At 36.2% G+C, this 144,179-nt stretch overlaps 7 protein-coding genes, 1 long non-coding RNA gene and 1 other non-coding gene across 10 annotated transcripts; 3 read left to right on the top strand and 6 right to left on the bottom strand.

Annotated features, from left to right (window-relative positions):
• Positions 1-51,190: 51,190 nt before the first annotated feature.
• On the bottom strand, positions 51,191-61,794 carry LOC113310601 (lysosomal Pro-X carboxypeptidase-like; the record flags this gene model as incomplete). The annotated part of the gene is made up of 10 exons (XM_026559350.1): positions 51,191-51,382; positions 59,478-59,527; positions 59,641-59,720; positions 59,904-60,059; positions 60,179-60,328; positions 60,568-60,691; positions 60,801-60,913; positions 61,009-61,142; positions 61,272-61,458; positions 61,579-61,794. Coding segments are annotated over 10 exons (1,350 nt in total), but the record flags the coding sequence as incomplete, so codon positions are not given.
• A 970-nt stretch (positions 61,795-62,764) lies between these two features.
• On the bottom strand, positions 62,765-68,250 carry LOC113286833 (homeotic protein knotted-1-like). Its single transcript, XM_026535462.1, has 5 exons — positions 67,292-68,250; positions 66,996-67,136; positions 66,732-66,867; positions 63,389-63,645; positions 62,765-63,201 (listed from the first exon to the last, which is right to left on the bottom strand). Exons 1-5 carry the CDS (start codon positions 67,847-67,849, stop codon positions 62,995-62,997), a joined length of 1,299 nt encoding a protein of 432 aa, XP_026391247.1. The 5' UTR covers positions 67,850-68,250; the 3' UTR covers positions 62,765-62,994.
• An 8,718-nt stretch (positions 68,251-76,968) lies between these two features.
• LOC113286826 lies at positions 76,969-78,330 on the top strand. The gene is made up of 2 exons (XR_003329531.1): positions 76,969-77,634; positions 77,951-78,330. It is a non-coding gene; the product is annotated as an uncharacterized LOC113286826 (long non-coding RNA).
• Positions 78,331-100,496: 22,166 nt separating this feature from the next.
• Positions 100,497-101,129, bottom strand: LOC113310532. The gene has a single exon (XM_026559266.1). The coding sequence runs from the start codon at positions 101,127-101,129 to the stop codon at positions 100,497-100,499; it is 633 nt and encodes a 210-aa protein (XP_026415051.1).
• A 9,721-nt stretch (positions 101,130-110,850) lies between these two features.
• Positions 110,851-118,036, top strand: LOC113286812 (E3 ubiquitin-protein ligase FANCL-like). Of its 2 annotated transcripts, none has more exons than XM_026535446.1 (12): positions 110,851-111,167; positions 111,260-111,316; positions 112,033-112,103; positions 112,218-112,296; positions 112,608-112,682; positions 112,819-112,933; positions 113,027-113,084; positions 113,175-113,246; positions 113,588-113,718; positions 113,829-113,952; positions 114,553-114,661; positions 117,596-118,036. In XM_026535446.1, exons 1-11 carry the CDS (start codon positions 111,153-111,155, stop codon positions 114,626-114,628), a joined length of 873 nt encoding a protein of 290 aa, XP_026391231.1. In that variant the 5' UTR covers positions 110,851-111,152; the 3' UTR covers positions 114,629-114,661; positions 117,596-118,036. The 2 variants fall into 2 exon arrangements, with proteins under 2 accessions (XP_026391231.1, XP_026391225.1); XM_026535440.1 differs by having other exon boundaries at positions 110,852-111,167; positions 117,586-118,036.
• LOC113286806 (probable xyloglucan endotransglucosylase/hydrolase protein 6) lies at positions 115,517-117,297 on the bottom strand. Its single transcript, XM_026535427.1, has 4 exons — positions 116,875-117,297; positions 116,662-116,762; positions 116,382-116,578; positions 115,517-116,186 (listed from the first exon to the last, which is right to left on the bottom strand). The coding sequence occupies exons 1-4, from the start codon at positions 117,086-117,088 to the stop codon at positions 115,796-115,798; spliced, it is 903 nt and encodes a 300-aa protein (XP_026391212.1). The 5' UTR covers positions 117,089-117,297; the 3' UTR covers positions 115,517-115,795.
• Positions 118,037-118,969: 933 nt separating the features above from the next.
• TRNAP-AGG lies at positions 118,970-119,041 on the top strand. The gene has a single exon. It is a non-coding gene; the product is annotated as a tRNA-Pro (tRNA).
• A 2,749-nt stretch (positions 119,042-121,790) lies between these two features.
• Positions 121,791-123,929, bottom strand: LOC113286797 (probable xyloglucan endotransglucosylase/hydrolase protein 10). Its single transcript, XM_026535415.1, has 4 exons — positions 123,727-123,929; positions 123,523-123,623; positions 123,218-123,411; positions 121,791-122,405 (listed from the first exon to the last, which is right to left on the bottom strand). The coding sequence occupies exons 1-4, from the start codon at positions 123,899-123,901 to the stop codon at positions 122,003-122,005; spliced, it is 873 nt and encodes a 290-aa protein (XP_026391200.1). The 5' UTR covers positions 123,902-123,929; the 3' UTR covers positions 121,791-122,002.
• Positions 123,930-124,888: 959 nt separating this feature from the next.
• On the bottom strand, positions 124,889-127,560 carry LOC113286787 (ubiquitin-conjugating enzyme E2 1-like). Its single transcript, XM_026535405.1, has 6 exons — positions 127,316-127,560; positions 127,131-127,215; positions 126,936-127,028; positions 125,491-125,579; positions 125,305-125,390; positions 124,889-125,220 (listed from the first exon to the last, which is right to left on the bottom strand). The coding sequence occupies exons 1-6, from the start codon at positions 127,382-127,384 to the stop codon at positions 125,181-125,183; spliced, it is 462 nt and encodes a 153-aa protein (XP_026391190.1). The 5' UTR covers positions 127,385-127,560; the 3' UTR covers positions 124,889-125,180.
• Positions 127,561-144,179: the final 16,619 nt, after the last annotated feature.

Below are 144,179 nucleotides of genomic sequence, written 5' to 3'. Positions count from 1 at the left end.
TCATGCAATGGTATAGGTTGGGATTCCATCTACAAGAAATGTAACAACATCAATGCAATCGCAAATAAGTTCGGTTACATAATAATTTTATCGGGAAAACCGAACTCCTGTTCGGTTGGTTAAGCAAGTTTCCAAGCAACCGAAAAAATAAAAGGAAAAGAGTTTGGTAACATGTAAATTTTATCGCAACAACCGAACTCAGTGTTCGGTTACTCTGTATTTTATGTAGATAACCGTACTAGACACTGGAACTTCTGAATATCTTTTGTTTGTTAAGTTCGGTTGGTTACTCTGTTAGGTTCAAGTTTGCGAAACAACCGAACTTGTTAAAGTTCGGTTAAATATTTGGTACATGCAGTTTGCGAACCAACCGAACTTGATAAGTAGTTAAACTTTATTTGTACGTAAAGTTCGGTTAGTTGCGAACCAACCGAACATAACGCTGCAAGTCAGAACTTCTATTAATATGGAGTTCGGTAACCTGCGTGTTTGGATCAAGCAACCGAACTATATCTTCAAATGAGTTCGGTTACTTGTTCATATCACATGGCAACCGAACTACATCTTCAGAACAGTTCGGTTACATGTTCTTCATATGATGTAACCGAACTGTTCAAAATCCAGTTCAAAAATTTTCATTTTTTGGGAAGTTTTTACCAATTCAACATACATTATCTAAGTTTGGAGCATACCTGGACACCTAAATACTCTTCCTCCGGTTGTGGTTGATAAAATCCATCATTTTCATCTTGAGTTTGATTTTGGGGAAGAATACAATCACCATCTAAGAAATAACTCAAATCCGGATCATTTTGAAGATTAACAAATATTTTTGGAGAGGATGGAGATGAAGAATCAGATGAGTTTTCATCACTTGAATACTCAAACTTAGTGAATTGGAAAAAAAAATTATTTTCCATGTTTTTCTCCTTCATCTTCTATAACTTTACTCTCTCAATAATTCTACTCATCTAATAAAAAACCTATCTTTTAATTTAATCTCACTAATTATTTTTAACAAAAATCATTTTACTAATCATAACCTAAAATTAAATATTGGGGGTAGTTTAGGCATTAAATAAATATCTAGATATGGGGTGACCTAGGTTTACTTCTAATGTTTTTACCTAAAATAAAACCAAGGTCCCCAAAGAAACAATGGTCCCCAAAAAATCGTTCAAAATAAAATCATTGAGAGCTTTCATATTCTTATGTAGTGTTGCGTTGTTCTTGGATTCGTAAACAGATGACAGTCTATTGCCACCTTACTTAATTCTCTAGAATCTTGTTTGTACTGGTATATGGGCTCAAGTGCCTCAGCCCAATAATTCTACCTAACATAAGCATTGGGTTCTTGGGCCAAAAAAATATCGAAGGATAATTGTAGCCCTGTCAGCATTTATCCTTTTACACCAGAATACCAGGTTTAACCTGGAAGTTACAGATCCTCATAAAAAAGAGGATTCGGTTACTGAACAATGCTATCCCGCACGATTTTTCGGGAGAGCTTGATAAAGAGTCAGTTCTCACTCGTTGGATCATTTTGCTAACCATTAGGATTGATTTTACTTTACCTTTTGCTGGCTGAATTAGCAAATTAGAGTTAGGTCCTCTAATTTTTTTTCACTTCCTATCATGTCTTGTTTCTTTTATCTTTTTGAGTTCAGAGCACAAATAAATCATTATTGATATCATTGTTGATCAGTCGTGCGTGTATATGTGTTTATATTTAACTACATTACTGATATCAACTACCTTTAAATGAGCTCATGAGAATTCTCGATAAACAAAAGGAAGCCAAACTTTGAAATTTTGCCAATGAAAAGAACCCGTTGATCGTAGGTACTGGCACCGATGCTCTTGTGAAGATGACTACTCAAACTAAGTAGGAATTTGTTGATTAGTTAGAAGTATTGGTAAGTCAGGGGGAAACAGGCACTTTGGGAACAAACGCCAATTAGTAACAAAAACTAAAATTTACTGCATAAGATTCATAGTTTTACTAATGTAGAAGTTTTGGATTGACATTTTTAAGTAGAGACACTGAACAAGGACCCTTAGACGAAAACCCTTGGTACGAAAAGCCACCATAACTTCCTACTAATACCACCAGCAAAGCCACAATCCACCAACATCATTGACAACCAGAGTTAGCACCAACTGCAGCTTACCTGATCACGAAGCAGCAACACCATCACCACTAAAAATTATCTAATACAAGAAATGCATAATATTTATGCTTACAAAATCTAAAGAAAACTCCTACAACACCAAAATCTAAAGAGAACTCCTAATTCATAATTCATACTACCTCCGTCTCTAAAAAATAGATAGTTTTGTTTACACACAAAACTGTCTATTTTTTAGAGACGGAGGTAGTATATATTAATGTATAAAGATAACTAGGGTTTTGGTTCATTAAAAAGACTGTAATTAAGGATTACTTACCTACAATTCTTTCTATTAAGAGCATAATAATCAAATTACTAGTTTGATTAAAAAGAAAATCAAAATCAACCAGAGAAAACCACACAAAGTAAGAAGTTTCTTTGAACAATACTTTTCTTTGTACATGATTCTGCTAAATTATAATGAGCGTTCGATACACTAAAATCAGAATCATTTAATAAACTAAGATCAAACTCGTTTGTCAAACTTCGTCGAGGACTCATCCTCATAAAACCATAAACATATGAGATCAGAGAAACATGGGTTTTCAATCTAAAAAGAAGGTGAGTTTTTTTTCTTAAGAGACGTATGCTCTTCTCAATAATTATGAGAAAGTATTGTATAGAGAGGATGGTTTCTTTTTAGCTTATAAGATAAGGGACCAAACTCTAATATGTTAATTTCGACAACTGTATATAAGCGCAAAAGTAAAAGTAAAATGAATCCAACATTTTACGAGAAAATCCAACGAGTGATAAGTTGATACCTTATTAAGCTCTCCCACAGAGTCGTGGGGGATATCATTGCTTTGTACCATATAGTTTGGTATATGGTCCTAAGAGCATCCACAATGGACGATCAAACCTATATATTTGGTCAAGAAATGAGACACAGCGGGACAGACTATCGACTAAAAGCTGGACCAAAACCAAATCCCAGACTATATTTGGTCTGGGACCAAGACCAAACCCAAATATAGTTGAGCGAACGTATAAAGTGATCCTGTGATGGGGTGAACGTATAAAGTGATCCTGTGATGGGGCGAACGTATAAAGTGATCCTTGTGATGGGGCGGACATTATATGTGATCCTTGTGATGGGGCGGACATTATATGTGATCCTGACCAAATGGGACGGACATTATATGTGATCCTTGTGATGGGGCGAACATTATATGTGATCCTGACCAAATTTACTCTTCCATCCTAGTGCAACACCACGGATTAAACTCAAATTTGGTTGTTTTTTTGGTCTTTAGTCTTTGGTTCTGATCGCACCACTGCAGTTGCTCTAAGTGCCTCAGCCCAATAATTCTACCCAAGATAAGCATTGAGCTCTTGGGTAAAAATATGGAAGGATAATTATAACCCTGTCAGCAATTATCCTTTTACACCAGTATACCAGGTTTAACCTGGAAGTTACAGATCCTCAGAAAAAAGAGGAATCAGTTACTGATAAGACCAGGTATAAACTGGAAGTTACAGATCATCAGAAAAAGGAGGACTCAGTTACTGAACCTGGAAAGCACTTGGTCTAGATACATAGTCAAAATTTATCTAGATGTAAACTGGACTGGATACAATTCCTCCATAACCTATAAATAGAGGTGGAATTCCAACTGGAAAGGTACACATTTTTAATCCTTCTCTCCCCATAAAAACCTGCTCAGAGCTCTTACTCATTGAGTCATCTGAGTGTCTTTGCAGGTTCCCCCATCTTTTTTTCACTCATCAACAATTCTAAAAGATCCAAAGTCATTGGAGAGTTGAGGTAAAATCTCTTCATCATCAAGAACACATCTCGAAGAATATCGTGAATCACCGGGAGGTCTATAATTCATTCATCAGGTATAAATCTTAATTCCCCTAATGATTAAGATTATATTTTTCAATACAAATCTCGAGGAGTGTTGTGGGAACATATTTGTTACAACAATTTTTTTTTTTTTTTTGTAATCTGGAGGATTGTTGTGGTCAATGCAGAATTATCTAGAGAACAAATTGATGGCATACCTATAGTGTCTATGAAGGGATGTGAAACTTCGGGTCATGCTTACTTTAAAAGTTTGTTAACAATGAAGTCATCAGATTGATAATGTTATTCTTACTATTGGTGCAGGGGACTGAAGCCATTAGCGTACAAGGAAGTTAGTTGTTTTATTTTCTTGTAAAGCATTCAAAGTCCAAGAGTTAAAAGAAAGATACTTTTTCGAGTGTAATTGCATCATTTTCCCCTTCTATACCGAGATTTTTATATTGCATTTGCCCATCGTGGCTCAAATTGAGTCAACCATATTAACCAGAGACGAGTGGTGCTAAATAGAGATGATACCCTATTATACTCACATGCTCAATTCCTTATACTCTCGATTTTCGCTTTATCAGCTTTTCAGATCAAATTTTACTGCACTGGATGGATCCCAAAGGTATTCATTTCTTCAATATGGAAAGTAAATGTCTCAAAGTGGTTCAGAAACTTGCTTCAGGCATCTGGAGAACAGATTACCCCAACTTACTAAAGATTAAGACTATTGGCTGAATCGTGAGGTCCAAGACATCTCTTTTCTGAGAACCTTGATGCCGGAACGAGCTCAAAATCTGATTTCGAATCTGTGCGTTCGATGATGATGAAATGCGTTGAGGATGTGTTTCTTGTGCAAGAATCAAAAACACTTGGATTGTTGGCGTCATTTTACCCAGCAAAAATCAACCAACAGTACTTATTTAATGATAATTAGTGTTTTCGTTTAGTGCTTTGTGTTATTTAATTTTGATTATCAATGACAAAGCTTTGTTTTATGACTACTGGACGTATTCTGTTTTTGTAGTTAGAAAATTAAACTGGTGGTCGGAAAATGTTAATCACAAAAGGCGTGTTTAAGTGATCCACCATATATTTAGGCACCACACTTCTTTGGTTTGAGGCTATATTGGTGTAGGTGCGAAATATCGCCTTGTCATGTTTTAGAAAGTAGCGAACACGAAAAATAGAAAGTTTTCCGATAACAAGGCAGCGACAAACCTCAACGATAAGAGACGCACGAGAAAGAAGGGATCCGATAAAAGCACCAGATATCATAGCGATAATTTATCATATTGAATGAGAGCGATAAAGACAGCACGCGAAGACCGTTGACCAAGACCGATACGATAAAGAGACATTGAAGAGAAGATTTAGCGGAGTTTGTAGGAGAAGAACTCACTTTATTAGCTGTTATCCACTATGTAAAAGGCCTATATAAGGAGAAAGAAGGCATTGTAGAGGATAATGAGGTTTTCTCTAGTCTATGTAATATCCAGAGAGAATAGAGAGAGAGAGAAAAATAGGGTTTGTATACTTTGAGTGATACTATCTCTATGGATGAACCTTCAAGAGAAATAATATGGCTTGATTCCGATCTTCTTTATTTGTTTTAGTAAGTTTGTGTGTTAATCTTATCAGGGGTGTAGTTGTGGGATTTCCTGCAGCTACATTTTGGCGCCAGGCAAAGGGACTTAGTCTGTGAGTTTTATTTGCAATCATAGTTTGAGTCTTGTGTTTTTTCAAGTTTCTTTACTGCCATCATCATAGATCTTGTTTTTTCAGTCTTTCTGGTTTTTTTCTTTCTTCTTTACACAAGTTTGTCTTTTTAGTATAAGAACTTAGATCCGTGAGTTGTGCTTCAAACCCTATCAGACTTGGAAAGCTTACTACTAAAATAAACTCTGTCATTGTATTGTATATGAAAGGATGTGAAACTTCGGGCCATGCTTTCTTTAAAAGTTTGTTAATAATGAAGTCACCAGATTGATAATGTTATTCTTATTATTTCTTGTGAGGAGAATAAAGTGATGGGATTTTGTACAGTGGTAAGAAACTGGTTCGTTCAAGATTTATAGAGATTTTGATTTTTAGACTTAATTTTAAAGCAAAGAAAATAAAGAAAATTAAATTTGATGTAATGGTTATATTAGAGAGACCGGGGGTCAGGATTTCACCATTCACCAATATTCATGTGATTTAATGTTAATTTTTATCATGCAATTCTAGAAAATATAGCTCCAATCAAAAGAAATTGTGATTCTAGTCATTGCCTGTACTAGATTTTCAAAACATCAATTGTTAATCGCAAGACTGAAGTATCAAAAGCCCTAAACTAAGCATACTTCATCAAGAGAAAACACAACTAATTAATAGAAATCATTTACTCAATTTTCATTCGGTGCAAATAATCATAAAAGAATTTCATAAATAAATTTAAATAAATTTTACCACATAGCTATTGAAAAATGGCTTCCTCTATCTCCCCGGAGATTGGGTTTAGCTCTTGATCATGGAAACACGCTCAAAATATGATTTCATTGCTCAAAAGATGTTCACATATAATGAGAAGAGATAAAATATGATTAAAACCGGGTTTGTAACACTTATATTTGTTACAAACCCAACTGTTACGGAGAACGATAAAAGGAAACTGTCGCTGACACCGTAGCTAAATGACTGTCCTTGGCAGCACTTTGTTCTTCGTGTTGTTCACAGCAGCAGCAGAAAGGTATTCTATGCAACTTGATCAATCACCTATATTCTTGCTCTAAACTCTCCCAAACTGTCTGTAACCATTGTCTGACCCCCAAGCACTTCGTTTATACTCAACAGGCGCAAGAAATCTCGACAATCAATTCAAAAATCCTCCAACAATCAATTCAAAAATCCTCCATTAATGACTTTTATCTCCACAGGAATAATTTTCTATTTTTTATCTCTTTCACGCATCTACAACTGTTGAAAATATTCCTTATTTAACTCCCACACGCTTCTGCAGAGACCAATATCTGTCCAAACACGAGCAGCACACGTCTAAACTCACTGTAATCCCGTGATTATGTCCTCCGGTCACATACTCGGATGTTCTCTTCCCAATGATTATACAACTCAACTGAACTCATATGAACACCCATACTAGCATTGCTTTGGCATATCTCGTTCATCTCAATCGAAACCAGTAGTTGAGTCTCATTGAAACTCCTCCAAAAATCCAACAGAAAATTACGCTGCGAACTACAATATTTTCCCGCCATTTTCATAGTTTAAACGATGAAGAAGGGTTGCCCCTTATCCAATGATGGGGCGCGATTAGCAGTAAGTTGTAAATAGTAAAGAATGTGCCCCTTATCAACTGGGTACCCCTTATCAACTGGGTACCCCTTATCAATTAGGTGCCTCTTATCCAAACTGAGAGTCCGTTTAGCAGCTGTCCTCTGGGGGGTGCCCCGAGTAATTTTTCAAGCCGAATTTCCCAAAAATGTTTGTCCCAAAAATACCTACAAACACATAAAACATCATAATAAGTACAAAATTGAGTACCAACAATACAAAAATTGAGGACAACTTAGACACAAAAATGTGTCTATCATAAAGCCATTAGCGTACAAGGAAGTTAGTTGTTTTATATTTCATGCTGAAACTCCACCAACATCGATTTTCTTGTAAAACATTGAAAGTCGAAGAGTTGAAGAAAGATCCTTTTCAAGTGTAATTGTAGTCGTTTTACCCTTTTATACGGAGATTTCTAGATTGCATTTGGGTGGTAATCTAATATATGGCAAAGAGAGGAAAGCATTGCAGAGATTGTTGTAGATACGAAGAGAGTGAAAGAGATACGAATAGACGATATAAAAGAGAGAATTAAGATAGATGATAATCATGATAAAAATCGTAGTTGTTCTCTAAACATAAAGATTAAGCCTTATAAAGGCTTACATGACCTGACTAGGTAAGAAAAAGGAAAACTACCTAAACTAGGAAAGCAAATACTTGAAAGGCAAGTAATAATCAAACAAGAGTTTGATAAACAAAGTAATAGGAAAGATGTACTACATCAGTTCCCCTTCTTGAAACAAACTCTCCCTCGAGTTTATCATTAAAAAGAACTTCATTGTCTCCATGAAATGTGAAAACTTTTTGCACATTTAAAGATATTAGAAATGCTCCAATTTGATGGAAGATCAATGACATAAGTATTGTCACTGATTTTCTTAAGTGCCTTGAATGATCCATACTTTTTCATCTTTTTCTTGTTGTAAGTTCCAGCAGGAAAGAGCTATTTTCTTAGATGAATCAAAATTAATTCTCCTACTTTGAAGGTTTTTATTATTTTATGTTTATTTGCAACTTCTTTGTACTTGTTGTTGGAATCTTCAAGTTTTGTTTTTACTTCTTGATGAATCTGAGAAGTTTTCTCAAGCATATTATCTGCTTTTACATTTGACTGTCGCAGCTTTGGAAAAACTTCCTAATCCAAAATGTGATTAGGAACTTTAGGATATACTATCTCAAAAGGTGTCTTATCTGTAGATCTGTTGAATGCAGTGTTAAAGGCAAACTCCATGTGTGGAAGGAGAGTATCCCATTGTTTATCCTTGCCTCCAATAACCTTGGCTCGAATTAAATTTCCTAGAAAATGATTGACAACTTCAGTTTGGCCGATAGTTTGAGGATGAGCAGTTGTATTTTACTGCAACTTAGTTCCTAAAAGCAACCACAAAGACTCTCAAAAATAGCTCAGGAATTTAGTGTCTCGATCAGAAGTGATTGTCTTAGGAATTCGATGTAAACGGACCACTTTCTTGAAAACAAGAAAATCAACATTTGAAGCATCTGTGGTCTTCTTGCAAGCTATGAAGTGAGTAATTTTTGAATAACGACTACTACAACCATAATAGAGTCATTATCTTTTGAAGTACGTGGTAAACCAAGTACAAAATCCATGATAATATCAACCCAAGGAGCATCTGGAACTGGAAGAAGAGTGTACATCCATGTGCTTTGTATAATTCTTTTGGATTGCTGACAAACCATACACTTTTGCACATATTTTTGAATATCTCGCTTTAGGGAAAGCCAAAAATAACGTTCTTCATATAAAGCTATGGTTTTATCACGGCCAAAATGTCTACCAAGTCCACTATCATGTAATTCTTGAATCAAGTGAACTCGTAAAGAACACTGTGGTACGTAATCTATTTCTTTTGAAAAGAAAAAACATCCTGAATGAGGTAATCATCTACATTGCCTGTATAAGAACTGCACACTTACCCCAAAGTGACTGAAAATCTTTATCTTTACTATATATATCCTTCAAGAAATCAAAATCTAAACTCTCATGTATGATAGTAACAAGATGATGAGCTCGTCTACTCAAAGCATCAACAACTTGTGTAATGACCCGTCCCTCCACCGATACTGTCCCCACTTAACCATTGCGGTCATCCGACAGTGGGGTTTTCTACGGGCATCGCTGCGGTAATCCAACAACAACTTCCAGGATGGTCACCCATCCCTGGATTGCTCACGCCCGAGCACGCTTAACTGTAGAGTTTTCTACCAACTCTGGAGCCAGTTGTGCTGAACAGGCCTCGGTATTAGGAAAGGACAAACCATTACTGTTTGTACCCAGAAATATTTCCAGGCACAGAACACGAATGATTTATTGATGATGATGAAAGTTAGGGTTAATAACACTAAATAAACAAGAACGACAGAGACACGAATTTAACGTGGTTCGGAAAGTGTTGCCTACATCCACGGCTGCATCCCCATAAGGGGGGGGGGATATGTTATTGATATTTTGATTATAATGATTTATGATCCCTTTAAAGGTTTTTTGGTGTATTTTTCTCTATCAGGGCATATATCATTAGGGTTGAGTTTCCCCTCTATTTATGCACTTGAATATATGGGTTAAACCTTAATTTCGAGATAAGCTTCCTCTGCAAGTAACTTGGCCAACAATCAATCCAGAAACTTCTAAAACCTTCCTGGAGGATTCTAGCACTCGATCAGTGGATACGGTCAAAACTGACATGGGCTAGTGGATCTGACCAATGATCTTGACTTTGACTAGCGTAGTTGACTTTCTGCTGTTGACTGCGACTGTCGAGCTTTGAATGACATGACTTGCTGGAAGACTGGCTTGATCAGATGACATGCATAACGGGCTAGCTGTCTGGATGGAAACTAGCTGGAAAGTGAATTGTAGATTGGATGGCAGTATGGCTGGCAATCTGGATGGAGGACTCCGCTATGGACAAGGCTGGGTAACATGGTCGGCGGACTTGGACGGGAGACATGGCCGGGGAGCATGGACGGCGATCTGAGTCCTAACCGCTTGATGTTGGTTTCGACCGTTGATCGATAGTTGACTTTTATTGTTGACCAGTCATTGACTTTGACTATTAACCGAAGGTTGACTTCACGGAACACTGGTCCGGCTGGTGAGCTGAGTCATTTTTCCGGATGGCAGGCTTGGATGACAGTTAAATGGTGGCCCAAACAATATACTGTCCCTATATGTGGCAATTTTATCATGGTACAAACAATTACCTATATTTCATCGGCGAACCACTGCCGAAATCGGGGTATTACAATACCACCACCTTAAATTGGAGTCGTCCTCGACTCCATAATATATTCAATCCCAGAACCTCGACGTTCCCTTCCATGAGAGAAGCATCTGGACTAACCCCGTCCAGTGTACCTTCCCACCCTCAGCAGGTCACCCGTCGTCGGCTATAATACCATTTGTAATGACCCGTCCCTCCACCTATACTGTCTCCACATAGCCACTGTGGCCATCCGACAGTCTTGGGTTTTCTACGGCTGCGGTAATCCATCAACAACTTCCAGGATTGTCACCCATGCCTGGATTGCTCCCTCCCAAGCATGCTTAACTGCAGTGTTTTCTACCAACTCTGGAGCCACTTGTGCTTAAAAGGCCTTGGTGTTAGGAAATGACAAACCATTACTTATATTCCATTGGTGAAAAACTGCCGAAATCGGGGTATTACAACTTGATTGAGTTTACCACTCTTATGTCGAATAGAGAATGTATAATGATTTATAGTAGATAACCATCTTTCATGCATTCTGTTAACTTTAGCTGAAGTTTTCAAAAACTTAAGAGCTTGATTATCAATATTTACTATGAAATCACTGTGAATAAGATAAGGATGCCATTGTTTCAGTGCTTCAACAAGTGTTATCAACTCTAATTCATATGTGGACCACTTCTTTCTAGTATCTGATTCTTCTCACTATAATAGGTAACTGGATGATCTTCTTGAGACAACACGGCTTGTATGCCAACAATGGAAGCATCAAAATGAATTTTAAATGGTTTTTTGACATAGAAAGAACAGGTGCATTACACAACTTTTCTTTGAGATGATTAAAGATCTTATCTGCTTCTTCTGTCCATTCGAAACTGTCACGTTTCAAACAATCTGTAAGGCCAGCAACAATGGTACTGAAATTCTTCACAAATATTCTATAAAAAGAAGCCCAATCCATGAAAACTGCGTACTTCACGAATAAAAATATGAGTAGGCCAATCAACAATTGCCTTAATCTTGGAATCATCCACAGAAATACCAGTACTTGAAACTACTTAACCTAGGAATATAAATTTGGTGGTAAGGAATGTGTACTTCTTTAAATCACACATAGAACATTCTCTTGTAATTCTTTAAACACTTGATATAAATGTTCAAGATGTTCTTCTATATTGAGGCTATAGATTAAGATATCATAAAAGTATACGATGACAAATTTTCCTAGAAAAGGTTGCAAAACTTGGTTCATGGGACGCATAAATGTGCTAGCATCATTAGATAAACCAAACGGCATTACAAGCCACTCATATAAACTTTCACAAGTTTTAAATGCATTCTTTCATTCATTTCATATACAGATGCGTATTTGATTATACCCACTTCGTAGATCAAGTTTTTTAAACACCCTAGCACTAGAAAGCATATCTATCATGTCATCTAGTCTCGGTATAAGAAATTTGTATGGTAGTGTAATTATATTCAATTCTCTACAATCTATAGACATTCGATGTCCACCATAATTCTTGTTTACTAAAAGGCTGGGCTAGCACAAAAACTTCTGCTTAATCTAATCAATCCTTTTTCTAAAAGGTCATCAACTTGTCCTTGTATCATCTCATGCTCTTTTGGATTTAATCTATAGTGAGCTTGATTAGGAAGGAAAGTGCTTGGTATAAAATCTATTTGATCGTTGTAAATTCCTTGATGGTGGTAATGTATTAGGTAATTCAGCAGGGAATAACTCACTAGAAGAAGATAATAAGTGTTGTACCTTGTTAGAAATATCCACCATAGGTTTAGTAACTTCATGAGAACTCAGATAATGAGTTTTTTTTAACACCGAGAAATGGTAGCAACTAAGGCACTTGTTTTCTGATCCGAATGCTCTCTGGCCGAAGTAGAAGTCCGAATAAGACATAACACATTTGTGAACCCATCATGAACAAAAGTGTATGTATTTTAAGTGCATATGTGAACAACACAAATGTCATACTGACGTGGTCTTCCCAAAAGTAAATTTGCAGCATTCATGTTAATCACGTCACAAAGAGTATAATCTTCATATCCAGGGAAAGAAAATTTCACTAAGAACTAATGTATAGTCTTTTGAGTAGACGAGCTATTTATCCATCCCAGTGAACTAGGATTTGGATGAAGTGTAACTGGTAAACTCAGTTTCTTAACAATGTTGGCAGAAACATAATTCTCTGTACTTCCACTGTCAATGATCATGCTACAATCTTCTCCTTCAATCACAATGAGATCTGAAAATGCTATGTCTTTGTGAAATACATGGTTCAGTAATCAACATCAGACGTACTAGCTAAGAAAACTAGCATCATAAGACTCATGCATATGTTTGTAATTCTGATCATCATTCTCCAACACCTCTTTTTCTTGTGTGTCTTCTTGAGTTTCATTAATATATGCATGGAATTTACGACAATCACTAGAGGTATACCCAGTTTGGTTGCACTTATTGCACTTTCTCCTCTGAACTTGGAAAAGGGATTTGGAAGTTCGGATAAAGAAAGAAACTGTTGTTGATACTTGTCACTGCAAATGTTTGGAGTGACATCCCGACAGTTAGCAGCTTTATTTGGTTTTGCAGGTATGTTAATCAGTGGTGCACGTTTTTTTCCTGGAAGTGGTGTTTGATTGTAAGAAAAGTTGGTTGTTGGATGTTGTTGGATTGGTAGATTGTAACTTCCCTCTTGATATATTAGTGCACCATAAGAACCATGTTGGCTACCAGAGTAAGAGTAGTACGGTTTTGCAGCTCTATAATTGCTTTGATAACGAGTTTGTCATGGTTGTATAGGGTTATGAACATGAATTACACGTGTCTCAATTTTTATGGCTTGTTGAATAGCTTCAACCATCGTATATAGGGATTGAGTCATTCCTTGTTGGATAAGACGATACAATCGTCCTATGAAACGTGAAACTAATTTCTCTTCTGACTCATTAAGTTGATTACGTGCAATAAGACTGTGGATTTTATGCAACATATTATACAACCAATCTATCTCTTTGTCAACAATTATGAAGTTTGATAAACAATAGTTGTCTAAAATCTATTGGTATAAACTTATCTCTAATTAAATTTCTCATTCTTTCCCAAGTACGTATAGGTGGCTTACCATATTTGATACAATCTTCACATAGTTTCTCCCACCAAGCTGATCCTCCCCCTTTGAGTTTGTATGAAGCAAGATTCACCTTAGAATGGTCAGGAACCTCCATGAATTTGAAAAAATCCTCTATTTCATATAACCAATATCCATCAGTTCCTACATCTATATACCACCATGGAAGTTAGGAATGTCAGCTTTTAACTTGTACTCCGTTAGAGTTCAATACGGATTCTGACCATATCTCAACCTTCTGTCTTCAGTCCATCTTTTCTCCTGTTCTTTTTATAACTCATCATCTTCATCACTGTCGATATTCAAAACTATAAGTTTTTTATTTGGATTATCTAAAAAACTTTCAAACTGCATTTTTTGTTTAAGCTCACGTAAAACTTTGTCAGGAATATCAGTCTTCTGAAAGAAAGAATTCTTTTTAACGTTCTTTATTTCATCTTCCTTCTTTTGTTCTTTATCGTCTTCCAATCCCGACATTCTTTCATCTCCATACCTACGAATTTTGGTATCTTGAGTGTATGTAGTCTTCATGTATTCCAAGTTTTTTTCTGAGAAAATATCAGTAAGGGAATCAGTAATGGATTTTGTTAAACTGGTTTCAAGTTTTGTTGTGAGGTTAATTCTAAATTCAATAAGATCTGCTTTAGTAATTAGTTTATCTCTCATTGAATTTTTTGAAAGAGAAAACTAAAGATAGTTGAGAAAAGAATTTAGGTATGAGTTGCGGAAGTGGTTTAAGGATTGTATTTTAGATAGGAATTTGAATTTGTTGGCTGAGTTACCAATTAGTGTATGACAAAGAGAGGAAAGCAATGCAGAGATTGTTGCAGATACGAAGAGAGTGAAAGAGATACAAATAGACGATATAAATGAGAGAATTAAGATAGATGATAATCAAGATAATAATTGTAACTGAATAATAATCGTAGTTGTTCTCTAAACAAGAAGACTAAGCCTTATATAGGCTTACATGACCTAACTAGGTAAGAAAAAGGAAAACTACCAAAACTAGGAAAGAAAATACTTGAAAGGCAAGTAATACTCAAACAAGAGTTTGACAAGCAGAGTAATAGGAATGATGTACTACATCATGATCGGTGCGAGAATGGGGATGGCAAACCAATCAATTTGCCCATTATACACCTATAATGAGATGAACAAACAACTAAAATGGATGGATAAAGCCTCAAAAAATATCGTTTGGTCCCTTTTTAGGTGGGCCCATGTCTGTTTAGCCCTTTGGTCAAACGCATTTACTGTTTGGTCCATAATTATTTAAAAATATTTAAATGGACAAAAATACCCTTCCGTGTTTTTTTTTTTTGTAGAAGTTCATTCTTCAAAATGAACTCATGTTAGTTTCTACTTATTTTTTCAGAAATCACCTAAAAAAAACAGAGTTCATTCCAGAAATGAATTCCATATAAAAACCTAAAAAAAAGAGTTCATTCCAGTAATGAACTCCATATAAAAACCTAAAAAAACAGAATTCATTCCAGAAATGAACTCCATATAAAAACCTAAAAACAAAGAGTTCATTCCAGAAATGAAATCCATATAAAACCTGGAAAAAAAAGAGTTCATTCCAGAAATGAACTCCATATAAAAACCTGGAAAAAAAAGAGTTCATTCCAGAAATGAACTCCATATAAAAACCTGAAAAAACAGAGTTCATTCTGGAAATGAACTCCATATAAAAACCTGAAAAACAGAGTTCATTCCAGAAATGAACTCCATATAAAAACCTCAAAAAATAGAGTTCATTCCAGAAATGAACTCCATATAAAAACCTAAAAAAACAGAGTTCATTCCTAGAAATGAACTCCATATAAAAACCAAAAAAAACAAAAACCTAAAAAAACAGAGTTCATTCCAGAAATGAACTCCATATAAAAACCTAAAAAAAACATAGTTCATTTATGGAATGAACTGCATCATCATCATCTTCGTCGTCTTCAACAATAAAGCACGAGTTCATCTTCATCACAAATCTTCGTCGTCTTCATCGTCTCCACCATCTTCAACAACACTAGTAGCAAGAAAATCAAAAAAAAACTCGTTTTCATCGTCGTCTTTATCAAATAGATGCAACAGCAGATTAAAATCAAGAAAAAAACTCGTTTTCACCATCGTCGTCTTCATCAACTCGTGTTGTTTTTTTATCAAACAGATCTGTTTCATCGTCGTCTTCATTAACTCGTGTTGTTTCTTTATCAAACAGATCTATTTCATCGTCGTCTTTATCAAAACGGATGCAGCAGCAGATTAAAATCAACAAAAAACTAGTTTACATCTTCAGCAGAAGCAGCGACGAAGATGAACTTCAACAGTAGCAGCATCACAAACCAGAGTTCATTCCTGAAAATGAACTCCGTCGTCATCTTCATCTTCTTCATCAACAGCAACAACTCATCTTCATCATCTTCATCCTCTCCATCATCATCAGCAACAACAGACGAAAAAACATCAAAATCTTCATCAGAAACCAGAGTTCATTCCAGAAATGAACTCCGTCATATTCATCTTCTTTTATAGATCCGAAACTTACCCAAGCATGTGAAGATGATAAAGTTTCATCATCATCATAAATAGCAGCAGAATCTTCAACCTCACCGTCTTCATCATCAAAACAAAGCAAAACAACAAAAAGAAAAAAGAAAAAAACGCAAAACCTTCATCGTATTCATCATCATCATCATCATCATCATCATCATATTCATCACTAGCAGAGAAAAAAATAGAGAGAATAGAGAATCGTTCATCATCATCTTCATAGTAGGAAGAAAATACAAAAAAGAGAGAGAAATTCTAGATCTGAAAATATAGGAGAGAGAAAGTAAATCTGAGAATGATTTTTTCTCTCTTACTTTTTGACTATATATACGGTCCTTATCCAAAAGGGTATTTCTGCCACTACAAGATGACATTTACATCATCCATGACATCACCCTAGGACCAAATTATAATTTATATTACCAAATAGGACCAAACAGACAATTGACTAGGTCCATTGGACTACACTCTCTCTAATATATTATTTGTAGGACCAATTGGTATTTCATTGTAAAAAGTTTTGTCCATCGCTACTCAAATTGAGTCGACCATATTAAACAGAGCGAACGGGGCGGGCCCACTAGGGACTACAGATTCTGAAAATATGTGAGCAGGCGGTTTTTGTCCTTTTTTTCGGCGGTTCGTCTAGAATTGTTGTTTATCAGACCATCTGGTATAGCGAACGAAAGAAATTGTTATTGTACGCATAGGAACCCTGAGTTGCAAATTTACAACGACTCTTTTTACGGGGTAAGGGTATAATTGGATAATAACTTTTCTAATGTAAAAACTAATTTGAAAAACCATATGCGGGATTAAGTCCCGGCAGTTTATAAAAACAAGATTGCTCATTTAGCCTTCCTCGTCTTCGTCTTTTGGCTTCAGTTCTAATTCTTCTTTCCTTTCTCTAAGTTTGTCCAGGAATTAGGGCTTCTTTTTGGGTTTTGATCACTGAGGGTTTTTGTTTTGATTTCACATTTACTGAAGATCTTGACAGGAGTTTACGTCTAAAAAGGTATGATTTCTTTAAATTTTTGAATTAGGACACTGTAACTTGGTTTCTTTTTCAGAATTTTCAGAAATTAGGGCACTTTAACTTGGTTTGTTTTTCAATATTCGATTGGTTTTTTTTTTTTGGTTCGATGATTTTAAATTTCAGAAATTAGGACTTTTGTTTCCTGAAATTAGGTATTTTTGGTATTCAATATTAATTAGGGTTTGATTAATATTCTAACTAGGGTTCTTTTTGTTTTTTTGAACATATGGAGCAGTTAAATCAAGTTAGGGTTATAATAGATCAAGTCTTGGTGTTACCTCCTTCAGATCTTATTGGAAGAATCAGGAATCTTTCTAGGTATTATAGTATTGATGATCTGTCTGGGGGGACTATGTTACTGCGCCAATTAGAGGATCAAATTGCATGAGACCTTGTAGGCTTAAATGGCTTGTTAGACCAATATTACAGAATTTTTATTGGGATTCCTCTGCAAATCAATGTCCTCCCATTACCCATCATCCGGGTCAGATTTAATGGACTTGAGAGATCTCGAATATTAAAAGCTATGATTAGTGTTATCCAAAACTCTAAATTTCTTTTAAGGACAACCATAAATGTAGATGCAGGTTATGATGGAGTTCATCTTCTGAACTCCATTGCTAACTTGGTTGTTTTGATAAATAATGATCTAGAAATATCTCATGGAGCTAATGGGTAAGGAGGCACTTAATCATAATGTGGAGGAGGAGAACAATGATTTGGTGAACAACGACGCAGATAACAATGTAGGGGATGAGAATATCAATAATAATGTGAATAATGAGTCAATGGTTTAAGAGAATAACGAGCCAGATTTGGAGCATGATATGAATGGGTTGGTGGACTATCTAGAAGAGGAAGTCTCAGGTATGGATCTCTTTGCTTTTAATGATCTGAGTAGATGGACAAGAGATCAGGGAAATGATGGGTATGAACTATTAAGTATAGTAAGAGATGGACCTGGATCAACTAATGATCCCGATCCTGATATTTGGCAAGTGTTAAGTGAAAATGCGTGGGTCTAACAACCACACCCAACAATTCGTTTGGCAATATGAGAGGACTTACTCCAATATACATTCTAGAGAATTAACTAGACAGCCAGACTCAATCTAGAGAAAAGGATATCAAAGAGTTTAATATCTCTAACTCTTGATTCAATCTACAATCAGCAAATAGAAATCTGCTTGCCTGATTGAATATAAGAGGAGTAACTTGAACGGTACCAAAGACCAATGTTCAAGTATCAATCAACTTAAATCAACAACCAAATGTTGGATATTCTAATTGATTGATATTAATGCACAACCTGTGATATTTCCATTATATAACAAAATATAATGCGGAAAAGAAATAACACAGACACCAGAAGTTTTGTTAACGAGGAAACCGCAAATGCGGAAAAACCCCGGGACCTAGTCCATATTGAACACCACACTTATTAATCCTCTACAGACTCTAGCCTACTACCAATTAACTTCGTAGTACCTAATCAATCTTACATTGATTCAAGGTACAGTTGTGTTCCTCACGTCTTTGATCCCATCAGGATACTATGCACTTGATTACCTTAGCTGATCTCACCCACAACCAAGAGTTGCTACGACCCAAAGTCGAAGACTTGATAAACAAACTTGTCTCACACGGAAAAGTTTATAGATTGAATAAATATGTCTCCCACATAAATACCCAAGAGATTTTGTTCTGTCTTTTGATAAATAAAGGTGAACAAGAACCAAATGATAAACCAGACTTATATTCCCGAAGAACAGCCTAGTATTATCAGTCACCTCACAATAATCTTAATCGACTAGCGAAACAAGATATTGTGTAATCACAAACGATGAGACGAAGATGTTTGTGATTACTTTAATCTTGCATATCGGATAAATTAATCTCGAGTCAATTATTTCAATTGTACTCAATACGATAGGATCGGGCAAGATCAGAACATGCTACTACAAAGAGAACAGTTGGGTCTGGCTTCACAATCCCAATGAATTCTTTGAAGTCATTAACTTACAGGGTCTCGAAGAAACCTAAGGTTAAAGGAGAATCGACTCTAGTTTATGCAACTAGTAACATATAGGAGGTGTGGGGATTAGGTTTCCCAGTTGCTAGAGTTCTCCTTTATATAGTTTTCAAATCAGGATTTGCAATCCAAGTTACCTTGGTAACAAAGCATTCAATATTCACCGTTAGATGAAAAACTTGATTCAACCAAGCTAATATCTTTCAACCATTAGATCGAACTTAGATTGTTACACACAAATGAAATGTACCCTCATTTAGGTTTATATAACCATACCCAAACGTGTACACCATGTTGACTCACAAATAGTTAACCGAGGTTAGCCATATGATTACTCTCATATCAAACTTATTCATCTGAACCATAACTAGTTCAAATGACTCAAATGAAACTAGTTAAAGAGTTGTTCAATTGTTATATTCTCATAGAATTATACAAGAACACAATTGAAGCAAAATCTGTTTGATTCACCCGAATTAATTCATGAATATTATAGCCACGATTTGTAAAGATTGCATTCCTTATTATAAAAATGTTTAAGTTCATGAACATAACCGATTTTAGAACTTTAACCTTCAAGTATGCAAACGGGTACGCATACTTGAAATACCCGGACCAAGATTGGGTTTCGCCAGTATGCAAACGGGTACGCGAACTTTCAATCCCAGCAGAAATTCTCGGGCATGAACCTGTACTCCAGTACGCAAACGGGTACGCATACTTAGGTTCCCGGATTTCTGAAACCAACAGGTACGCAAACGGGTGCGCATACTATGGTTCCCGGACATGGATTACATATGTGCAAGAGTGCACAACATGACATATCCAATAATGGTTTAGTATTGTAAACTCTTATTTCAATCACTGAAACTTTCTTAGAGGATGACAATAGCCGTTTTCACACACTATTAGCATCAAAGCAATTTTCAAGATATTGAAATAATCATAACGAAACATTCCAAGACTACACCAAATGACTGTATCGCACAAACCATGTAAGATGTTACTCGGCAATTTTTACATGATATAAGATGAACTTGGTCGAAGCGAAAGTTTGCCAACACATATTTCGAGAAATATGTAAGCGAGATAAACTCAGATCGAAATCTCAAATGTTTATATAGAAAACTATATCGTAATACGACTTATGACTCAATATAGGAGATAAAGTAGAAATAGACTTTCCAAGTGATAGAAGAGTTTCAGTCTCACATACCTTTTGTCGGTGAAGTTCCACAATCTCCCCTTAGTAGTTTTTCGTCTTCAAATGATGAACGCAGTGAATTTTAAGCTCAACTACACAATCTATGTCCTAGTCCGAGACATTTATAAATAGGCTAGAAATCAAGACTTATACTTTTGATCACTAACATTGACAAACATGCTTGAGATAGCAACCATGCGAGTTCGACCGAGAAATGCTCTAACATTAAGTGATGCTGAGCTTGTTGATACTCAGCAGCCTAATAATGCTCATCTTGAAAATAATCAAATAAAATATGGTGTTGCCTTGAAAACCTCCCTCTTTACAGTGCTAGCTGAGATTCAAGCGATTATCAAGCAAGGAAGTTTGCAACATGATGCTGTTATAAAAGATTTGGAACATAGTACATATGTTGCTGCTCCAGAAGCCTTGAAACTTTATAGAGGAAGTTGGGATTCAACTGATGAGTTTTTGAGATATCTCTTTGTTGTTAATGATGTTTCTATTAAAGCTTCGGAACATAGTACATATGATGCTGCTCTAGAAGCCTTGAAACTTTTTAGAAGAAGTTGGGATGTAGCGGATGAGCGTCTGAGAGATCTATTTTTTGTTAATGATATGAGTAGATGTACCTCAAGAGATCAGGGAAATGATGGGTATGAACTATTAGGAGGAGGAAGAAATGGACATGGATCAACTAATGATCTTGATGTTTAGGAAGTGTTGAATTTTGTGGTACGTGGTAACCCGACACAACACCCTAAATCACTTAAATTATCTTGTTCCTAACTTAATTTGTCATATATTTCTGAAACTAAACTTAGTTTTTCAAAAATGGAACATTATAAAACAAAGTCAATATCATGATTGGATCATCATTCCCTTTGTAGGAAGGTCAAAAGGGTTCGCAAAACATTGAATAATTATAAAATGAATCTTTTGTTTGATCATCACATTATTAATAAAAATTAATGTGTTTATATCTCTAAAAACAATGAAGATATTATTTACTAAAAGGTAATAAATACGGAGAATTTATAATCAAATATGTTTATTCTTTACTATCTAGTAATGATAGTAGCCATGAAACAAGTTTCTGGAAAAAAAATAATTGGCATCTCAAGCTTATCCTTGAAATAAATCTGTTTGTTTAAAAGTTATTTTCAAATATTCTTCCAATTCATAAAAAGTTATCTGAATTTTCTAAAACATCTATCAGTTATTGTGTTTTGTGTAGCTCTGCAGTGATTATTTATTGATTGAATATTTTGAAAACCAAACAACATTTCACCTTTACTATCTATGAATATTTATCCACATCTAATGAAAAACAATTTACTTTAAAAAGTCAGTTGGTTCTTTTTATTACAGTATATTGTATTAACACAAGAAACATATTTTCCTAGATAAGTTAATATTAATACAAAAAGTAAATACATTAAGATATTATGAATGCATATCAGATTACGTCATGGATAATTTTAGTTTTTTTTATAATATTTAAATAATAAAGCATACTATTGTCATATAATCATCGACGAGAAACAACATACTTCATATCATTAAAAAACCTTATATTCAAAGAGATATTCATTTGTAAATAGTTATATGCAAAAAAAAATCACATCATAAAGTTCGTATAAATAAACTAAAATCTAAAGTAGCATGATTTTAGATTTTCTGTGTGGTTATAGTAATGAGGTTCAAACTCTCGGACTTGTGAAGGATAATTTTTTTAGAAAATAAAAATATATAAAAAAATTTTGTCACTGGATCAAGAGACACTAGGACTCAGGATTCCACCATTAATCATTCACACAATTCATATATTTATTCGAAACAATTATAGCTCAAATCATAAGGACTATCATTCTTGCCAAGGTAGATTTTTAGAATATTTATTGTATATCACTAGCATGACGCATCAAAAGCACTACGACCAAGCATACATCATCATACGATATCACAACCAATTAAGAAAAATCATAAATCAATCAATAAAAAGTGCAAGTAGTCAAAAAAGAATTAATATAATTATCATATGCGTAAAGAACGGCTTCCTCCATCATCCCAATGTTGGGGTTTAGCTACTCATATTAATCATGTTCTCAAAATATATTTTTATAGCTCAAAAAGTTGATTAAAAGATAAAGAAGAACTAAAACAGTGAATCTGCGACCAACAGAAGGCGTCCAGAAAACAACGATACTTTACCGCTGCTGTAACAGAAACAACGATACTTAGCTTCCACTGTCGCTGTCGCTGCTGTTTTAAGACTGCTGGAAAACGACGGTTCTGGTAAGTGTGTTCTTCGTGTTCTTCAGGCGTGTTAATGGCAGCAGCAGGTAACTTCTCTGCAACTCCTCCTGCGCCTCTCTGCTCGCCTCCAAACCTCCCCAAACTCTCGACAGCCTCTTCCCAATGACCGATACTTGTATTTATAGTGTTTTGGAGCAAGAAATCCGACCATTGATTGCGTATATTTTCTATTTAATTCGATTATTCTTTGCTGCCCATATTTAACAATAATTTCCATTTTTGGCTTCTACACACGTTAGATTTGATCCTGCACGCTCTAGTTAGCCTTCTCCACGTCTCAGCACTCTTTCAACGCTAGTAGAATTCCTCCATGCACACAAGAACTTCAATTTTGCTCTTGTTACAGTACACGTGCTCTGTTTTGGGTGTGTGAATCATCACGCATTTTCCAGCCAATTCCGATCGAATTCGATGCCCAAAATGTGTTCCCTATGTCATATCACATTTTTATGCCAATTTTCAGCGATTGAATCGCATTACAACTTCTTCATTTTCTCGATCAAACATCATGCAGAACTGTTCTTCGTTTCCCGCCAATTTTCAGTTTCAAACGAAGAAGAAAGGGTGTGCCCCTATCCTGTCTTGGTGTCCCCTTAGTAATTTGGGCTGAAATAGTAATTCTTGGGTTGAAATAGTAATTTTTCTGGTTTCCTCCGGGACATTTCTGGGACGTTTCCGGGACATTTCTGGGGTGCCTTTAGTACTTTTCTCCGGGGTGTAAATCATCACTTTTTGAGCAACTCTTTCCATACAAGGGTATTTTCTCCAAAAACACCTAAACAAACATAAAAACACCATAATGAGAACAAATGGGTACTAATAAAATACATAAAAGAGATCAAAATAGACACATAAATGCGTCTATCAAATACCCCCAAACTTATTATTTGCTAGTCCTCGAGCAAATTTTATTCTTGAAAAGAGATCGAGTTAATCTCGGGTGGGTTTATCAGAGGTGTACCCACAAAAACCAATACTCCAGACCCTACCTATCTACGAAAAATCTTGGAAAGCACTAAAGAACCTCCTTGGATGGCATACTTATTAATCACAGGAGGAAGTACCCTGACGCGAAATTCCAATTGCTGTATACGAGTTTGCACTCAAGCATACTAAAATTCATATAAGTGACAGAGCTCTACTAAGATAGTTTCACGATGGACATCATACTCGGAGTCAGACTAATCACATGAAAAGATTAAGAAGATGGAAAAAGAAAAATGTAGATGGTAGAAAAGCGAACGGTGTTTCCCATATCTGTCTGAAGGCCTCTGCCAAGATGAACCTAACCTAAATGACTGAGATACCGGTCTGACTAATATTAACACACTGGCATATACAAGGGAACCAGTGGTCAATAACTTAAATCTAGATCAACAAACTGGCAAATACAAGGGAACCAGCAGTTGACTACACATAACAATAACCATTTTTTTTTAACTTAACGGCATGAATAGATATTTTGGATCCAAGCGCATGCTTATTGTCAGCAGATTACACGATAGTCCCACGGGTCCTGCATTCCACGCTTACTTAGGCGACGGAAACAGGGAGAACACACGCATATTGCTATCCAAGTGTTAATACTTATTCCGATTGGTCTAACTGGTCCGGTCTATTTATTTTTTTTTTGAAAAGGTAACTCAGTCACTCTATTTCACCCTAGCAAAGGTAACAACTTGAATCGTGTGCCCCACCAAATCACTTGAAATAAAAGAAAACTAAAAATAGAAAGTGAAAAGGACTCGACGAGATATGGCGAAACTATCATGTTAATTCTAACACCTGAGCTCTGTGCTTTTATGAATAGACTCTATAGATGTTTCCATCTAGTCATATTGGTTCCTCAGCTCCTAAAACAAAAATGTTTCCATCCACTTATATTGGTTAGTGCTATCCTTAATAGGCGTAAATTTCTAGGCTCTGGAGTTTATTTATTGCAACTAAAAAGTTTCTCCCATACCCCCAAACTTAAATCTAACATTGTCCTCAATGTTCTAAAGATGAAACTAAAAGCATGAACAAGGAGAAACTATTACCACTTGAAGCAAAAGAGATAAGGAAGGATATTACCGTGTCGCAAGAATATTGGGTTGCCTCCCAAGAAGTGCTAAGTTTAAAGTCTTCAGCCAGACGTAGGAAAGGTTTAGTCAACTCGAACCATATAACAGTAGCCGGAATAACTGTGGGTCTTTAAAACCAAAAAGAGCTGACAAAAGGAAACTGCATTGAACCAACGAAATGAACAAGACTAGCATGCCCTTACTTAGTTTCCTGATTAAGATATTTATATCTAATTGTGGTTCAGGTTCAGGTTCTATGAAAGGGTCTAAATAAAATATTTTTCTTGGATGCATTTCCTCATAGATTGGATCTAAATTACTAGGTCCTAGAGTCTGGAAAAACTCAAATACGAACTTAGAATCACGAAGTAATAACCTAAATAATTGCGGATCCTCTAAGTCAATCAGATATGACTTACATAATTGACCACAATGAGAGTAGTGGTCATCCTTAAGCAAATGTGTCGATTCTAAATTCCTAAAGCATTTAGGTCTAGTATCACAACTTAATATTCGACACATTTGGAATATAAACGTTCCCACAGTTGGAAGAAAACTATTTGGTGGGAAAACAAAGTCAATCTGGGGATCATAGCCTGGGCAAACCACATCATTAGGCTCGGGAAAACGAGTATGAAGGTAATCTTTTAAGATGGTTGAGGCATTGATGTCAAGTCCCAAGTGAGGGACCTTACTAAGAGTTAAAGCACATGGAGGATGATGCTCACCCCCAAACTTAGATTTTTCAGTGTCTCTAGATAGACTAGTCACAACTTCCCTAATTTGTAGGTCATCAGATTCTTGAAAATGGGAAATTGATTCTTCTAAGTTGCAATCTTGCGGTGCATCCTCACTCATCTCTACGAGTTCATCTAAGACTATAGTTTCTAAATCGTATGACTCAAAAACAGTATTCTCAGGATAAACCGGTTCCTCTAAACCTTTCTTGGTTTCGTAAACAGGACATACTACATCGTCTGAAACGGGGGTATCTCTAGTCAAATCCTCTTCCTTTTGAATAGGTGAATAATTTTTAAAATTATTAGGATCTGAACCAGAAATAATATAATCATTATAAGGCTGAACTGGGGTAACAAATTTCTGATCACTATTCCCACACATTTCCGATTCTTCATCAGCACTATCTTCATCATCATAATATAATTTTTGACATCTAATAATTCTCAATCTTTGTTCCAAACTAAGCGATCTATTTTTATAATACTTCTCATAGATCGTTAGAGGTGATTCCTCAATAAAAGTTGGAGTATCCATATATCGCTGCCCACGCATATGTTCACCAAGAGTCATTTCCGAAGACGTCTCTTGATAACGAGAATTTCTAGACATATATTCTCGCAACGTCATCTCAGGTGGCGTCTCCTCAAAAGGATTCATCACCGAAGAACTATAAACTACAGAGGGATTCTATACAATCACAAACAAGGATGACTCGACTCCACCAAAACAAACCTAAAGATTTCTAGCAAACAAAAAGCATGATGGCTCCACTTAGATTGTTTCTAGACCAGCTTCTATCTTTCGAAAGGCAATTCGTTGCAATTTGAGCAAACCCCTCTGGAATCAATCCGAGTCAAAGTAAGTTGAATTGAGACGAGGGAAGCTCAGTGGAGCTTTGATACCCAAGGCCTCACCGCTATCACAAGGCGGCGCAGTCACGCATTCAACTCACAGAAACCATCATGAAATTTGGAGTGTGCTTAAAGAGCAACCAATATTTTTCGAACGAGTTTCCTATTAAGCTCGTTACCCTATCAGTCTCGTTCTATTCCAAATTTTAAGCTTGGGTTCGCGTTAGGTTTCGTTTTCCTAAGGCGGGCAAGAAGGGAACGGTGATGAAATCCGAACCCTTATCTTGTTTAGGCCAGGCCTTGCCCTTTACGAGGAAAATAAAGACAGTCCGGTTCGTCCTCAAACAATTATCACCTTAAGGCAGACAGTAACCCGCTTGCAGGAGATTCGCGGGTGTTTCGATTGGACTTACCTCCCGTACCAGACGAGCGATGAACCGTTGTCGTCGACTCGGGCCACGACTCCTATGCCGTGTGCGAACCCGAGGGGCCGAGACGATATAGTAATCGTCGTCCTTCCCTGCACACAATTTATATAATTTTTTTTTTTAATAATAATACCCTTCCGTAGGGTTAAAAAAATAAAGTCCAATTGTTTAAAGTCCAAAGTCCAAAATAAATAAAAAAAAAAAATTACAGTTTTCCTCACACACTCTAAAAAAAATTAAAAATTAAAAATTAAAAATTAAATCCTAAAATTGTCCTTTTTTCTTCTCTTTTCGCTTTTCGCTTTAAGCTTTTTCCTCTCCAAGTCCTTAGTGCTCCACTTCGAACCTGTAAATCAAAGACAAAAAGGCAAAGTAAAAAGGAACAAATAATAAAAAAAAACAAACCTAAAAATTCTACCTAAGCACAAATCCGCGTCGGCGGCGCCAAATTGATTTTAGATTTTCTGTGTGGTTATAGTAATGAGGTTCAAACTCTCGGACTTGTAAAGTATAATTTTTTTAGAAAATAAAAATATATAAAAAAATTTTGTCATAGGATCAAGAGACACTAGGACTCAGGATTCCACCATTAATCATTCACACAATTCATATATTTATTCGAAACAATTATAGCTCAAATCATAAGGACTCTCATTCTTGCCAAGGTAGATTTTTAGAATATTTATTGTATATCACTAGCATGACGCATCAAAAGCACTACGACCAAGCATACATCATCATACGATATCACAACCAATTAAGAAAAATCATAAATCGATCAATAAAAAGTGCAAGTAGTCAAAAAAGAATTAATATAATTATCATATGCGTAAAGAACGGCTTCCTCCATCATCCCAATGTTGGGGTTTAGCTACTCATATTAATCATGTTCTCAAAATACATTTTTATAGCTCAAAAAGTTGATTAAAAGATACAGAAGAACTAAAACAGTGAATCTGCGACGAACAGAAGGCGTCCAGAAAACAACGATACTTTACCACTGCTGTAACAGAAACACAATACTTAGCTTCCACTGTCGTTGTCGCTGCTGTTTTAAGACTGCTGAAAAACGACGGTTCTGGTAAGTGTGTTCTTCGTGTTCTTCAGGCGTGTTAATGACAGCAGCAGCAGCAGGTAACTTCTCTGCAACTCCTCCTGCGCCTCTCTGCTCGCCTCCAAACCTCCCCAAACTCTCGACAGCCTCTTCCCAATGACCGATATTTGTATTTATAGTGTTTTGGAGCAAGAAATCCGACCATTGATTGCGTATATTTTCTATTTAATTCGATTATTCTTTGCTGCCCATATTTAACAATAATTTCCATTTTTGGCTTCTACACACGTTAGATTTGATCCTGCACGCTCTAGTTAGCCTTCTCCACGTCTCAGCACTCTTTCAACGCTAGTAGAACTCCTTCATGCACACAAGAACTTCAATTTTGCTCGTGTTACAGTACACGTGCTCTGTTTTGGGTGTGTGAATCATCACGCATTTTCCAGCCAATTCCGATCGAATTCGATGCCCAAAATGTGTTCCCTATGTCATATCACATCTTTATGCCAATTTTCAGCGATTGAATCGAATTCCAACTTCTTCATTTTCTCGATCAAACATCATGCAGATTTGTTCTTCGTTTCCCGCCAATTTTCAGTTTTCAAACGAAGAAGAAAGGGTGTCCCCCTATCCTGTCTTGGTGTCCCCTTAGTAATTTGGGCTGAAATAGTAATTCTTGGGTTGAAATAGTAATTTTTCTGGTTTCCTCCGGGACATTTCTGGGGTGCCTTTAGTACTTTTCTCCGGGGTGTAAATCATCACTTTTTGAGCAACTCTTTCCATACAAGGGTATTTTCTCCAAAAACACCTAAACAAACATAAAAACACCATAATGAGAACAAATGGGTACTAATAAAATACATAAAAGAGATCAAAATAGACACATAAATGCGTAATACTTGCTCAGTTGCACGACAGATTATCAAAAATCATTAATTTGTTGAAATGATCAATACTTGCTCAGTCTTTCATCAAATTCTCAATATTCATTAATCCGTCAAATTGAGCAATCACTCAATTGTTCGAATACTACCCAACTAATCAATATTCAGTAACCCGTTGAGCAGTTACTCAATTATTCGAATATTGATCCACAACCATCAACACCCAGTAACTCGTCGAGCAATACTTGCTCAGTTACTCGAATGTTCCACTGAGAAATTTGTATGCTCAATTCAACAAAACCTAGACTCATTGTCTAAATCAGTCAACGTGACTAATTAAATGCACGCCTGTCATGAAGACTCCACGATTCGTGAAACATCAATCACGTCAAAATGGCGGATATCACTTAGGGTTTTGGTTTGGCGGCCTACAGCACGTGGATTCATCCACAACGAGAAATGTGAGTAAGTCGTGTCAACGGTTGGAGGAGTTAACAAAGTAGTGGGTGAGTGATCAACCAAGTCTCCCGACGACCTGGAACTGGTTTCACCACGATCTCCCACTTCCCCACTCTTTCACTCAAGAAACCGTCACACTTACAGGGATCAGGGCATTCATCATTCCTGCAATATAAATAAGCCTCTGGGTACACAATTGAAACGAGAACAATTTTTCGAGCAATCACTCTCAGAAATTACATCAATCGCCCAGAACTTATTCACATAACTCAACTTCAGCAGTTCACCATCAATGCAGAAACCTTCAACACACCCACAATCTTCGATCATCACTGATCCCACGCAATTCTCAGCTTCCCTCCTACAGATCAACCCATCTCCCTCTTTACGACCTAATTGACTCTGGAACAGACATTGTCTTGGTTTAGGACGGAGTCATATAGATTGATTTCCAGAATCTAAGCACCCCCTTTGCAGCGGTGCATCTGTGTGAAGTTAGGCAGTTCTCTCGGTTCGAGGAATCTCCATCGCACGGTGATTCCCTCATTTCCAACAAAACCAGCAAACCGATTTCCCCCATCCACACCCTTGGCCCCGCCATGCCAAGCAAAACACACCTAGCCATGCTAGACGCACCATGTGCCAAACGGCATGCCAAACCCTTGGCCCCGCCAGGCCAAACACACCTTTCCAATGGAGCGCCAACCCAGTCGCACCACCATGCTAGCCTTCCCTATGCGGCTACTAAAATGAAGGCGTGTGACAATCAACGGTCGCCCTTCAATCCCATGAGCAAATCCTAGCCATCCGAGGTTACCAGACAACGCATGGTAACCTTTGGCCCGAAATCCTAGTTTGGCCACGCCAAACCGCGCCAATAGAATGCCAACCTAGACGCGCCACCATGCTGGCCTTCCTTATGCGTCTACTAAAACGAAGGCGTGCGACAATCAACGGTCACCCTTCAATCCCAGGAGCAAATCCTAGCCATCCAAGGTTACCAGACAACGCATGGTAACCTTTGGCCCGAAACCCTAGTTTGGCCATGCCAAACCGCGCCAAGGCATGACATGCCAACCCAGCCGCGCCACCATGCTGGCATTCCCTATGCGGCTACTAAAACGAAGGCGTGCGATAATCAATGGTCGCCCTTCATTCCTAGGAGAAAATCCTAGCCATCCAAGGTTACCAGACAACACATGGTAACCTTTGTCCCGAAACCATAGTTTGGCCACGCCAAACCCCGCCAAGCCATGCCATGCAAATGGCATGCCAACCTTGTCGCGCCACCATGTTGGCCTTCCCTATACGGCCACCAAAAACGAAAGCGTGTGATGATCAACGACTACCTTTCCTCTTAAGATGCAAAATCTCGACCGTTGAAGGTCACCAATCCAGCAAGTATCCCAAGCTCGACTTACCAGGAAACGACAATATGCTACATATTTTCCACGAAAACATTCGAGACATCAACACATATCACAAACTGGGGGATCCTCTTTGGGTATTAGTTTGGTGGTGTACATCGTGCGGCGTACACTACACCCGTAATAAGGAAGTGTCATAAGGATGAGGTGGTTATTAAATACAGGGAGTAATGGTGAAACGCTTTTTTTACGGAACATCAATTCCATGTGTTAACGGTTACCACCTCCTCCCATTTACTCACCCATTTTTCCATTCCTTAATGAGACCAGAGTACGTTACACCTCGACTTGTATAAATAGGTCTTACCTATTTCCACCGAACAACAAGTTCAGTCAGGAGCATAGAACACTCAGAAAACATTTGCTAGCTTTCCATCTGTTAGCTTCCCACTTTATGATAAAAGTCGTAAAAAACAACTACTCTTCCAGAATCAACTACTCTGGTCTCAACACTTTCCTTGCTTCCCTCCCCAAAACCAACCCATTCTCCTTCACTTTGTGACCGAAGCAAGTCTGGAACGAACATTTCTTGGTTTAGGCCGTACTTATACAGATTGATCTCTCGAATCTAAAGTACTCCATTGTAGTACATTGTTTAGGGTTTAAATTCGTTTCTCACCCACACACCCGAAATTACCGAAATCAGCAGAAACCATTTTCACCCACAAACAATTGGCGACCACAGTGGAAGATTGATCTTTCGGTTACAATTTCAATTTTCGACCATCGATTTCATGCTTCGACCCATACATCAAGACGGTAGAAGCAGGCGATCCGCTCAGGGATCAACGACTCAGTTACCAGACGACCCGATTATCAGTCTTGACACGACAAGGGACGACTGGGGACTTCCCAGAGGTTAAAAGCAAACTATCCACTCAGGGATCGACGACTCGATCATTAAGTGACTCAGGGACGACCGGGGACTTTCCACAATCGCGGTGTTTCCCACGAAAATCAGACTTGCACCTGACTCGTTTCCATTAGCATATCCAAAAAACCGAGTAAGTCTTACCTAGAAAAAATACATGGTTTACTATTTCAAGTTTTCACGGGAATGATAAAACCGATAGCCATGTTATGTTTCATCCCATGTCATCTACCGACAAGCAACGTTCATGTTTACATATCTTCCCTGGGATGTTTGTTACTTACAATCATAATCAAAAACGACATCATACTAAAACAGTTCATCCAGAATAATAATCCGAAACCCTCATAGGTAACACTTGTCTATCAACCCAAAAATCCAGAAAATCAAAACCATAAGCCAGGTGTTTCATTTGCCTTTCCAAAACAAAACAGAAGAATTTCAAAAGAAAGAAGTGCATTCAAAGGAAGCCATTCAACGGTGTTTTTCTCTTCTCGAAGAATGCGTCCTTCGTCATTTGGAGGACCGCCTGTTTCGGCTCCAATTTTTCAGACAACCTTTCGACTTCCGCTTTTTGTTGTTAGACCACGTACGCAGAAGGAACTTCGGTCACCTTGGCCTGCAACTTTTGGATCTCAGAGAAACCCTAACGCCCAGTTCTTCGTGGAATCAGTCACCTACCCGTACGTACCTACTTTGCATAATAACGGTTACCAGTCAATATTCATGAGGTAGCCGACGCTACTACGGTGAAATAAGAGAAGAACAATATTTCTACAGATTTATGGAAGGCATACCTATGGCTAGGGTTTGCACCAACACAAGAAAAAACAAGAAAACAAATTGAAAGAGAAACGTTGGAGTACACACCTGGAATATGCTTGCTCACCTTATTGCTACCGCGCCATGCCAAGCCGACGCCGTGCCAAGCCAGCGCCCACGCCAAACTAGCGGCGTGCCAAGCCGGCGTCCACGCCAGTCTAGCGCCCATTCTGAGCCAATGCAGTGCTAACAACTTGCATCTTTCCAACGCCAGCAGCTTGCATTCCTTCTGGCGCTAACAGCTTGCATCTTCCCAGCACCAGCAGCTTGCATCCTTCCAGCGTTGCTCTTGAACGCTCAGTGAAAGGGAACCGGAAATCAAATTTCATCACACGTAGAGATCAAGAACGACTTATTAAAAATCGAGGCGTAACGTCAAGACATATTTGCATCCCTCAACCGCGCTGCGTCAGAAAAGCAGCTATTTCCATCCAGGAAGTTGTTCCCAAACCCCTACCTCTCTTGGAAAGCACAATAGATGGATCTGGGGACTCCTAGCCACTGTTCGCTTGAAGGATATCCAGTTTGACGACGCACTAATTGACGCATCCTCTCCGCTTCAACGTCCTCCAACAGCGACTCCGCTTCAATGTTCACTCCGACAGCCGGTCCGCTTCTACGCTCGCTCCAGCAGCCGCTCCATTTCAACGTTCTCTCCGTAAGCTTCTCTAGGATTCGAAGACGAGGCTTCAGCGTTCGGATTCTTAAGTTTCAACATCTTCTCCAAGAGCCGAAGCTGCTTCAATGCCGCTTCTTCCTGCAAAGTGTCGTACCACCACGCTCCCCATGTCAAGGATCATGATCACAACTAACCAATCTTCGTAGTCATGGCCGTCTTTTGATCCATCTCGCCAAAACTCGTGATCATGGACAGTCTGCTCTCTTATGCATCCAGCTAATCCTTTTACTTCCACGGACGCCCATACAATTCCAGTCAACCTACTTTGTTACCACGACAATGTAGTCTCTTCTGATTACATCTGCTACCAAGAACTGTTGCCGCTCATCTGTTGATACCAGCCAGAGATTCACCACAGCAGCAATCACTACAAAAATGGAAACATGAAAACCATACTTGAGGACTGATGATATACACGGAATACCTTCACTGTCAAAGCTCAGAAGACACAGTCAACCAAAAAGCCATAGCCACAACAAGGTCATCTACTCTACAAGGGTACAACGTAAGAATATCGTCACCTCTCTGTCTAGAAGACGCTTTCAACATTTTACGAGGCCGCGGAGGATCCCAAGCCTTCTCAGAGGAAAACAACTTCATAAAATGAAGAAAGAATACGACTGGGGACTTCTCATCACAGTCATCCCGACGACCATCAAAGACTCATGAGATAACTCCAGAGATGCGGCTGAAACATTTTCTTGAAGAAACAGAGGGATCCATGATAAACAACATAACTCTCTCATTCCTACCACTTCACTATCCAGAATATTTCATCATGTAATTACTGAGCATCCCAGCATCGCATCCATAAGAGTACGACAATCTTGTATCAAATCCCGTGGACGTGGATTCAAAGTGATGCAATGAAAATAGGCTACACATGGGGACTACCAGTACGGGGAGCTTTCACCCCCCTCTACCAGGTTATTTCTGATTTCAACATCATCACTGTCAAAGTTTTACGAGCCGCATGAATTTCTCAACGCGAAGCCATACATGTGCATCGAAGACTCCAAAAGCACGCCACAGAGATACATTCACATGTTCGGCCGTGCCATCGGATCTAACAGAAATATAGCCGGGGACTGCTCACCGCATCCCATTCCATACGATAGTCCAAGATTCATAAGATGGTTCGAAGGATTTATTTTGGAACAAAGTTCTTCAAGACTTGATAGCAGCACGTCGGTAAAGAAACGTCTCCCAACTCATCTATTTCATCCAGTGGCTCCGGAAGATTTCGACCATACAAGCATCCACATCATACTGTCATAGCGATCAGAAGGTCCAGGCACTGAACAACCTAAAATCAAGGATGGACCGACAATGCAACCACATCCATCCGTCCCAAGAATGCAACGGAGTTTGGTAAATTTTTGAATCCACTAGAGAGATACTGCAGACAAAAGCACGGATCCGGACAAGCAACAGAAAACAGAAGAAGGTCAATACCCCTTTTCATACGGACGTAGTTTCTAGAGTTTGCACAGAATAAAGTTTCCTTCTTGTTCTATGAACTGGAATAGAGGACTCGGCGCGACTATGCTACCCTGAGCCCGCAACATCCCTCTTGAATTCTTCCTTAGTTTCACTGTCGGGTCGTTTTTCACCTCCTAAACGAGCTCAAAACCTAAATATTCACTCGTACGGAGATAGGAAATTCTTTTCCGGTCAGATGGAGGGGCAGACCGTCAAAATCATAGTTTGTACGAGAATTCTACAACGATTCTACTAAGGAGTGCTAATTAGGGTTTCAGCATCCCAAACCCCGATTTCGACAAAGTTGCCAGGCGTCATCACCACTGTTTGGTAGCCTAAGTTCCAAAACCAGTTCCCATCCTTCCACGGAACTGAAGCCATTCGTCATCCTTCCACGGAACTGAAGCCAGTCGACAGCATTCCACGGGCCCGCAACATCCCTCCTGAATTCTTCCTGAGTTTCACTGTAGGACCATTTTCACCTCCTAAACGAGCTCAAAACCTAAAAAATTTCGCGTACGGTGATATGAAATTATTTTCCGGTCAGATAGAGGGGCGGCGGACCGTCAAAATCCGAATTCGTACGAGAATTTTACAACGATACTGAGGAGCGCTAATTAGGCTTTCGGCATGCAAACCCTAACTTAGACAAAGTTGTCAGGCGCCATCACCACATTTGATAGCCGAAGTTCCAGCGTCATCACCATTTCCACTATTCCAAGACGACCGATGCTAACGGTTCCTTTCCAAGCCGAACGATGCTAACGGCTCTATTCCAAGCCGAACGATGTTGACGGCTCCATTCCAAGCCGACCGATGCTAAAGGCTCCTTTCCAATCCGAACGATACTGACGGCTCCATTCCAAGCCGATCGATGCTGACGGCTCTTTTCCAAGCCGAACGATGCTGACGGCTCCATTCCAAGCCGAACGATGCTGACGGTTCCATTCCAAGCCAAACGATGCCGACGGCTCCATTCCAAGCCGACCAATGATGAAGGCTCCATTCTAAGCCTACCAACGCTGACGACTCCATTCCAAGCCAATACAACGCATGCTTTGCCTCACCAAACCGCTTCATGCCTTGCATCACCGTCCGTGCATGCTTGCCTCGCCAAACCGCGTCATTCCTTGCACCATCATGCCGCACCATGACTTGCCGCACCAATACCAACAACTCGCCAAGATAGCATCATGATGTTCCCAAACCCATCCAAGGTGATGCATAGCCAGACTAAGACGAAGATATTCATCTCACCAATTCACGGTCTAAACCACGAATAGAATCTACACAAGGCCGCAAAACAAGATGATCATGGACTCTCCTTACCTATCGAGAAAGACTAAGACGATGATCTTCATCTCACCACATCACGTTCTACGTCACTAGCACAATTTATGCAAGGAAGGAAACACGAGAAACACAAACTCTATTTACCTCTCGAAAAAGGTTAGTCGTACTTTCCTGACCATCTTATCACGACTTGCTGTTTAGATTTATTGTCCTAGCCTATCACCATCTTATGCTTACCTCGCAACGATGCTCCCGTTCCGAGCTAAGCATGGGACTTAATGTTGATGGTGGTTTTTAGCCTAGGGTTAAAATCGTAAAACCGCACATCTGACATGATGTCATTATGACCATTAACGCCATTCATCATGCTTACGTAAGAATTACCAGGGTACCTTTTTTATTTCTATGCGTCCTGTTCCACGGCAGAACCCTTAACATCGGTTGACATCACCTGTGCAAAACCCTAAATTCTCATGTTACTGTGCGAATGGCAAACCATGCCAGCCGAATCTCTGCGCCAAGGCATGCCAACCATGCCAGCCGCACCACTGTGCCACTGGCAAACCATGCCAACCACATCTCCGCGCCAAGGCATGCCAACCATGCTAGCCGCACCACTGTGCCAATAGCAAACCATGCCAGCCATATCTCTGCGCCAAGGCATGCCAACCTTGCCAGCTACACCACTGTACCAATGGCAAAATGTGCCAGCCACATCTCCGCGCCAAGGCATGCCAAGCATGCAAGCCGCACCACTGTGCCAATGGAAAACCGTGCAAGCCGCATCTCCGCGCCAAGGCATGCCAACCAAGCCAGCCGCACCACTGTGCCAATGGAGAACCATGCCAGCCACATCTCCGCGCTAAGGCATGCCAACCATGCTAGCCGCACCACTATTCTAATGGAAAACCGTGCCATCCACATCTCCACGCCAAGGCATGCCAACCATGCCAGCCGCACCATGTTCCAAACGGCATGCCAATCCCTTGGCCCCTCCATGCCAAGCCAAACGCACCTATCCATGCTAGCCGCACCATGTGCCAAACGGCATGCCAAGCCCTTGGCCCCGCCATGCCAAGCCAAACGCACCTAGTCGTGCTAGCCACACCATGTGCCAAACGGCATGCCCAGCCCTTGGCCCCGCCATGCCAAGCCAAACGCAACTAGCCATGCTAGCCGTACCATGTGCCAAACGACATGCCAAGCCCTTGGCCCCACCATGCCAAACGCGCCTTGCCAATGGCATGCCAACCTAGCCGCGCCACCATGCTGGCCTTCCCTATGCGACTACTAAAACGAAGGCCTGCGACAATTAACGGTCTCCCTTCAATCCCAGGAGGAAATCCTAGCCATCCAAGGTTACCAGACAACGCATGGTAACCTTTGGCCCGAAACCCTAGTTTGGCCACGCCAAGGCATGCCATGCCAATGGCATGCCAACCTAGTCGCGCCACCATGATGGCCTTCCCTATGCGTCTACTAAAACGAAGGCGTGCGACAATCAACGGTCGCCCTTCAATCCCAGGAGCAAATCCTAGCCATCCAAGTTTACCAGACAACGCATGGTAACCTTTGGCCCGAAACCCTAGGTTGGCCACGCCAAACCGCGCCAAGGCATTCCAACCCAGTCGCGCCACGATGCTGGCCTTCCCTATGCGGCTACTAAAACGAAGGCGTGCGACAATCAACGGTCTCCCTTCAATCTCAGGAGCAAATCCTAGCCATCCAAGGTTACCAGACAGCGCATGGTAACCTTTGGCCTGAAACCATAGTTTGGCCACGCCAAGGCATGTCATGCCAACCTTGTCGCCACCATGCGGCCACCAAAAACGAAAGCGTGCGACGATCAACGACTACCTTTCCTCTTAAGATGCAAAATCTCGACCGTCGAAGGTAACCAAGCCAGCAAGTCTCCCAATCTCGACTTACCAGGAAATGACAATATGCTACATGTTTTCCACGGAAACATTCGAGACATCAACACATATCACAAACTGGGGGATCCTCTTTGGGTATTGGTTTGGCGGTTTACAGCGTGCGATGTACACTACGCCCGTAATTAGGAAGTGTCATAAGGATGAGGCAGTTAGTAAATACATGGAGTAATGGTGAAACGCTCTTATTTATGGAACATCAATTCCATGTGTTAACGGTTACTACCTCCTCCCATTTACTCACCCATTTTTCCATTCCTTAATGAGACCAGAGTACGTTACACCTCGACTTGTATAAATAGGTTTTACCTATTTCCACCGAACAACAAGTTCAGTCATGAGCATACAACACTTAGAAAACATTTTCTAGCTTTCCATCTGTTAGCTTCCCACTTACTGATACAAGTCGTAGAAAACAACTACTCTTCCAAAATCAACTACTCTGGTCTCAACACTTTCCTTGCTTCCCTCCCAAAAACCAACCCATTCTCCTTCACTTTGTGACCGAAGCAAGTCTGGAACGACCATTTCTTGGTTTAGGATGGACTTGTACAGATTGATCTCTCGAATCTAAAGCACTCCCTTGCAGTACATTGTTTAGGGTTTAAATTCGTTTCTCACCCACACACCCAAAATTACCGGAATCAGCAGAAACCATTTTCACCCACAAACACTATCGTACGAGTAAAATCGTAAGATTGTCTTGAGATTGATACCTCCGATAGGCAAGATATAAAAGAAGTCACAATTATCTTCGTCTCATCGTTTGTGATTCCGCAATATCTTGTTTCGCTGGTGGATTATTAAAATATTGTGAGCTGATCGATAATTCTAGGCTGTTTTTTCGGGAATATAAGTCCGGGTTATCGATTGGTTACTGTTCACCTTGATTTATCAAAAGACAGAACAAAACTCGTAGGTATTTCTTTGGGAGACAGATTTATCTAGTTACGTAGAGTTTTCTGTGTGATACAGATTTGTTTATTAAAGTCTTCGACTTTGGGTCGTAGCAACTCTTAGTTGTGGGTGAGATCAGCTAAGAGAATTAAGTGTGTACTATCCTGCTGGGATCAGAGACGTAAGGAGAGCAATTGTACCTTGGATCAGTGTGAGATTGATTGGGGTTCAACTACGGTCCATACCTAAGTTATTTTGTTGTAGGATAGTGTCTGTAGCCGCTTAATACAGTGTGGTGTTCAATCTGGACTAGGTCCCGGGATTTTTCTGCATTTGCGGTTTTCTCGTTAACAAAACTTCTGGTGTCTGTTTTATTTATTTTTCGCATTATATTTTGTTATATAATTGAAATATCACAGGTTGTGCGTTGTACCGATCAATTGTGAAAAATCCAACCTTTGGTTGTTGATTGAAATTGATTGATCCTTGGATACTGGTCTTTGGTACCATCCAAGTTATTTCTCTTGTATTCAATTAGACTCGAATATTTTTGTTTGCTTGAGTAAGGATTGAATCGAGAAATTAAGATATTAACTCTTTGATATATCTTTCTCAAGATTGATTCTGACTGTCTAGTTGATTCTCTTGAAAGTATATTGGAGTTAGTCCACACAGATTGCTAATCGAAATATTGGGTGAGGTTGTTAGACTCCCGCATTTTCAATTGGTATCAGAGCAGGAAAACACATTAAAGACCTTATAAGTTTGTGTTTGTAACGATCTGATTATGGACGAGTCTATCTCTAATAACGTACCAGGTCAGAAATTACCGGATGTTTTTCAAATCTTGGATTCACCTGAGAGAACTACCACATCTATGTCAATATATAATCATTCTCTTAATGCAAAAATTGTTGATAACTGGAAAACACTCCTACAGGAACAGTTGGATGAACTTTCTGACGAAGGTGATTCAGATATTTATAGAGAGTTTGATGAGGAAGTCTCAGAGTATGTTAAGGTTTTGAATTCGTTGGAAAATATGAAGATGACAACTTATCATGTCACACCTCTTCTGACTCCTCTTTGTCGAATAAAAAACCAATTGAGAAGATATTGCGCAGATGTTTATGTTTCGAATCGTTCTAACGAAAAAATATTCAAGGATTCCAAGGAAAACCTACGTATGAAGTCACTTGAATGTGATAATATTTATCAAAAGTACTTTTCGTTGGAAGAGAAACTTGCAGAATCTAAAGCAAGGATTAACTCTCAACAAGTTAGTTTTGATGACAGAGAAAGCGCTTTTCTCGCTCGAGAAAAACGTCTTGAGGATGATTTGGCTGTTGCTCTTGATAAAATCAAGATGTTGGAAGATGACTTAAAAGAGTTCAATACTAGTTCAAGAAAGTTAACCACTATGCTAGGAGCAAGTAAAAATCATCGTGATACACGAGGATTGGGCTATAAGGGAATAAATGCTCCAAGTATTAGCAAAGAGGTAAAATTTGTCAAGGCTAGTGATTCTTCTCAACAAAAGGTTTCCACTGATGGAAAGAGTGAAATACCTTCACCGGCATTTAAGGTTCAAAAGACCAAAGTATATCAACCTCCAAAGTCAGCACGCGCGGATCGAGGTAAGAACATTCCTTATGTTTGCCATTGTTGCGGAAATAAAGGTCACCTGGAAAGGATATGTCATTTCCGTATAAGGAATGAGAAACTTCATGATGTTCTCGTTTGGGCATCACAAGATGTTGTGAAACCAAGATCATATGTTAAGACTAATCCCCTTAACGTTACAGGTTGTAACTGTCTAAACTTTAGGAAAAGGAATCGGTGCTGTGATAAACCTAGATTTTCCTGTAAACGTCATATGAATCCTTCACCATCGTAATGGTTATCAAAAGGATAACTTCGTAAAGACAAATACAAGATCCGATGGTCCCAATTGGAGAAAGACTAACTTGCAAAAGATAGCCAATCCAATTATTTTCCGAGAATTCTAGAAGAGAGTAATGGGAAGAAGGTTCCAGTTGTTCCTAAACGCACTCATAATTGGATACCAAAGAAATTCAATGATGTTTTGAGTGTGAAAAGCAATGATCTCCCAGAAAATTCCATGACTATGAAGAAAGAAGTATCCATGATGTTGGAACTTAATAAGTTCTTTGGAAAGATGGATTTGGATGTGAAAGGTTCTAAAAGCGATCTGTTTCATGATAATCCAAAAGTCACTTGTGGTTAGAAAGATACTGTTCACCTCAACACAACTTGAGTGTATTTTAAGTGCATCCTCACCAAGGAATTCCCTTTTATGTATACGGTGAGGGGAGCACAAGAATTGGGGCACGCAGATTATGTTCGGTAAGGCTGCAGAATTCGATTAGATTCTTCTAAAAAGGTATGTCTATAAACTTGAGAAATATTTGTGTTTTTATTTGCTTATAGTACTTACAATGATCCATGTACCTTGCTTATCATTCAATTCTACCTAATTTGATATGTGTTTAAGGTTCTTATATGTTTATGTTTGAGAATAGTAATTCGGGATGTTTGGACTTCATGGTACACATACCAAGTATGGATACCATCATTTAAAATCAAAATACAGGGATTTTAGTACGCATACCCGTTTTCATATTTCCCAATGTCATGAAAATTCGTTTGCAAACCCGTATGCATACTTGCATGTAGACGTCGATATTCGGTAAACTTGTTTTGGCCGTATCTTCTTCGTCCAAACTCGGAATGACCTAATTAGTTTTGCATTCTATTCCTCTTTAAATTCTCTTCAAAATGTAGATGAGAAACGTTGAATTTGGATGAGTTAAAATTGGTATTTGTCCTGTATCTTGTTTTTGAGTGTTTTGCTCCGTTTCTTCGCACTTGTTCCACTTCTCTTGGACTTGGGAACTTGAATTCTTGGAGTACTACTCTTCTAAGATAATTTGTAGCTTTTAAAAGAATATTGTTGGTGAATCACAAATAAGGAAGTTCAAGAATGGGAAGTAGTATGCATTGGTATGGCATTCTTGAATGTTCACAACCATCCTTTGTGAACTATAATGCATGGTCGTTAATGAATTTGTATGTTCTTATTTGTTAATAAAATCTTTTTATACGCCTTTGGTATCTATTCTTGGTGTAAATCCGTGCAAAAAAGATTGATTCTACCCTCTAAGGACAAATCATCATGTATGTGCATTACGAGTTTGTCTTATGTCTAGGAAACTTCTTATCAGAATTTTATTCTTGTTTTTGTTAAGAAGGACAAATAGGGTTTGGAATAACCATTACTGTGAGTACACGTAGATATGTCCAGCGTTTTTCATCTTGCAATGTTTTTAGATTTATTTATTTAAATCTAAAGTTGATTTGGAAGATGATTTTTGCAGTATTAATCTTTATGGTTTTATATATTGCAATGTGTAAGGGGATGTAAATGTTTGCATCCGTGAACTACGTTTGTCCCATACTTTTCCAAAGGTCATATGTCGATATGCATGTATTGATAAAAGATCGACGAACTTTTGACATACAAAAATTGAACCAATTATGTAAATATGCAAATAATTGATGGAATATAGTATGAATTTTTGTTTACAAATATTATGTCTGTTATATGTCGTTATGCAAATAGTGATGAAAACAGATAGAATCTTTGCTTATTCCGCATTATTGATCTTCCCTGATCCATATTTTATATATATACCGTGTGGCTCCGTAAGTCTTCTTATGTGAGCATTTCCAACTAGATTAATTGTGAATTCTTTTGTGGTTAATTTGGTTAAGTATTCCGATTAAATTAATCACGCGTTCTCTTGTGGTTAGTTTAGTTGAGATTTTTGGATACAAAATCATTTTCTTTTTTGTGATTTTTGGTGTCCAAAAAAATCCTTCTTTTCTCGTGAAAGTAAGGTCGCTCTTGTTGTTCTCTCGGGATTGACATTTTATGGGGGAGAGTTATTTTTGAACTTGCGCTTAATTTCCATATCTTTGTGGGGAGTGCGGCTGTGGAATTTTATAGGGGTTATCTTGTATCTTTATAAACTCTTTGATGAATGCATTTAGCTTCGGCTTTATGATTGCATCTAACCAAGTTGATATGTGCTTTTCTTTGGTCTTGAAGCATCTCCATGGAAATTTCATTAGGATCCCACTAGTTTTCGTACCTTTGCCAATTTTATTGACAAAAAGGGGGAGAATTAATGTGTAGTTCACAGTACAAATACATATGGCTTTCGGATCATTGTGTAAGGAGGAGTGGTTTTCATGTTGAGATGAAAGTATTGACTATGGGGGAGTGATACATATCACCATAATATTTTTTTCGAAGTTGTGATACAATTGAACTTTGATATTGTGTAATAATACTATGACATTGTATAACAATGATTGAGAGATTTTGTTTTTTCTCATTGTTATGGCTACGGATCTTCAACGACTATGATGTTGAACTGAACATCTATGGAATCATGGGAGTACTTGGAAGTGACGGATATTTCGAGTAATGTTGAAGAACCAAGGAGATCATGCATGTGGACGAGAAGCTACAGAGTTTTATTTATCTTGTAATCCATATGTATTGATAGTTTTGTCACTAAAATTGACAAAGGGGGGGATTGTTAGAGCATTGCTCGGTCGAACTCGCAAGCGTTGCTATCTCAAGATTGTTTGTCAAATTTAGTTGTCAAAACTATATGTCTTGATTTCTAGTCTACTTATAGCTAAAGTTTCGGACTAGGATAGTTAAGTGTAGTTGAGCTCCAGAATCCACCGCGATCATCATATGAAGACGAAGAACTACTCAAGGAACCAGTGGAACTTCATCGACTAAAAGGTATGTGGAGACTTGAACTTATCTATCACTCAAAAGTCTATCTACTCTATCTCCTAATCTTGAGACAAAAATCGTATAAGTATATAGATTTTAATTATGCACATTTGCTATTTCGAGCGGAGTTTAAGTCGCCTATCTATTTCTCGAAATATGTGTTGGTAAGCTTTCACTTTAGACAATTTCATCTTTAATCGTGACGAAAGTCATGTTGACATTTCAATATCTTGAAAATCGCTTTGATGAAAAATAGTTTGTGAATAACAACTATATAACATCCTCTAAGAATGTTTCAATGATTGAAGTGTAGAGTTGAGATTATGTACCTTTTTTAATAAAGCATATATAGTGTGTTCGCACATTGGTGTATAAATCCATGAACATGGAACCAAGTGTATGCATATGTGTGTGTACGAAATTGGTGAAGGAGACAGGTTAAGTATCCCGTACGCATACTGGCGGGAGTTTTCACCCGAAAATTTCTGCTTAGTTTGGGAATTGTATGCGTACCCGTACGCATACTGGCAGAAGTTTTCTACCCGAAAGTTTCTGCCGAGTTTGGAAACCAAAACAAACTCAAATCCGGTTGCTTTATCAAATAGGTCAGTTCATGAACTTAAACATTTAAATTATAAGGAATGCAATCTTCAAACCGTGGCTATAATGTTCGTGAATAGATTCAAGTGAATCAAACCGATTTTGTTTCAATTGTATATTTTAAAAGATCTAAGCAATTGAATAACTCTTTAATTTGTTCTTTTAAAGTCATTAGAACTAGTTGTGGTGAAGATGAATATGGTTGATATGAAAGTGCTCATATGGCTAACCATTTGGTTAACTGTTGTGAACCAACTAAGTGTACACGTTTAGGTACGGTTACTCAAACCTAAATGAAATACATTTCATTGGTGTATGACAAGCTAATATTCGATCTAAAGGTTGAAAGATATTAGCTTGAACCTAATCAGGTTTTCATATAACGGTGATTATTGAATTCTTTGTTACTAAGCTAACATTGATTGCAAACCCTGATTTGAAAACTATATAAATGAGAACTCTAGCAACTAGAAAACCTAATCCCCACACCTCCTCTGTGATACTAGTTGTGTTAGCTAGAGTCGATTCTCCTTTAACCTTAGGTTTCTTCTCGAGACCCTATAGGTTAACGACTTAAAGACTTCATTTGGATTGTGAAGCCAGATCGGACTACTTTTCTTGTAGTTGTGTGATCTGATCTTGTTGTATCTATCGTACGAGTACAATTGTAAGATTGGTTTGAGATTGATATCTTCGATAGGCAAGATATAAAAGAAGTCACAAATATCTTCGTCTCATCGTTTGTGGTTCCGTAATATCTTGTTTCGCTAGTCGATTAAGATTATTGTGAGGTGATCGATAATTCTAGGCTGTTATTCGGGAATATAAGTCCGGGTTATCGATTGGTTCATGTTCACCTTGATTTATCAAAAGACGGAACAAAACTCATAGGTATTTCTGTGGGAGACATATTTATCTATTAATGTAGACTTTTCTGTGTGTTACAAATTTGTTTATTAAAGTCTTCGACTTTGGGTCGTAGCAACTCTTAGTTGTGGGTGAGATCAGCTAAGGGAATCAAGTGCGTAGTATCCTGCTGGGATCAGAGACGTAAGGAGCGCAACTTTACCTTGGATCAATGTGAGATTGATTGGGGTTCAACTACAGTCCATACCGAAGTTAGTTTGTAGTAGGCTAGTGTCTTTAGCGGTTTAATTCAGTGTGTGTTCAATCTGGACTAGGTCCCTGGGTTTTTCTACGTTTTCGGTTTCCTCGTTAACAAAAATTATGGTATATGTGTTATTTCTTTTCCGCATTATATTTTATTATATAATTGAAATATCACATATTGTGCTTTGTATCGAACATTTGGTTGTTGATTGATCCTTGGATATTGGTCTTTGGTACCATCCAAGTTATTTCTCTTGTATTCAGTTAGACTCGCAGATTTCTGTTTGCTTGAGTAAGGATTGAATCGAGAAATTGAGATATTAACTCTTTGATATATCTTTCTTAAGATTGAGTCTAACTGTCTAGTTGATTCTCTTGAAAGTATATCGGAGTTAGTCCATGCAGATTGCTAATCGAAATATTTGGTGAGGTTGTTAGACCCCCGAATTTTCATCAGGTACCTCATTTTGTTTAGCAGCACGCTCAGTTATGGTGTCTGAACCATCCCCACATTGACATGTTCTTATTGTACTTTTACGGGTCATGAACTCTCTATGTGTTACAAGTACAAACATAAAATAAAATATGTCAATAAACTTCACCGGGGAGCAAATCGATTAGCAAACAAGCTCAAACTTGTTTAGAAGTCTAATTTATTTGAGGTAAGTAAAATCAATTCTTCTCTGAAAAAATTAATTTCTAAAGAACTAATTAGACCTCTCCGGAAAAGAACAAGGTCTAAACATTCTGTGAAAAAGCGTGTTAAGAATTCCGTACAAGAATTGTTTGGTGGACAGATTATTGTTCACCCCAACACAGCTTAAATGTGTTGAAAGTGCATCTTGTCTCATGTGCCTGACTTCAAAGAAACAAGATTTTTGCACTGTTCGGGCTTTAGGAAAAGAAAGTTCTTTTTTTCTTTTTTGTTGCTTTTTTTTTGGGAATTCTGTTGATCTTTTCATATTAGAAATTTATATCGAAAAGAATTTCCCTTTTCATTAAAATGGGGTTAAAATCGACAATTCTACCTTCTTTAGGGTTATGAATTGGTCGTATGTGAATCCTTCTCTGTATATAGGTTCTGTAACCCAACATTTTTTCCTTCTTTAAAAAACTATTTTCACCACAAGACTGCTTGTAGAGTGTGTTTTGTGTTCCTCACAATCCCATATTTACAATGGAAACTCAAAGAAATATGTCTGCTGATGGAAAGGATGTTAATATGATTGTTAAGCCATCAATCATGAAGGAAAAAGATAAGTCTCCTTCATCTAGAACTTTAAAAAGAAAAAGGAAGAATATGAAGAAACCAAGGGCTATCCCCTCTAATATACAGACGTTTTCTGGTGTTCTTGAAGAGTTGAACGAAACTAGGAAGGAGATTTAGCAAGTAAAGTTTATTGTTTTAAGGACTCTTGAAATTTCAGAAGGCCCTGGTTCGGCATCATTCAAGAAGGTTTGTTGGAATTGACTCCTTTCTTCATGAACTTTATGTTCAAGTGGCTGTTGAGGACAAGAAGTTCGAGGACGATAAATAATTTTTCATAGGACTTAATGTCTAGGAAACTTCTTATGATAATTTATTCTTGTATTTTAGAAGGATAATTAGGGTTTGGAATAACTTATTTTGTGATTACACATTGCTATTGCCAACAATTTTCATCTTGCAATGTTTTTACATTTATTTATTTAAATTCTAAAGTTTATTTGGAAGATGATTTTATAGTATTAATCTTTATTGGTTTTATATATTGCAAAAATAGTTATGGGATATGTGTGTCTGCGTCCGTGAACTATGATTGTCCCATATATGTCAAAAGTTAAGCTTATTATGTCATTATGCAAATATTGATGAAAGATAGGATGAACTTTTGATTTGCAAAGATTAAGTATATGATATCATTATCAAAATATTGATGAAAAATAGAATGAATCTTTGAATATTCTGCAGTATTGATCTTTCCCTGATCCACTTCTATGTGAAAGTACTGTATGTCTCCGTAACTTCTCTTATGTTGAGCATTTTCGATTAAATTAATCATAGAATTTCTTGTGATTAATTTAATTGAGTTTTCTGGATACAAATTCATGTTTCATGTAATTTGTTAATGTCCAAAGAAATCCTTCTTTTCTTGTGAAAGTAAGGTCGCTCTTGTTGCTCCTTTCGGAAATGACATTTTATGGGGGAGAGTTCTTAATTGAACTTATGCTTAATTGCCAAATCTTTGTGGGGAGTGCGGCTGTGGAGTATTGTAGGAGTTTTTTTGTATCTTTATAAACTCCTTGATAAATACACTAAGTTTCAACTATGTGAAATCATCGAAACAATGTTGATATGTTTTCTTTTAGTCATGAAGTATCTCTATGAGAATTTCATTATGATCCCACTAGTTTTCCTAACTTTGCCAATTTATATTGACAAAAAGGGGGAGAACTAATGTGTAGTTCACACTAAAAATACATATGGTTTACAAATAATTAAGTAATGGGGAGTGGTTTTCATTGTGAGATGAAGTATTGACTAAGGGGGAGTGATATATATCACCGTAGTATTATTGTCAAAGTTTTGATACAATTGGTATGAAACTGTATAACGATAATTGAGAACAACTTTTTTCTTATTGTTATGGCTACGGATCTTCAACAACTATGATGTTGAGTAGAAAACGTTCAGAATGGCCGAAGTACTTGGAAGTAACGAATATTTCGAGTAATGTTGAAGAACCAAGGAAATCAAGAATTTAGATGAGAAGCTACAAATTTTATTTATTTTGTAATCCATATGTATTGATAGTTTTGTCGATAAATATTGATAAAGGGGGAGATTGTTAGAGCACTTCTAGGTCGAACTCGCAAGCGTTTCTATCTCAAGCTTGTTGTCAAGTTTAGTTTCCAAAACTATAAGTCTTGATTTATAGTCTACTTATAGCTATGTCTCGGACTAGGATATAATGTGTAGTTGAGCATTATACTTCACGGCGTTCGTCGATTGAAGACTAAGAACTAATAAGGGGAGCTTGTGGAACTTCATCAACAAAAGGTATGTGGAGACTTGAACTCATCTATCACTCAGAAGTCTATTTCTATTCTATCTCCTATTGAGACAAAAGTCGTATAGCTATATAGACTTTATAGTATACACATTTGATATTTCGAGCTGAGGTAAACTCGCTTACATATTTCTCGAAATATGTGTTGGTAAGCTTTTTAACCAAGTTCATCTTTATTATTGACGAAAGTCAAAAGATGATCATGTGAAAATCGTCTGGTAACATCTTACATGATTTGTGTGAGACAGTCATTTTGTAACACCCGAGTACCGGACCAGGGTCAAACCCATTTGGAGATCCGAACTCGAAGCGTTACGGGTCGGGAAGAGACTTATTCATATAACTCTTCTAATTTATTAATTATAACAAACATAATTTAGTCTTTCTAATATGAATCTGAACATATGAATTCGCTAATCATTTGTAACAACATTTCCAACAAACTTATTATTTAAAATTACATTTCAAGCAATACAATAAAACAATTCAATCACTAAGCTACTCATTTCTAGCTTCCACTTACAACTTCCATAAATCTGCAAGGAATGTCAATTGGGGTGAGATGAAAGCTCAATAGAATGCATTCACTTTCTCAAAATATGTGAAAACATGTCAATCAATCAAAGAGAATATGTACAAAAGAGCATATGATGCAAATTCAAGGATTTAACTATATATATGTTCATCAACTAAACTCACAATATACCAAATCATCTTAAATGCACGAGTATCCTCGGTTAGTTCCCCGCCTATCCGTGTATCCTCGTCACGGAACCGCCAACCTCACTTGCACGAGTATCCTTGGGTCGTGCCCCACCTATTTGTGTATCCTCGGTACGGGTACCGCCATTCAAACACGTATATCCATTCATTTATAAATTCACACTACCGTTGCACGAGTATCCTTGGGTTGTGCCCCACCTATCGTTATATCCTCGGTACGGGCACCGCCATTCAAACACGCATATCCATTTATTATAAATTTGTACTACCGTTGCACGAGTATCCTTGGATCGTGCCCCACCTATCCGTATATCGTCAGTACGGGCACCGCCATTCAACACGCATATCATACATCATACATTTTGATATTCCAAACCACTTCATCAATCAGTCATAAGTTCACAACTCAACTAACTATGTAATTCTTTCAACCATTCAAGCAAACACACTAACTGCAGAATTTTACGTTATAGGTTTCATAATGATAACTTTGTTCGATCTACCTCAAAATTTTAGTGAACATTCCTGACACCATAATGTATAACATACCCAAATTTCACATGAAAGTAACATCTCAATCAAAAGATATTGATTTTACAAATGCATTACAAAATCTAGGCAGGCAACAACATTTTACCAAACTATTCACCATAAATTCATATTAATCCCAAATTAAGCAAATCCAAAGCACAATGAAAGATAATACATTTATATACAACTTTTGTTAAGACCTAAAATTATTTTATCATCATTAAGACTTCCTAAGAATATAAAAATCACAGCAAAACGAAACTGTCCAGAATTGCAGAAATCACAATCCAAATTACAAGGAACATTCAACGGTGAATTTGCGTAGGAAAATTCTCAAATTTTAACAAGAGACACGTAATCATGTTATAAATCAATAGGATAAGCCTTATCATCAATAAGAGATATATATTTATTCAATTAAATTTCAGGAACCTAAAAATACAAACGCATACGAAATAAACACCAAAGATAAACACCAAAAGAGAAAGGGTTTCACATTCTACCTTAATTTCATTGATCCTTTTGATTCTCCATGGTCTTCTTCTCTAAAAGAAACTCTTAATCCATCTCCTTCTTTTTCTCTCTAGCCTTTTGTTTTCTAATATCTAAAGTTATTTCTCTTTATATTAATACAAAACCTATTATATTAATACCAACATAAATACACATAAATATAATTATTGTTTTTCTTAACTATTTTATTTGTCTTTTCAAATTTCTCTAAACTTATTTATTTATTAAAATAAAATAGGTGACTTTATTTACACCCTAACTTGTATCTCTTGAAGTTCAAACAACCCAACTATGCTAAGGCAAAAGATGCAAGAACCTAAACAAAATGTTAGCTAACTCGGGCATACCGAACCGAAACAGTAAATAAAAATACAGGTATTACACATTTGATATAGACTCGGAATGTTTCGTATTGATCTGTTGATCACTTGAAAATTGCTTTGAAGCTAATAGTTTGTGCGAGACAACTATTCCCGTCTACCAAGAATGTTTCAAAGATTAACCATTGATTTAATATAGAACAATATGCTTACTTGTATGCTAACTGTTGCAAGTTATTCAAAGTTCGGGAACCATAGTATGCAGACCTGTATGCATACTGGTTGTTTAGTTGAAAGTATGGGAACTTAGTATGCATACCCGTATGCGTACCGGCGTAAAGTTCAAGTCTGGAATTCAACTGAGTTTGGAGGTATGCGTACCTGTTCGCATACTGGCGAATCCAAACTATGTCCGGCCACTTAGGTATGTGCACCTGCTTGTATATTTGAGTGGGTTAAGTTCTAAAATCGGTTTGTTCATGAATTAATACATTCTGTGCCATAGTAGATAGCGAGATGGAATTGGAAAGCAGTAGGCCGTACTCGGAAAACAAACAACATTTTAATGCTTTTAAAAAAAAAAAAAAAGATTATCAAGATAGTAAGAAAAATTAACGTTTTGGGCCCAACAATGTGAGGCTCTAGGCAGCCTAGCTGACTGACCTGGTCTATAAGTCGGCTCTGATCATAAACACCAATTTATTATTCCTTAAAAACCTGTCTCACTAAGATTCTACTGTATATCTTATAGGCTCTTTTCATGCTCCCAGGTGATCAGGGTCCCAGGAGGTAACTACCATCACCAATGAAGTGCCCATCCCTGTAAGATTACCATTCTGACTCTACATGCTTAGCAGGGTCACCTTTTCTTGGTAGTAGTTGTCTATCCATTCTTTAATCACATTGATTTCAGATCTCCTTTGTTCTAATAACCAATCAGGATCTTCATTTGTCGCAGCACATAGATCTATGTGATGTGCACCTGAACAAAACAAGAGTGAACTGTCTTTGTTGCTAACTAATGAAAAGAAACCAAAAAGGTAGGGAATTAACAGCATATATACAGTTTAAGAGCGTCCACAATGGTACGATCATAACCAAAGATCAAAAACCAAAATAAACGATCAAATTTGAGAGTAGTCTGGAGTGTGACGTTAAGGCAGTGGAGTATTTTTAGTCGAGCGGATGTATAATGAACGCTTGCATGTGGAGCGTTCATATAATCTTCGTCCCGAAGAGGCGTAGATATAGTTTACGCTCGTTGTGGGGCGTTGTTAAAGAATACGCTCGTTGTGGGGCGTACATATAGTTAACGCTCGGAGAAGGGACGTAGATATAATCTACGCCTGGTGTGGCGGACGGGTAAATCAACGCCTCATTCAGGCGTACGTATAATCAACGCCTCATTCAGGCGGACCTATAATCAACGCCTCATTCGGGCGAACTTATAATCAACGCCTCACTCAGGCGGACATATAATCAACGCCTCACTCAGGCGTACGTATAATCAACGCCTCACACTGGCGGACGTATAATCAACGCCTCATTTAGGCGGACCTATAATCAACGCCTCATTCGGGCGAACTTATAATCAACGCCCGTTGTCTGGCGAACGTATAATCAACGCCCCCTTGTCAGGCGTACGTATAGTGTTGGACCCAAATTAACACACGTATCGAGCACGTGTGGACAAAGAGAAACCACCACGTATAACACACGTGTTCACTTGGTGTTTACCCTAATCTTCTCCGTCTTCTTCTTTTCTTTTCTTCTTTCCTTTTCTACCTCCTGTTTGTTTCTACCGCCCACAAACACAACACATCACAGTAACTAGCAGGAAAAGAGAATAAAAAAAAAACGAGATACTTGATGAATCCCGGTTAGAAAAGAGGTATGTTTCTTTTTTCTTAATCTCTTTTTTTTTTATCCGTATTGTTGTATAATTTATTTAGGGTTTTATTTGTTAAAGTTAGTTTATATTAAGATGGGTTTTAAAGAACAAATATGAATATGAAATTGATTAAATATAATTGGGTATGTGTATTTTATGATTTTAGAGAATAATATGTATGTGAAGAAAACCATATTTGATGCTTATGTAAATTTGGTTAAAAGAAATTTTAAAATAATTATAGAAGATCTAATTTGTGGGTGGAATAGATTTAAAAAATTTGGCTACTGTAAAAATTGGTAGTTATGTAGATTATGTGTGTTATATATGTAGAAGAGATGATTTGTACATATGTGAATATGGTTAAAAATAATTGAATTTGTATTGTTTTTTATTGAATTTGGAGGTGATTAATTTTAGTTGTTTTTTGGTTTATTTTTGATGTTCATGTGAATTAGGCTAAAAGATTTTATGAAATTTTGTCAAATATGCACAACACTTAATTTGTGGGTTATATAGATTAATATGTGTTTTTACAATTCACGTGGTTATGCCAAAAATTGTAGTTATGTACATATTGTGTGTTACATATGTAGAAGAGCTAATTTATATGTATGGAATTGATTTTTTAGTGATTTTTATGGAATCTTGAAGTGATTAAATTGGGTTGTGGAATGTTGAAAGGATTTTCAAAATGCATCGGTGACGATTTAATTTGTATTCGTAGAATTATAGATTTTGGAATTGATATAGTTTGTGTTAAGGATTTTTATAGTATTTGGAATATAAATGGTGTTGGACTAATAAAAATAAGAAATGGCGCGGGTTGGTCTAATTGCATCTATCTTGTGTGTGCATAGATGTTGAACAAATTCACATCGCGGTTCAATGGTCGCATGAAGACGAACAAGAAACAAAAATTTGTAGCCGAAGAGGATTATAACTTAATCAGTACTGGTAAAATTAAGGAGATTGATATTCCCCGGTTAGGGAGGTTTCCTATACTGCAAGATGATAAACCGCACGCTACTATGGACATCACATTTACAGGGGAGCAGAAATTGAAGTATCAACATCGTGGATCTCTGGCATCGGTAATTCATCACTATCAAACTATTTCACAACACTTCCCTAGAGCTAAATATATTATTGAAAAAGCGGGATGGCAAAATTTACTGAACATACAATGTAGCGAAACCAACCATTCAATGGTTGATTATATTGCTGAGCGGTTTTGGGATACAACAAACACTTTTCACTTCCCATTTGGTGAGATGGGATTCACCCCCCTAGATTGGCTCATGTTGACTGGACTGAGTATCGGTGATGGGCCTGATGTTCCTTATGATTCGGGGAAGTACCAATTTGAACATGTTCGTGAGCATATCTTTCCGGATATCCAAGATGTCACGTTCAGTCCAAAAGCACCGTCGTGGGTTTCAAATTCAATTACAATTAAATATTTAAGGTCATATTTCTTCGAAGACAAGTTGGTTGCGGCTGAAAATGACAGCACCCTTGCTCATAGAGTAGCAATTGCCTTTTTCATGTATGTTTTGGGACATTTTTTCTTTTCTAATGCAAAGACCTATATTGATGCTGGATGGTTAGCTGCTTTTGAAAATCTTGATGTAGTATCCACGTATGATTGGGGTGGTGCCGCGTTTTCGAAATTGTATGCGGCACTCCGTTTATCTGGGAGGAGACAGAAGGCACTATGTGGTCCATTCCAAGTATTAGAGGTATTCATTTAAAGATATATATTTGTCCTTTCATTTTTTATTTTGTTGCTAAGTTATTAAATTGGCTAATTATTTTGATGGATTAGTTTTGGGGGTATGAATACCTGGGCATATGTCGACCAGAAATCCCAGAGGCGAGTACAGAACAAAAATGGCATGTATCTTCTAAATGAAATGTACCGAAGAATACAAATGATATTTTTCGTTGTAGGGATTTACTGAGTAAGCTTACTGCTGAACAAGTGACATGGCGCCCATGGGAATCATACAGAGAAGTTCTTGCATCTGATATGGGATGCACGGCTACGCGGCTATCAGACTCGAGATATATATTTTCTTACATGGGCATTGTGAGTTAATAATTAAATTTTATTCAATAATTGTTGTTAAATGCCAAGTACCTTTTTTTAATGGTTTTGTTTCTATATAACATACTTACTAAATTCTTATTCCCTTTCTAACCGTACAGCACAACATGTATCTTGGTGAAAGGTGTTGGAGGCAAAACCATTGTACTTTCGCTGTTCCTATAAGACTACACACAGTTATAGGGGATATCGGCAATATTCAAGCTGAACGCCTAAAAAAAGAAGGTTTGGTCGATGCAACAGAGATAGTGCAAGTTGTTAAAGATTATGATATATATTTACAATACTGGAGATTGGTAACCAAATACAAAGATTATGTGACTCATCCTATTTGGGAAGCCCATACATATGGGTATGTCGGTGACTTGTATACGGAACCAATTGAACAACCTGCTGAACATGTACATATCCCTCCTCCACATCTATTATCCCACGTAAGTGTACTTTCGACTTTTTATTGTACGTTCGATTTTTTATTGTATATTTGTACTTATGTATTTTATCTTTTCTTCACAGCATGAAGCTTACACATTATTTCAAGAAAATGCTGATTTTAATCAACAATTTCGCGATTTTACATTAAAACAAACGAAGGAGAGGATGGACGTTATTATGTCGAAAGAAGCAGAAATACAAAGGATAAATAATGCGAACGTTGATTTGCAGCAACAACTATCTCTTTTCCGTATGCCGCACACTGTCCAACCTCCCTTTGGATACGGTTCCTTTTCCCAAACAATACCACCACAAGTTTGGAGTGCTATGAATCTAGGATCACCTTCAACAATGTCCTCAGCCAATACCACTCCGAAAACGCACATTCCTTTTATGGCACCAAGATCGTCGACTTCGGATACTAGACCTACTGATAGTTAATTTGTTATGACTATTTAGATGACCTGTCTTTGGTGTTATCTTTTCTTATCTTTTTGTGTAGTCATACTAGACCTACTGATAGTTAGATGCTTATCTATTCTTTCAGCGACTAGTCATTTCAAGTCTACTCTTATTGTATAGTCATATCAGGTCACTGACAAACACTTTCTCTTTTTTGGAAAACACTTTATCTTTTTTGGAAATCAGTACCTCTCTTCTGTTGTCACTTTAATGCTCTTGAAAATGGGTTATAAATTAAAGACCTGATCACTCAATATATGAATAACAATACCTCTCTTCTGCTTCATATAGTAATGGAAAACTATGAGAAAACCGCTCATTATTGCTCTTCTGTTTCTTCTTCTTCTTATTCTTCTTCTTCTTCTAACAGTAGTTTTTATTCCTCGGATGATGATGCAATAGCAATTATACAAAATAACATGGCCGTTAGTTTGGGATTCCTTATTACAAATTCAAAATGGCCTCAAACTCGTATCAAAATACCAAGAGATCGTGAGTCAGGGGCTTCACTTCTATGGAACGACTATTTTTCTCCGTACCCAAACCAACCACCCAATGTTTTTCGCAGAAGATTTAGAATGCGTCGACAATTGTTTAACCGAATAGTGGAAGGTGTTACCAATGCAAACAGATATTTTGTTCAAAAGCCCGATGCTTGTGGAGTTCTAGGATTAAACCCTCATCAAAAAGTAACAGCAGCAGTACGAATGTTAGCTTACGGATGTGCGGCAGATGCAATAGACGAGTACTTACGCATAGGAGAAACCACTGTGCTGGAAGCTACTCGTAGGTTCTGTAAGACGATTGTAAATGTGTATGGGAAAGAATATTTGCGTGAACCAATGGCTGGTGATATTGAACTGTTGCTCAAGCAAAACAAAGACCGGGGATTTCCTGGGATGCTGGGTAGTCTAGATTGCATGCATTGGAAATGGGATAAATGTCCATCGGCAGAATCCGGGGCTTACACCGCGTATAAAGGGAGCGAAAGTATCGTGTTGGAGGCAGTGGTGTCGTATGACCTATGGTTTTGGCATGCTTTTTTTGGTATGCCCGGCTCTAACAACGATATTAATGTTATGAACCGTTCATATGTTTTTCGAAGTCTTGTAACAGGAAAAGCACCGCCGGTGAGCTATGAGGTGAACGGACATTCATATGATATGCCGTATTATCTAGGTGATGGCATATACACAGAGATTCCTACTATTATTATGGCCATTAAACATCCTGTTGGTAGGAAAAAGGAAATATTTTCATCGATCCAAGAGGGCAAGAAAAGATGTTGAACGGGGATTTGGTGTACTTCAACAACAATTTGGAATCATCAAACAACCTGCAAGAATGTGGAATCCAGATGTGCTTGCCTATATCATGAAAACCTGTATTATCTTACATAATATGATAGTCGAGGATGAGCGTCTACCCGGTGACTGGCCACATGTTTATGAACAACGTAGCAACGCAGCACCGGTTAATATATTAAGAGGCAATAGTGAAGAGTTTTCCCAAATTAGAGCTGAGCAACGCCGACGTGCAATGCGTAACAAAGATGCACATATTCGCTTGCGTGATGACTTGACCGAACATATAGGGGTAGAATATGGGAATTAAAAATTGTCATTTGTCATTTCCTTTGTATGTTAACTTTGGATAATAATAAAATAATTAACTTTGGACAAATGATTTTGTTGTACGTTCTATTATCTCTTTGTATGTAACCATCCTTAAGTTTTAATTAATGTCGTATGTTTCAAAAAAAAATAGAAATTTAATTAAAATCAACGGAAGTAAACTTAAAATCCAAAAATTACATAATAATACGGCTAATTGTTCAGATAAAAAGAAATATTAAAACATAATAGTACTGATAATACTACTAATCACTAAATAGGAGAAATAAGTAAGGTTTGAACTATTCCGCCTTTGTGTTAAGATTGATTTCTTTTATTCCGAACTATGTCCGCCCTGCGAAGTTGGAAGTACTCTTGTTGTACAGGTTCCATTTTTTCAAGATCCATCATAATGATGCGAAATTCTTCGTCTTCAACTTGCTTGGCTATTTTTGCCGCATGTTCAGCTTGTTTTGCTGCAAACTCTGCTGCTCTTTGTTCCATCTTGAATCTTGATTGTGCTTGGTAATGAGTATTGAAATTTTGTTGTTCTTTAATAATTATTCCCATCAATTCCTCTTGGTGACTTGATCTCTCTCTCCCTGTTTTCTTCAATCTTTTTGCTGCTTTTTTCCCCATCTTACGGAGATATGTGTTCTCTATGTCTCCCCCATCTGTGTCGTTACAAGTCTCTCCTTGGGTTGTTGTTTGCGGTCCTTCCTCATCTTCCTCGTTATTCTCATAAGTGTCCAAATCGTGAGTCGTATCGAATACAAAAGTCGATCGTCGATTATATTTTATATTTTCTAACACAACTGGATAGCACTCTTCGTACTTAAATTTTTTCCCATCGTTGCATTCCTTGAACCGCTTGTTCACTTCTTCAAGCTGTTAATGTTTTTAAAAACACTTAAGTACATGGGCGCTTATTAAATATTAGAAAATAATTTTTCAAAAAATCAAGAATGCTTACCTTCTTTTCAGGTACCCATCCAGTATGATATTCACCTTCCACTTCTGCCTCTTTTGCCGAAAATAACGCCACATCTTTACTTATTCCCTGATATCGTTTTTGCCAGGAACTCCAAGACCGCTCTGGATTATTAGATAAATGAAGTTCAATATCATCCTTGATACGAGTCCACAGCGTCGCTTCTGATTGATCAGCTCCAACACTAGGATCTTGAGATATAGATAAATGAATTTTACACATTGTTACATCTTCAATTGTCGTAAAATTTGGACCTCGTGCTGTTCTTGGTGCCATTGTAAGCAAAATGCAGAAAAATTTCCAAATGATTTGAAAGCAGAAATAATATTTCTTCTTATTGGTGTGATAGATAGTTTAAAGTATTAGTTGTGGGAAAATGTTACACCCTTTCATGTGTATATATAGGTGTTTCCTCGGAAAATTTCCAATGTTCGATTTTCTTCAACGTTCGATTTTCTTCAACGTTCGAATTATCAACGGTATAAAAAAATTTCAAAAACAAATTTGTCTAATTTTGAAATTTTCTGAAGCTTTAAATGGGGCGGAGCTATTATGTCCGCTCGACAAACAGGCGTTAACTATACATACGCCGGGCTGGGGCGTTGATATAGTCTTCGTCTCATTGGGGCGTTGATATAGTCTTCGTCTCATTGGGGCGTAAAGTTTATGAACGCCTGGCGTGGGGCGTAAACTTTACCAACGTCCCATCGGGCGAACATTTCAGCAACGCCTCATTCAGGCGTAAATTATATACACGCCTCTTTGTGGGGCGGTGTCTTTACGTACGTTTCACAACAGGCGTAGTTTATATGCACGCCCGATGACAAACGGTGATTATACATCCGCTCCACTATATATAGTTTTGGTCTTGGTCCCAGACCAAATATGGTCCGGAATTTGGTTATGGTCCATCTTTTGATCTTTAGTCCGTCCCGCTGCGTCTCGTCCCTGGACCATAATTATAGGTTTGGTCGTCCACTGCAGTTGCTCTAAGGACCCTTAAATTTCCTCCAGCGTTTTCAAAACACTAAATCTCGGCATTGTAAGTTTTGTATATCATGAAATAAAAATTAGTCAACTTTTCGTAAAGGATAAAGAACTGCAGATATTCAGTGATCATCTCATAACTACAAGATACCAATGACTCAACATATATAATGATAGGACAGATCAGGTCAATAATTCATGGGAAACGCCATCCTTAAATGTTGTCCTTGTTAGCATCTATACAATATGACTAGAATGTGTAAGAAAGAGATTATTTGTGATCAGAGCTAAAAATCAAAATCTAAATGACTATTTATATCTGGAAAGAGGTTGAATTTACATGTGGGATGAACAATAACTATCCAATCAACCATGAAGCTACACCTAAAGAGAACATGCATTGCATCCTACACCCATTACCATCTTTGGTCACAAGTATCGACATGCACTTATTTCTGTTGCAGACAGGGGATTGAGACCTATAAAGGACTGATTTTTATGGAGGATCTACTCGTATGCAAATCAGCCTCACCAAAACTTAGGTCACTAGAAAGAAATGGTCGAAGAGACAATATTTGTAGAGAGCACCTAGCTTTGTAACTAGAGCAATTACTGTTTCCGACACATTCTGCAGCACACTGCAAGAAACAAATATACAATAGAAGTCATCAAAATAGTCGGACGACTAACCCTGCAAGCATCCACAGGATACCAAGCACAGCTTATGCGTCAAATGGGTGGAATAGCTCACCTGCCGCCACTCCAAGGATCCAATAGCCCATTTGAGAAGATAATGTTACTTCCAAATGCTTTCAAAGTCGTCTTCAAATCCTTCACATATAAAGAACACAATCTGTTAATTAGACTCTTAGGTTCAAGGTTTACCCATGCTAATTGAAGTCAATCAGAGAAATAACAGCAATGATTCTCAAATTCTTTTGAGTTAAACTAAAATTTGTAGCGAACTGATTGATTGAGAAAGAAAGGAACATTCTCCCAGGTCGGCGTTCTTACGTGACCACCAAATTCAGTGGTAATCCATCGATTTCTTGGCTTGACAGCATAATCCTTATAGCATTGATCTTGGAAAGAAGAGTAGTTATAATCATATGCCGGAAACATGCTGTTGTGTTTGCTGCTGGACATAGGCATAACCATTTCAGTGCAAGCCTTCAACATTGGAAAGAGAAAAAAGAAAAGAACGAGTCAATATTCCTTTATGAAAGACATCAATGAGATGTTTGCACCCAAAAACAGAAGGAACACAGAAACTCTAAAAAATAATTGACCTGCCAGTCCCAACCACTCATTCCATGTGGATCATCTCCAAGGTCAAAGCAATCAACAGTTCCAGTATAGTTGTAATAGATGCTAACTCCTGAAAATATGCGCTCTAGAACACCAGCTTCCCGAGGATGATCATCGATTTTCCTGCATACCTGGAAACAAAAATAGGAGAACAACCTTCATGCTTATTAAGCTAACAAATGGGTTGTGTCCATATAAGTGACATACACACGATGTACAACTATTCAGCTATCAATCAAGGATTACATATACTGAACATTTGGACAATTTTGAAGTCATTGATAATAAAAAAGAAAATTCAAGTCTCAGGCTACCTTACCTCAAATTATTTAAAAAGCAAAAAGAGCTACACCACGTGGCTCAAACTGACCTCTTTTATAGGATTGGCAGGCAAAGGCATCAGAAACTCTGAAGGATAAGGATAATCCACCATTGCCAAATAACTATAGGCAGAGCTCAACCAGTTTGACAGGTCATCAGTGCTATTCAACTTCCTGTATCCGTTGAACTTCGACATTAAGTATTTAGAAAATAGAGGAAACATTTAACCCCAGAAGGCTAGAGGTAATGCAAATCTCATAACAATTAGATACCATAACTTACTGGCACAAGTGGAATGTTCTGGTTAGGTGTGATAAACCGTCAGCCTTCTTTCCCTCAGCTTCTATCCCCTCCCATGAATTCTTAATATAGTCAAAGCAGCTCACGCTTTCACGCTGTCAAGATATGAGAAAATGCAAATTCATGTTACATTATACACAAATACACAACTAGTATGACATACAAACGAGAATAAACAACATATGCAAACCTTGAAATCATTGGATACGATGTCATAGAATGTTTCTGGAGGCACAATATTTTCAAATTGCAGTATTGGTGCAGAAGAAGCAAGTGCTCCGATAGCAATATGTGGATACTTCAATCTCATCCATGCTGCTAACACTGATTCCACAACCAAATACAAAACCATGACTTAATAACTAGCAAACTTCACTTTCACAGGCCCAAATTCATTCAATCATTTCAATATCAGAAAAATGTACACAAAATTCGTAAAGCTGTAATTCTTACTTCCACCATATGATCCACCAAACAACACAACAGGACACCCCTCAGCAGACAAATTCCTTTTCAAATCAGTCACTAAAACCGCGAAATCCGCTAATGCTTGTTCAGCAGTAAGATGTGCCAATGATGCAGAATCCTTATACGCCTTTTCTCTACTTCCATACGGCATTGATTTCCCATAGTATCGATGCTGCCAACAAACAAAACACCAACCTCAATAACATTTTATCATCATTCACTCATTCAAGTTCTAGACACAGATGCATGTTATATATAAATGAATTGAAACTGAAATATCAATTTTACTTACTTCAGGGAAAACAACCATAGCACCAAACCGAGGAGCAATTTCCCAAACAAAACCAGTGTTAGAAGCAAACCATTCAATATCACCTTCATTTCCACAGTATAAGAAAATTGGACCTAATCGTTTAGGACCTGACCAGTGATCAGTACTGATAAGATATCTTTGCTGAAAAGTTGGGAGGTCTGAGAAACTGAAATGATAAGTGTTTGAGTATAGTATTTGGTTTCATATTGGTATGGTTTTTGTTGAATCTTTTGAGCAAATTTTCCGAGGAAACTAGGGTTTGATTTCTGAAAATTTGATGATGCTGTTAATTGAAATGATGAAAGGAGGAAATAGAAGAAGAGTAGAATGGAGGAATTTATGGAGGTGGATTTTGGCATAGTGGATTTTGAGTGTTGAGAACTGATTTTGACTGGGATTTAATGCGGGCGCTGTGTTTCGGAACCAACTTCTTCGGTTCGGTTTGGTTGTTGATCGAATGGTAAATTGGTTCTATATTTAAGTTGCCGGATACTCTAGTTCCAGCTCCATCATTCTATAGGGGGTAACAGATTCTGTCACTTCTGTAGACTCGACTCAATATATTTTAAAACGGTCGACTTTGCCGGATAATAGTATTACTCCGAGGTTAAAAGTCACCGGAACCGGCTGTTTTCCCAACCTATGAACGGAATTCGGCAAGTTATTAAGGTATTTAACTCTTATTTTCTTGCTTTCACTCATGACCAGCCTTTGCCAAGCCAATAGCGTCTTTTTTTAGGTCCAGATTACAATGCGATTATCATTCATCACTTGTCCGTTTTCAAGCAGGAGGCATTTTGATTACATCCTAAAAGAGATGGACTATATGGTTCTAAATTTACATGCGTTGCGCCAGGTTTCTTACGTTAGTGATAGATTTGTCAACAGGTCTAATGGCTAGTCAGCTAGGGGTCTGAGTAAACTGATTGATATATATTTCCATATTCGGTCAAAATAATTTAGTATATACGGCAAGCTGTATCACCATTTGACTGCATCAGTGTCCCATGCAAACAACCAGTAAACAATAAAAGGTTCTTGAGCCTTGCCCTAATATCCTACTAACGTTAAGATTAGTTTTCATGTTGCTTGGTTGTATAAATCCTGCTCACTACCAAATTAAACGCGAATGTCATAAAAGTGAGCACAGAGTTAAAGAGCTACGGAACTACAAAAAATGTGGTTCATTTGAAACTTAAAACAGTCTTTCATCTTGAAATACTTGCCAAAAGAACATATACATAACCTCCTAGCTATGACAATATCTTACATTTAAAACCATACGTCCAGATACAACAAATACATGGCACATTATCCATGTCAGGTCATTGTGAACATCAATGAATACATAAAAACCTTATCTCGCCCAGATTATTATATCATACTAGCAGGTGATCAGGGGCCCAGGCGGTAACTACCGTCGCCGATGAAGTGACCATCCATATAAAGTGCGGTGTTTGGTGGGTGTAACCCACCATCCATCACCACAAATTGCATATCTTCGGATGGCTTCCAATGTCGTTTCCTTTGGTTTATAAACCAATTATTGATTTGTTTCTGGTCCAAACCAGTAGTTTCAGCCAAGGCTACCTTCTCAGACTCCTGTTTTATTATCAAAAAACACATAAATCTATCACTGGTTTCCCAAGCAAACGGAAACGTGAAAAAAAATAATTTATCGAATGAAATAAATATCCTTCTTTCCTTACCAAAATAGATCTGAGCTAAATGCATCATATGTTAAAAGGTTGCGATTATTTAGGTTTAATGAACAAGATAGTTAACATACCGATGGATATGGCCATTTGTAGTGTAATTCCCACCAATTCAGTAGCTTCTGTCTAGCATCCTTTGGCAGTTTCCCTTTCTTTTTCTTCTTAGAAAGTTCTTGTTTCAGACTGCTCAAGTAACCACTATACTTCTTCAATAGGTGATTCTTTAGCTCTCTGTCTTCAGCACGAGGATCAATTTCTGGGAGTTCAGCTTCACCCCCACTATTATTATCTTGGTCATCTTCAGATGAACCAACCCCTTCACACTTTTCATCTGCATGGATCAAGTGATCAGTATCAGAAAAAAAATGAAAATGTAAGATACAAGCTGACAAATTAACAATGCTAGGCGTTCATTGTAGTATCTCCCGAAATTTTATATACCAGCAACAATCAAGATACAAGGTTCTATCTCGACACCCACCCCTTGCAAGTATCATGACCCATACTTTTCCGACCAAGACGGGTCAAGAACTGAAAATAAATTGCAGTCTAAAGAGATGAAGTTGTGAATAATTCACTATGATGTTCGTTGCAATATAACTGAAAATGGATGATCACTCGTATATCCACCACAACCTTGTTCCCACTAGAATTGGAGAGCTTAAGATGGCATAGCAATGATTGACATTAGAAGGCGCAAAATAATAATTTCCGTTCCCAATACTTGAGGACATACATGGTGGAGAATTAGATCATAAACCAACTAGAAATAGCTAACAAGATTCGATATAAAACATGACCTGAACTCAACAGTCGAGGAGATCTCGCAGGAATAAAGTTGTCTAGAGGATCATTTTTCAACAACAATGCTGAGGAAAATGATAACCCCTACATGCAGTAGAGAAATTGATGCGGCCTAATGCATAATGGAGACTGATATATACATATAAGAATGAAACTTTTTAAAGTTGGTGGTGAAGACAGCCATAATTGTTAGCATTCTTTTGCGAAATCCAATTATATATATAACGCAATCTGCATATTCCTTGCATCTCCATCAGTCCAAGCTTTCAGTCAAAAGATCAGCATAAGTAGATAAATGTGATCTAACTTATTTAAGTCGCAGACAGAATCTCTAACATATATTGGTACTTAGCAGCACAGAATACTGAAAGTGACATAGAAATATCAACCATTTAGGGGATAAACACAATTTTATATCAGTCATTACTAGTGGTTCGTCACATGGTTGAATAACACTAAGAACCAGTTGGAGAGTTTTGAAACCATTATTATCTCCCCGAAAGTTTTATATGTTAGCGATGAGTATATAAAGTTTTACATGCTTAAAGTTATCATAATACAGCCTAACATTTGAGACCAAATTCGTAGGTAAGCTTGTCATACAGTAAGAGTATATAAGAGTATTTAACTAGTACTTCTTGCTAATGCATTATTCAGATCTGTAGGGTTGTGATTATGCCAAACACATGAACGCAAAGTAAATTATATGCTTCACTTCTTCAAACAAGAATTTGATCAACGCTTGTGTTTAGGATTTCAACACCTCTAGTCCATGAATTATCTATTTGACGTACACTTGTGATACTTCCGACAAATCCTTAGCTGACACCTCTTTCCTAGAGAGAAACCAAGCTGTCCCGTTGTTGACATTCGTTAATACGCCATCTCTTTCTCATTTTGTTTAGAAACACCTTAAAGAAACATTTATAGAAGACCACGAGTTTGCCAGTGCATTTTGCGTACCAAATTGATCTCTCATGATAGGTACATTCTAGCAATGCAGCTTATAGAGCAGTTTTTCTGCAACCTGTCTTCTAACTCAAACGATAACTACTGACTCTGATGATAGGTAAAAAATCCTCAATGAATTGATGCTCAATGTTTCACGAATCTCTATATTTCATGAGTGATGATGCATTAGGAATCAAATACAAAGTAGGGTAAAGCATAGAGCTGAGTCACTTAGCACATTTGAAACTAAAAATTTAAAGAAACAAAAACGAGAAAGATTAAATAAAAAAATTAGTCAATACCCATAAACAGCTGTATGAACCCACAATCAGTTAACACCAAAATAGCTTGCTCTATTTGGAATGAGCAGAACCCTACTGCAGTGTAGAAACAAAAGTTTGCACAGATATAAACTAGGAAAGATGAGTGCTGACTTTTTTGCATGAGAAGAGAACCTATCAATATACAGTATAGTGGGAAACCATTTAACTTATTGTCTCACTCACACTCTCTGTTTAAATAGTATCCCTAAAGTAGCAGTAGTAGTAGTCCACAAGCATACCTAAACAGAGGTAATCCATAACTTTTTTTTCCATATAGGAATGGAACCTATGAAGAATCTAATAGAAGTACCACTATGCATAAATGAAACCCTAGTTATAGCTCATTCACGTGCTATTATATTATTCAAAATTACTGTATTTCATAACAATCAAAGGAAAGAAAACAAAAATTAATTCCACCATGCAAATACTAAACCCAAAAACATTGAACCTACAATAGTATTTTTTTTTTTACATTAAACAACAAACAAACAAAAATTAATAGTACTACTAGCTATGAAAATACTAGTATAAATCAACCAAATCCAACCTTAAAACTTTAAACGAAAAAGTCCAACATACATTCTTTACAATACTTAGGATAAACTATTGTTTTGTTTTATTAAGTGCATGTTTATTAATTCATTGAACTAGTCATAGTCTACTGAAAGGTTTTGTGCTATTCCAAAGGTTTATGTTTTACAGATGATCAGTATATTTTAATGAGTGCTCAAAGATCTACTAAGTATAGCTAGCATATATGTGTTTTATTCTGAAGAAATTTATGGACAAACAAATGGTGTAAAGATTTGGAAGGAATCCACCTGACATAAGTAGTTCAAGTGTATGGTACTCGGAAATTGTAGTAGCTAGTGTGGTGCTAATAATAATGCGGTTTCGGAACAGTATCCGATGTTGTTTAGCACTTACTCAATTTCTTAATTATATTGTCCTTCATTAAACAATTAATTGATCTGATTTTCTTTTACTTTGGGAAACAACGACAATGATCAGAGAGAGAGAGGATCTTAGACTGGACTCACTAGAGAAAGAGAGAATCAATTAGCAGCTGGTAGGAACTAGGAATAAAAATATGTTGTGTTTACATCATAAGATCTTGTTAATTAAAATATCCTAGTAACAACAACCTCTTTTGTTGTTCTTAGTAACTGAACCAAATCTATAATGTGATCTAAGAAGAAATGTCAGTCAAAGTTAACCTCACCAAACAAAACAGTTTTCCCACAACTAGAAATTCTCAACTGATGACAGAAAGAGAGAGGGGTGAGAAGGAGAGAGCAGAGACAGAGATATGCAAAGACAGAGGGGAAGAGAGTACCAGTGAAGACACGAATAGGTCCATTAGTGACAAGGGTATTGAGTTGAGCTTCAATCCTTCTCATGAAATCCATAGCATCTTGTAATGGTCTTGTTAATTCCTCTCGATATTTCACTAGCATATCGTAGTAGGCTTCCTACAGATTAACATTAATATTAATCCTTGATGAGTACAGTAGGGAAAATATTATAGCAAACTCAAAATTGATTAGCTAGGGTTAATACATTAAGATTTTGGTATATGGAGTAGTATATCTTTACACACCATGAATTGATCAAGTTCTGGATCTATTGCTGCTGATGAAGAAGAAGATGCATCTCTATTAATCAATGAAGATTTTTGCCTTGCGACAAACTCCTGTTTAGCGTGTGTAAGTCTTGCAACTACTTCTTGTGGTGCTCCTACCTGTAAAATTATCCATATGATAAGTCAAAATCAAGTAATCTACTAATATCTGTCTCTATGTATAATATTTCATGGTGAAGTGTACTCTCGTGTGGTTTATAGGATAAAGTAGGAATTTAGGGGTAATTAATTAATTAATTTGGAGATTTTATTACCTTCTGACAATCCATGTAAGCTTCTAAAAGGTTCGAATATTGAGGATGAGTAATTATCTTGGCTTTAATGGCTTCCAAATTATTGTTACTATTATTAAACCCTCCTCCTTGTTGCCTTTGTTGTTGTTGCTGCTGGTGATGCTGTTGAACTGTTTCTTGTTGTGGGTTCCCATGTCCTCCTCCTCTCATTAGAGAAGGGTAATGAAATTCTTGATGATTCTGAATTTGTTGCTGCTGTTGTTGTTGAGAATAAGTAGCACCAACAGCTTCTGTCTTCACAATAGGATGATGATGAGCTTGTTCATGCTGATGATGATGATGTTGGAGATGAGAAAGGAAATTTATATTATTAGACTGATGTTGATGATGATCATCGTCTCCTTCTGCTGTCGACCCTGATTGAAGATGAAAAGCAGTACTGATGGTGGCTAGATTATTATTATTATTATTATTATGATGATGATGATGTTGAGAAACAATAGGTGTTGTATATAAGAAACTATTCCCCCTTGGTGTTGATGATGTATTCTGCTCATCCATTTGTGAATAATCCTCCATTATCTCTAGACTACAAAAACAAAACCCTAATTATTCTATGATATGCTGTGAGAGAGAATGAAACTCAAGCTTGATCTCTGCAGCTGATACTTATATTATTGATTAGAACTTTGATGAGCCATGAGGACTAAAACCGCAGCTACTACTTATTTCTCTGCAAGTTTGAGTTTTAGAATGGGATATTGCTGTAAAGAAGAAGATAGATGCACTAGTAGTACTACTAGCTAGATCATAATTGAACGGTGTAGATGAAAAGTGTAAATAAACTCTTCTCTTCTTTTCTCAGTTGATGATCACTATATGGCTACAGTAAAAACATTGTATATAAATAGATGATCACTTCAGGACAGAAGAGAAAGAAGAACTACAGAGAGAAAGAAAAGAGAGATAGATCTCAATTCTCAATGATCTGGTATTTGTTATGATATATGGTTGGTTGTGAAAAGAGAGAAAGAAAGAGAGAAGCGTCGGTAGGTCAGAGAGGACCGGCAACGGCTCCGTGTCTAAGTGGGTTGACAAGACGTTAATCACTCTTTCTTTCCAGAAATTGAAAAAATAATAAAATATGTGCGGAAAATAAAGCAATATTGATTACACACAGAAAGAAATAGAGAAAAAGAATTAGTAATTAAAATGAATATAAGTATAAGTCTTTCTTTTTCATTAGAGATAAGCAGAATCTTAATGATGCAGTACAAACTACAAAGACATCCTACCAGATGCCGTGGATTATTGAACATCAGTTTGTTTGGCAAATTTATCATGAAAATTATGAGTATGGAGGTGTAAAGCTATAGGGGATTTAGCATCCAAAATTCAATCTCCTATATGGCCCTATATCCAATCAATGTGCTTATGGTAGTTATTTTTTTAGGTCCAATAGTAGTCGAATATAGATTTAGATCATGCATTACCTAAATATTAAGCGCGAGTCAAATGTTTGTCACCCTGGGTCTGAACTCTGAACTCTCGCAGAGGCGCAATATACTCGAGCAGTGAATATAAAGAGGACAATTCCATTTAAAAAAATGATTATGTACTGCATAGAAGACTAAAGAGGCCAGAGCAGTATCCTTACACATGACACTTAAGAGAACAGCACTAGCATGCGATGGAGAGGTCCGACTTTCTCAAATAAAAAATTTGCAGAACCAATCGCCAAACTTCCATGATTACACGGATATCCAAAGATTCATTAATCGCAAATATAGTAAATATAGTATATTGTTGGTTTAGCATTTTAGGGTTTCCGTCAAATTCAAGATTCATCTTGCAAAACCTTTGCCAAAACCTAATTTCCATACTATGGATTGAGCAAGTGCTTGAAGGGAAAGGTGAATCAAACCGGGCGAAAATAAAACTTACCTTTTCACCTAGGCGTGTATGAATGATGCCCATTGATTGTTAGAGTGGTTGGCTCACCATTAAACATCAATGGGCATTATTTGTTGAGTCTATAATTGTGCACACTTTTCTAAAGAGCGTATATTTAATATGTTAGTTTGATCGGTGATTAGTTAACGGATGGCATATTAACATTCATGTCTGCAATCTCAACCCTCGTATGATACCTCCCAAAATTAAATTAGTGGTGGAAACTAAAATGTCATATGCACACTCATTAAAGAATGTGCACAAAATCGGACTCTCATTTGTTGCATTCAGAGACGAAATTTACCAAACCATTAGGCCAAATTACAGTGAGTTTCTGATTCAAGCAAGTTGAAACTTGAATTTGAGGAACATACAAGTGAGTCTTAAAAGGGTGTTTTCTCGAAAAATTCATAAACTGCCACACTTGATTAACTGAAGTCCTTATCGAACGATGATTATGAATATCAAAATCAATTTTGCACCTTCGTAATGCTTTTAAGAACATTGGCTATGGGAAAACACTCAGTTGCTTTGAAAATAATCAGAATGTAGAGGATGGAGAGGGTTTCGCCATTACTGGAAGTAAAACTAAAACACCCTAGACAGTAAATAAAGTGTCGTCTAGATTACTTTTTCAAAGAAAAAAATTTAAGTTGTTTATTAAATTTAAAATCTAGAAATAATAAAAACAAGCCTTACATGATAGGGGACCACTTCGAACATATCATCTATATCATATGTATTTTTATTCAAATACTACTTCGTCTAAGTAAAACTCGATTGAGTTAGACTCTTCTGGGCAGGGAGTAAGGCACCAATTGAGATCCCTAGACCTCACTTACGTTTCAATCGTAGTGTAAATTTATTGTAGACACTCCATAAAACCATTCCAGAACAACCCAATCCTAAAAATACTTGGATAAGGGGAAATTTTGGAGGTACACTGGGGAGAGTGGAGGTGTTTGAGCGAATTTTTGGACAGTTCACCAATTATTTTTGAAAATTTTGGTTTTTTAGGTCAAACATGATGATTCTTCTTTTTTCTTTTAATCAACAAAGCAAAATTTTCCATTGATCAAAAAAGGGAGTACAAAAGAATTGTTTCACCCAAAGAGAGTACAGGGAAGAAAAGAAAGAGAAAGGACAAGACAGGAGGAGATACAAGGGCACGGAGAAACCAAACCAAAACAACTACATCTAAGGAGATTGAAAGTACGTCAATTTCCAATTCTCAATGATAGTTTCAAAAGAAACCTGCTGAAACTCAATAAAACATAGAGCCCATGTAAAAAAACAGTATTTTGCTTTAGATATAACCCCTTGAAACTCCAGTTTCTTCTCCGAGAAGAGTCTAGCATTCCTTTCCAACCAAATTGACCAAGTTATCATAGCAGGTATCATAACCCACAACCTCTTCCGCGACTTCGTAATATCCTTGCCAAGCCAGGTGCACAGCAGAGTCTTCATCGAAGAAGGCAGGACAAAAGAAAACTGAAGTTCGCTCCTAAAATGGTTCCACAACGCTTGAGCAAAAACACAGTGAATAAATAAATGATCCATAGTTTCGGTTTCACCATAAAACACACAGCCACGAGCAATTTGCATACCTCTGCGCCTAAGAAAATCCTTCGTTGGGATTTTATTTTGAAGAACACACCAAATGAAAAAAAAAAACAATTTTAGGAGGATATGGCAGCCCCCAAATATGCTTGAAGATCCGGCTATCAAGAGAAGAAATAAAATCTCGATGAATAAATTCATAACACGACTTGACAGAAAAAATCTTGTCTTTGTTGAGTTTCCAACTGATTTCATCTCATCAGACCAAATAAAATTCACCTGTTAACCAAACATGATGAATTTAATTGGTTTCTTTCTTTTTTTTAAAGGTTAGCTATACAAATACGATAACACAAAATTGGTCAAAAAGACCAAAACACAAAATTCCTGGGTGAAATAGATTCTTAGCTTTTGATATTGTTTATATAGCCAAACATCAGAAATATACTGTTTATATAGCCAATTTGGATATTTGGCCCAGGAAAATTAAAATAAAAAAATATGTCTTACCTAAAATACCCCTAACCTTCCAAACTCTTCTTTTCAAAGAGAATTTATTTCTCTTTTAAAAACCTCCCCGTCCCGGCAGAGCTCGTTTATTCCTCACCTGCAGAATTCGATCAAAGTTTCAGAGCTCGTGTCTTTTTCAGATCTGGTTGATCAATCATGGTGATTAATGTCTGTTGAATAGTTTGTTGAATCGAAGTTTCAATTAGAGTTTCAACTGTTGAATCGAAGTTTCATTTAATAGCGTCGAACGGTAAATTTCAATTGAAATAATTTTGATTTGGTTTTTGTCCAATTGAAGTTTCTCTGTCGATTTTGAAGTAATTTTTAGTTGTTGATGATTTTTTATGAATTTGAAGATTAATCTTTGTTAGTTTTTGATTTTAGTTGTTGATTTGGAATATCCAGGGTTTAGTTGATTATGTGACATTATTTGGGTTTGTCTCGAATCATGTTTTCTAGGGTTTAGTAATCTTATTTTCAATGCAATATACACAGATGCAAACCAATTTTGGGTTTAGGTTATTATTAGGATTTCTCCTTTACGTTACACAACCACGGAGATGTTATTGAAAGACCTAGAGATGTTATTGTGAGCAATTGGAATCAAAAATACCTTACACAACCACAGATTATGCATGCAGTTGTTGATGCTTATGTTACTTTCAATATTGGTGATGAACTCTGGATTGATTGATTGGTTCTTGTTTTTTTGGGTATTTACTGATGATAACTTGGTTGAGTGTTAGAGGCTTAAGGGAAATAGAACTTTGCTAGTAAGTACATAGTAACTTGCTGAAGGAGAAAGTATTATATGGAACTGTTTAGAGCAGTACTCGTAGTCGTAGAAGTACATAGTAATTTATTACAGCTTCTTTGGTGGTACATTGTGCCAAAATGGTACTTTGATGGTACACAGATGCAAACCATTTTTGGTTTTAGTTAATTTATAAGGCATTGTACACAGATGTGTCGTTTATTCGTGATGAGCAAATATGGATTCCAGGGAGGAGAACATCTGCGTTAGGAGATGTTGCTGTAGCGAGATTATAATGGTTGTTGAGAGAGTGGAAGAGATGTTGGAGTATGGGTTGTATGAATGCAGTTGGTGGTCACATTGTATGCTTGTAACTACTGCTTATTTGTTTACATATTATTTTTGTCTTTGTTTATTGTCAATTGAATACATCCAGATTCATTTATATTTGTTTTATATATTCCCTGTAGATGGATCGTCATTTTCTCTGTGTGGTTATCCGGGGTACCGATACGTGTCCATACCAAGTTACTACGAAGTCAACAGTTGATGAGTTGAAGGCGCATGTTTGTTCTTATTGGAATAGCATTTTACCAGACTCAATTCAGTTTGTATTTGACTATGAGGGGAGAAGCAATGTTGTTGACAGTGATGTGAAGCTCTGTTCTTTCTTGTCATTGTGTATTGTTAACCAGTTGTCTTTCTTGGAGCTTCGTTTATTTGAACGTGTTCCTCTTCGTGCTCCTGATTTTGTTCGTGAACCTACTACGAGCGAGTTTAGTTTAGCACCAGACCCTAGCAGCGCTCAGTTGGTTAATCCTTGTCATCTCCAGCCTTCATTTCTTCTGTGCAGCTTTTTACCATGATATCTTTATTAGTTTATTCTTCTCTACAGCCTCTTGTTGCACATTTAAGATTCATTTACCTTGAATTATATTTTCGCAACTAGTATTTATCTTGGATTATTTCTTTTGTTCATAAAAATATATCTTATGGAATTATTTTTTCAAGTATTTCTCTTCATTTTTATAGTATATATCTTTTAGTCTTATGTTGATTGTTTAATTGTACATTCCCTTCAGTTTTTCACTGTAAAATTTGAATGTTTGCGAAGATTCAAATTTAATCGTACAGGATGTAACTAGTTTCATCATGCCTATTCTGGAAAAAATGAGATTTTTGGCCAGAAACTGGATTTCATCCATCACATATGGACAGAAAAAACTATGTTTTGTCAACCACACCCATTTTCTCACCTTCCACCACTGTCAAACCCACGCGTGTAAAAGTTCACACGCGCACCCAAAATCAGCGTATAAATTCTGTCGAAACCCAAAATTTTCAAAATTCAGTTTTCTTTTTATTTTAAATAACATATGTTACGCAGGAAACATAATGTGCATAACTTGTTATGCAGTAAAAATAACTATGCATAACTGCGTAGCTTATTATGCATAACTGGTTATGCAGTAAAAGCAACTATGCATAACTTGTTATGCAGTAAAATCAAACATGTTGAACTGCGTAGCTTATTATGCATAACTGCTTATGCAGTAAAATCAAACATGCTGAACTGCGTAGCTTATTATGCATAACTGCTTATGCAGTAAAATCAAACATGCTGAACTGCATAACTTATTTGCATAACTTGTTATGCAGAAAAAGCAACTATGCATAACTGTGTAACTTATTATGCATAACTTGTTATGCAGTAAAAACAACTATGTTGAACTGCATAACTTGTTCTGCAGTAAAAACAACTATGCTGAACTGCATAGCTTGTTATGCAGTAAAAGCAAACATACTGAACTGCGTAGCTTAGTATGCATAACTGGTTATGCAGTAAAAACAACTATGTGCATAACTAGTTATGCAGGTACATAAATTGCATGATGCATAAGGCATGATGATTTAACCCCTTTCTTACTTTGAAGTACTTATTATATTGTATCTTTTGTGTTGAATTTGTCAAGCAAGTTGTTGATAATAGGAAGAAAAGAAAAAGACGTGAACCCCAACAAACAGAAAAACTTAAAAAGAAGAAGAACCAAGGTGAAAATGAAGAAGAAGAAGAAGAACCTGCCCCCTTATGCATCAATTATTATAAAGAAGGTGCGTTAACCTGGCAATCATTAATAACATGTTATCCCCATAAATAATTATGCAGTATAATTCACCAACACCTGATGGATGGCATCAAGACTGTCAAAAGAGACAATCTTCTTATCAGGATTTGCGGTGGTTGCACTGTATATTCTCTTGTGAGTTCTTTTTTTTTTCTTTTTTAAACTTTCTTAAAAAATATCTGCATAAAAAGTCTGCATAACTAGATATGCAGTACCATAAAAATCTGCATAACTAGCTATGCAGTACAAATAAAATGTGCATAACATGTTATGCAGTACAAAAACAAGTTATGGAGTACAAAATGTGCATAACAAAATATGCATTACAAATAAAATAAATGTACATAATATCTTTCTTTTTTTTCAGCTTTGGTTGGCTGAGCACTCTAACATAGCTGAGATATCATCATCAGACATTGTCAAGGTCAATCCCAATTCTACACCAAGAGCTGCAAGGTGGGACTTTGCAGCAATGAAGAAAGCAATGCTCAAGAATCATATTTCAAGCTTAGAGGTACTTGTTTATGAACCTTAAGAATGAATGTATATTTCAAGCATATGAAAGAAAACATGCAGAACTGCATAATTTATTATGCATAACTTGTTTAACTGCATAAAATACGAACATTGTTTAACTGCATAACATCTTATGCAGATCCAAAAATAACTGCATGACCTGTTATGCATTGTTTAGAGTATATGCATAACTTGTTATGCATATAAGAAGTGTTATTGTTTTTGTTAAGCATTCCCTGCGTCACTTATTGTTTTAAAGCATAACATCTTATGCAGATCCAACATTGACAGCATGACAAGTTATGCATTGTTTAGGTTATCTGCATAAGTAGTTATGCATATAAAAGGGTTTTTACGCCTTCCATGCGTCACTTATTGTTTTAATGCATAACATCTTATGCAGATCCAACATTGACAGCATGACAAGTTATGCATTGTTTAGATTATCTGCATAAGTAGTTATGCATATAAATTTTGTTTTACGCCTTCCCTGCGTCACTTATTGTTTAACTGCATAACATCTTATGCAGATCCAACATTGACAGCATGACAAGTTATGTATTGTTTAGGTTATTTGCATAAGTAGTTATGCATATAAAAGGGTTTTTACGCCTTCCCTGCGTCACTTATTGTTTTAATGCATAACATCTTATGCAGATCCAACATTGACAGCATGACAAGTTATGCATTGTTTAGGTTATCTGCATAAGTAGTTATGCATATAAATTTTTTTTTACGCCTTCCCTGCGTCACTTATTGTTTAACTGCATAACATCTTATGCAGATCCAACATTGACAGCATGACAAGTTATGCATTATTTAGGTTATCTGCATAAGTAGTTATGCATATAAATTTTCTTTTACGCCTTCCCTGCGTCACTTATTGTTTAACTGCATAACATCTTATGCAGATCCAACATTGACAGCATGACAAGTTATGCATTGTTTAGGTTATCTGCATAAGTAGTTATGCATATAAAAGGGTTTTTACGCCTTCCCTGCGTCACTTATTGTTTTAATGCATAACATCTTATGCAGATCCAACATTGACAGCATGACAAGTTATGCATTGTTTAGGTTATCTGCATAAGTAGTTATGCATATAAATCTTTTTTACGCCTTCCCTGCGTCACTTATTGTTTAACTGCATAACATCTTATGCAGATCCAACATTGACAGCATGACCTGTTATGCATTGTTTAGGTTATCTGCATAAGTAGTTATGCATATAAAAGGTTTTTTACGCCTTCAATGCGTCACTTATTGTTTAACTGCATAACATCTTATGCAGATCCAAAATTAACTGAATGACCTGTTATGCATTGTTTAGGTTATCTGCGTAAGTAGTTATGCTACTGCTTCCTGCAACAATTTGGCACAAAACCAGTTAGATTATATTTTTAAATATGGATGAAACTCAATTATATCCTATCTTCAAAGCTAGATGAAAACCAGTTTCTGCAGGAATCAGATGAAACCCAGTTACATCCTATATATTTTGAAACCCTGATTCTTCAAATTGATTTAAAATCCTGATTCTTCACTGAACTGATAGATTGATTGAAATCCTAGAAACCTCTGATGTTGTAGAGTAGTGTTGATGGTGTTTGAAAACGGTTAATGAAAACCAATTTCACGAAAGTGTTGACGGTGAATGAAACCCAATTTCACGAAGGTGTTGAAGGTTGATGAAACTAGCAGACGGTGGAGGAAACTGATTTTCGGATGGTTTCTGATGAATCTGCTACTGTTGATGGTTAGGAGACGGTGGAGGAAATCGATTTCTGATGGTTTTTGGTGTAGGGAAACAGTGGACGAATTTGTTCCTCTTCTAGTTTGTGAGAAGATGAAGAAGAAGGATGTTGGCGGTTTTCATCTGAAGAGAGAAAGAGAACGTGGTTTTGTTGAGGAGACGGAGAACGTGCAGTTACAAAAGGGTAATTGGGTCAGTTTCAATTAAAAAGTTGAACTGTCCATTTGACCCAGACGAAACTTCTACCAGTCCATATGGCCCAGAAAACTTGTGTTTTTGGCTATATAACCCATTTCCTGATACGATAAAGCTTTGATAAATTAATAGTGTTGGCAAAGAAAATTAGAGAATTTTATTATTTTAGCAAAAAGATATAATTTGTTGAGAATTATTTATCGAAGTTCTATTGTATTGGACTTTTTTTTTTTAACACTACCTAGATAACTTTAGTTTCGTCAATGTTTTCGGGAAAGTCACTCTTCCCATGATGAGATCTTTTCTGTGGGAATCTTATAAACACCCCTTCTTTCCATGGTTCTTTCACAGACACCCTTATCCATTATGTAAATGCCCCTCTCCTTCGGGATGGAGATACAAAAAAAAATTATTCTTTACATTTTCAGATCTTCTTTCTCTCTTGTATTTCAGCCACCACTCCCACCATCATCGTCGCTGCCAACATCACCACTACCAAAATCGACCGAACAATACTCCGCCGCCATCATCTCCATCGCCACCACCATCATCTCCATCTCCACCACCAATATTTGTTTCTTTTTTCTTCCAGTGAGATTCGAGAGAGAGAGAGAGAGAGATTTGAATGTTTCGAGTCAAATCATCAACTAATTTTTCAATGAATTTTGAAATCACTAGAAGAAGCAGCAGAATATGATAAACTATGGGTTGAATCTTGAAAGGTGAAAAAATTTCAGATTGTTATGGTTCTTCTAAGATTAGTTTGTGTTGATTCACAACCACTTAATCATTTTATACCCATTATTACCACCAGTAGCAGCACGGTTTCATTGACAAATTAAGAAAAATAAACTTTCTTCGGAAAAATCAGTTAAAGATTCAACTGAAATCGTCATCATCTTCTTCTTTTCTATTTCTAGAGGGATTTCCAAGTCCAAGTTAAAGATTTGTGGAGACCGAGAGATTTCATTTTGAGTTTCGAATTCTGGTAATATCGGTAAGAAACTTTGAAATCTTTGAATAATTGAACCTTAAAAGCTAATCTATTCATTTAATTTTTGTTTTTCTGTGTTTTCAATTTGTGATTTGGTTCAGCTTGAATTATGCGTTTAGCTCGATTCGATTCATCTCGATATTATTGATTTATATATGAAAAAAAGAATTTCGATCTGTTCTGTATGTGTGCGAATTCAACATTTTTCTTTTAGATTCGATCTACAACTTTAATTAGGTCTAAATTTATACAATCAAGCTTAAATTTCAAATTATATAAATTTTTGAGCTTTGATTTCCATTGTTCTTGTTGATTGCAGGTGTTAGAGGTACTAATACTGTTGATTGGTGAATATTGCAGCATGGCTGAAGTTTGGGAGTGGCAGAAGAACCTGAAAAGTACCAATTAAGGTATAATGAAAAACCAGATTGGCGGTGTTATTGCCATTGGTGATGACAGAGGAGTTGGAGGTGATGCTGGTTGAATTGGAGGATTTAGGTGTGGAGCATGAGATGCATTTGTGTTGGTTGTGGAAGACATATTAGATGAACTTGCGATGCTCCATCAGTACTCAATGCACATTTTATTGCTTGTGCTTTTGGTGCTTATACTCTGTTTTCTCATAATAATTAATTGCAAAGAAACAATTATGCATACCTATTTGTTGTCGCTCTATAATGTCTATTGTGTTAGTTGCAACTGGATGGTGTTCTTAAGTCTTGCATCACCTTATCTAACAGAGATTTCCCCTTGCATCACCTTATGAAATACGCAATATACATGTAGATATAGCAAACTGTAGGTTGTTGATTCATGGTAGAGAAATGGCTTTGATGTGGTGAAATAAAGGGTGAAACCTGATGTTGTTATCTATTTCGCGTGGCTGTGTATGGAGTTTAAATTGGCAGGTGGAATCTGTGGAGGTCCTGAGATGAAGAATGGAGGTGAGACTAAGTGTACTGCTTTGGTTTGCAGATGGGATGGTACAACAGGTGTTTGAGATGAAGCTGGTTTGCAGTGGGGATGCTATCGAGTCTGAATCAGTGCACTGATGCTCTTCTGTTTTGAATACTTTGAAATGAATGCAGCAGTAAGTAATTATCCCATCATGTTATCGGTGAAACATTACAGATAGTTACTCGTGCTAGTTGTCTTCATATTTGGAGACAACTTCGGCTAGTGGCCTTCATGTTTGAAGACAATTTGAACTAGTTGCCTCGGATTTGGAGACAACTTGGATAGTGGCTTTCACATTTGAAGACAACTTTGTGCTAGTTACCTTCATATTTGAAGACAACTTGAGATAGTTGCCTCGCATTCGGAGGCAATTTGGGACGGTTGCTTTCGCAGTCGAAGACAATTTGAGCTAGTTGCCTCCACTTTCGGAGACAACTTGAACTAGTTGCCTCTGATATGGACACAACTTCAGCAAGTTGACTCCACATCACGGTGGTAGTTGGTGGCGGTGATGGTGGTTGATAGCGGCGGTCGCTGGCGGTTGGTGGTGGATACGAGGAAAGTGGTGGTGGTTTGGGGTGGTGGTGGGTGGTGGTCGGTTGCGGTGGCGGAAAGTGGTGGTTGGCGGTGGCAAAAGACGGTGGTGGTTGGTGGATGGCGGTGGCGGAAAGTGGTGGTGGTGGTGGTTGGTGGATGGCGGTGGCGGAAAGTGGTGGTGGTTGGCGGTGACGGTGGTGGTGGTTGGTGGACGACGGTGGTGGTGGACAGTAGTGATCTTCTTTTTTTTTAATAAGGTGGTGGTAGTCGTTTTGTATATAATCATATAAAAAAAAGGATATTTTAGTAATGTATTAAGCTTAGGGTTATTTGTATAAGTTGACAAAAATATTTTGGAAGGGTCGATATTTAAATAATCTTCCCGTCTTTTTTCTAATTGAAATAAAAAAATATATTAGAATAAAAAGAAAAGGGTCATTCAAGATGATAAAACTACTTTTTTTTTATTTATAAAGAGGACGAACAGTTCCTGTTAATTCACTGGGAAAGACTTGCTCATTGCCATTTTTTTTTAAATCCATTCCCGAAACAGGGTAATACTTAGGTAGCAGCCGGGTTAGATATTGTTTCACTTATTTTTCAGAAATTAAAATTATCGTCTCATGCAGCTAGAGTATTCGATGGATAGGTCATAGGTGTGACCATTGATAAGTGATAGAAAAAACCAGTACCCCTCATTTAAGAATAAGATGTTGTATCATCTCACATGTATGAAATTTATTTTGTCCCAAGAAATTTGCAACTTATGATGCGTCCTAAAGCCTACGATGACATATCCTCGTTTCTTAAACATATCAAGTTCATTGACAAGCTTAAACTCATGTACATGAACATGACAAATTCATAGGAAGACACAAATTTGCATACGCATCACAAAACTATGACCGTTAAATAGGATGTGCGGGGACTACCATCTTTATTATTCGCCCGTATGGATGGGACAATCGGTTCGAAATCAACCTGCTACCTCGACATGTGATTTATGTAGCCATAACGGTGGCGATCCAGTACAAACTGCAAATGAAGACCGAAGAGTGAAGACCTCGAGAAAAAGAAACCAGAGACAAATTTCTAAAAGTTTCTATTGGTGTCCACACGTTTTTGAGTGGGGCATCCAACCTTTAATATCAAAGTTTAAGTACATTAGTTTCGCTATAGGTACTTGTAGGCAGCTCAAACAACTGATTACATGATGCAGGTGACAACCCAGCCAAGAAACTACTCCGATATGAGTAGGAGTTCGGCGTGTTCTAGAGAACAAATGCTATATGGACTCCATAGTCTGGACCTGATTACTGAAAAATATATGAAATTTCCATATCGTTTAGGCCTTGCTCTGGCTCAGCAAAGCAACAATAAACCGTTGCAAACTATGGGATGGTCGACTCGAGTGTCGGCGGTGAACACATTACGAAATATGCAATGGCAAAAGCCGTGGAATGTGAATACCACAGAGGTTACTAAATTCTAAAAGAATCTACACAATCTATTCATAAAATGAACGGATCCTCACCACCACAACTACAGGATCCTGTAAATTATTATCAACTCCGTTGAAATTTGGTAATCCGGTTGCAGCCCCGATAAAACTAGCTAAGAAGTAGAAACCATAATAAACAGAATGATTATATAAGGAAAATCGTAATGGCTGGTCTAGTCGTGTAGAAATCTTGCCTAATAAAATCTTGACACGTAAGTAAAGCAAATAAAGAAATGACGTGTCGAGGAAGAAAAAGAGCTGGCGGCGACGACACCAGCACCACCCGTATAGACATAAAGAAAGAAAATAAAAATAGAAAGGACTGAAAGATTGATTTAACAGGGTCTGTGTAACAAAGAGTTAAAGAGTGATGTAGAAAATGAACGTGAGAAGAGTACAAAGATGGGGCAGACAGACAGCAGTATTACCCCATGAGACATGTGGGTCCTACGTTCTTATTACTCCCGGATCTCTCGCGCTATCTCAATCAATTTGGTCCCACGCTGTTCGGTTCCCTTTCTTTCTCTTTCCTCCTTTCATTTGATAAACCCGTCGAAACGAATATTGGCTCTACCGTAATTATTATCGGATATCCAATAATATCCGACAGATATTTAAAAGTATTTTCCGTATTTCGATAACAATTTTTTGGATATCCGACAATATCAGACTAATCTAATAATAAAAATAATCAGCCCTCCTATTCGCTTCGGTTTCCTTGGCTGATTCCTCATGAGACTCGCTGGTAGGCTAGCACGGAAACCTGTTCAACTAATGTAGTAGTACGTTGTTTGGAGCTTAGCTTGTTAGGCTTCCAACAAGTTTCTTGTAATAATACTATTTATCCAATAATGAAAAAGAAAAAAATAATTTAAATTCTTTTTTAGTCTTTCTCTACATTTCATTAATTACGAAATAAATCAAAGAAACTCTAAGGAAATTCAACTAAACAACACCGAATACCTTGATCAAATGCAAAAAAAAATTGACTTTAAAATTATTATATGAAATTAGATTTAAACAAAACTCAAATGTTCTCTACTAGAGTTGAAAAAATTCTCTGCTTTTTCTCATAACCAACAAAATTAGTTGTGTTTTTGTTCTTCTATAATATTTTTTATTACTACATCTTCATATACTACGAAGTTCACAACTAAATATATTATTCGATTGACATTTTAAAAAAATTGCATATGCATTCTTTAACGGTTATCTGATATTATCCTATAGGATAATGCTTTTTCTGTATCCGTTTCGTTAAAGTAAGAATCTCCGATAAGGTATCCATATCTGATATCTGTTATCCGAAATTTCGGATAATATCCTAACGATTCGAACGGACTCGGACGGATATCGAATATTCTGTTATTCATTGGCATCCCTACATTTTGGTTCCCCGCAAAGGTTGTGCGATATTACTAACGGGGGTGCCAGATTATTGAGGACGGTACCAAAATCCATATAAAACATAGAACTTTTCAGTTTGTCTTATAAGGACTTTGGTACACTGCTAAGTAAACGGGTACCCCCATTAGCAGTCATGGGTTTGTGATCGGGGTGAAAATATTTTGGCTTCGTTTGACGATGGGTAAATAGTACTTGTCTTTCTTCTTCATTTTTTTTGTTAATCGGAAAAGAGAGGATATATTAAATCGAAAATTCTTAACAAAAATAATAACGAACTCTCATATTTTGAATCGGTAGATCATGCCTCACCTTCCAAGTCTGGCAGAGTATCACTGTAAATCGATTTGATGAATATTTTTTTTTTGTTTTTCAATAAGTAAATCGTGTTGTATGCGAATACTACAAAGACAAAGAACACACAAGAGTAAACTGCTTGTGCAGTACCTTTTCCAATTGGAAAAAACAACATTAAACTTCATCTTCTTCCCTGATCTGGCTGATTTGATCTGAATTTTTCAGGTCCATTGGTCAGATCAAAGGTTTTCCCTTTCTTTAGGTAGTTATGTGTGTAGTAATAATTTTCACCTTTATGGTGATTCTTTCTTCGTTTTTGTGGTTATTTTTCTTCACCCTTGTGGTGATTCTTTCTTCATCCATGTGATGATTCTCTTTTCGTTTTATGAAACAATTGTTATTCCTTTTGTAATGGTCAGGGGCATGTTCTCAATTTCTATGCCTTCAAATTCAAAATCTTGTTATGATTTGAATAGGATTAAACTTGATTTTGGAGATGAATGTAAGGGGGTTGTTTTAGTAGAAGAAACTATCATATTTATTCACAGGCGAGATGAATCCACTATCTATAACATGTTATTGTGGTTCATCCTAATTCTTATCAATGATATGATATATGGGTTAAACATCATATTTGATTCAAGTTACTCATGGAGGACTTGCTTATCTGCTTATATTATCTTGGGATGTTGCATCATAAAGATTGGGTTAAGATGTGATGTCTATATCGTTCGTGAATGTTCCACCGCAGGTGATTTGCTTTTGCTACCAATAGAAAAACTCGATTTCATGGCCGACGACTGTTTTTTCCCTGCTAATTACTCATGTTCGACCTCACTATATCTCGACCGTCAGAATCATTGTCAGATTGGCTACTGAATCGTCAGTCACCTATTATCAAGTCACATGCCGAATATCAAGGAAACACGATTGATTCCCACTACTTCAGCTGTTACTCATTTAGTGGTAACACAATTCTCTAAAACGGTTTGAAATACTTACAGGTACTTCCCTTGTTACCTACAACCACTCTCCCATTACACTTGTACCAAAGCCCAGCTTTAATACCATGGGACTCCATTCACAACCATCATTACACATGAGCGAAACAAAACCTAATATTGTTAGGTTTAATCCTTCAACATTTTTATTTTCGATCTTCAACGGAGAATAGTCACAGTAACTCATGATCTCCCAAATCTTTCTTTTCAGCAACATGTTCATTATTTGTGGACATCCTCCCAAACCCCCTTCTACATCTCTCTTCTAGATGTAGATGGTTATTTTCTTTGTGTTATCTTCCTTGCATTGCTTTCAAGTAGTAGTATTTGTTTTTTATGTTTACAAATTGTAATCGATCATTATATTGTAATTTTCAATTATTAATATAATGTATGGATCTTTCTATCAAAATAATAATAATAAGTAAATCAAGTACTAAACATGAGAAACAGGAAAAACAAGCAATGGGCTAACTGTTTGTGGTTGAGCAGGTGAATGTCATGAAGCAGCATGGAGCTATTTTAATGGAGGACTAAATCCAAAGTAATTTGTTGAGTAAGTTGAAGGTCTATCCGTAGTTGAAGCAATAGGCTGGGAGGAAATATTGGGTTTAATAAAATGATTTTTGAGTCGGATAGTGAAGTGGTGGTCAAGTTTGTTAACGAATTTGAACCGATGGTACATTGGCTCATTCAAGGTCATATTTTAAAAATAAATAACAAAATATAGGTAGTTTCATTGGTTTTGTAAGTCGATCAGAAGGTATGCTACTAATGCAGCTTACTCGAAAGCTAAGAAGCCTAGAGAAAAGTATTGATTTTAAATATTCGAAAAATATGTCGCTTGATATCTTGAATTGGATTATGCAAGATTACTCTCACGTAAACGTTTGATTTTTCAAATGGATAAATTTGTCATTGAATCAAGAAAAATAAAAACCATGAGATTACAAGACATTATAAACCAATTACAACACGACTGGTTAAACTTCAAACTAGATCAACTAATGAATCTCCAGTTACAGAACCTCAGTTAATCGGATCAAAGTAATTATACCAGTAATGTCCACTTCATACGGGAAATCTTGGATTGGTGAAGCCTTATCCAAAACCCTAGATCAGGTTCTAAAATTATCTTGAAGTCCACGGCTAAGAAATGATAGATCTAAAACTTGACTGGTGGGAAAATAGTGAACTCAACGAGTAAATTGTCGAAGCTCACTTACTTGTCGGAGAAAATTATCAACAAACTTTAAGTAAAGATTGATTAGATCGTAGCCGAAACTCAAGAACACCATTATAGAGAATATTACAAGCCCAAATAAAAAAAATTACAAAGCAAACCAGAAAGTCATAAAACCACATCAATGAGCCGATTAAACACTCGATTTAATTAAAGCTAAATCAAAAATTAGTCCTAATAGAGGATTTAGAGGACATCCAGAATTGTTAACCGAAGACGATATGCTCATAGGTGCTAAAGATGTTATCGTCGTTGCAGCTAGCTCTTAGATTAGTGCTGAAAATTTTTGGCATGTCTTAGGTTTATTTTCTTCATTAGATCACAAACCATACCTGCACTAACAACCAAAACTCCTATAAAACAAATATCAAAAACACCCCAAAAAATCAGATACAAATAACTCAAATTAGTTAAAAATGAACAGGCTAGAGAGGATTGAGATAAAAACTTGGATGAAAGTTGATATACTAAAATCGGCTATGTAAAAATCGGTCCTAGCAGAAAGTAGATTGAGTGGCTATAGTTTTCGTCCTTGTTGTAATATCATATCAGATAATCACTGGTAAAATACTTAATTTACTATTGTTTGTCTAATCTTATATATATGCACGTTATTAGACATTGGATATCAAATAAGCTGACATTTGATAAAATATTATTTGCTTGGACAAATTTTTTTCTTCCAATTTTTGATATCCAAAATCTCAGATAATGTCTAAATTTCCAGTACAGATTTTATTTACAAGACACCATCATAATCATGGGTTAATCTGTTTTACCATTTCATTGAGTGAATTAAACAAATAAATACTAATATACATACTCTAAGGACCGTTACGATACAATTATTAAAATATTTATTAATATTGTATTCTAATTTTTCATAATTATTTAACAGTTGTGATTCCTTCTGTTTTTACGTGTTCATTTTATGGTTATCACATAAGTAGCATATCTTTGTCTCTAGACGATGTTCTGAAGATCGATCTCACTATGCAACAGAAATTTTAATTTTGTGTACATTTTTTTAAGAATGTTATCTTGATTATTTCATTTAATTACTTAAGTAGTTTTAATTTTGTGCACATTTTTAAGAATGTAATCTTGATTATGTCATTTAATTCCTCAAGTAGTTAATACTGTAATAAAAGAAAACGAGTGCTTCAAAAAAAAAAACAAAAAAACAAACGTAGATGACATTGTATATACTAGAAAGGATTGGGATCCCTTGATAAAAGTTGTTGACAAAACTTTTTAACAAAATTTTCCATAAACATAATTCCCATAAATAAATTAAAGAATGAGGCTCAAATGTCATGCAAACAATTATCAAAACGTGTGTACACAATCGACCTCCATGTCGGATATCACACAATTATAAGTGGAGCATCCATACATGTTTGGTTTTTTAAAGTTAAATCTTGGAGTTGCATAAAAGAAATCACGGGGTGAAAAAGGTGTAAATTGTGTAAACCATTTCTATTAGACTAGCTAATATGGCTGAAAAGCTACCTTTAAAGAACGATGTGTTCAGCGGCAGAATTTTAAGAAAAACTAGGCCAAAGTAAAACCATTGATCATATATATGAGCACTGTTCTAGTGCTTTCTCTATTTTCCTTTTTCTCTTTTCTGGAGTCTCTTTGTGATCATACGACATCTTTCAACTGTAATCTACAGTTTCTTTCTTACTATAACTGTTTTCTTTAACATTAAATGTATACAACAGCTTAAAATGATTATCGCTACGACAATCATTTATTTTTTCAAACTAAATCATACTAATAATCCATTAGAGACCAAAAAGCAAAGTAAGAATCATAGTTTTTCTCGTAATTCATTATCACTACTGCTATTTGCTAATTGGTTCGGGGACATCCAATAAAAATGGCAATCATTCGTTTAAACATTCGACTTATCAATAATTATGTGTCGACACTGGAGTTAAACCCAAACAAATATTATTGTTTGACATCTGAATTGAACATTTAGTTCGGCTTTGGAACAAACTCGTATAGTGTTAGTGAATGGTTTTGCCATTTCTCTTTTACATAATTACACTGAACCGTTTCTGAAATCTCTGAACAACACTTAGGCAACTATTGCAAAGGTGGTGTTTGTTGCTGTTATTTTACGTATAAACCATAGTAGCAGCAGTTCCCACACCTGAGCAAGTGCTTCACTTTTGAATTAAACATTCACCCTTTTAGTCTTAGATTGTCCAACCCAACTACACTGGATAATATATTGGGATAAATGAGCACTTAAGGATCTACTTAGATACATATGGGGAGCAAATAAGTGTAAGTGGTGAGGTGCCAATCATGTTTGTTCTATGTCTATGCTCATAGATCGAACTTGATCTTGCTCGGGCATCATCTCTGGTTGATTATGACACCAAAGGGAGTCGGGAACAAAAAATTTCATTTGAAAGCTACAAACTGATCTCATTAATTACAGAAAGAATCAAATGTGCCAAGGAAGGACCCATGTGAACATGACAATTATATTGTGACATGATAAAGAGATTAGACATTTTACATGACAGGTGCCCACGAGCCTAAATGTTTTTTCTTTCCTTATTTTCACGGTCAGTCAGTCTTCAACTGTAAACTTACATCTGATCTGACTCTTTCTCTCGCTTCTTCCCTATGAAAGACTTTTGTTCTTCTTCATCTCCCAACGAGTAAAACCCTCGATCTGGTTGTTTTTACCACGCCAACAACCACAAGCACTAGCTTTTACTAAATCTCTTATTTTATCATATCTTTTTCCTTTTTTCGTCTCTGTTTTTCTCCTTTCTTCGATTGTGAAATTTTGGATTATAGGCATGAACTGGCACTACATTTGAGAAGTTCAAATTTTACGCTTTCCATTTGGAAGTGTGGACCTGAAGCCTGGGAGGCAATTATCTTCCGCAAATGCTATGTGTCCATGTTTTGCTCCTAAAATCTTCCCCTGCTTATTTTGTGTAATTTTGCCACTAAACAAGTTTTAGAGTTACTTCACAGCCCAAGCCACTCATTTGTGGAAGGGACTGGATCTTGCGGTTGTGAATAATGTGAGAAATGATTTCTGATTGGAGAGAAATTTTTTCTTGAAAAAATAGACCCCGCGACTAGAGGTGTAAAACGTGTCAGCCCGGCACACGAAGTCGCCTGCTTCACATGCCGTGTTGTGTTATGCCAACGATTTAAATATGATGTGATGTGTTGTGCTTTACTAGTCAAAAACTAGACGCACCACATCCCACGGGCACAACACACGAATAAACGTGTTGTGTCATGTTGTGTCGTGTTGGCACACGTGCTGTAAACAATTTGAAATCACTTAATAGTATATATTAAGTCGGGCATTATCACGAGAATCTAAATAGACAAATATCATTTTAAATTATTTTAGAAATTATTTCAAGTAAAATTATCAAGTTTATTCAATAAAAAGAATTAGCTCATCAAATATAAAATTGGATCATTGTCATGTAAAGTAAATGTTCTAGTCAAATATAGGTAACGACATTATAACAACGGTATTGAAATATACTTTCCAAATATTTAGATATTATATATTGTTATAAAAATAAGCCAGCATAACAATGATAAGATGTCAAAACCTAGCTAGAACAAAGACTTTTTTCGGTGAAATATACACAAAATGTGATGTATTGTGCCTTGTTATATGGTGTATTTGTGCATGCTATCACGTGCTTTTTTGACGTGTTGTGCTGGGCTGGGCCACGTGCTTATCCGTGCCGCGTGTTGTGTTGTGCTACTGTGCTGATTAGCTAACCCAGCACAATCCGCAAAACTAACGTGCTGGGCCGTGCTGGGCTCAAATTTTAGCGTGCTGAACTCGTGCTGGCACAGTCCAATTTACACCTCTATCCGCGACTAAACGGTAGATAAAAAGACCAACAAGAAGAGAAAAGTGATGGAACCAGTGATCACTCCTCGCTAAGTAAATTTTGCTGCAGGGAATGGTTCCTCGCCTAACTTGTGATTCACATGCACCTTCATTGCATTTCTGCGGAAGTTGCTTGCAAAGGGGAGTTTAAGGCCACGGTTTTGTGTCGCTATGAAGCCCGAAGACTTAGTTTTAGTAGTTCATGATGGTTACGCCATTAGTTGTGCTAGAACTAATGCAGAAGGTGCATGGAAAGAAAAAGGTGCCGGAAGAAAGTGTGTATCAAGTAGCTCTGGTTTTATTCTTGCTTTCAGAGAAAAGAGTCAAATAGTTACGTGCAAGATCCTTGCCACTGTGAAGTCTGTGACCCTATATAAAGGAGAACGATAAGAAATTCAACAACTACAATGTCTCTACGTAGAATATAGACTAGTAGAGAGAACAAAAATTATTAAATCAAAATTCCTACTATACTTTTTATATAATAATCACGAGGTTAATAGAATGACCACGATCTCTATTTCAATTAATTTATCGTTAAATTAATTCTACAATGATTAAAATATATCTGTACTCTGTAGTTAACTAGTAGAATAGCTCAAAAATTCCTTTTTAGATAAGAATATGAGAAACAATAGTCTTATCAAGAATCTCTCTTTTACATATTATGATTAAAAGCTTATTTATTTAATTAATTCTTTCTAAGCTAAGAATCATGAGCTAAATAGAGTCAGTCACCAGAATCTCTTTTTTTTCCTCAACAAGAAAATTAGTATACTTTTGAAACATTTAATATAAACCCAATATGCCTAACAGCCAAAGTACATAAGGGAAGAATTATCAGCAAGAATCTACAGCCCACAGCCATAATCCTTGCATTCATTTTTAATAAGAGTGTTGAGACTCTAATTAGCAACCAACTAATGAAACTGAAATACAAAAGCTGATACTTAATTTTTGTGATGAGTCAATTCAGACTGAAAAGCATGTGGACACATGAGTACTTGTATACATAACAACTGGACCTCATGAGTCATGATGAAATGAAAACAAAAAATAAACTCTCAGTTGCATTATGGAGGTTTCCTGCTCTTATCTTGGGAGTTGTTGTTTTTATTAAAGCTGGAATGAATGAACGCCCGGAAACAGCGCGCGGAAGCGAGCTATTTCCCAATGCAGAGGGAGAGAAAGACTACTCATCTGTCTGTCTGCCTGGCTCTCATCAGTCATGACAAAACAGGGCTCAGTATTGTGCATACTGAGTTTCTTGCTTTTGATACAGAGATTATATCTAGGATTACTACATATACTACTGTAGGGCCACTTGCGTACAGCCAATACCAGCAGCAGCAGCACTGCAGACCCAGCTCTATCTATCTTAAATCAAGGTCCTTTCTTTGTGCTTTATGATTGTGGGGTTGGCAAGACTATGCAGCACTGTTGATTGAATGTGGTACAGTGATAGGATGTATGTAGAATCAGATGTACCCAAAAGATAAAAGAAGAAACAAAATGTGATGGATGTTACATGGATTTTAATTGTTAACACATGCCAACGCGGAAATGAAACATATTATCAGACAAATGATTTTTAGGCTGCATACTTAACCGATCAAAAAAAATTATGGCGCCGAAGATTTAGAATGCAGTCTTGATATAAAACTGAATGACCCACCCGTTCCAGGACAGTGGTAGACTGGTGGTATGAATCGTATGATATTGTGGAATTAGTTTGAATTGTCGGTACAATTTTTTGTTGTCGAATATCTTCAACATAGTATTGTTTTTTGTTCTTCTTGGTCATCCTCTTTGATGATTTGCTGTTTGGCTAGAGTTTCAAAATCAAAGAAAATCAGATGAATGTCCTTGTTCCTAACCAGAAATCTAGTCTCACATCAGTTGAAAAACATGCCTTGTAACTGTTCATGCAAAGTCATATCGAGAGTGCTTTTGTTCAGTTGGCGGAATCTGGGTCTTGATAGATAGCAATGGTTTCCATACTCTTTTGACTTCATGTATCGGATCAAATCTGGTTAGATGATTTTGATAATAGTATTAAGCTAGCATTTTGCTAGCTGTAGGGATTAGGCCTCCATAATTTATATACTAGTAGTAAACATGGTTACCTAGTGATTTCAGGAGATTAAGTGTACCACTAATTAATGGAGTACATTCGTATCATCCAACAAGATAAATGAAGAAGGAGAAAGAAAATTAACTAGGAACCATTGTCTAGTTGACTTTGACTTTTGAGGTGTTACTAATCAGTGTTTTAAAAATCGGACCGGACCGACCGGTTGGACCGGTGAACCAGTGAACCAGTAAGAAAAACGATCTGGTTTGAGACTGACCCAATAACATGTTAAAAACACAGTGAACCGGTTGAACTGGATGGAGGTGGGTTTTTAACTGGTTCTATCGATTTATTTTCCGTGAAAAAAAATCAAGATAGTCGATAGATAAAGCAAATCTTCTCCCAAACCCGCTAAATCAAATTCTTCATGCTTGATTTGTAAATCGGATCCATGATGCACCAGATCTGTTCATACTTGATAGCAATCATTTAATCGGATCCATGATGCACCAGATCCATGCGTCAATTTGGAAATCCGCAAAATTTCTTTTCATAACATATGATAAAATAAGGACATACAATCAAATGCTTCGATAAAAAAAAAGACGCACAATCAAGCTGATCCTTATATTTATAAATGCAAAGCTAATTAGAGGAAAAGAAAAAAAGAAGGTGGTCGGTTTCTTTCATCTCCTATGTTGGTACGTTTGATAGAGAGAGAGGGAGATAAGGGAGAGACATACAGTAGAAGAGATAAAGAAGATATAGTGAATTGGGAATATGACTGATAATTTATTTAACATCCTTTTATTATTTCAAAATCAATATGCACCGCACCACTTTTTGTTTTATAAAATGTAGGTGATTTCTTTTTCTTTTGACCCAGTGACCCACTGGTTAAACCACTGGTTGAACCATTTGACCCTGACCAAGTAGCTTTAGTGGTTTGATGTCCGGTCTGGGTTTCAAAACATTGGTACTAATAGAAAACTAAAAAATGAAAACAAAACAAGAATTCTTAATATTTTTTTTGATGGAAAAGTTAAAAAATATATTAATCAGAAGATGTAGTACAAAAGATCAATAAGCTCATTTTTATCAAAAATGTTGGAAATAATACTAGTTTAAAACCTTTAGCTGAAGTTGGACCGACATGTGTTGAAGATGCTTTAGACGAGCTTTTTTTTTGCAATGTATTCCGCCGCAGAGTTATATTTCCTGTTAATATATTTTACCTGAGCGTGTGGTATTTTTTCCCAGAATTGAGATGGTTTCCTGTATAGTGTTTTCCGCACTCCAAGGAGAGTCTTTCTGGTACTTGTTGATCGTCTCCGCCAGAATTTTGCAGTCTGTAACTATTGAGACACTAGATAATATATTTGACTTAACCAAGTAAACGCTTTTAGCAGTGCTTTTGATTCTGCATGAAAAGCCGAAGTAGCCCACTCCGAACCCGCAGAAATGTGCATGAAAGATTAGTTATCCATGGAGTAGAGTAAAAACGCGTATCCCATAGACGAATTTTCTTTTTTAAAAGTCGCATCGATAAATATTATCCAGTCCGAACTTAAGTCAGACCATTTTCCTTGGGGACGTTATTTTTTTGGATCATCGTAGTTTTCTTGATTTTTTCATGAGAGTTGTGAAACAAGAATTTCTTGATTTGATATATGAGGTTATTCGGATTTGGAGAGATTTTTTCAAACACTACTGAACATCTATGCTTCCAAATAAACCAGGATATGGTTGCGATTTTATCTGTCCATTGCATGAAATTTGGTTCCGTGATCCACTCTTTTATCCAATTTTCTATGGAGTCCGAACGAATTCTTGTGTTTAGTACTTCAAGATAAAAACTGAACCAAATAGCTCTTGCAAAAGGGCAACCGAATTAAATGTTGTTATGTTTCTTTCTCTTGAGAATTACACATTGGCCACTCCTCGTTTATGTCTGTATTATGCGCTCCAAGTCTTGAATTAGTTGGGAGGGCTTTTTGGGTTAATTTTCAGACGAATAATTTGATCCTCGATATTGCTTGAATCTTCCAAATCTTTTGCCGAAGGAAAACATTAGAGCTATTGTTCTCTTGATCCTGATTAATGAGAAAGTTATATATATTCTTTGTCGAGAAGATACCAGAAGGGTGATGTTGCCATCTCATTTTGTCTTGTTCTTGTCTTTTTGGAGATACGTCTAGAATGTTTGCTTTTATATCTGGATCGAAATAGTTATTCAGATTATCTTGGTCCCATCTATTCTTTAGGAGTTATCAACTTGTTTACCTTATGTGGAACAGGTTCTTGAATATTGATGGATTTTTGAATAATATCTGTATTAGGAACCCATTTATCTTCCCAAGTTTTTGTGGATGCTCCATTTTTTACTTGCCATACAAAATTACCTTTAATGAGGTTCAACCCTTTTTGTATGCTCATCCAAATTCAGGATAATTTAGAAGACCTAGAAAATTCAAGAGGATGAGAGTTTGAGAAATATATAGCTTTGAAAAGTTGAACCCAAAGTTGTTCTTGATCTATAATAAGTATACTAGATAGTTTAGTGAGAAGAGCAATATTAAATTGGCGTGGGTTTTTGATTCCTAGACCTCCTTGCAAAATAGGCCTGCAAATGCTATAACAGTTCGTAAAAATTGATAAAGGGGATACCAATGTCAGTGTGGCTTATACCAAATTAGCAATGTAGTGATTAGGATTATTTTGTTTTTTATGGATTGGTCCCTCAGTTTTTGGTATCTCCATTACAAATCACAAGAATTTTGTATTAAGATTATGAATGACATGAAAAATAGAAATATTTTTGAGAGTAATAAATTGAGAAATCATAAGCAACACCTTAAATGATAAAGACGCAGAAGAAGTGATAGGTGAAGCATAGTCCAAGAAATACGAGAAAACAACCGTTTGGAAGATGTAAAAGACAACTCTCTAAACCTTTTATATCACAATTTTAGTAACAACATTTATTTTATAGAATTCAAATGATAATAAAATTGAACCTGATGTTTTAATAATATATAAGATGCAAAGACGAATATAATCCAAGACATAAAACACCATTATCTACTACTTTTAACATCAGTTTTAATATCCTAAAAAACACTACTTTTCGATAGGAGCTCATAACTTTATAACATAAATATATCACAAAAATGTTAGCCTTAAATTTTTCATTGCTTGGGTTTTGTAAAATGAATTGGTACCGAAAGTATGAATTATTGTGAGAATCAACATATCAACAGATCCTCCCCTATAACTAGTTGAAATCAAGCATTATTTTTCCTTACACATGGTATTCGAAGTGCTACTTAGGGAGGAAATAAGAAGATTTTATATTAATCTTTTCTCTTAAAGGGACGAGGTGAACTCGAGCATGGAAAATATATATTTTCCCAAAAATAAATAGATGGATAAATATGGCTTGAACGTGAGTTTACGAAGGAGGATGTTTGGGAAGTAATTAAGAAGATGGGATGCAATAAGGCTCCAAGTCTGGATGGGTTTACGACTGACTTTTTCAAGAGCTGCTGGAGTGTTATAAAAGATGGCCTCATGAATCTTTTCAGAGACTTCTACATGTATGGTTCCATTTATTGGAGATTCAATTGTTCTTTTATTATTTTAATTCAGAAGAAGGAGGTATCATGTACACCCAAAGATTTTAGGCCTTTTAAGTATTATTGGTAGTGTATACAAGATTTTGACCAAATTACTCGCGGTAAGGTTGAAGATAGTGATGACGAATCTTACATCCGCCTTTCAATGAGCATTTATTCATGACAAACAAATTCTAGACGGATTTCCCATTTCTAATGAATATATGGACAGCAGGTTGAAGGACAAGAAGCCATGTATTCTTTGTAAGATTGATATGGAGAAAGCTTTCGACAAATGTTAACTGGAAATCTCTACTTACCATTTTGCAAAAGAATGATTTTGGCGCTAAATAGATATCATGGATAAAATGGTGTGTTACCTCTACTCATTTGTCTGTTTTAGATAATGTTAGCTCTACAAAGAAGTTTAAACCCAATGACGGGTTAAGGCAAGGCGACTCTCTATTGTCGTATCTCTTTCTATGGGTGGTAGATATTTTTGCTAAATTGATAAATGATGCAATGGAGAGGGGCCGGATTTTTAGGTTTCAAGTCATCAAAAATTGGTCTATTATTTCTCACCTACAATTTTCCGATGATACGTTAATTTTTATTGATGCAAGTGTGGAAGAAGTTAGAAGACTTTTGATCATTCTGGTTGTTTTTGAAACCATTACCGGGTTGAAGTTGAACTTAGATAAAAGTACTATGATAAGTGCTGGAGCAGATGCGGTGATCGAGGTTCTATCTAGGGAGCTTGGATGCAAGACGGAAAAATTACCTTTCACTTACCTATGAATGCCCATTGGTGAGCATTGTCATAATACTTTTGTGTGGGAGTATGTCTTAATCAGAATGGAGCAGAAGTTGTCGACTTGGAAGAAAAGAAAATTGAATAAAGTGGGTAGACTTATTCTTAGCAAGAGTTGTCTTGCTATTTTACCTATTTACTACTTGTCTTTATTTTATCTTCTGGTTAGTGTGGAGAAAAGAATGGTGCATATTATGCTTAACATTCTGTAGGGTGCTACGGGAGGTAGAAACAAGTTACTTTGGGTCGCTTGGACTAAGATCTGCATGCCTAAAGAGAATGGAGAATTAAGAGTGAAAGTCTTGAGGACTAATAATCAAGCTTTGCTGGTAAAGTGCATTTGGAGATTCTTGAAGAATCAAAATAGTCTATGGAGGAAGATGGTTAACCATAAGTTTAAAAGGAACACCGAGCTGTTAATGGTGGATGTCGATAACAACCCTTAGTGTTGAAGTTAATGGAAGAACGTAGTGAATGTGGTTCCCACTGTTCAAGCCATGACACATTTTACGGTGAGAAACGACAAAGGGATCAGGTTCTTGAAGGATAAACGGTTAGATATAGTGAGTTTGGAAGACTTATTCGGGTATTTTTTAAAACTGCTAACATGAATTACGCGAATATATATGATATGATTGTGAATAACAGTTACATATGTTTAATTCAAGAGGGTTTTGAACGCGGATGAGCATAATGAGATTTGCTCAGACGCGATGTTTCCCATATTCCGAAGCTAGTGGAAGATGACGATGAATTGGTTATTATGAAGAATTTTAGTGCAAGGAAGTTTACAAAGCTTTTTCAGGTAACTACGATACTTGTAACTTTAACAGACACCTTTAGAAAGGTAATATCCATAGTATGACCGGTCAGGCAAGTGATGCACAATGATTGCGTGACACTGCATAAACTGTCAAGTGCTGAAATAGCAAGACTCTATAGGGCCAGCGACGTGCAAAGGTGGAGCTACACTATAAAGACATTTGGCTAAGTAATGAAACTTATTGGCCGACACAACGAAGCTTCATTAAGGGAATGGCAAGGCAAGTCCAAAGTGACAATATGCAACATGTGATGTTGGCATTGATGCATATCCGCTGAATTGAATAGGCCAAGAGTTGGCCTATGCATTAGTTCAAGGCTGTCCAAAGCTTGAACAATGCAAGCAAGCTAGTAATGCAAGAGTAGCATTGCTATTGTCAAGCAAATTGGCTAAGTGAAGCATATGACGCATGAATAACTAGAATGAGTTTAAGGAGTTGGACTTGGTGATTGAAGCACAATGATTGACCGTACATTATCTTAGAGAAAGAAGCCTGCAGGGCCAAGATGGTTGTGCATTGGATCAAGGCTAAGTTCAGTAAAGCGCAACAGTTGTGCAATATGAAGGCCAAGTTCAGTAGCGCGCAACAATAGTGTAATATGCTCTAGTAACGATTAGGAGATGGTTAATGGCTTCACAAGCTTGCCAAAGGTGTGATACAACAAGATATGACGTTTATAAAAGAAGTTTATAAGCGTGGGAGAGTGTTTGTAACTGCTTTGGAACAGGAGTTGAATGTTGGCACGAGTTTAAAGAGAAATTGGCCAAGTTGGCACTTTATAGGCGGTAATGGAACTGTTTTATGGGACAGATGGTTGTCCCATGCGTGTGTAACATCTATGCACGGTTTTTGGATAGAAAAGTTGTTGTATAAATAGTCCTAAAGCATGGGAAAATCAGTAGGCTTACATAGGAGAGTGTGAGACTCAAATTGAGAGAGTTATTGTAAGGCTAAGGTTTGGTTCAAGAGGAACAAGTCTGTGTCCCTTAGTGGACAAGTTTTGTATATCTTCCCTTTGATGCAATAAAATGAGTTGATTGTGTCATGTTCTAAGTGTTCTTGGTTGGTTGATTGTTGTTGGCAAGGTATGGCAATGTTTGAATGTATTACATGATACATTTGAGAAGTTAAGGAAAGTGAAAGAAGGCTAAAGACTTCCGCTGTAGAACTAAAGAGTTGGATGTTTGCATTGGTGCAAACTTATAAGGCTGAAGTGCAGGTGGATGAAGCTTGATTTAATGAACTACTATGTTGTCGGGTTACACTTTCGCAGAAATTTGCAAGAGGAATTTGAAGGTGTAACACCTAGCAAGGTGAGCTTCATTTTCTGGGCTAATTTTCATGGGTCACTTCCGACTAGGGACATGTTGTCTCATTGTGGCATAGGCATTGAAAGAGACTTGTTTGTCCTTTGCAATGGCGAAAAGGAGACATCAGACCACATGTTTATCCACTGTTCTTATTCTTTTGGGATTTGAGATTATTTTATCAAGGCTTTCAAGATATCCTGGCCTATGCCGAGAACATTATGTTATTTGTTGGGTTTTGTGAAAGGAGAGAAACTAGAGAGTTTTTGGTGGTCGTCAGAAAAGTGCAACGAAAAATATAGACCTTGTAAAAAAACTTGTAATTTTATGATCTTGTAACACCAATACTTTCAAATTTGTTACCCCCAACCTCATTTAGCGCAATTGGGAAGATCCTATGAGCGAGTGATATGCTTTGTATTCAGTAAAAGCTTTTTCTTTTAACGTAACCTTCTCCTTGGAAAAAAGAAAGTGCTACTTATCTCACTAAGGGTCACCTCCTTTACCAACTAGGCTATTCCCAGTTCAATGACGGGATCATTCTTGTTTCTTGCCATCATTGCTTATTACGGGAAAAGAAAAAGTATTTACTGGGCCATTTATTTCGGCCCAAGATGACACTATCACATACGAATACAGACGTTGGAAACTACTCCTAAACTAGAACGAAATGGTTGATCTTGTTTTATGAACTTGTTGTTTGAAGAATTGAAGTAGCCGAACCAATGATGCATTAGAAAGTTTGGTTGTGGTGCAAACAAGGCATACTCTATGTTTGAGAACTTCCATGTTTGAAAAGGTTTGATGGGCCTTGTTTCAATTACACACATGATACAACAGACAGAACCCCAGGCCACCACAATCGACTAACTAATTTTTCTTCGACTATAAAAAGCTCGTAACTTACCTGTTCTACGGACTGAAGTGCAATCGCGAGTGATATCACTTCTAGAGTTATCTACACATCGTACTCGAACTCAGTATCGATCGGAGCAACTGTTGTCGGAGTAAGGTCAATCTATTTTTCTCAAAGCACCAATGTTCCAGTTTCTTGCTTTCCTTTTGATTATCTCTTCTCCTCTAACTAGCTAGCTCGTTTCATTTATAGCGATTTCTCCCTCGTAAACATTTCTCTATGGTGTCTTTGAGACGGTATTCAATCAGCTTATTGCATTCTCCCATCAGTCATCGTATAGTTTACTGTTGATCCACCAAGTAATATTCCAAGATTTTTTTTCTTTTTTTTGAATGAGAAACATCTAGTTAGCATATGATGATTTTGGCGCGTAGAGTTTTTGGTTTAAGTTGGGTTACTGTTCTATTGGTTCTACTTATTCTCATATTTGTCCGATCATTTGTCACGGTAGCAAAAGCTCGAGAAATCGTCGACCTTACGCATAATTTTCAGTCTTCATCAACAACTGTTAATAATACCGCTAGTTTTGAAGACAAGAGAGCTGTACCAACAGGAGCCAATCCACTTCATAACAAGTAATGAGTCGAAGAAGATGATGTAGATTTTGTTTTTCTTAATTCATGCGCGTGCCAACGTGCGTCCAAGGATATTACATATTCTTTTTGTCATGTTGTACTTACGTTGTAGTTTTTGATGATTCTACGAGATCAAGTGAATTGCTATTCACTTTCTCTGTTTTTGTTTGGATTGTACTTAGAAATGGAATTCATTGTTTTGTGTTGAATATCCATGAAAAGGGGAAATAATGCCAATAAACAGTCACTTATTCATTATTCTTGTGTGGAAGATTTATAATCAAACATCATACTACAAGCTACTTCTGAGAAGAAACTCCTAATTTCATGAGATTAATTGTTATCAAACACAACTTAATTAAACCACGAAAAGCAAAAGAAAATGATGCTCATGAGAGCACAAATTTAGTTGGGGGCGTACAAAATTCCATGTAAGAAAAAACATCTTTGGTAAGAGATTGGTTCACCCCAAAAAACCTGGTACTCCCATTAGCATCCATGATATTAGGGGACCCAGCGAAATTATGGGCAACTTGTTACATACAAGAGACATAAGCCGAAGCTCGCCTGGAGGATCAATTTTTCTTGGAGCGTAGTTAAATATCAAATTCGAGCTTACATATAATATGATTAATAATATACTTAGGCGTGATAACCTTTACTTCATTGTGTTGCATATTAAGTAATTTATAATGCCTAATTTTGGGGGAATTCAATAACGAATCTTCTGATTTTGGTGTTTAGTTGCATGGGAATTTAAGATATGTTTAGTAATTAGCACTAGCAAAGGAGCATTGGCGAATATGTCATTCATTTGTAAGTTGTTTTTGTTTTTGTTGGCGGGTTATGAAGTGATTGTCGCTTCCTTTGTCTTTTGTGTGTTGGGGACTCTTGGATGTTTCTTTTTGGTGTCGCGTTTAACTCACACTATCTTATGTGATTAAGAATAACCGGTCTCCATTAAAATGAGAGAAAGTGATATCTGGTTTAGGCGTGTAGCCTTTCACGAAAATTAGCAGCTTTATTTCAAAAGTAGCAATATTCATCCAAATTAATTAGGAATTGCCACCTTGCGTCATTCTGGTATTTTTCAAGTTATTATGGGCGTTAAAGGTTGCCTTAATGGTGAAGTGTTCTGGTAAGTGTTCATTTTACGATTTGGTTCAAGTTTCATTGCAAAACTAACTTCATGGGCCCAGCCCAAGTTTGACCTCAGGAGTGAGATTCAGCATTATTATTAAAGAAAAATTAGAAATTTTATTAATTTTATTACATAATTAACTAATTGGAAGCCTAACAAGCTAAGCACCAAGCAGCGTACTACTACATAAGTTGAACAGGTTGCCGTGCTAGCCTACCAGCGAGCCTCGTCGAGGGAGCCGAAGCGGATAGTGTGGCTAATGTCGTCACAAGGGGGGCAAGCTAACTCTACCGTCCGTGTCAAACTCTATAATATTGCGTCATCCGGGATTCGAACCTGGGACCTCCTGGAACGCATGAAACCTCTGTGAAGCGCATGAAACCAGCTGAGCTACAAGCCGGTTATTATTATTATTATTTTTTTGATAAAAGAGATTTATTGAATTTAACTGCTCAAGTTGGTGTTGTCTCATGCCAGGAGACTACAAAAGCTTGTAGGAAATTATTAAAGAGAGTAATATTAGTAGCAGATTCTCTAACAGACTTAGTAACTTCATCAGCTACTTGATGATCTCTCCTGCTAACAATGAAAAGTTACATTGCATGAAACTTAGACTTAAGTGTTTTATTTCCTTCAGAATATTCTTGTTCTCCCATCGTATTAGTAGAACATCTTCAATGATTGATTGAATAACTAATTTAGCACCAGCTTCTATTTGAATCTTTATTAGTTGCTTTTCTTTCGCCTATAGTAAAGCTTCATTTATGGCCATGCATTCTCCTGCTTCAGGACGCAGAACTCCATGTGCAAAGGTTCCTTTGATTCCATTCCTTCAAAATTTCCTGTATTAGATCGTATCACAATACCAGTTCCAAGCATATTAGTTTCCTGACTGAAAGATGCATGGACATTAAATTTAAAAATATCAGACAAAGGAGGTTTCCATTGAGATATCATGATAACATTTAAATTATTATTATTAATGCAAGATTCATGCAAATGAGAATGCAGATGATAATGAATTTTGTGCATGGAGTTAAAAGTATTAAGAGAGACTCCCTGAAATGTCACATCGCATTTATCTTTCCAGATGATCCATGCACTTATCATCAAAGTGTAGAGCCATTTCTCTATTGAACATTGGTTGCTTCCTATGAACCAACTTTCAAACCATTCTGAAACACTATTATATCTCCTCTGAACTTCATCTATGCCCACATTAACTAATCTCCGGACCTTCCTTGCATGATCACAGGAAAATATTAAGTGCTTTATTGTTTCCTCACCTCTTCCACATATGGCACAATGAGTGTCAATGGTATCATTATGAAGAGACAACTTGTATTTTGTATTGTGCAACTCTCCAATGCATTTTCGGGCAAAAAGCTTGATCATGTGTGCCGTGTTTGTCTTCCATAAAGCTTTGCAGACTTTATTTTGAATGATTCTCCCATTGACTTGAACATATGATCTACTACTTGTAAGTTCCTTGTAGGTACTTTTAACAGAAAAAAAATCCCATCTTTAGCTGGCATCCATATCATAAAATCTTCCTTGGAAGTATCTAGAAATAGAGTTTGAATCTTTTGAGAAGTATCATCATCGAAAAGTTGGTGAAGAAGATCAGTGTTACAGTTATTTGAGTCTGGCAGAATGAGTTCATCAACAGTTTGATAAAATCTGAAGACATCATTAATTGGTAATGGAGGTGAATCTAAACCAGGTACCCATCTGTCCATCCAGATATTGGTTTTCTTTCCATTGTTTACGTCCATAAAATAGTTCTGTTGAACAACATGTATACCTTTGACAATGCCATTCCAGGTATAAGAACCATTACCTGCTTTAAGATTTTGATGAAGAATATCTTTGTGTTTGAAGTATTTACTTCTCATAATGTTTGTCCAGAGAGCATCAGATTCAGTGCAAAGTCTCTAGGCTAACTTTGTGAGCAAAGCTAAATTAAGTTTTTCTAAATCTCTGAAAGCAATACCACCTAAATCTTTAGGTTTGAAAACCTTGTGCCAAGCTATAGTATTTGAGCCTCTATTAGATTTATACCCCCAAAATAATTTCTTCTGGATTGTAGTTAGCTTGTTGATGAGTTGATTAGGAAGCTTGAAAGTTCCCATTTGATAAATTGCATTGAGTTAAGCACATGCTTAATCATAGTAGATCTTCCAGCTTTATTAAGAGAAGTAGAAGACCAAGTTAAATATCTGCTCATAAAGTTTTCTTCAATGCCTTTGAAATCTACTTGTTTTGAATTCCCTAGAAGAAGAGGGAAACCAATATATCTTTCTTTAAAGGTCATAGGTTTAACACCAAGTAAATGTGTGAGATCTTCAACAACTTCAAGTGTTGTTTTCTTGCTGAAATGAACTGAAGATTTCTCAAAGTTGATTACTTGACCTAACTGGATGTTGAAGTTATGTAGAATATTAAAAAGATTGTTAGCTGAAGTAATATTTGCTTGAGTGAAAATCAAGCAGTCATCTTCAAAGAGCAAATGATTAATGGTTGGAGAATTTCAGCCACTCTAATACCTTTAATGGTGTTGTTTTGCTGAGCCAAAGAAAGTTGTCTTGATAAAAATTCCATTGCAAAAATAAAAACATATGGTGATAAAGGATCACCTTGTCTAACTCCTCTTGTTGGATGAAATTCTTCACATGGAGACCCATTAAGCATTACAGAAAGAGAAGTAGTGATGATACATTGATATGTAAGGTCACAAAAATCTTCACTGAAACCAAAAAACTTAAGAACTTTGATCAATAAACCCCATTCCAGCTTGTCAAAAGCTTTTGACATGTCAAGCTTCTACGTCACCCAACCAATTGTTCCTCTTTTCTTTTTCATATAGCGAATTATTTCTTGAGCAATAACAGTATTATCACTTATTAATCTTCCAGAGACATAAGCAGCCTAATATGGAGATATAACTTTCTCCATTAAAGGCTTAAGTCTTTTGACAATGAGTTTGGAAATATTCTTATAAGAGGTATTACATAGACCAATTGGTCTATAATCAACTGCACATGTAGGCTTTTTCTTTTTAGGAATAAGAGAGATGTAAGTTTTGTTTATCTTTTTCAGGATATGCTTTGTTTCAAAGAACCTAGTGACCATCTGACAAACATCTTCACCAATAATATTCCATTGGATTTTATAAGAACCTGCTTGAAAACCCTCTGGACCTGGAGCACTCCAATTCTCCATGCTTTTAAGAGTATCATGGATTTCTTGATGAGAATGAATGGCAGTAAGAAGAAGATTGTCACCCTTAGTAATGATGGAAGGAAGAATCATGAATAAATCTTCATCAAGATTAACAACAGTAGAAGTACTTATATCTTTGAAATGAGAAGTAAGTCTAACCTCTTGCCTATAGAAATGGCTTCCATCACACCTATGGGGGATATTATTCATGTCTGCTCAATATCATCATGATGCACCCATGGATGATTTTATGAGCATGAGCGAGACTTAGCTCTCCAGCAAGCATGACTCCTCTTCGGTTTACCAATCACGACTCAAGCCTTACAGGATTCGTGACTGACTCCTGGTAACATCCTCGTGAGATTCATTTTGTCAAATCAAGTGTTACAGAGTCTCATACAAGCAAGAAAAACTCTTAAGCACATATACATGCCTAACTCTCGATCTCATGAGCATATCTTATATTGACTATGGACTAGTTCCTTGGAGAAGTGCAAAATTTTTTTCCGTGCATATTATTTAATATCCAAACGAGTTAATGATGGATGAAGACAGTGAAGATTTAGATTATGATGATTTTTATGGGCATAGTGGTGCAGGATTTGAACTAATTGAAGACCATGATGATGGAATTCAATTCGATCCTGAGTAATTTGAAGTTGTAATAATTTATTTTATTCAAGAATTAAGGCGTTTTACCTGCCAGGCTTCTATGTTTAAGGTTGTGATAGTGTGTGTGTTAAAGTTTACTATTTCTTTATTTAGACTTTCGAATGAATTCTTAATGTTAAATATATGTTACGTTGAACTTATGTATAGATTTAATTATAAGTTATCTCCATATTTGTGTCGTGACATGTTCGTGTTTGTTCTTCCAACCCAAAATGGAACACCTGCGACATGATATCATAACGTAAAATTAACCTTGTATAACCTGCGATTGTTGTTCACTATGATTTAATTAAAAGTCAGTCTTATAACCCATAATATATCTTATCCCCGGAATATTTTTTAAGATGATTAAAACTTTAATCATCATCGGAAAAAGGGCGGTCATGTGATACTTCAATGCGATTACGTCGTGATTGGTATGGATCGATTCACGATTAAAATTTTATTCTTTGCCTGCATGGAATATGAGGATCAAGGAAAAATTATAGGTGAGATGATGATTTACTTCCTCCTCCTATTTCTCTCATTCGTCTAACCGTTTTTTTTTTTAAACCTTCATTTACACAAATTGAAGCAGTCATATTCAAGTTTTAGTTTTAATAATAGTTGTGAATCGAGTAATTCATTTAAATTTAGTCAGTTCAATTCAAGCGATGAAAGTAACCGTTCGTAGTGTGGAAATTGTAGCTTCTATTGAAGAAGCACAATTGTTAATGGATAAACTGGTTGACACAGAGATTGGTGTTAGTAAACATGGTCAAACTGGAGGACGATTAAAGAAAAAAAAGTAAGTCGAACTTTAGTTTTTGTTGTTGTTAATGATAGTAATCTAAGACTACAATGTTAGCTACGTTCCATGTCCAAGTTCTATGATATATTCATGCTTCACCACCATCATCCCCCCACCCCATATAAGGGAATATATTTTTCTTAATTTTCTAAAGAAAATCAAACACAAAAAACAAACACGGTCACTAAGTATTTGAATAACAATTAAATTTCAATGTTTAACATTCTTATTACAAAATAGTAAAGAAGTGAAATCTTATCCCGATGTAAATGAAAACTTTGAGAAATTTTAAGAGTCGTATGCCCTTTATTACTCATGAGAGAAGGGGGAAATAATACGATTTTCTAATAATGGTGAAAAAATGATAAAGGAAAAAGGAAAAGAAAATGTATTTTTGGAAATGAAGTTTCTTGATAACTAAATTTTATATAAGTTTCTCCCGAATATGTAAGCATTTCGCTATGACAATTCTTAAATCACAATTCAGTTTATATAAATATAAGTGAATGGTCATTAGAAAATTTTAAATGTATATCAAAAAAGGTTTTAATTGTAATCCAGGTAAACAGATATACCCGATTTCTTTGTTTCTTCAACACATATGACCTAATTTCATAAGTAAATTAATATTAATGCATGCATATAATAACCGTACCAAATAGGAGTAATACCAACTATAGACATAGCTGGAATCCCATGAGCAACATATTTGAAAATTGTATATAGCAGTAATAACTTCTTATAAATATCTAACATATATTTCATTGTTGATTCTGGAATCACTAAACAAAAGTTGAGCAACCGTTGTCTTTCCAATATCTTTATTACTGATTATACACGGTAACGTCTCTTTACAAAGGAGATTCTAGTAGATTCGTAAGGTTTATCAAATACTTGTGATCCGTTTCACAACCTAAAATCCCTAAAACTTTGATTAATATCAAACCTACCATGATCATTCATAAAAGTGTTAGTGTTATTAAGTAAAGCAGTTATCTCCTCACGATAACGAACCTCCTTCCAATAGTCATTTGAATGTTTGATTCATGAATAAATTTGACATAATTCATCAATTATGTCTCCCGCGAGATATCCAAAATATTGGAGATGTTTTGAACATAACGCAATATCAGGAATTTTAACTTCATCTACCATATCAAAACCTATAATTCCTTTTATCTTTGTTAATAAAAGTTTTAACTTGGCCAATGACTCCTCAACCTACTCTAACTCTATATTATCAGTGTCTCTCAATCTATAACTATACTTTATAAGTGATTCAATCTCCTGCTCTGCTAAAAGAATGAGATTGATTACCCAGCCAAAGCATACAACAGCTGCTCCCGAGGCTTCGACCACCATCTTTCTTCTTTATATAATGTTTGCAAGAGGAATACAATCTGGGTTAAGTAGATGGATATTATTTCTCAGCCCATAAAAATGACCATAATTGGAAATAAATCCCAGCAACAACTTTCCAGATCAAAATTAAACATGAAATAACAACAAAACCGCGAGACCTATTTTTTTCAAATTGTGGTCCACATGAGGAATGAAATAATGATTTGTTTTAAGTTTTAGTTCCCAACCATGGACCTTGCACCTAAGGGAGTGAGAGTGACAACTGCCGAGCCCCAGTCAGTGTTCATTTCAAGTTCCGTTATTGAACTAAATGTAACAAGATCAAGAATATAAATAACCTGGTTCCACACTGAATAGTCCTACAAGTCCTATTTTTGGACCCAGGTGGCAGTTTCTTTTTAAAGCTCCTGGTAAAGCATAATTCTATAGCTTATACATATCTTAGCTGGACAAAAATAGGCCTTATCTATAGCTTCATGTTGAATCAGATATTCATAACCAAAACGAATTTCTAAGTATTTTTCAAAAATGAAATGCTTAAATATGCATATAAATGAATGTGTTTTAATCAAGTAAACCAACACAAAAAATACCTAAATAGTTAAATCAATAAGGACCTTGTTACATGAATAAATTGTAAGGCATGCATTTACAGTGGCTTAAATTTGAATACAATCGAGGAACAAAGAAGCACGTGGAAAATTGAAGAAACCAAATAGCAGTACAATAAGTTTTCTCTAGTATAATTATTATACTATGAACACATATGTCTCATCATATTTTAACAATTTAATTTTCTTATCCTTATTTATTTTGTAGATACTATAGTTAGAGCATTGCTTGGTTGAATTCACCAAGCGTTATATGTCAAATTTAGTTACAAAACTCGGAGTTGCTTAAGGCGATTATTAAAGCCAACTTTGATAGGTTAGACTAGGAACACATAAATATTAAGATTTTTTATAGTAACTGATGAAAGTTTGAAGACGCATCAGAAAAACGAAGTCATCATCCTTCAGTTTGAGGTAAGTAACTACATTTGACTTCTCATGTTTCTAATTTTTATTATTTAAAGTCTTTATTCATTGAAAACATAGTATACGACTTTAATCTTGTCACAATGACTTTAGTATTCGTGACTTGGTGATTATACTATGATCGAAGTATCATAAGGAATGATATACTATAGTTGTCTTTACAACTTAAATATATTGAGTTACGAAGTATAGTTTTTCTATGGAATTCATGTTCTCGACACTGCATTAATTGGTAACTTGTTACTATTTAGTGTGCTGAACTTTCGGATGAACAAACATTTAGAATTGTGTTTGAAATCAATTTCGAAATATAGTTTTGGCAAGTAGACTTGTGAAACTAGTTTCAGTTGAAAAGTGGATACAGGACCAATCTTAAGTAAATGACCGATCTCCTGTGGCTAGGATCGATCTAGGATTATTCCTGACTATGTATGACTTGTTTTTACATTTTTTATATGTATGCTATCTTAGGGTTTGTACAGACACCAAGACATACAAGAGTTAGATCGGAATGCTCATAAGTGTCTACATAATTTTGAATATATGCTAAACTCTAATATCTTTTCATTCCAGTATATTCCTTTGATACTCAAGGCAAGAACCAAAAAACCGATTTTTCAATACCTATTATGATCTCGAATTATATATATATGCTTACCAAGTCCTAGAAATTTGCATATTTCTAGTTGTTATATTAGTAAAGTACATGGATGAGTGTTGGCTAATCTTAGTTGTCATTCTATGAGAGAAATCGGTTTATGAGTTGACATATAATCGGTCTGAGCTAATTTCGGAAAATAAATATATATTCCAAAACTTTAGGATTTTTAAACTGGTTGATTTTTTTCCCCAAACAAGCCTTGTTCATAATACTATAATAATGGATCTTGTAGTGCTATAAACTCATCCCTTGAACACACATCTTTGGTATGTGACTTATTAATTGATATGAGTAATTTAATTAGGTGAAACGTCTTGTGTTGCCTTCATTTAGAGTATTCTTTGGGATCAAAGATCTTCTACTAGTACCGTTGGTGGAAAATTAAATCGTATTATTAACAAAACTGAATCAGGTCCATGGTTTTTCTACCATGCAGTTTTTCTCGTAAACAAAATCTTGTGTGTTGTATTTTTTTTTAATTTCAGCATTAGATTGTTTAGCTTTATAATTAAGTAAATACACTTGTACGTTTATCAACTTGGTAAAAATCCCAGAGTCATTACGCTTCAGATTTTGATTATTTACCAAGTATTGAAACAATCTTTTGGCAGTTATTGTTTCTGTAAGATTATACAAGGTGTGTCTACATAGGTTGACATCGAAAAGATTTTGGTATACTTGGTACCCTTATCATTTCGACCTGGATGGCTAATGCAACGAGATATCATATTCTCAAGATCTAAAGAGGAGAGTGAGATAGCAAGAAAAATAATTAATTCGAAAAATAAATTGAGAAGCGCGAAAATGAAAAAAAAAAAGTTACGAAAACATAACTTTTTAGACAAGATAACCATTTACTTTCATAGTCAAACGAATCAGATGAGTTTTTTGCGGGATAACCGTTAATCCCGCCAAGTGTTGATATCTCAAGTTTGGTTGTCAAGCTTTGTTCCAAAATTGAAGTTGCTTGATTAGCTTACCAAAGCCAACTTGGTTAGGTTAGACTAGGAACATAGATATGTTGAGACGTATTAAAAAAAACGTAGACATAATCTTCCAGTTAGAGATTAATTTCTATCCTTGTTCTTAAAAATATTTATTCATTGAAAACTTAACTTGTGAAACATGTTACAATGATTTTAGTATTGGTAACCTAGACATTATACTATCATTAAAGTATCAAAATGAAAGATATACAATAGTTATCTCGACAACCCAAGTATATAGAGTTACGAAGAATAGTTTATCTATAAACTTTGTGTGTTCGACGTTTCACTAATTGGTAATTTTTTATTATTTAGCATATTGAACTTCTAGAAGAATCTGTATTTTAACAAATATCATAGAAAACAATTTCAGAAACATATACTGAAGTAGTTGATTCGAGAAACTTGTTTCGTAATAAAAAAGGGAATCATGAATGATTCCAGGAACTTATTCAAAGTGCGTAGTTCGCAAACTCAAAAATTAGTTCGTGATAATGAGTTTGTTTTAAAAAAAATCTAGGAACACACTCAAAATTTCCTAGTTCGTCAACCTATAGACCAGTTCTTGAACACACGAGCCAATTTATAAAGTGTACAACAACTTGAAATTGTATAGTTCGCGAGCCTAGAAAATCGGTTCGTGAACTCTTCTGCACTTTTGGAGTTCAAAAACATCAAGTTTTTGCATAACTCGTGAACTCAAAAATTCAGTTTGTGCATAATATTTCAACTTGATTTTTAAGGTTTATATTTATTCAGACATAGTTATTTGAACAATACATTGTTCTCAACCTCAAAAGTGATAAACCCATGATATTCATTGCTTGAATTCATATTTCGAGATCAAATAAATTACATTAGTTCTCAAAACTTCTTCTTTGTAATTCATCGTATAATAAAGTTGAACGACATTATCTTAAAAGATAAAATAGTAGAAAAAATGAGTAAATAAGATAAGCAATCTTCATATACCTTTGTTGATGAAGTTTTTCCAGATGTTTTCATTGTTCTTCAATATTCAAACACAAAAATTTGGTTATTTACGAATTGATTATTAAGTTCTCGAACTATGTATTTTTGGTTATGTTCCTGGTACATTCCCAATTTGCTACCATCCACAAACTGATTTATCAAACTCGTGAACCAGGCACTTTTGGGTATGTTTATGAACACATAAAATTTGCTCTTGTTCGCGAACTAATTTATCGGGTTCACGAACTATGCAGTTTTGAGCATGTTATTATACATTTTAAATATCTCATATTCAAAAACTGAATTTCTTAGTTCACGAACTTGTATGTTTTTAGGTGTTACTGAACTCCAATATTGTTTGATGGCTCACTTGGTTTATTGTGAGCTAACTTTTGTGCACGATGATTTAATCAATAAATATGCGTGGTGCACATTCTTCATTGTAACTCAATGCCAAATTCTCATATGTTTACATTGATTCCGTTGAAATTTTATTAGGATCAAAGTAATTCGTAAATGTGGAAACTAGTTCATGAACTTGCTTTGATAGCACAAAACGTTTTCTATAACCTTCAGAAATTATAAATAATCTAGAAACTCAATCATGACACGTTGTTACCTAGTTACGACTAGGGTTTCCCTCTAAAAGATATAGGTTTCTTCGTGGGACTAATTAGATTACAAATTTTATTTTAAAGGCCCGTCTCTAAAGATATAGGTTTCTTCGTTATCATCACTAAGGGATTCGTGAAGCCCGGTCAGACTATATTTTATTTGATTAATCCTTGATATATAGAATCTTATCTTGATAATTATAATTCTGATCTATTCTAAAGGCCCATCTCTTCTGCTGTACCACCCTTCAAGAACTGTTGATTGAGGAATAACATTAATAGAAATTACAAAGTGATCTTCGTCTTAATTGAGGAAAATCGATTAGGCTACATAACGTGAACATTCTAATTTATGTGGAGCATCTTTTAAAGGGATACGACTATCTTCTAATGATAATTAACATTATGCTAGATAAGATTTACAAGCGAGCAATTCCTAAATAGAATCAGTGTTTTGCTGGAAGTTTTATAAGTACATGAATACCACTTTAGTAGGGCGTCCCATCTAGTCCCAAATCTGGTAGTAGGTAATTGGTGTAACATCTTAAATTAGTGGACATTTAATTTGGACTAGGTTTCAGGATTTCTCCTGTAAGATTGCAGTTTCCTCTTTAAGTTATGGTGTCATGTGTTATTTCTTTTCTGCATTATATAATTGAAATATCATAAGTAGTACGTCAATCAATATATAATTTTCTTAACTCGAATAGTAGAAATTTTACAAGACAAGTTCCTGTTGAAATTCAGATCTTTAAAAATAGATCATACAAGACTTTATCTTGTTAAAGAATTTGGATCTTGAAAGGTTTAAGTGCGTACTAGGTTGACCTTGTAGATGTGTATCCTAACCGGATTCCTTGTTTAAGATCTTGATTACGGATTTGACTATATGACCATTGACTCGTGAAGGAGTTCCAATGTTAACGAGGTAGTCTAATAAAAGTTCGGGCAAGTTCTCCTTTTCCCGGCCATTGATCAAGAATCAAGTTCAATAAGTTGTTTGATTATTCATTTCTGCATATATGAAAATTGAAAACCCTAATCTACTTCCTAGGGCAGTTTTAATTTGAAGCTATCAAGCAAACTCTTCCCATCTCAAATAATGAGCACAAAATCGGTAAGGACTGAAATCTCAATATCTCGTCTCGCTTTTTACTCTCTTAGATTCTGACTTCATCTCACGTTTTCGATTTCTTTATGTTGCAACAGAATAGAGATAAGCAAAGATCCTCTTCGTCTTCCTTTCATCGCTCAGTGTATTCAGAGGTACATCGTTAGATGCTTCATTATAATCCCGTTTTTGTTGATTTCTAAAATTTATTCCCTGCTCTTAAATCATCCCGTTTCTCTATTGGTTGGTGTTGGCTTGAGTGATTGCTTCCGCTCGCTGTCAATGTATACATTTTGTTGATTTAGTCCCATTTTGTTTCACATTATGTCCTGTGTCTAGAAAGTGTTTGATTATAGGTCATTTTGTATGAGAAATTTTGTTAAGGTGGAACTAATATACTTGCCATGTAAATGCTAAAGAGTGAGGACTGAGATTGACATTTTGAGTTTGATACCGCACTAGTCAGATATGGGTCTTCTTCACCTACGATGATAGATTTGAACCTAGACATGTATAAAAGTCCCTCAGTTGGTAAGTATATAAAGATTGTCTGAGATGGGCCTTGCGATGACCTGCCTAAACACTTGCTCCACCCTAGGCTTATGAATTTTAAGGCATTTTAAGATGCAGTATCATGGATGCTTACATAATGCATATAGGTCATGTAGAATTTCAGTATAACGATTAACAATAGACAATGGGATATGAAAGTTCTTGTCCCCTAATTGCATTATTCTAATCCTATTTGGAACATACTCTAAATACCCTTACGTAGAATTTTGGTCTTGCCATGTCTGCCTGTCGTTTTTTCACCATCTAATTGTATTAATTTCTAAAAGAACATAATCACATGGCTTTTCATTTTTGGCAGGTAGAAGAGGTTGGATGGGAACATCTGGTGCATCTGAGTGAAGACCTTACATATATGACTTTTCGCATCTTGTAAGATGGCAAACGTGCAATTTTTGGTTTCCAATACTTGTGACCTTCTTCTTTTATTCTTTGCAATTGCTAATCTGAGAAACTTATTTGGGTTTATTTAATTTTGATTGCTAGAGACAAGAAAGGACAATCACATATATTTGAGATATATTTGCCTCAAAGTTATCCCAAATGCGCTCCTTCAATATCAGCGGTTAGTTTCCTTTTAAACTTTCACCAACTCTTTAATCTGTGTACTAAGAATGGCTTAACCTGGAATCCTGGATAGAAGGCCTGAATTTGAGAATTGTAGTTCCACTCAATTCGTTATCCGGGATTTCCTCTCTATTGTACAAAACTTATAATTTAGTGTGAGGGTAACGCCTATTTGGTGTGAAATATCTCAACATCACTGCATATTCTTCGTAGTTTAACTTTCATAACACAATTGATTTACTAAATACAGTTGCACATGGTTTTGGTAGTCTATGTTTTTTATCTAAATATTTTTCAATTTTTCTTCAGGACGTGCCATATGTTTGTGAGTTGAAATGGTCCATGACATCAAGATTAAAGGATGTTGTGTTCCAGTTGCGCGAGGTACTTCTAGATTTCTAACTCAAACATTAAAGTAAATTGCTCTATTATGATTTAAGTTTCATCAATTCCCTGTATCACTGCTTTGCATATGATTTCCTGATTTTTGTCTGTGCACACCACTTTCATTTGTACCCAGCATTTGGAAAAGCTTCAAGATTTTTTTCCGATCATGGATGACATTGATAAAAAACTCTGGGTTGTTGGTCCAATACAACCATCTCGTGCAACATCATTTCGTCAGATCAATTTAGGTGATCTTTTCTGTTAGACATTTTTGTGTTTATCCTTTTGCACTGTCCTTGAGGGTTTTCTAGTTGATTACTGTCATCTCTTATTTGTCTCAGGAAATGACTGTTTTATCGTGCTGGCCATAAATGTTTCTGACCCACGGTCCTTGCCTGAGTAAGAATTAATCTTGGGTCAGTTTCTTATGCTGCTTAAATTCTGTGGTTTCTATATTTATTCTTCGGTAATGTGATTGAGCTTCTGTAGGTGCCGTCTCTTAGGACCCGAGGCAATCACTGATAAGATGAGAAAGACATGGAGGAGAAATTGCAATAGATGGTATGATTCAAACTCAGATTTTGAGGTTTCTGGTCATTGAGTTATTGTAGTATATTACCATTTTTATGATTATCTTCCTTTTTTACGTCATTTTGCAATACTGAATTTCATTTAATTTTGACTTGCTATTTTCTGATGATGCAAATGCATGCATGAACCTATGGTACTCGTAGTAATATCATGTGAAGCCGAATGTTGAGTTAAATCTATTTTGCGTGAAATGAATGCCCATATTACCTTGTCTGAAACCTTTTTATGGTTATTTCCTGTTTCACCTGTGATGTTTCCTCGACTCATTTTTTGATAGATAAAAGTGAGTTAGTTTTATCTGTTTCCCATAGGACAAAGGACAAATCAATTGTCGAAAACCTGGAAAATGTAATGGAGACTTCGCTTCCTGGACCTCGTCAATCCACAATGGAGGATCAACTAGTTGAATGTGGCATATGCTATGCTCACTGTCTTCCAATCAGTAAGATAGAAACTTCACACTCTGAAACTTCTCTTCTTCTTTGTTAAATCGATAATGTTCTGTCGCACCTGTTTGTTTAATTTTTATTTCATTCTTTGTTATGGATGAAGATGATGAGCTTGGAGCTAAGAGTGGAAGTGGATCCGACTATACATGTGACAATAGCAGCTGCAGCAGAGCTTTTCATAGTGTTTGTCTGGGAGATTGGCTGCGTTCTATCACAACAACGAGGCAGTATGTTGCAATTATCTTTGATATTTGTGGTTTTTACGTCCATTGGTGTCATAAGTATAGTGATAGGGTTTAGCGTCTTAAGTGAGAGAAGGTAACCATGGGGTAAATCTATCACATGTTGAAATATGCCATCTCGAGATTGAACTTTATATCATATTTTCACTGAAACCCTCGGGCATATTGGCAGATTCGATAGTGTGCTCTCTCGAGTCCGGACTACCTGATGGAAATTATAAACATAAACAAGGGAAGTGTAAAGTGTAAACAAAAAGAAGATAAGATGTCCATGACCATTTTGCTATGCCCATTGTTCTGCATATAACTTCCTCTTTGCTGCAAGTCTTGCCCAATCTCGTCTACTATCACCGCTAGTGTCTTCAACGGAAACTTGTGATTGATTAGGCCTTTATTTTTTGGTCATGCTTACATGCATATCTCTGGATCTCTCACCATTGACTCTTGGGAGTTAGTGTTGAACATTCAGCAGAGGTGCAGAATTTGATCTACTCTATTTATAAAATTATAAGTGATACCTATTTAAATTGTTTTCCTACACTTATTGGATACGTTAACTGATTAATTTGATCGATCAAATTGCAGATCTTTTGATGTTTTGTTTGGGAATTGCCCCTACTGTTTGGGACCAGTTGCTGTAAAGGTTGACTCCAATGTATAGCTTGAGCCAAACATGACTGGAAAGCATTTACAGGTAAACATTGAATTCAAATCTGTTTTCACACTTTGTTGTTTAGATAAACATTTTTCTCATCGAACTATTAAAAGGTTCAAGCCGTTGGAGACGCAAACTACTGTCCTGCAAGTTGAGATAAAAATATATATCTGCCACAGTTGGGTATATTTATATCGTATTTTCATTATGCTATACAGTCCTAATCATAGCTGAAATTAGTAAGAATAGAGTGGTATTTTCTCTTTTGAAATTCTAGAGACCCCGTACAGCAAGCTATCATTTTCACAAACACTGAAACCTTTTATTCTTACATATAACGTACAGCTAACAGACAGAGACATTATTCTTTTTGCAAACTATTAACTGATAGTTTTCAGAAACTTAGATCTGTCCATATATGAATATAGGGTAGTCAATATGCATTTTAACGTTAGTGTGCTTGGCCCTGTGAGCACTTACGTTGACAGAAAGTTTGGAGGTCTAGATACATGTCTTGCATTCACTCTTAATTGAAGGTAAAATCAGTAACAATGGAGCAGATACTCTATTATTTTTTCTTAAAGTTTTAGAGACCCCATGAGTACAGAAAGTCATTATCACAAACAATGAAAACCCTTTATTCTTACAAATGATATATATACACCTACTCTCTTATTGTAGAACTGTCCTTGTACAAACTACTAATAGGTTGGTTTTAGAAACTTAGATTTACCAGCACATGAAAATATCGGTAGTTTTGAATCCCTACTTTATAGTGTGCATGGCTTATCTTTCAGATACACAGTCTTGGGTAAGAGGAAACTTATGGGAATTTTGATACCTTACCCTGCATTCAGTCTTAATCAAAGTTGAAATTGGTAAGAATAGAGTGAATATTCTTTCTCTTTCAAAATTTAAAGACCCCATAAATAGGGTAAGCTAGTATTATTTTCATAAATAATGGAAACCTTTTATTCTGCAATTAATTTTCACCTAACACACATAAATGTCCTTTTACAAACTATTAATAGGCAGGTTTCAGAAACTTAGATCACCCACACATGAAAACATAGGCAGTATTCATCTTCCTTCTATCATGAGCATGCATGGCTTATCTATCACACATTCGTAGTCGTATATGTAGATTGTAGAATAGAGGATACTTCTGGAAACTTAGATACCTGCCCTGCATTCTGGTGGTGGGACTGGGTACCGTACCTTATCTGTGCAATAATCATAGGTCATGTGGTTCGTTCGAACCCACCTATATTTTCTAGCTTGGTAAGAGTTTAGCTGTAGGTATTCAGGACCTTCCCACCAATTAGTAGGGTTTGAGGTGCAGCTTGCTGGACCTGGCATAGTGCAACCTTCGATATCAAAGTCTTTATAGTAGGCGTAAAAGGGTGCTTTAGACCAATCAATCTTTTCAATTCCACCTCTTGTGGCCCAGTCATCAGCTTCCCACAGTGTTGAGTAGACTCCCATTGGTTGGAACTTGGGATATGGTATTCCTTTTGCTTCGTTATTTTTGTAAACTCTGATTGGTACCTCGTCGACGTAGAAGCTGCAATATGTTATCCTCATTTTGTTATCAACTGTGAACTGATAATATTTCTTATAGGTAATAGATCACTTTAAAATCATAATCTTGAGACGAAGGAACTTTTTACAAAAATTATGGTTCGTGTACCCCATCTGTTTAGTGACAATAATTCATGGATGTGCATACATATTACCAGTCATGGTTTAGTGAACTTACACAACATGGTTATGGTTCCAGAGAATGGAATAAGTGTGGAAATCTGTAGCTGGATCAAACCAAAGGTTGATTCTCTGTTCTCTATCACCCTTTCCATGTGCATACACATTAGTTTGAACAGTGTATGGCTGACCAGTACGATTTCCCAAGAACTCAAAATCCAATTCATCACGGACAGTATCTGTGTCTGAGTTCATCTGTTTCACAAAATTAAACAATTTAGAGATATCAAATATTTAGGTTTAGAGGAAAAATAGAGCAACCCGATCCAGTGACTAACGTAGAAAGCAGTAACAGTTCCAGCAGAATCGCCAGGGATGAGCTTGATCTTCATGCTCACACGCCCGAACAGGTATTTGTTTTTGGAAGCAAAACCGCATCCTGTAATTGAAATATTAGCAAGTAACCAAATAAAGTTGTAGTGGACTGTACTTAACTCATGCGTATTTAAGAAGTTTTTGTCATCTTAGAGCAAGACTGCTACTGTTAGTACCTGAATTTTGGTCTAGTGTCAACTGAATAGCAGTTCCGCTACTAATTTGCTTGATATGGGAGTCAGACCAGGTCACATGAAAATCATTGAGAAATGTGGAGAAGCGAGCAGAGACGAGGACAGTGTAGAAGATAGAAAATGTCAGGAAATGCAAGACAAGTATAAAGCTTGTTTGCTTTAAGGATATGGGTTTGACGGCCATAGTTTTATGCATGAAATGAGTGAAAGAAGCAAGAAATATATACTGTAGGTAGGGAATGTACAAAACTTGGAATACTTAGTGGGAAGTTTGGTCTGAACTTATATAGAGCCTGGTAGCTGGTACTGCATTTAAATGAAAAACATCTCCATATAATATGACAGCATTGCTCATCATAATCTTCATACAGCTAATATCAAGCTAGTGAATGTCCCCTCAAAATTCTTTCGACAACTATTTTTTTTTATCTCCCGCCACATCTTTTAACGTCCACTTCTTTGTTTTGATTGGTTGAGGTTCAATAGTTATTATGTAAATCTACTATTACAAATGGCTGTAGTATGATCACATCAACATCACCATCATCTCTTCTGCAGTTGACATCTTGTTCAATTATTGGAGGTGGATGAAATGAATTTTACTTGCTTTACCTTTAGAAATGCAAGTGAAAAGAATAAGCGCCTTTTGGTTCATTTTTGTAATTACCTTATGTAAATGTCATTTTGGGTCAGTCTTATGCAGAGTTTTCCAGAAGAAATCGAGGAAAATATCCGTGCCCGGAGTTCCGGATTAAGGTCACCAAGTGCATGTGTTTAAGGAATGCTAGCTAGCATGCATCTTGGAACAATAGTGTAGTTCATCTTGCTATTTGCTACAAGTTCTAATGTTCTACTGTGTTGATCGGATTTGGGTATGTAGTTTTCTCTTAAAATCGTTAAAGCAGTAACATCATTACTGCTTTGAGTAGGTGGAAAATCATCAAATATACCCGTTGTTGTCACCTTTTTGAGAAGATTCATCTGCACAGGAAACAGACTAAAAAAGAAGACATATAGCCCTACCTTAAAGTGTACTCTTAATGGCATCCAATTAGCCAAGTGGTAAATAATGTGATACTGAAAGAATAAAGTAGATCTATTGATTATGATTATGCCGAGTTAAAAGATTTATTTATTACCTTGTTCAACTGCATTTCTAAAAGAAGAAGGTTTGATCGACATGTTCAAATTGATACTCTCTGGGATCCAATGCCAAAGATAAAATAAAAAATTACCAGTTTACAAAATCAGTCTTGTACTTGCAAAATCTGCCTATACTTCTTTAATAAAATGCAAAATCTGCTCAAATCGTATAGTTTTCGTTACAATACCAAAAACTATTCCGTCGACCCTACATCATAATGTCAATGCCTACTACCACGTGAACAGATATCATCTGACGAGGGTGAAATGGTGAAACCACGTCAGGCGCCACGCACCTAATGGTCCCGCAATTGAGGTGTGTAAATGACCAGCAGCGCCAATTAGCCGGACTGATATGCACAGTCAGGTACGGAGTTAGAAATTCTACATGTGGGGGCTAATCTAAAAGTAAAAATTTTAAGGGGGCGAAATAATAAATTTGTTTTACGATAATAAAATTTATAAGGGACTTCTAATAGATTTCAAAAGTTTTAGGGGAGGCGGGAGCCACCCCCGGCTCCTACATAGCTCCGTCCCTGTGCACAATGCCAATGTAATACATGGCCGATATCTGTCGGTTAAGGATACACACGTCTTTGAGAGCGACTCTATTTATTCTTCTATCCTGATCCTCTTAATTCTCTTTATTTGTCGGTCACTCTGGCCTTAAAAGTATGAATTATTTTCTTCTGCATTATTGTTTTGGGCTTAGCCACACCTCAGTTGTGATTAACCATGTGTTTCAGCTGCTATACCAAATTATCAACCCCTCTTTACCCCCAGTGCCAAAAACATTACAATGGTCGTCCAAATATTGTACGAACTAAATCAAACAAGAGATTTTCTTGATAATAAAAATCAAATGTAGGTCCCACGAGTCATATCATTTCAAAATAGGAATTTATTATAGAATTTGTTTTTACAGTACACCAATGGGCAATTGGTCTAGTGGTATGATTCTCGCTTAGGGTGCGAGAGGTCCCGAGTTCAATTCTCGGATTGCCCCTGACTTCAAATCTCGCGTTGCTCCAAATCCTTTTTTTTTAAAGGTTTTGTTCTGCACATGAATGCATGGAAGTGTTAAACCAATCAACTTACACAATGTCTTCAATAGTAAAACAATAATACATAATGATCAAATCAGACACATATATACATCACCAACCAGTAAAACATATCACTTACAGCCTGTTCGGTTCAAGTTTTCAATCCTAGGAATTCAAATCTATAATATCACTTAAACACCCTTGCTCTTTGAAATTCTAATGCCCAAACTAGTTTCGTTTCGAAAATTCAATTTTCAGGTTTCAGAAAATCAAATTTCAAACATAAGGTTTAATTTCTCCATGGAAACTCTAGCTCGAGCTAGTTTATTCTCTCCCATGAATCAGAAACAAAAAAAAAATACACATGATGATGGGAAAATCGGTAATTTATTATTTCGTTAGCTTTGGATTACCCGCAATTGGATTCTATTCCCCCCTATAATGGATGCAATCGAAAATCAAGTTTTGCGTAATTCAATTCCCTAGGAATTCGATTCCCGATTCTAAAATCGTGTTCGGTTCGGAAAATTAGACCCGTTACCCTGTAATCGAATTATTGGCCTCCCAATTCTCCCAACTCAACACGTTGTTAGGGTGCGAGAGGTCCCGAGTTCAATTTTCAAATTGCCCCCATTTTTTTTATTCATTGAGAAAAGTCCCGACTTCAAATCTCGTGTTGCTCTAAATCCTTTTTCTTTTATTTTGGTCTTTTTTTTTGTTCTGCCCATATATGCATGGAAACTTCAAATTATACAATGTTTCCAGTAAAACAATAATAAGGAATGATCAAATCAAACACATATACACCACCAACCAGTAAAACATAACACGCAACAATTGTAAGAAAAATACAATCACGGAACTAATCTTCACGCTCTCTTGTTGATGATTCTCATTTAAAACTTAGTAAGAGAACATTCCTTGGGAAAATTGTTTTAAAATATTCGGTTATCTTGGTAGTAGTCATAGATGAGGTGATATTTTCGAACCCATCTGAATAATCTCCTCTGACACCATGTTAAGCTATTAAACCTTTCTTTGCTCCACCAATTCGTATTACTATCTTCCCTACAAAACCTTGGATTTCCTTTCCAGACACAAGTATCAATCTTGTAGTTCATGAATGAAGTTGTGATAGAGCCTTGGACCAGTCGACCTTATCGTGTCCTCCACGAGTTTTTCAGCTTTCGCCATTCCATAAGCTGACTTTAAGGCTCATTGGTTGCCACCTCGGAGACGCAACTCCTTTGTCGACATGAATTTTGTAAACTAATGCATCAAGCAAGACATAATTTGAGATTAACCATGAGTAGCAATAAATTCTCCCGGCCCTTGCTCATTTCCTCTTTTTCCTCTTTGCAAGGAAGAAAGTTTTAAAGAAATCTTACCATGGGTAAACATATGTTTCCCTTTTCCTCATGTGTTAAATACGTGTTTTTTGAAAACTTACCCTAGCTTCAAAAAAGTTCTTTTCACAATTATTTGGAAGAACGAATAGATATGCACCCGCAAAACAGAAATATTATGAAAAATAGGCTTTTTTTTTTTACATAGAAGACAAATAAACAAATTAAGTTATGAAATAAATCTTAACTTTGGATAATAGTCACATAGGCAGATGTAAAATGAGCTGAAATATGTACTACTAATTAACAATTTCTTTCGAAGATATTTTTGATACTTATATACTCAGTAACGAGTATTTATCTGTAAAAGGAAAACTTAATATCATAAAAACAGTTATTGTGATGGTGTTGATCCCACGATAATTTATATTTTAAAGGTAGACGATAAGTTTAAATTGTCTTAGTTAAGACAATATGCTAACATATGAACAAAATAAAAATGTGCCTCATATGACAATAACAATTTCAGGTGTTCCATGCATAGGCGTTGCATGTCATCAAATATGTAATTTTCTCAATCGAAAACAAAAATTGATATTTTTGGGTATTAAATTCTTCATTAAAATGCTTGAACACCATATAAGCGACTTTATATCAGAAATAAGAAATGATATACATCATTAGATTGTGTTATTAGTAAGGATTTACGTACAGTGAAAAGTAACTTGAACTGCCAAGAAAAAATGACTGACTCACCCAAAAAATAAAAAATATTAGGAAGACTAACTAAATCACCATTAACTAAGGAATTATGTAACAGAAGCTCCTTCAACCAATTTAGAGTCTTCTTCGAGGCATTAGCTTCTACAGCTAGAGGGTTGGCTGCCCATCAAGCTCTTGCGCTACATTTCCTTTTGTTTCTTGTTTAGAGTTCAAAGGTAATATGATGACATAGCTTAATCAAAAGGTGATTTGGGCATTTGTGTTGCACTTGGTCACCCCTTATCCCCGACTTATATAGTATAATGTTCTTTGCGGACCTTCTATAATTTCAGCAACTCGTAAAATAGTTTTCTTGTCAAATTATCAATCTCCTTTGCTTGCATTCATTCACCAGTGCTAAAAAACATTACAATTTAAGTATCCAAATTTATATATGCAGCAAGATTGTCGGTATTAAAATCTGATGTATGGTCATCACAATAAAGGGAATTGATCTAGTGATATGATTCTCGCTTAGGGGGTGAGAGGTCCCGAATTCTCGGATTGCCCCAAAATTCTTTTTTCCATTAACATAAAATTTTGGTTTGTTAGATCCATAAACCAGAAGTTATAATAAAATAAAATTACTAAGTTAGATATATAAATAAAAATGTACGCATATATACGCATGGAAGTTAAACCCTCCAACTTATACAGTGAAAAGGCCGTCTAACAAGTAGACAAACCTGTAAATCTTGAAAGAATAATAGGGACTGATCAAGTCAAACACATGAAACACCAACAGATAAAAGCAAAACACACAACAATTGTAAGAAACACAAATTACACTCTTGTTCGTAAGATGACTCTCATTTAAAACTTAGTAAGAGAACATTCTTTGGGTAAACTATTCTTGAATCTTTGGTTATCTTGACAGTAGTCATAGATGAGGTGATATTTTCTAACCCATCTGAATAATCTCCTCTGATACCATGTTAAGCCATTAAATCTTTCTTTGTTCCACCAATTTGTATTACTATCTGCCCTACAAAACCGTGGATTTCCTTTCCAGACACAAGCATCAATCTTGTAGTTTCTGAAAGAAGCTATGAATGGACCTTTGGACCAATCTACCTTATCGTGTCCACCACGAGTTGCCCAGCTTTCACCATTCCATAAACTGACTTTAAGGCTCATTGGTTGCCACCGCGGAAATGCAACTCCTTTGTCAGCATGATTTTTGTAAACTCTGATTGGCACCCTGTCCACCAGAAACCTACAGAGAAATTTGAGAACATTTGGTAGAAGTTAGTTCCATCAAATATAATTCATTGTTGCTTATATGTGGTACCGCTCTATAATGTGGTACTAGTCAGTAGTGGCAGAACCAAAAATTAGCTCAGAGGGGGGCTGGAAACAAATTTTAGAAATATGTAGAACTTAAGTGGACTAAATGTTAAAAATTAGGTGGACTAAATACAAAATAAAAGATTAAACTAAGGATATTTATATGGATAAAATCAGGGGCATACCCAAGATTTTGTGTTGGGTAGGGCTATATTCTCAAGGTTGTGTTGGTGGCTGAAGGTCGCAAATTTTTTTAGCTCGTATATCAAGAGAGTTCGGCTGTATATTCATAATGACGTTCACAAACTTTTCGAGTTGAACATCAATTAAATTTTCACGACAAATTCTAAGAAAATATCAATCAAATCAATACATTTCTAATATTGTAAACTTTTGACGGAGGCAAACTAAGAAAACTAAAATTTTAGTTAATTCTAGTGTTTATTAGTCGGTGATCTTGATAACCAGTGGGCTAATATAATTGAGTTGCTGGGCTTAGTTCAAAAATCACCCAAATAAGTAGAAATCTATTTTGAGACAGACCAAATTTTTTTGAGGCATACTCGAACCTATCTTTTGTCTAGGTTCGGCTGATAACTCAGAGGTTCGGCTGATAACTTTTAGTTGAACGTATGCTTCAAAACATTTTGGTCTGCCTGAAAAAATTTCTAGCCAAAATAAGGGACGGGCACTCACTTAGCCCCTTGCTAGGCCCGTATAAACTTGTCATTATTTACTTACACAATTTGGTGAAGGTTCCATAGGATTGAGTATGTGTGGAAGTCTTTTGTTGGATCAAACCACAAATATATTCTCTCTTCCCTGTCATCAAACCCATCTGCGAAAACGTTCGTTTGAAGGATATACGGCTTCCCACTAACATTACCCATGAATTCAAAATCTATCTCGTCTCGATTAGGTTGGTCCGACGTTAGCTGCATGTCAAATGGTAACCATATATCAACTACCTTTTCACATAAAGTAATAACCTCAAAAAAGAACGGCCGGGTAACTGAAATGAAACAAGATTAAGGTGAAGTACGTACGTAGTAACCGATGACAGTGCCAGCGGAATGGCCAGGAACAAGTTTGATTTGCATGTCGATTTGCCCAAACAAGAACATGTCATTAGAAGCGAAACCAGCACCTGACAAAAACATTGAAATTTTTAATATCGAATTAAGAAGATAAATGTACATAGAGGATATATTATATTGATTTGTCTTCCTCTTGTAGTTTTAATCTGGTACCTGATTGTTGATCGAGCCTTAAACTCCTCTCATGCCCGTCCGAAGACGTGTTTACATGATCAGGAGACCATGTTACGAAGAAATCCTTATTGAAATCCCCTACGGATACAAGAGAAGAGAATGCAACATGAAATGCATTTAGTACAAGGCAAATGAATACAATTGTTTTCATCATGTTCAATATTTTGTTTAGAATATGAACTTAAGATGAGAAGAAGAAGATTGGAGATTGTACTATATAGTGGTTTCATTTCGATGAGAGTAATGAAATTGCCAAGAGAATGAAGCAAGGAAGTCTTGTTGAAAGAAGAATACCTTTAGCAAGAAGCAATGAAATGCTGTGCATATTTTAAAGATAAACAACAATATTGTCCTGTGGCCAAGATAATTCGTCTAGCTGCAATCCGACGGACCTGATGGCTCCAAAACTTGCTTGCGTAACAGTATGTTGTCGATACAAGTGGATAAATTTTTCTATGATATACATTAAAAAGCATTAGATACCTAGCTTTGTGTGTGCCTTGGGCTTTCTCTCTTTAAGAGACTTTTCTGTTGGCAGCAGAAAGTTTTCTACAGACTACAGATTTGGTGTTTCTTTCTCCACTACTCTTTGTTTCTTCTTTCTTATTTAGGTATAGAATACTTCATCTGTCAAGTTTCCTCTGATTATTGTCTATTGGCTGTAACCTGTGTAAATGGGCGATTCTGATACAGACTATAGAGTCACATTCCACCGATCAGGTTTTAAGTCCTGTACTTTCTCTCTAATTTATGTCAGATTGGCTTCTTCTGATCTAACACTCACAGTATCAATTCATGTTGCCAAGGGGAATGATACAAGCTGGGTCAGCCAGGAATCCTTGGTCATGAAAGCATTTCAATGCATGCAACATGGCTCGTCCAAACTCCAAAACGGCAAATCTTGTAAGTGTGCTTTTAGGCAGGCAGACCACAGACGAATGATTTCAGATTGAATTGCTGGAAGAGCTAAGCTATCAGAGCCCATAGGTACGTACAGCAGCAATGCTTGTGATAGTTTAAGGGCTAGTGCATCCACAGGTTATATAAGCTTAGCTCCAAATGCTTGCACAACCAGGGGATTCGAAGATATGGTTTTGCCCCTAAAAGGCCAAAATAACATGGAAAAAACAAATGCCTGAGATTCTCTTTGAAAGACGTTTTCTTGTTGTTGTTGTTTTTTTTTTTTTTTTGTATTATTATTCTTATGAACCAGGTTCCGACTTCTTTCAGAAAGTTCTTGAAAGTTTAGGACCACGACTGACAAACAGTAATGTATGCTTTTGTATGGTATTTACATGACATACAACATTGATGATGAATACTTAAAAGTTACAAAATAAATGAGAATACAAAACCCAGCTAATGGAAGTCTACCCAAATTAATCCAAGTTGTTTATCAGGACGAGGGTGACTGATTTGCTTGCGAACAAAACTTAAGACTCGATGGATCTGCGAGCACATCGGCGGACTCTCCTGCAAATACCCCAGACTTGAAAAATTAGTGAACACTCGATCTAGATTGGAGATGGCGAAAATCTTTTAAGGAAGTCTGTGAACCTGTTGTAAGACTGTATATCATGTTGATACATCTGAGCAGCTTCAGGATTTGCAGGACTAGCCGGATTTGGGTCAGTAAGTAGAGACTGCAACAATTCAACAGTCACCAGAAGAAGAAAAAATTGTAAATGAAACTAGGAAACCAGATGACTGAAATTTTAATATGCATGTACGACAGAAACTAACCTGAACTGACGTGAGAATTGTGCAAACATTGTGACAGGGTGACCACGCGTCCTGGATTATGTCCATGCAAAGTGTTCCATCTTGATAAACTGTCAAGATAGCATACTAGGGAGGGTAATTAGTCACAGCTCAGAATTCAGTGATACATTAAGGTGAAATGAGGAGATTATTGATATTGTACAACAAGTCAAACATTTTTTTATTTCTCTTTCTTTCATTGTAAGATGCATCAACAAATTTTTCTAAGCAAAGGAATCAAGAAGCAAGAGCACTTCTATACACCTCCGAAGAAGGATAGGTTCTTGGCCTGTTGGCCACATTCTTCAAATTTTAAGAACGTGCAAAAGCATATGTTAACTAATACGAAAATTAGGTTCATCGAGCATCAGAAAGTAGCAAATTCACATACATGAACCTTAACTAGCTTCAAAATACTACAATCACATTTGTAACGCGGCACTGAGGCAAAGAAACCTAGAAAAGGACATTCGGCTAAACAGCTGAACATGTCTTTGGAGTTCTGCAAGATAAAGATTGATACACAGTACATTTACTACTTCCTGACAAGCAAAAGATCCTAAAGAGAGACATCAGTTATAGAACTAACTTTCAGCATATACTGTTCAGGTACAACTCCTGGCAGCCAAAAGGAACCTTCCTAATGGAGAGTTGGAGACCCATGCATTAGCTAAAAAACTTGGAGGCAAAGAGTTTGGACATTCATCAGGGAAGAGTTGTTCTGGATGTGGGGAGGGATCAAGTAAAAGCATCACAAACAGTCCTTGACATCCATTTCTGTAGGGTCTCCACAGAAGTGATTTAAAAGCTGTTATTTTATCCGACTATTCGACATGATGAGTAGACCAACACTCAAAAAGTCACCTATATCATTCACTGCACCTCCTATATATCGCTAGACTTTATTGGCATTTGGTAGAAACCCAAAATGTTTTCCTTACAGAAATTGATCAAAATTTGACTCTTGCATAACAAAGTTGGAGTTGCAGAGCAGTTCCTCTAAGTTCTTTGATCCTTGTACATCTCAAGAAAATTCCATTCAGCTAGTGGTTATCGAAAAAGCTCAATGCCAACGATTTTTCATTCGTATGATCTTGCATTTTCTTGAACAAATGCTAAACGAGACAACTAACGAGACGGAACTTAGCAACAAACACAATCTAATAAAGGCAGAACATAAGACAAATTTCCAATCTCTCATATCTTATTCTACCAAGCTCAGTATGCAACCCTTTAACTACCTATATTAACTAAACAAGACTCCACTATCCACCTCAAATTAGACTAACTGCAGCAAATACACACAATTCAAGCAAGGAACATCGATCTGTACATGCGCAGCATCAATACAAATTACCTAAACAAACTGTATATATATACATATATCAGATCCAGATAGCTACAAGTGAATTGAAATTCCTACTAACCATTAGGATGGAAAATTTCACATGTAAACCGAACACGAGGGGGCTTTTCCGGGTAGCTATCTCCAAACGTCAATCGTAATCCAAAAACACCACCTGAATTTCCCACAAAACAACAGAATTCAGCAAACATAGATACACAATAATGAATTTCTCAAAGAACACAGTAAATTAAGACTAGATCTGTTAAGTGTTTACCTTCCCATGGGGTTTCATCTGGACCAAATATTGTAGCGCTCCAAACAAACAAATTCTCATCAGATAAAGGACTTGCACTACATCCCTGATTCAATACTGTACAAAATTCAATTCCCGATTTTCACTATAAAAGCCCTAATTTTACAAAAACACAAGTTCAATTAAAAATTAATCTGAAATTTAACCTCTGGAGGCTCGTTTATAATGGATTTAAGATCTGACATAAGTCGAAGCTGCGATGAAGAAGATGCCATGATTTATTTAGAAATTCAGAAACAGCCCCCCTGCAACTCAGTCTCTCTCTCTATTGAAGATTTGAAGATTCTCGGAACCTAACGATGAGAGAGAAGGAGAGGAGGCTGTGTCCGAGTGAGTAATTATCTGCAAGTAAAGTAAGCTCTCGATTATTTATTTTTTCCCTCCCTTTTATTCTTTCTACTGAGGTGGGGAAGCTGGTTAATAACATCCATTTACCCAGCTCTAATGTCAAACTTCCATGTCTATTTCCACAGTAAGTTTGTGCGTGGCTATGTCTTAGGACAATTCCTATGGGAATGAACAAACTCATTCTTTTGTTGAGCCAGGTAGATGGCCAAACTAGATTTTCCACTATGGTAAAGCATTGGGCGTTAGATCAATAGACGTGCGACACAGGTAAAAACGCTAGCGTCTGTAGATCCAATTCTGGCGTTGGATGGACAAACGCTGGCGAGGGAAGAACCAACGCGACGTCTCAAGATAAAATATTGGCGTTTTTGCTACAAACGCCAACGGGTAGTTTTTTAAAATTCGAAACTCACTTTTTACCTCTATAAATTACCACCATCTTCAAACAATTCACCCACACCAAAATTCACTTGAATTTTCTCTTCTAAAACGGCTGAAAAAGCGATCACACTTTTTTGCGATGCAAAACTTGAAGCTGATGTTTTTAAGATAAGTGGGAGTTTTAAAAAGATTGAAAATTGTAAAAGGGAAGTGCAAGTTTTAGAAGTTGCTCCAAGAAAATGTTCCGCTAAAAGGCAAAGAAGAGTTCCAGTTTTGAAAGTTAACAACAAAAAATTCAAAAACAAAGGTGAAACTATCAAAGAGCGCGTTGAACGGAAAATATAAATGAAGATAAACAGGAGGCCAAAGTTGTACTTGATTTTTATTGAAGTTTTTATTATTGTCTAAGTTTATATCTTGTAAAAGAATTGGCAGTAATATCAATGAATGAAAATGTTTATATTTTAAAATAGATTTCCACTTCAGATTAAGTGAAATTTATTACAATTTAAACTTGCAAATAACATCAAACTACATTTTAATAAACCAAAACAAAAACATCAAACTACATCAAATCCAACGACATTCTCTCTGTAAAATTCATAGCATTCAAAATGCCTAAACTCTCTTCCGCTTTCTTCGGTAAACTTGGTCTGAGCGATGGTTTTCTGTAAAACAGATAAATAACAAGTTCAGATATTTTTATGATGCAGTTGAGTCCATGAGGACAAAGGTAAGATACTCACCAGTTCTTCGTTGGATAATCCAGAATTGCTACGATGAACCATCCACAATACTTCTGTATAATGTTTGACTTCCTTGGTGATGAATGCAATTCTTAGTTCTAGGCTCTTACTGTTTCTTATGGCTTCGTTCCGCGATTCTACAAAATGTCCCAATATTTTTTCCCTGAAATTGTCATTGTTCATTGGTCTCATCATACGATGTAACCAACATTGAACAAGAGCAACATCTTCTTCCATTGTAAAGACCGACAACGGTATTCGAGTGCAGTAACGATGTGCTTGAGATGTACCATCTTTTAGAATTCTGAAACACGCATCGTAACGAAAAGGTTTACCGTGAGCTTCCTCCCAATTATCAAGAGTTGTTTGGATCATTTCATTTTCAGTTAAACCGACGAAATTTTCTCGATCAATTTCCATTACCAGAGCAACAAATGGATGGACTGCAAGCCCAATAGATTGAAAACAAGCACGCAATCGACAAGCATCTCGGTTTCCTGAGTTTCCCGTAAGTGAGACGAACATTGAAAAAACGTTCTCCCAAAAAGACCCATCATGAGAAATAACAACACCAGTGATTACCCTATGAAAAAAATATGCTTTGGATAGAGTTATATCCTCTTCTTGAGTAAACTTGGGACCACGATTTCTAACAGGCATTTCTGCAAAGGGGGAGAGATTTAGCAAAAAAGAAGAAGAAGAAGATGTGATTTTGGAGATGAGAGGAATGAAATTTATAGGTCGAGAAAGAAAAGACGTTGAAAATTTTGTCGTTGGCGTTTGAAGTAAAAGCACCGGCGGCTTTCCTTTAAGTGCCTATTTGAATTACGTAGAAGTTGGCGCTTGTAGTAAAACCGCGCGACTTTACTGAAACTGCCCTTTTGAATTACCAACGCCTATTTTCTATTATAAATACATCACTAGGTTTTATTCTAAACCAAACCAACCGATTTCTTTCTCAACATCCACCATGTTTTCTAAAGGCAAAGCGAAGCAAATATTATGTGTCGAAACAAAAGAGATTTGTCCATTATGTTTCATGGATAACCACAGTCTTATGCAATGTCCTTGGATGTATTCAAAGTGTCCGCGGGAAGGTTGTTCACGCATCATAATGGTGATTGAATCACAACCGGAAAAGCTCAAGTATTTGCAATGTCAATATCCCAATTGTCCAGAGGAACGACATATGCTAGATGATGCTATGAAGATTAAAAAAGAAGAAGAAGAAAAGATTGCAATACTCTGCAAAAACTTCAAACTTAAAGTCAAATTGAAGAAGGAGTTATTACAATGCAAGCACTGTGGATATGGAGATCACGAATACAAACATTTTCCACAGAGAATCAGTGCATGCTCAAAGCCCGGTTGCAAGACTTTTATGCATTTGCGGATTTCTTCCGAAGAAGACACATATGGAAGGCATTTCTAGGAATGCCAAGTTGTTTTTGGTGGAACGGGCAGATTGAAACTGTAGGACAAATCGATTCACTATGGTATTATGTTATTACGATTATCTTCACATTTGCACGTCAGTAATTTAAATTTTTCCTGGATTAAAATTGCACCATCAATATTAACATCATAAATAAAAACGTACTGCATTGAAGAACCACCACATCATACATGAAAATAAAAGAAATACATTAGATTAAAACAACTACTACATAGGCGTCAATTCTCAGCGGGTGGTGGAATTATTAGAGTAGGGGATTGTATCTGTTGAGCACCCTAAGAATGTTGGAACAAGCATGGAAGTCGAAAGGACGACCGTCGTGAGTTACTGGCCACATCGCTAGAGTTCTGGGTTCCACTTCATGTTCGGCTTCACCGTTGAGCTTATTTTTGTGATTCTCCATTAGTAAAGCCATGAACTCCAATACTTTTTAATACTAATTAAACTAAAACGCTGCGACAATCCGTGAAAATCACGCCCATAGATGTTCCCCGTTTCAGCGGTGAACATTCTGTAAACTTTCTCCCAGAAAGTCAACGTTGAATCAGCCACATTACTCATGACAACATCTTGTGTGTGAAAAACAAAGGCTATACAAATAGCTAAATCCTCTTGTTGAGTGAATCTAACACCACGAACTCTGGGAGGCATTTTTGGAGATGATTTGAGAGTGAAGAATGTGTGAATTTAGAGTTGAAATGAGGAGTATTTATAGAATTCAAAAAATGTAGGCGGTGGATCACAAGATTTTTCAGCCGTTCAGATTGAGCCGTTGGCGCCTTTGGGTCAGACGCTGGCGTTTCTAATATACACGCTGGCGCTTGGAGTCAAATCGCGCGTTGGATGTACAAACACTGGCATTTTTTCTACACACGCCAGCGTTCGTAGCAAGCTCGCCTATCGTTACCACAGGCGCGCGTTAGGTTGTCCATCTCGATGTTCAAATCAACAAATATATTGATTTGAACATCCATTTTTCATGTTTGTTCATTCCGTAGTGGGAGCAAAATGAACAAACTTGGAGTTTGTTCATTCCATAGGAACTGCTCTTATATCTTAATTGTAGCGAAATCCAACTATTATAAACACGTGTTTAGACTTCAACGGTGAATTCACCTGGATTTGTTAGACAATGAAGTAAATGTGTTCCTCATTTAAGCTAAACGACACCTCACCAAAACTCAATTCAATTTTTTGGTTAATATGGAAAATAATTTGAGAGTCTTACTTTACTTTCTGAAGCTGGTTAATACAACCATTTACCTAGTTCTCGTATCGGGTGTCAAACTTTCACATCCAAAATTCAACATTATGTTTACTTATATATGTCATTTATTTGGATCTGAATTCAACTTGGCGTCTAACTCAGCAGTCACATGCTAGATTGTTTATTTTTTCATTAGGCATACAGTTAGCTAGATTCAATTATTTTTTTTTATAAATTTACTCTTTAATGATTTTTGTGCCAGATGTAACGAGTTAATTCAAATGAGCCAGCTTCGAACGAGTGAAAAAGTTAGTAAAAGCAAACAATTTGTATGTTTCCTTAGTTAATTTTCATGTTTGATAGTTCAAATTCTTCGCAATATATCATTTCATAAAAAGTTTGCAAACATTATTTTAATTTTAATTTAACCTTACAACTCAGAGATCACGTTAAGAGGCTTAGTGTATAGTTTATATTACGAAGACACGTAGAAGTAAATATTGTAATTTGAAGATGATTTTTTCCCTTTAATATCGTATTCTTTTATTATTTTTTATTGAGAGAATCTGATACTGCTAGCTAACCAACACAACTAACAAAATCTGTTAAATCTCGCAGTGCAACAAAAGAGATGGTTGAGACTTTTTTTGTCGATAAACAGAACTCTCATTTACCAAAAGAGGGATTCAAAAATAATCGAATCACTCGATAAATAACTAAATAATATAACAATGATGCTAGAAATTCACTATAGAAAAAAGGAAATGAAACTCCTCTCATATTTACAAAGTTTTTCTTGAAATAAATAATAATATTAAAATATTTTTCTCAAATAGAGAGTCCTCCAGTTTTTTTAGGATAGCCTAAAACCTAATAAGTTTCTTTGAATTCAAGAAAAGAGATGGTGAAAACGCGAGGGTAACAAAATATTGTAACGCCCCAAACAAACAAATGCTCATCATACATCCCTGATTCAATATTGTACAAAATTCAATTCTCGATGTTCACTATAAAATCCCTAATTTTACTAAAACATAAATTTAATGAAAAACTAATCTGAAAATTAACCTCTGGAGGCTCTTTTATAATGGATACAGAATCTGACATAATTCGAAGTTGTGATGAAGAAGACGCCATGATTTATTGAGAAATTCATAAACAGACCCCTGCAACTCAGTCTCTCTCTCCGTATCGAAGATTTGAAGATCTCAGAACCTAACGATGAGAGAGGAGGAAAGGAGGTTGTGTCCGAGTGAGTTTTTATTTGCAAGTAAAGTAAGCACTCGATTATTTATTTTTTTCCCTTCTTTTTTTTCCTACCCTATTATTGGAGCTGGCGAAGCTGGTTAGTATATCCATTTACCCAGCTCTGATAACAAACTTTCACATCCATTTCCACGGTATGTTTGCTTAGAGCAAGGACTATGGAGTGAGTGTTATCAATCAATATGAATGAGTATCACTGGATTTGCTCAAATTATGTGTTATTATGGAGTGAGAATACTCACTCATTCACCAATAATCACTCATACACTCATTTGAACAAATAAGTGGGCGAAAGGGGAGACTAAGCGGCTGATTTTCAATCGTTTTGAGAAAAAACACGTTGAGCGGCTGAAAATCTGCTTCTCAAACCTATTTTTAAAGTTTTATTAATTTAAAACTCTTAGATGCGGGCCCACAATTAGGTTTTATTATTAAAAAAAAACTGCGCAGAGGCATATATGCAGCCGCTTGGAGAGAAAAAATCTCTCCAAGTGGATAAACATTAGCCGCTTAATCTGTTTATTTTGGACATCCATGGTCACAAAAACACTCTTTCACTCGGTCCTCACTCAATTCGGCAGTGAATGTGTGTTAAAAACACTCATTCCATAGCCCTTGCTCTTAGGCCAAGTACTATGGTTAGTGTTTTCACTTGGCTATAAGCTAATTGTAGCGGAATCGATCTATTAAAATACTTCGTTTAGCCTTAAGGTGGCAAATTCTTTTGGCTTATAATTCTTCGCTTAGCCTTAACGTGGTGAATTCGTTTGCCTTTTGCTAGTGTCATTTAAGCTAAGTGATGCCTGACGAAAGCTTAATTTTGTTTTTTAATCAATATGGAAACTAAGTTGAAAGTCTTACTTTTTTTTTTTTTGAAAATAAGATATATATTGTAGAAAGCCTCTCTTAATCTGCAAATTCAGTCTCATTTGAGACTAACTCATAATGAGTAGTTCGTCCGATGGATGAATCTCTTGGATTAACATTGACAGTAGAAACTACAAATTTGTTATTATTGAAATTACATATTTCATAAGCATTGACAGTGTCAAAAGTGATTGCAGTAATTAAAAAGCTAGGTGTCTAACTACTCCAAGAAGTTGCATCATGAGTTGTTCTTCCTTGTTTTTCCAGCAAGTCTGCCACCTTGTTTGCTCTTTTATTTACATACTGAAAACCTAAAAAAGAAAACAGTTATGCTGCTAATACTTTAACTTCCTATAGAATAGTTATGCATTTCCAATTGATGGATGATTCCTTGCCTTATAGATACAAATTGTAGCTTGATTGTCCCCTTTTATCACCAGATTACGAACATTGTTTATGTTGGCCCATTTAGTAGCTTGTAGCAAAGATACAACTTCTAATTCTTCAGCTGAACAAGTCCTGCATTGGGTGTTATTTTGCGAAGTTGGTTAATACAACCATTTATCTAGTTTTGGGATTGGGTGTTGAACTTTCACATCCACAATCCCACATTATGTTTACTTACATATGTCATTTGTTTGCATCTGATTTGGGATCTGAATCCGACTTCACGTCTAACTCGGTAGTCATGTTAGATTATTTGACTTCATTTTTTTTTTGATGTTTAACACGTTTCCACATATTGACTCAAAAGTGTTTTCCTAGTTCATTAGGCGTACAATTAACTAGATTAAAAAAAAATCTATAAATTTACTAGTTAATGATTTTTGTACCAGGTGTAATGAGTTAATTCAAATGAGTCAGATTCGGACGAGTGAAATAAGTTTGTAAAAGCAAACAACTTGTATATTCCCTTAGTTAATTTTCGTATTTGAGAACACTAGTTCAAATCCTTCACAATTTAGGAAGAAACAAAACTTTCTCACTTTTATATATATAGGAGAGTCTGACTTTGTGCACCCAGGCTTTAACCGTGGTGCACATTTCTTTCTTTTTATGCAAAAAGAGAGGATTTTATTAATTAGAAATAACTAAAAAAATATGATTTGTATCCTCCAATATTACACTTGCCATAAAACTTGGAGAATATGCATTTTAAGTCTGAGAAATACTATGAATTCTAGCACGTTTAGCCACCTTATTAGCCGGATTATTTATTTTCCTATTAATACATTTACATGTCCATGAAGGATGTAATGCTATCTTCTCTTTTATGTCTTGTATCATGGTATGATTCTCCCATGAAGCATGTTAAATTTCTCCATTGACTGCATTGATCACCATCTTTGTATCCATCTCGAAGCATGTAAATTGTATATCTGTATACCTAGATCTTTTACATATTGCATCGCATGTAGAAGTCTCATGCGTTCTGTTGTCTAAGCATTCAATAATCCATTAGCGTAGTCACATCTTGCTCTGATGAAATAACCTGCAAAAGAACGGAAAACTAATCCCTATCCTGAATAAGAGACAAAATTAATGATTTGAAAAGATGCATCGCAACAAAATGAATAATATGGATTGGAAGGTGGTATCCATCTAGAGATTTGTTCCTGCATATTGCTAGCAGTAAATAGATGTTGAACTAGCATATGAATTCTTGTAAGGATTCAGAGTCTGAATTAGATTGATAACTTCCACCGAATTTGGTTTAATGTCATCAAAGACACATCTGTAGCTTGATTTCCAGATTTACCAAGCCGCATTGGTCATTGTCACAGTCCATTCATTAGTTAAGTTGTTGAAGTCATTAAAGAACCAACCTTGTATCCATTCTTGCACTGTAGAGTTTGCATTAGACATACTTCTTTTTGCTCCCGGTGTTGTAGACCATGTAACTCTTGCGAATTGACATTTTAGTGGTTTTGATACCATGTTTGTAAATCTTGCACTGTTCACCATTGTAGTTTAGTACTCTTTCCAATCTTTCGTTCGATGGTATTAATCAATCCTACATTTTCACATGAACTGTTTGATTCTCGTCAAGGTTTGGACTCTCCATATGCCTTTCCATACTTGTATAGCTGTTTCATCAGGAACTGTGTTTCCACTTTTCAAAGCAACTAGCTTATTATAGGATAATTTTACTGTAAAATTGTTAGAGTCCATATGAGTTATCTTCCCCTCTTTGTGGTATTCTCATTTGAAGAATTATTGAAGCATCTTTTTGTGAAAATATCTCCTGCACCACAATAAATTTCCATGTCTTTGTGTCTCGATCAATTAAATCTGCAACTTGACTTTAGTTATTTGCATTATCCAACTCCACAGCCGGAGTAGGAGGTGACTGTGTCCACTATGTGTGACCAAGTGGATACTTTCCTTCCATTTGCAACTATCCAGAAATTGAAGCTAAAGATAAAACGCATACTTCCTTGAATTCTTTGCCAATCCCAAGTGGAGTTCTTCTTTTTCTTTGCATGCAAACCTGAAGTAGCTGGGAAGTATCTTTCCTTTGAAGCTTTTTCCCAGAGTTTATCATCATTCTTCGATAGTCTCCATGTTTCCTTAGTTAGAAGATCTAAATTGAATAATTTTAAATATCTATAACCCAAACCACCATCTTGCTTGTGTTTGTTTATTATTTTCCGAGAGGTAAGAAAAAAACCCTTTGTGAAAACGCGGGGGTACCAAAATACACCACCAACTTTTTCTTAGGCAACCTGTATGGACAAACCTGAATACAATTCCGAAAGTTCAACTTAATGAATCTCAATCAAGAAATAATACTCATAGTTATATCTCTTTCTCCCACAATCAAATTTTTTACGGAGACTAGTCCGTGAAACTGATTTACATGTGAGAGTACTTGGACGATTCGAAAGATCAGTATCCAAGAATCAATCAAGTCGTATCCAATCGATTACGATTGAAGTATCTACTTTGATTAATTTTATGTACAACCTGTGATATTTCAGTTATAAATATAAATAATATAATGCAGAAAAGAAATAACACAGACACCAGGAATTTTGTTAACGAGGAAACCGCAAATGCAGAAAAACCCCGGGACCTAGTTCAGATTTGAACACCAAACTATATTAAGCCTCTAAAGACTCTAGACTACTGTCAATAATTCATATTGGAATTTAGTTGAGACCGACTTAGACCCTCACAACAATTCAATTACAGTCGCGCTCCTTATGCCTCTTAAATCCCAGCAGGACTCCGCTCAATTGATTCCCTTAGCTAACGTCCTTTAGTTGCTTCAACTCAATTGAAGACTTTAAACCAATATGCCTCCCACAGATAAGGCTATATGTGATTTTATTTTTGATCAATATCAAGTTGAAACTGGAAATCGATTACAATAGACAAGTCTAGCAAATATCAAAATCCGGATTTATGACTCCCAAAGAGTAACCTAGATTATTATTCACCTCACAAGTATTAAAACTTGTGGAATCACAAAGTCTGAGATGAAGAGAACTTTGTGATTTATATCCATCTTGTTTGATTAATCTAAAGGTTCAACAATCGAAACAAAATCAGGATACACGAACTATTAAGATAAAGATAGTTGGAGCTGGCTTCACGAATCCCTGGGTGAAGTCTTTTTAGTCGCTAAACCCTAGATGGGTTTGAGGGACAAGACGACTCTAGTTTACACCTAGGATACACGAGAACAGTATCGGGGATTCAAAGATCCCAGTTGCTTGAGGTTCTCCCTTATATAGACTTTCAATAAACATGTTAATTGTTTTATGTTTAAGCTAACATAGGTTTGGAACCAAGCAAACAACATGCACTGTTAGATGATTCTTTGAAATAAGATTAACATACCGAGATGTACACTCTGGTTAGGATGAACCATAACCGATCCGTGTATAAAGATATTTTTCCTGAATGGTTAGCCGAAACTAGCCGATTGAACCATAAGCTTAATCATTTTCATATAACACTTAAGACTTTAATCTTGAGTCACAACCATAGATTATAATGTGATCAAATATTTCTATGTAGTGTTTTTAGAGATTCATTCAAATGCTAATTATCTCACAAAAATAATATTTGTGCATCTGAAAATATTCGACAGGGTAAGTACGTGTACCAGGTACGTGTACTTCAACCAATTCGTGACTTAATTTGTCATGGTACGTGTGTCGCGTATGTGTACCATTAATACAAATCAAAGTTTCGGAACATAAAGAACTTTTTAATTTTACGTACTGGGTATGGATACCACACCGGTTTTAGAACCAACACTTTTCTTTCGGTATGCGTACCATTCTGGGTTCACGGGTTCACGGAATTTTTATGGTATGGATACCGGGAATTTGTACCACTAAATCGATGTCGAAAGATCAATACTGCGGAATATTCAAATTATGATTTGCAGAGCATTCGGTTCGAAACCCTAATTTTGATCGATTGTTGATCAATTGGTGATTTACTGAAAATCAACCAATGATTAATTTAATCGGAAAGGCTCAACATAAGAGAACTTACGGAGCCATACAGTACTTACACATAGAAGTGGATCAGGGAAAGATCAATACTGCAGAATATTCAAAGATTCATTCTATTTTTCATCAATATTTGCATAATGATATCATAAACTTAATCTTTGCAAATCAAAAGTTCATCATATCTTCCATCAATATTTGCATAATGACATAATAGACTTAACTTTTGACATATATGGGACAATCATAGTTCACGGACGCAAACATATCCCATAACAATTTTTGCAATATATAAAACCAATAAAGATTAATACTGCAAAATCATCTTCCAAATAAAATTTAGAATTTAAATAAATAAATCTAAAAACATTGCAAGATGAAAATTGTTGGCAATAGTAATGTGTAATCACAAAATAAGCTATTCCAAACCCTAGTTATCCTTCTTAAAACACAAGAATAAATTTTTATAAGAAGTTTCTTAGACATTAAGTCCTCTGAAAAATTCTTTATCGTCCCCGAACTCCTTGTCGCCAATAGCCATTGGAACATAAGGTTCATGAAGAAATGAGTCAATTCCAACAAACCTTCTTGACTGATGCCGAACCAGGGACTTATGGATTTCAATAGTCCTTAAAACAATAGCCTTTATTTGCCGAATCTCCTTTCTAGTTTTCTTAAACTCTTCAAGAACACCAGAAAACTTCTGAAGATTAGAGGGATAGCCCTTGATTTCTTCATATTCTTCCTCTTTCTCTTTAAAGTTGTAGAAGAAGGAGACTTATCTTTTTCCTTCATGATTGATGGCTTAACAATCACATTAACATCTTTTCCATCAACAAACATGTTGCTTGGAGTTTCCATTGTAAATATGGAATTGTGAGGAACACAAAACATACCCTACATGCAGTCTTGTGATAAAAAGAGTTTTCAAGGAAGAAAAAAAGAATGTTGGGTTATGGAACCTATATACAGAGAAGGATTCACGTACAACCAATTCATAACCCTAAAGAAGGTAGAATTGTCGATTTTAACCCCTTTTTAAAGAAAAAGGAAATTCTTTTCAATACCAATTTATGATATGAAAAGATCAACAGAATTCAAAAAAAAAAAAACTTTCTTTTCCTAAAGACTGAACAGTGCAAAACTCTTGTCTCTTTGCAGTCAGGCACATGAGACAAGATGCACTTTCAACACAATTAAGCTGTGTTGGGGTGAACAATAATCTGTCCACCATACACTTCTTCTACGGAATTCTTAACACCTTTATCAAGAAATCCTTTAGCAAAACCACACGATTGTGAAGAGGACGACATTCTTGATGAACCAAAATAACCTAGAGTACGCAAACGTGACTCAGAGGTTTGGTATTTATATGGTTTCTTAGGAAAGAATACCTTTAGGGTTTGCAAACGGTTGACTCATGATGGTAACCCGTGTACACATACGAAAACAACATGGCCCATAAAGAATAAAACAACAAAAGAACTTTTGCTACATGAGAATTCATAAATGGCTCAATAAATTCCTTACCATAGGAGTAATTTAGAGTACAAGTGTAGCAGACCACAAAGTTGCAAAAGAATTTCAAAAAGAGAGAAACGATACTAGACAACACAATACTTCTTAGACAATATTGTCTGCAAACACTAGTTTAGCTATAAACGATAAGAGGATAGCTCAACTAAGCAGAACACCAAATTTCCAGAGTATACCTAAATTTTATACAAATTGCTCAACAGTATTTTTATGAGCAAGTTCTTAACCCTTGTGATTAATTAGCACAAGTATGAGCTCTGAGCTCATTAAAAGAACATTGCTCTTGGTTAACCTTTTTCTTACGAACTGTTGGAGGAAAACCGTTATGATGTGAATGGTAATCATAAAATTCATTCTTACTGAAATATGACTCAGAGAATTGATTCTTACCTGAAGGATATCGGCATTTTCCTGATATCTTGTTCACATCAAAAGTATCATTGACTCCCCTTTTTAAGATGGAAAGATTCTGATCTTCTCTTAGATTTTTAAGACATTTGTTCCGAGTCAGAGCATTTAGGGAACTCATATAACTAACTTTCCTGGTAGGATACAAAGGCTGAGTACTGAAACCAATTGGTTTAGACATATGATATTCAGTTATTCCTTTTAATATTACGTCAAAGGTGGGTTGAAGAAGAACAAGGGAATTGTTACTCAACTTAGAGTTTCTCATTTAAGTTCCGGACTTTGGTCTTGACCAACAGTTTGCAAACGGGTACGCAAAATGTTGTTCCAGACCTAACTCAGGTAGAACTATTCTCAAACGGATGTGCAAACTTGGTTCCCAGACTTTCACAGTTAAAACTGTTCGCAAATGGGTATGCAAACTTGGTTTTTGGACTTGAATCATACCAACACAGCTTGTACACTGACTACGCATACTGTGATGTTTTCCAGACATGGGTCTTAGTTCTAAACTCCCATTTCAATCATTGAAATATTCTTAGAAGACAACAATGGATGTCTCACACAAACCATTAGCTAATAAACAATTTTAAAGTGATCGAATGATCAATATGAAACTTTCCAAGTCGACATCAAATGACTGTCTCATACAAATCATGTAAGATGTTTCAAGGCAATTTCCACATGATCATCTTTTGACATAATGTCAAGGATAATGATGAATGTAGCTAAGATAAAAATCTACCAACATATATTTCGATAAATAGATAGTCGAGTTAAACTCAGCTTGAAATCTCAAATGTGGATGATATGACAGTCTATATAAATATACACTTTGTATCAATGGGAGATAAAGTAAACTAGAATATACTTCTGAGTGATAGATAAGTTTTAGTATCCACATATCTTTTGTTGATGAAGTTCCTCCTAGTTTTTCAGCAGATCTTCGTCTTCAGTTAGAAGGGATGTGAAGTCTAAGGGTCAACTATACAATCTATCCTAGTCTGAAAGTACTCCTATAGGTAGACTAGAAATCAAGACTATAGTTTTGATCAACTAAACTTGACAAACAATCTTAAGATAGCAATGCTTGCGAGTTCAACCGAGCAATACTCTAACACTTAATTATATACGTTCATAATTTTTAGAGAACTGCTCGGTCGAACTCGCATGCGTTACTATCTCAATCATGTTTGTCAGTGTTAGTGATCAAAACTGTAAGTCTTGATTTCCAGTCTACTTATAGCTAAGTCTCGGACTAGGATAGAAAGTGTAGTTGAGCTCAAGACCCCTTGGCGATCATCATACAAAAACGAAGAACTACTCAAGGAACTTGTGGAACTTCATCGACTAAAAGGTATGTGGAGACTTGAACTTATATATCACTCAAAAGTTTATCTACTCTATCTCATATCTTGAGACAAAAGTCGTATTGCTATATAGACTTTGATTATAGACATTTGCTATTTCGAGCCGAGTTTATCTCGCTTATCTATTTCTCGAAATATGTGTTGGTAAGCTTTCGCTTTGGCCAAGTTCATCTTTACTTGAAAATCACTTTGACAAAAAATGGTTTGTGAACAACAACTATATAACGTCTTCTAAGAATGTTTCAATGATTGAAATGAGAGTTTAGAATATATAACCTTGGAAGGATATAAACATTTTTTGGTAACACATACGTGTGTAAGTCCTTATTCCTTGAACCAAAGTATGCGTACTTTGCTGCTCAGGAAAACCGGAACTAAAGTCCGCGTACCAGTAGGCGCACTGTCAGAAGTTCACGTCCCGTGGATTTCTGCTGGAGTTTGTGAACTGAAAAACAAACTTATTCCGGGTACTTAAGTCCGCATACCAATATGCGTACTTAAGTTGGTTATTTTCTAAAAACGGTTATTCGTGAACTTAAACTTATATAAACTAAAGAATGCTTATTTGCAAACCGTGGCTATAAAGTTCATGAATTGATTCGAGTGAATCAAATCTTTTTTGCTTCTATTGTGTCTTGTATACTTCTATAAGATCTAAGCAATTGAAAAACTCTCTAACTAGTTCATTTGAGTCATTTGAACTAGTTATGGTAAAGAAGAATATGGTTGATATGAAAGTGCTCATATGGCTAACCATTTGGTTAAATAATGTTGAACCAACTAAGTTTACATGTTTGGGTATGGTTACACAAACCTAAATAAACGTGCATTTCATTTGTGTGTAACAAGCTAAGTTCGATCTAACGATTGAAAGATATTAGCTTGAATCTAATCAGGTTTTCATCTAACGGTGAATATTGAATGCTTTGTTACTAAGCTAACATTGATTGCAAACCCTGATTTGGAAGACTATATAAAGGAGAACTCTAGCAACTGGGAAACCTAATCCCCACACCTCCTGTGTGATACTAGTTGTATTAGCTAGAGTTGATTCTCCTTTAACCTTAGGTTTCTTCTCGAGACCCTGTAGGTTATCGACTTGAAGACTTCATTGGGATTGTGAAGCCAGACCCAACTATTTTCTTTGTAGTTGCGTGATCTGATCTTGCTGTTTTTATCGTATTTGAGTACAATCGTAAGATTGGCTTGAGATTGATTTCTCCGATAGGCAAGATATAAAAGAAGTCACAAACACCTTCGTCTCATCGTTTGTGATTCCGCAATATCTTCTTTCGCTAGTCGATTAAGATTATTGTGAGGTGATTGATAATTCTAGACTGTTCTGTGGGAGACATATTTATCCATTACTGTAGACTTTTCTGTGTGATACAGATTTGTTTATTAAAGTCTTCGACTTTGGGTCGTAGCAACTCTTAGTTGTGGGCGAGATCAGCTAAGGGAATCAAGTGCGTAGTATCCTGCTGGGATGAGAGACGTAAGGAGCGCAACTGTACCTTGTATCAGTGTGAGATTGATTGGGGTTAACTACAGTCCAGACCGAAGTTCGTTTGTAGTAGGCTAGTGTCTGTAGCGGCTTAATACAGTGTGTGTTCAATCTGGACTAGGTCCCGGGGTTTTTCTGCGTTAACAAAACTTCTGGTGTCTGTGTAATTTCTTTTCCGCATTATATTTTGTTATATAATTGAAATATCACAGGTTGTGCATTGAATTGATTAATTGGGAAATCCAACCTTTGGTTGTTGATTGAAATTGATTGATCCTTGAACATTGGTCTTTGGTACCGTTCAAGTGATTTCTCTTGTATTCAATTAGACTCGCAGATTTCTATTTGCTTGAGTAAGTATTGAATCGAGAAAGTGAGATATAACTCTTTGATATGATTTTATTAAGATTGAGTCTGACTGACTGTTGATTCTCTTAAAAGTATATTGGAGTTAGTCCATACAGATTGTTAAGAAAAATATTGGGTGTGGTTGTTAGACCCCCGCTTTTTCAATTGGTATCAGAGCAGGCAAACACGTTTAAAGACCTTATAAGTCTGTGTTTGTAGCAATCTGACTCTATGGACATGAATTCTATCTCCATAAACGTACCACCATCCTTCGATGGCTCAAACTACTTATGGTGGAAAATTGCTATGCGTGATTTTCTTCAAGCTCGTGATTTTCAAACATGGGTGCGTGTTGTTAATGGCTATGATCCTCCGGTTAATACAAAAGGTGATGTATCTATACCTAAGGATATTGGTAGATATAGTCCATAAGAATTCCTTGCTACAAAGAAAAATTCTGACGGCTTAAATGTTATCATACATGCCATTACCCCAGATCTTCAGCACCATGTGACTACGTGCACTAAGTCTAAAGAAGCCTGGGATATCTTAGAAACCGTATTTGAAGGAAATACCAGTGAGAAAGAAGCTAGGCTTCAAAACCTAAATTCTGATTGGGAAAACCTTCGTATGGCAGATGAAGAATCATTTGATGAATTTAATCACAAAGTGTTTGAAATTGTTAATGCATCTTTTTCATTGGGTAAGACCATTCCTGAAAAGTACATTGTGATGAAAATTCTCAGATTACTTCCATCTAGATACGATTCTAAGAAGCATGCCATCGTTGAAGGAAATAATCTCGCAACGCTCCAAAAATACTCTGGTTGGGAAGCTGAAGATCTTTGATCATGAGCACATGTCCAAGTATTGTAAGGATGTTGCTTTCAAACCACTAAAGAACATAAATTACTTGATAAAAGTAAAGGTGTTTGCATCTCTTAAGATGATCTTTCTGAGGCTGATTCATCAGATGAAGACCTTGACAAGTCAGTCTCGTTGATCACAAGACAATTTAGGGATCTTCTTTTGAAGAGAAGTAAACGGTTCTCCATAGATAAATCCAAGTCATTGGATAAACCTCATAATCGTGTTCCTCCTAAA

The sequence above is a fragment of the Papaver somniferum genome, chromosome 1, assembly GCF_003573695.1.
Source record: "Papaver somniferum cultivar HN1 chromosome 1, ASM357369v1, whole genome shotgun sequence".
Classification (NCBI taxonomy): Eukaryota; Viridiplantae; Streptophyta; class Magnoliopsida; order Ranunculales; family Papaveraceae; genus Papaver; species Papaver somniferum.
Note: the sequence above shows the minus strand (reverse complement) of the source record. Positions and strands in the feature narration are given on the sequence as shown.

Excerpts from the sequence above, each read along its gene's own strand:
- LOC113286833 (XM_026535462.1), bottom strand. The coding sequence starts at position 67,849 with ATGGAGGATTATTCACAAATGGATGAGCAGAATACATCATCAACACCA. Across the intron at positions 66,868-66,995 it reads CAGAACTTGATCAATTCATG|GAAGCCTACTACGATATGCT; the intron begins GTGTGTAAAGAT and ends GTTAATCTGTAG. Across the intron at positions 63,646-66,731 it reads ACCTATTCGTGTCTTCACTG|ATGAAAAGTGTGAAGGGGTT; the intron begins GTACTCTCTTCC and ends TGATCCATGCAG.
- LOC113310532 (XM_026559266.1), bottom strand. The coding sequence starts at position 101,129 with ATGATCAAGCTTTTTGCCCGAAAATGCATTGGAGAGTTGCACAATACA.
- LOC113286812 (XM_026535446.1), top strand. Across the intron at positions 112,297-112,607 it reads GCGCTCCTTCAATATCAGCG|GACGTGCCATATGTTTGTGA; the intron begins GTTAGTTTCCTT and ends ATTTTTCTTCAG. Across the intron at positions 112,934-113,026 it reads ATTTCGTCAGATCAATTTAG|GAAATGACTGTTTTATCGTG; the intron begins GTGATCTTTTCT and ends TATTTGTCTCAG.
- LOC113286806 (XM_026535427.1), bottom strand. The coding sequence starts at position 117,088 with ATGCATAAAACTATGGCCGTCAAACCCATATCCTTAAAGCAAACAAGC. Across the intron at positions 116,763-116,874 it reads GACACTAGACCAAAATTCAG|GATGCGGTTTTGCTTCCAAA; the intron begins GTACTAACAGTA and ends TTTCAATTACAG. Across the intron at positions 116,187-116,381 it reads TGGAACCATAACCATGTTGT|CTTCTACGTCGACGAGGTAC; the intron begins GTAAGTTCACTA and ends AACATATTGCAG.
- LOC113286797 (XM_026535415.1), bottom strand. The coding sequence starts at position 123,901 with ATGATGAAAACAATTGTATTCATTTGCCTTGTACTAAATGCATTTCAT. Across the intron at positions 123,412-123,522 it reads GCACTGTCATCGGTTACTAC|CTAACGTCGGACCAACCTAA; the intron begins GTACGTACTTCA and ends TTTGACATGCAG. Across the intron at positions 122,406-123,217 it reads TGGAACCTTCACCAAATTGT|GTTTCTGGTGGACAGGGTGC; the intron begins GTAAGTAAATAA and ends ATTTCTCTGTAG.
- LOC113286787 (XM_026535405.1), bottom strand. The coding sequence starts at position 127,384 with ATGGCATCTTCTTCATCGCAGCTTCGACTTATGTCAGATCTTAAATCC. Across the intron at positions 125,580-126,935 it reads TGAAATTTTCCATCCTAATG|TTTATCAAGATGGAACACTT; the intron begins GTTAGTAGGAAT and ends CTATCTTGACAG. Across the intron at positions 125,391-125,490 it reads CAATTCTCACGTCAGTTCAG|TCTCTACTTACTGACCCAAA; the intron begins GTTAGTTTCTGT and ends GAATTGTTGCAG.